General features: G+C 47.8%; 1 protein-coding gene across 1 annotated transcript; it reads right to left on the minus strand.

Moving 5' to 3' along the window:
- Positions 1–3,382: 3,382 nt before the first annotated feature.
- Positions 3,383–82,923, minus strand: WNK2 (WNK lysine deficient protein kinase 2). The gene is made up of 28 exons (XM_066326993.1): positions 82,174–82,923; positions 54,494–54,666; positions 53,305–53,525; positions 50,203–50,360; positions 43,166–43,254; positions 42,166–42,385; positions 39,457–39,739; positions 37,173–37,369; positions 36,476–36,601; positions 34,151–34,357; positions 32,659–33,159; positions 28,790–29,095; positions 25,976–26,025; positions 25,160–25,325; positions 24,963–25,079; positions 24,645–24,812; positions 24,394–24,439; positions 24,101–24,217; positions 22,759–23,675; positions 21,123–21,174; positions 20,607–20,662; positions 19,900–20,534; positions 19,196–19,410; positions 17,099–17,284; positions 16,112–16,210; positions 10,568–10,612; positions 8,825–9,078; positions 3,383–3,726 (listed from the first exon to the last, which is right to left on the minus strand). Exons 1-28 carry the CDS (start codon positions 82,849–82,851, stop codon positions 3,391–3,393), a joined length of 6,618 nt encoding a protein of 2,205 aa, XP_066183090.1. The 5' UTR covers positions 82,852–82,923; the 3' UTR covers positions 3,383–3,390.
- Between the last annotated feature and the right edge of the window lie 18,666 nt (positions 82,924–101,589).

Here is a 101,589-nt window from a genome sequence, read left to right on the forward strand (position 1 = left end):
TTCATGTCCAGTCTTACTCAAGCCAGCTGGGAATGCAGTGGGAAGGCAGAATGTGGTCCTGCATGAAGGCAGTCCATCATGACATAAGGCAATCAGAAAGCCCAGCGAAAGGCACGCAGGCAAACTTCAACTACTTCCCCAACTTCCCAAACTGAAAACTGCAAAACTTTCCCACTACTGGGTGAGTGACTTTGAGGGTTAAACATTCTTTCAAGATTTGTATCAAATTTCTGTAACTGAAAGACTGAAAAGCAGGAGATCTGTGAGCTCCCTCATTGAAATCTGGTATTTAAAGCTGAGCATCTGTGCTGACTTCCCACACGGCCCTGCAGCACAGTGCTGGCTGGGAATGCTGAGTGATGGCAGAGCTACAGGACGTGCAGGACTGGAACCAGCAAGACCAGGAATTCTACCAGCAGGTTTGACCCATTTGCTGCACGTTGAAGCAATATTCAGTCAGGAATAAAATGAGTTCAGTTCTGGGATCTGTACAGGGCCTTTTCAGGTGCAGTTTTCCCCCTCTGATGGTGCAGCACAGACCCCTGAGTTCTTACTCCTTTGCTCAAGAAGTTGCTCCATTTAATTTAATCTCATGTCATTTCCTTAATTGCCACTGAGGTCAAAGTACCCTGTGACACAATCCTCACAACAGAGGGCAAAAAAACCACACGGCTTGAAGTGAACAGCCAGAAGAGCTGCAGCCAAGAGGGCCATCAGGAAATTAAAAATCAGGAGTACAACAATGCCAGCAACACATTCTGAGCTCCTGCTTGGCCCCAGTGCAACGGGCAGGTGCACACCCACCCAGGCCCTGGAAGCTGCACCCATGCCCTGCTCCCAGCCAGCCCTCCTGAGCACAGCCATGCAACGCAGCCACCGTGGGCAGGCGGGCACCAGAGACTCCCCAAGGAAGGCAGCACACACAGCAAAGCCACATGAGAGACACAAACAGGAGTGTCACACCTGCACAACCTCCTCCCGTTTCTCCTGCAGCCGCACCCAGGGATGGCGACTGCCAAGAAGGTGCTGGCAACGGGACCGAGCTTCCTCGCACTTTAACGGTGCCAGGATCCTTCAGAAGGGCTTCCCTAGTGCTCTGCAGCTCAGGAGAGAGCTCACGGGCCTCTTTCCCACCTGCCAAACTGAGCCTCCTCAGCAGCAGCCCTGAGGGAGCCAGGTGCCCAAAGGAAGCAGCTGAGGCTGCAGCCCCTCTGCCTGCAGAGCCAGCCCAGGAGCACAGCTCAGGGCTCAGTGCCCCTGAGGTGCCAGCACACACCCTGGGCACTGCTGCACGTGGGCAGCACCCAACAGCTGCTGCAGGCACCACCTCTGCTCCTGCTACACAACCCAGGGACAAGAATCGGTCTGGAAAACAAACGCAGAATTACCTGGAACCGCTGGGAATTGACACTGTTCTATGTTTTAGGAAAACACTGGGTTTTTCACACCATTTTCAAGCACAAAATGTTTATTTTTCTTTTTAATCTATACAATTTCTCGGGGCTTTTAGTGTCACTGACTTTGTCAGTATACAAGGGATGGACTATACAGGCAATAGCGACATAAACTGTAGGATTCAGTGCGAGCCAAAGGGAACCCGGTGTGAGAACATATTTTCCATGTTTGCTCTTGAAGCATACAGACATGAATCTAGAAAACCCAAACAAATTAAAGATACATGGTACAGAGAACAGAAATCTCTTACTGCAGTAAGTATTTTGCCCAGGCAGAAGACTCTGCATAATTGTGTATAAAATTCAATTCTAACTGAATTGATGGAATAATATATTCAAAGGGTACAAACAAAGTAATTTAGACAGGTATAATGCTTGAAGTACAACAGAACTATACAATTCACAGCTTGGCAGCACAGGATGTCCCTGCCCCTCAGCAGAGGGTTACAAAACGTGGTGGTGGGGCCTTTGGGTGTGACCACCCCCGGGTCCTGTGCCTGTAACGCTGCCCGTAGCGCTCAGGGAGGGAAGGAGACTTACCATGGCAAACCAGCTCTAGTGGTTGCCTTGTGCCTTTACACTGAGGTGCAGGTGGAGGCTCTATGCACAGTAAAATGGGCAAAAAGCAACCTGGGAACAGGAGAGAGGTGTCCGTACCACCTGGAGCGCAAACTCGGGTAAAAATAAAGATAAATAAATAAATAAATAGACAAAAAATTCCAAACAGAAGGCGGTGAGACTCCAAACCTGAAGTGTCAGATACAAAACAGAACAGCTTCACATTTTTATTCTGCTTTAGCATGAACACAGCTGGCACACCAGGGCCCAGACACGGCCCCCAAGCTCAGTGGCTGCCCAGGTGCCCTGCCACACGGGGCTCACAGCAGATGTGCTCTGCTGCCATCAAGAGTTCCATGGCCTGTCTTCAATTACAGAACATGCACGAGCTTGTGATTTAACGGAGTTATAAAAGCTCACACAGGGAAAGGAAATGAAATCCCGTGTGTTCCTGATCCAGAGGAAAGCAGCATTTGCTGCCTGTTACAGAATCAAGTCACATCTACAATGACTTTACCACAGGCTCGGAAGAGCGGACAGCACTGCCTGAAGCTGTTCTCTGTCCTTGTATACACTTTCCTTGGATCACTCTGTAAATGCTCCTACGTTACAATGTGCACTTCACTACTCCTTGTACAAACACCAACAATTTCACGATCAGTGCATCAAACGTCAAACAAATCTCACCTCACAATTCTTATTCTAAAAGCTTCAGAAATGAAAATTCAACCCGTGAATAAAAACAAAAGCATTTACAGCAGAATGAAGCTGATGAGGAACATCAGTGGTAAACCTGCAATATCTTTGCAAATAAAAAGACCTCCAACTCACAAGCAGATTGTAAATAAAATACACCTTTCAAATAATTGTACATTTCTTTCCAGCTGGGACTGGAAAGCTGAGATTCAAGGCACTGAACTCCTGCAGGGTTAGTACAATTTGCTAATTATCAATTCAAGTACAACGATGTTAAGGATCGCAAGTGTGAAACAGAACACAAGGAATAAAGTGTCTTCAGCAATGGGACAGAAGCAGCTATTGCCGTGACGCCAAAGGATCTGTGGTGCTGCCGCCTCACAGTGATGCTGATGCAGGGTACGGCTGTGCCCGCCTCGTCCCACACACCCCACGGCACGGACAGAGCAAACACTCCAACGTGACAGCGTCAAAACCACCGGCACCCACGGCGGGGGACCCATGGCACGGCCACCCACGGACAGGGCCACTCATGTCAAGGTCACCCGTGGCAGGGTCTCACGGCAGGGTTCCCATGGAAGGGTCCCATGTCCCGGTCCCCAGGCAGGGTCCCCGTGCCCGGTCCCCAGGCAGGGTTCCCGTGCCCGGTCCCCAGGCAGGGTTCCCGTGCCCGGTCCCCAGGCTAGGTCATGCGGAGGCGCGGGCTGTGCGGCCGTGCCGGGCGCTGCAGCGGCCCCGGGTACATGCGCAGGCAGGTCCGGCCCAGCGGCGAGAAGCGCACGATGCCAGGGGCCCGCAGCAGCGCCGGCTGCGCCGCCGGGCCCGGCCACGGCAGCCCGTACACGGGCGACGGGAAGGCAGCGCCGTAGGGACACAGCGGCATCACCAAGGGCGGCACCGCCACGCCGGGCCCCGGCACGGGCAGCGACGGGGCGGCTCCAGGAGCTAATCCCGCGGGCACGGGGCAGGCCACCGGCACGGGGCACTTGCCCCCCGGTCCTGTCCTTACCGAATTGACCTACAAAAAGAGAAACACAACAGGTGTCGCTACAGGGCACTGCTCTCCCCGTGCCGGCCGCACCCCGGGCAGCCGCAGGCACAGGGGTACCACAGTGCCCTTGGGGCTTGCCGTGGGGCTCATTCCTGTCTTCCTTTTATAGCTCTGTTGGGGTGGTTTTTTGGGTTTTTTTGTTTTGTTTTTACGACAGAATATTTGGAAATTACCAGTAAAGGCTGATATGAAGCACAGGGGAAAGTTACCTCAATATAACCTCATTCTTTAAGAAGGCAGGAAGTATCATTAAACAAGTGAAAATTAACACCCTTGCGTGCCCAAAGGAACTCAAGTATCTGTTAACCTGTGCATAACAGTAAATTAACTTCACTAAAAGCAGAATTAACCCAAATCCCAGTAGCCCTTATTTCTGTACAAAATGGTTTCAGGCAGCCCCGGGAGCTGAGGGTGGCTCGGTGCCAGCTGTGCCAGGTGAGCCAAAGCCACCCAGGACACAGCAGGGCTGCTCTGCTCTGCCGGGACCGATTCCAGCTGCTTTTCTAAGATTCTGTCAACATACCCTTCAATTATTCAGCAGGTGAGGGGCAGAGAAAGAGCCCTCCTCCCTCAATATGGGCTGGCAGAGCTTCCCAAATTACACACTCCATCCTGCAGGATGCCATGGGAGCTTCTGCCACCCCAAACGTTTGCAGCATTTCACTACATTTTTCATGTCACAGAATTTACAGCTCCCTGCCAGGGTTCCCACCAGGCCATCACCTATTTGTGGCATAAGGAAAAAAAGGTGTAATTTAATTCTGGGAGCCTCCCATCAATGTGATATTTCACATTCAATTGATAAAACTCAAGGTGAAATTCCAGCAAAAAAAATGAATATATGTTTAAGGCTGCATGGGATGCTTACTCCATGTTTCTCATTTTAATCTCTCTCCTCAATTGCCAACAAAAATGGCAATGTCCCCTAGGATGTCCTGCTTTGGGGCATTAACCTCTGTTCCACAGGCAATTTTAGTAAGATACAGAATTATTTGATACTCTCCTTCACTTCCCTGTCTCCCATTCTCACCTGAAACCTGAATCTGACGGTCAGAGAGATGCTTCAGGATCATGAATTTAACACCAATAATGTATAAAACCCCACCAAAATTAACAGAAATCAAAGAACAAGAAACGGAGGAAACAAAGATGTATTTTTAAGACCTGCAGACTTCCGTAAGCTGTTATTAGATTCTTGAATTAGCATCCTCAAAATGGTGGTTTCCACCAAGCTAAGCACCTGTGAGGAATGCCAACAGATGTTTGTGAAAATATTGCATTTTGGACAACACTCTGAGACACCTGTGGGACTGCTGGGGTGCCCTGTGCAGGGCCAGGAGTTGGACTACACTAGCAAGAGATTATTCAGCAGCACTGCAAATGCAAGATGCCACTTTTGCCCTTTTTAAAAATTAATTTGAAAAAGCTTATTTTAAGCTCTTTTTGAGTAGTGAGAAATCTGACTCACTCCAGTTTGGAATTTTTCCCCTCTCAGCTGAATTCCTCAGTAAAGCAGTGGCTGCATTTAATGCTATGTATGTGTTGAGCAGAAGAAGTTGTCATGCCCCAAACCCAACATTACACATTAAACCTTCCAAATGTTTCCTGTGCTGAGGAGCCCAGCCCTGCAGGCAGCCCTGAGGGTGGGGTCCCAGGAGGGCAGGGTGTATTACATGGGTAGGAAGGGAGGCTCTTGCCCTGCTCTTCCCCTCTGCCAAAGCAATGACCCCATTGAGCCTGGAGAGAGAGCTGCACCCGCCACCCTCACACCTGTGCTCGCACCACACAGGGCAGCTCACATTCTTAAGCTTATTCCTTGATGAATGCTAACCAAAATTATCTGCAAAAATGATTATTTCTCATATCTTCACAAAGATCACAGACAGAAATCACTCAGTTGGTTTGACCTCAGTTCTTTCTAATATTTCCTACTGCGTTTCAAACTGCTGCTGATGAGAATCTAGCTGCATTTCCATGCTTCATAAAACCATTTGAAAGGGAACACTTCAGTGCTCCTGTGACACAATTGGATGAGGGTTCTTCCCCCCCAGATTTCCAATACGATCAACAAGGACTTGCAGGCAAATGGACTGGTAATTTCGATAAGAAACAAAGCAGAGTATAAAGTTTTCCTTTGCATCTCAATTATATTATTGCTGTCTACACTTCTGATGGCAGAGGATGAAAAGAAAACCACTCACTCTTATTAACATACTATCAGTTTCTCTTCTATTTCCAGCCTTAAAGAGTAGCCTTCACTTTGTTAAAAAATAATATATTTTATTCACAGCAAACTATTTGCTGCTGGTGGTGGAAGGAGTCTTGAGTAAAAAAGATAACTCAGGGAAGTGAGTCTTCTGTTCCCGGGTGAAAGATTTCAAGTCAGCCACACAACCTCCCTGCATATTCACAACAGTGGGTGAACAGCAAGAGAAAATTTTAGAGTAAAAAAATGTATAGTTAATATTTTATATATATATTTGAAAATTGTTTAATGTATTTTTCATCGTGGGACAACTCCCTTTACTCCTACTGCTGTATGAAACCCTTTAGGGAGGCACTTCTCTTTACAATAACCCCCAGCAGATGCAGAAGTGAAGGTAAAAATCCTGCCCTCTAGCTCCTCATTTCAGACCATCAAAAGGGACCACTTTTTCGAAAATGAGGGACAGCTTTTCCCAAAACTAAGCCCACAAAGCCCACCCTAACAGCTCTGTACTTGTTTATTCCAGTAAAAACAAACCAAACCAAAATAAAACAAAAAAACCAACCACAACAACAACAACCCCCCCCAAAAAATAAACAAACAAAAAAACCCACCACAAAAGGCATAAGAATCACCTTGTTTCCTACTTTTCCAGCCTTTATTTCCAACATAAAACCTTATATAACCTTCTCTGATGGGCTGGAAATCTGCTTAGTGCTCGTTATTCCTTTCTTGCAAAGGCATTTTTGATCAAAAGAGGACAAAGGACGGTGTTACCAGATGAACTGCAGAGGTACAGCCTGAGCTTCAGATTCTCTCTCTTGGAAAGCTATCTTTTCCATCCTTTATGTGATTTCCCAAGTTCTTTTTGTCTTTCTAGTTGACTCAGCTGTGATTCAGCACGGGTGTAACATCTCCCCATGGGGCTCATCCCTCCAACACTGACACACAGGTCACTTGTCCAGCTGTCCACACTGGAGTCCTCTCCCACTGTCCCCTTCCTGCTCCTCTGGCCATTTCTCTCCCAACACCATGCAGCCCTCTTCTCCCTCAACTTCCATCTCCCCTTTGGAGTCAAGTTCAGAGCAGAACGATGCTGAACTCCCAAACCAACCCTTGTCCAACTCTTCTGTATCATACCTGCCACCTGCAGCGTCCTGTGCCATCTTCACAGCCAAAAGACTCCACAGAAACAAGCCCAGCAGTGTTTGCCACCTGCCCTTGCAGCCAGCACGGTCCTCAGGAGGACCTCATGCCCCAAACCACCCCAGGCATCACCCACTCCTGGGCTCCAGCTGATGCCACTCCTCTACACAAGGAATGAAGTGAAATGACGACCAGGGAATCCCAACCTCTCCATGCTCTTCCTAAATCACCTCCAAAACAACTTCAGTCAGCTCTGCTGATTCCCTGCAACAACTGCCACGGTTCAGAAAGACACAGACCCTCAAGCTCCAGGGTACTGAGACAGAGACATTCCTGTCTGCTGCTCTCACACTGACACACTGCCTTCTCCACAGGCTTTCAGACAGAAACACCAAGACTGCAGGAGGTAAAATCAACCCTAAATTGATGTTAACAGGTGATATTTAAATACATAAAAAATAACCACTTGTTTCTCAAGAGATACAGCTGGGCAAAACATCCACATCAAATACTTCAAACTTCTGCAGCAGTCTCAGGGGAAAGACACCAATATGCTGCAAAAAGCACATCGAAAGAATGTAAAAAGTGACTTAACAAAATCTGTGCCCTCTCCAGCACTTTATGGAAATCTTCAGTTTGAGTTTACTAGCACTAACTTTGACTTACTTTATGAAAACTGTTAGGGTCTTAAGTAGACATTGCTTACTCTTGAGCTGGTTAAAGCAGTTGATAAAAGGATTATTTACTCGCTCAGGAACCAGCAGGTGCCAAAGCAGATGCACTGGTGAGGTTCCTGCTTTGATACATTTCACCTCACCAACAGCTACAGAGCCACTACTGCAACAGGATTTTTTCCTTCTACATCCCAAAAAGGCAGTGGTTTGCTATCTAGATCTTGTTCTCTTGCTTTTAGGAGATTACAAAACACCTCCTTGCTGTTCTTTTCCTCTGTTTTGGCTCAATTTGCAGTATTCCAAGAAAATGAACCCAGCAAGAATTACTAGTCAAAGAACCTCCAGCTATGAGAAGGAAGAGGTTTGGAAACCCAGAGCAGGGTGGGCCAGAACGGTGAACTGGGATTCTGGATGTGTGCTCACTCCTAGCCGTGCTGCCTCTGCACCAGCCCTCACTGAACGCAGACACGACGCACCTGACACAGCTTTGTTCTCCTGCTGGGAACAGCAGGGGACCAGTGGGGGCTTCCCCATCCCCTAGTTGTTGTAGGATACTTTGACAGCATTTCTGGGAATGGCACTGTCCAACAAGCAAGGGTCACCACAGCCCCAGCTGTCCCCTCTCCCAGCACAGAACTCACTCCAGTTTCACTCAAACAACAGCTCCTGACCACAGAGCCACCAGCCCCTACTCTGAGGAAGGTTAATATTAAACATCAGAAAAAAACCTTTAGTAATGGTTGAAACCAAAGTTGAGCAACAGATGATAATGATAGTATTGCTGTGTATCGCTGTTAATAAGCAGTTTGGAATTTAAAAATATATATTTTTAATATATATTGCTACCAATATATCCCTTAAGATTATTCCAAAGGACAATTTTAAAAAGAATTGATTTAGTACTGAATGAAAAGAGCTGGACATTTATAGAAAGCATTTATCTGGAGTAATTTTAGTCTATGTCCTCCTCCACATCTGAGTTCTGCAAAGGCTGTCAGACACATAGCAAAAGGTACGTCCTTCAAGGAGGGCCACTTACTCCACATGTCTCATTCTGCATTTGCATGGGGTTAGCCTTTGGCTCCATGTCTTGCCTTTTTTGGTTCTGCTTCAGTTGGTTTAAAGAAGGTTTTGTCTGTGCAGCTCCAACAGTTTTGCTCGTCCACTGGTCCACCAGCTTGTGCAGGTCATCCGTGAACGTCCCTTTCTTGTTGTTGCTGTTGTTGGCCTGAACCTGCAGCGGCGACTGCGGGAGGGGCTCAGGACACGTCACCAGGCTGTTGGTCGAGGATCCTGGAAAACCACACAGAGAGCTGACATGGTGCCTCTGCCTCACCCCTGCTGCTCAAACCCCTCCTCACCTACTGCCACTCCAGTGGTGGCTGTCTGCATTTCTAACCCCCCCTCCCCCTCCTGGCTGCAGAACACCTTTGCTTAAAGAAATGGTCCAAGTCCAATGTGTTTGCATTTTCTATCACATCGTGTTACCTGGGCCGCTGACTTGGGTGAAATTAGGGACAGGGAGTGAAGCCAGGAATGCAGCTCCATAAAGCTGACATCCCATACAACATCTCCTCAGAGATTTCCATGAGGAAGAGCGAGGTGGGATGCATTGCTAACACTGCAAGCATTTATAAAATGAATTTACCATTAATTTTACTTGCATAAGTTTACTGTCCTCCTGGAAAAATGTCATTGTCATAGAGGTTACAGGCAGGGCTGGTCACTGCACCTCAAAGGCTCTGGGAGCCCACCACCTCTCTCAATGATGCCAGGACCATTCATATGCTATTTGAGTATTTTGGGGGAAAAATCCCCATCAGGACCATGAAAGTATAGAAGAGAGAGGAGAGAGAATGTAGTGTGTGTTTGAGACAAAGATAGAGAACTTTTGGTATAGATATAAGCAGTCAGGAAGAGTATTGATAGAAGTTTAATTTTGTATGTTTACTTCTTCCTAGAAGAACTAGTTAAAAAAAAAAAAAAAAATCTGTCCTTTTTCTGCTTAGTGACTACAAGCCTGACACAGCAAGCTCAGCAGGGGACTGCAACTGAAGTAGTCTGAATCTGACCTAAGCAGAAAATGTAAAGTAACTTCCCAGCTAACATATTTGAGATAGCTGAAGATTGGAAATAAAGACCATCTCTCCAAGCAAAAAGTTCACAGAACTGTAGTAAAATTATCATATAAGCAAACATGAACATTGAGTATTTTCTTTGCTAATCAGTTACCAGCCAATGAAACAGAGTACACTAATTAGTCCTAGAGTTATATAAAATACATTAATAACCTTTAAATGATCATGCATTCAACCTGCAATGTCACTTCTAAGTGAATACTGCTCAATTCCTTTTCCTTTACTTGGGGTAAAAGTGAGAAAAGTAAGGATTTTGAGAGGAAAGCTCTTCAATTGGTGTTTAATCTTTCATGCAGCTCAAGGGGGCTGGGATGGTTTTAAGCTATCAATTCCTCCAGCAGAGAACTGCAGTCATATAAAGGTGTGTATTTCAGAGACAGACACTGGAGCCAGTTGCCTGGCCGCATGCGTGCACGGTCTCACACACACAACACCACGACTCCCTTGCAGCATGCGAGGTTCCCAAGACACCACAGCACATGCATTACTCTCAAAGTATCACAATTTATACAGTCTAGTCTCATATAAGTGCATCAGCTCTAGTCATCAAACAACTAGCTTTTAGTAAAAATAATAATAATAAAAAAGCAAAGAACATCCCATGCCATGAAGGAAATACTGAGAAACAAAAATGGGATAGTTACTACTACTGTGATCTTTGCCTAGACATAGTCGTTTCAAGGTGGACCCTACAAGGTAAAACAATACAAGACACACAGAATTAGGTAAGACTAAACACAACAAATCGGACGGACAAGCTTCTGTACTTTTAAGCAATCAAAAAGTAGTTATTATGCAAGAAAGGACAGACAAAGTCAGCAGTTCAGGTGAGTAAAGGAAGCCTAAATAACTGGACAGCTCAAACCTTCCTTAATGTGCAGCCATTCAAAAGCTTTGGAAAGTACCACAGCATGCCAAAAGCAAGGGCTCGTGACTTAAAGATGCATTTGTTTGGGTTTTGGTTTGTTTTGGTTTTTGGTTTTGTTTTTTTGTTTGGTTAGGGTTTTTTTGGGTTTTTGATTGGTTGGTTTAAAAAAAAATTATTGATGTCTTTTTCTTTTCCTTTTTTTTTTTTTTTTCTTTTTTTTTTTCCCAAATTGCCTTGGATTCCCCTAACAGAAGGTTTTGATTTCTTTCCTATTAATGCAGGAAATGATGTCAATTTAGTTTGTGATTGGAGGCCAAAAATGCTTTCAGGAACAAGTCAAGCTAGTCTGGCTGCAAAGACAAACCATGAAACAACCCTAAAAATCTTGTTTTACAAGTCCAAAAAGATACATTGTTCTGCAGGTCTGAGGCCAATTGTTTCCAAATAGTTTATTTTTAAGATTTATGTCTAAATGTGAGACTCTGAACTTCAATTGAATGGAACTGTGAATGAGTTTCCCTAATGCCCTGTCCAAGTGCAGAAAAATAATCCATTAGAGTAGCCAGGTTGTAATTTAACTAAACTAGGTGGATTTTTCATTATTGTCTCATTCCATGCTTCATCATGATTTTACAGTCTGTTGATTGATAGCAGAGTGCCAGAAGTGTGCCGAGACCCCAACTCGACTGTCAGATCTTGCCAGACATTGGCACCATTGCTGTTTGGGTGCCAAATTTCCTGAAAGGTATTTTGGACTTGATAAGAAGAATATTGTTATGGGATGGGGGGAGATGAGTGTCTGACATGGGCTATGGAGAGTCCATGGGGAAGAAGCACTTGAAACTATAAGCAAAATCAGACTAGGGCAAAAAAGTAAGATAGAGGATGGATGCGCTTTTTCTTTAGAGTAAACAGTGGTGTAACATTTTGTTACTGTGCCAGAAATGCAGCTTTAAACTCAGAGATTGCAGGTCCAGGCTGACACAGGCCCTGAATGAGTCTTCAGAGGAGAAGGAAGCGATTTCAGTCAGAGACTGAGGAAGAGAAAGTAAAGAAATGAGGAAGGGAGGAAGTAAAGGAAAAGAGATGTATGTACTTAGATATGAGTGGCATGGGGAACAGAGGACTGCTTTGAAAGAATTTCTTATTATTTCATACAGTTCATAGAGGTTTCTACCCTGGGAAAATCAGAAGGACATGACTACAACAATACAAGCATGACCAAGTTCAGTTCTCATCTCAAAGCCCAGATAGCAAACAGTCACATTCACAACCATCTGTCTCGTATTCTTACATCTTTGGCCCTCTTTTCCTTCAGATATACCTTACCTTGCCTATCCCAAAGTTAGCTACCAATTCCCACAATGGAAACAAGTCCCCACAATGGCAGTGGCCACAGCAGCAATCCTAGAAAGCTATTTCCTGCTATTTCCTGCAGCTGCAGGCACTTCTTAGCATAATATGAATGCAAATGGAAAGCACCTGCCTGAGAGGAATAAAAGCAGGCAGCTGACTGCAGTACGTGCTCAAATGCCTGTAAAAACACTTTAATCACCAACCCTGAAAGACCTAAATCACCAACCCCTCTGATTCTTGCACATCCAGCACACGTTTCCCAGCACCAGGTGCCAAACCTGACCCTGGGAAGTGACAGGGAGCAGATACCCAGCACACTCACAGAACAGCCACGTGAGGGGTGTCAGCTCTGAGGAAAATATCACAGCAGAGTCAGGCACTGGGAAGTGAGCTGCTCCTTCCAGCAGCACCACTCCAGCGTGGGGCCTGGGAGATGGGAAACATTCCCTAAGCCGTGAGACTGACTCAAGCAGGGACTGACAGTCATCAGCCACGGCTGGTTATGAACTCAAATTCAATTAAAAATTCACTTTGTAGATCTACTTCACCAGATTAATTGTATTACTGCTAAAATTAACGTGTTTAAGAACTGTAAAGTTAAGGAGATGAATCATAATTAAGATTTAATGTAAGACTGCAAAAGTTCAGCAGAGCATTTTACCTCCAATTCCAGATCTCTTATCTGAGGAATTAAATAGCTATTATATCTTACAGGACAGAAAAACCCACTCTCCCATATTTGCACTAACAGCTGCCAAAAAGCTGGAAAGCTACAAGAAATGGAAATGGCAATAAACTGCTAGACCATTTCCATAATTGCATATGCACATACAGTATATGAATTGCTACAGACCTGGCAAAAATTGCATTACAACAAGATTCCAAGCCTAAGCCAAACGGAGCTTTGAAAATTCCACTCACGATCAGTGGAAACTCTTCCCTAGGGCACTCTTGCAGTTTAACCCAGGAAAGAAACTCAGGATAAAATTATGCCAAAGCCCATCAAAAATATTTTATTTCATGAGACATACAAAGGTAAAGTTAATATCAGACACAGGCAACAGATCAAAAAGTCCTGGAGAACACTGTGAAAGTGTTCGAGTGTGATGGACCTTATAAGCAGAGCAAGATCCTTGTGATACTGTCTTTAATCCATCAGAACATTTACTTTTAAAGTTGTTGCCAACTTTTCTGCCAGTGCAGCAGGTCTCCTGCTGGCATATCCCACCTTGCCTAAGGGCTGGCTTTCCTTAACTAAACACATAGAGTCAGAGCATTTCTGAAAATGCAGCACAACGTTTCCCAACAGCTCAGAGACAAAAAAATACCAGGGAAGACCTAACTTATGGAATAGACCCAGGACTCTGAACTGTCTGGAGGTGCCACTGAGCTGCTGGCACTGGACAGCCACGTCCCAGCCCTGTACAACTGCACAGAGGATGGAGTCCTACCTGAAATGGTTTGGGCTGAAGGGACCTTAAAACCCATCCAGTTCCACCCCCTGCCATGGGCAGGGACACATTCCACTGTCCCAGGGTGGTCCAAAGCCCTGTCCAACCTGGCCTTGGACAGTCCAGGGATGGGGCATGGATGCAAACATGCTTAGCACCTAACCCACACGCTTGGCTTTGCTGCCTGCTGTGCCAGGCACTGACATCCCTTCCAGAGGGGAAGGAACACAAGCCAGCTGGTATCACCAACATCGCCTTCAACTAACAGAATCAAGGGCTGGTTTATGTTGGAAGGCACCTTAAAAGCCCATCTTGTTCCAACCCCATTCCACCAGACCAGGCTGCTCCAAGCTCCATCTAACCTGGCCTTCCTCAAGCACTGTTTTTCCTGAGGCTGCTCTGGACCCCAGCTCCACAGAACGCCCTGCTGTCCGTGCTGCACGCCGCTGTGCCAGCCCCAGCCACCCTGGGAAGGTCAGCAATGCACAGAGCCCAGCCCTTCTCTCACACACACCCCACCTGGGCTGCAGGAAAAGGAGCTGGAACAGCCTCCTGCCCCACCAAACCTGCCCACAGCTCAGCTGCCCAGGGCAGGGCGCCCAGGTGAGAGGCTCCCCTGGCAGCCCAGCTGTGCTCTCAGGGCTGGGAGCCCCAGGGCTCCCCTGGGACTGCAGTGCCACGTTCGGTGCCTGACCTGTGCCCATCTCCTGGTGTGACCCAGGCACGGGGGAGGACAAACCTCCCCCAGAACCCCAGAGAGCACATGGGCTGAGAACAGAAAGCAATTAGTTATGCCAAGTTATTCAAGCATCAGGAAACTTCACGACTCAAAAGATTTACATATTCCTTTGGTTTCATTCACAACATCCATGCACCCAAGCATTTTTAATACACTGGTTTTTAATTGCCATCTCCCAGACTTTTTGCATCCTACTGAATTCCATGGAAGATTAATGAAAGAACTTCTGGGAATTATATGTGCAGAAGAAGAAATTACTGTGGCCACTATAACACCAAACATGATTATTTGGGAGCTGAGAATTCCCTTCAGGTTCACAGAAAAAAATCCCTAAATGCAGAATTGTCTCATGACTTCACCAGTTGTTAAAAGCTTACATGACAATAAATTCTGTAAGCATCAGTCACCTGCGTGTTTGGGCTTTCAGGGAGCTCAAACAACAACAAAAAAAATCAAGATTATTTTTTAAAGTCCTTGTTTATTAATAAAATTAGGAGGAGTGTATTGGAGTGGTCTTGTGCCTTTGACCTGACCCACTTAGGTAGTAATGAGCAGTGCAGAACTCCAAGGGGAGATGTGACACTACTGTAAACCCACAGTTATTTAACCAAACTCTTTCTCAAGAACGTTATCAGCCCTTCTAAGGTTTTATGTAAGTGGCCTATAGTACCTGTTCAGCACAACATATCTTTATTGTACAAGCAAAATCCGTTTGCCTAAAAAGCAGCATCTACAATTGGGTAAAAAAGTCTTAATTTTTTCATTAAATAGCTTGATATTGTTTGGTGGAATTGCCAATTACTTTAGAAGTCAGACAAATAGGGTACAAATAGAAGGTGCACAGTTATTTGAGACAAAACTCCTGGATCCTAGCAATCCATTTCCAAGTATCATCTGAATATCTGATATTGCTTTTTACTTATTTATGCTTTGGTGAACTGCTAATTGACTTCATCTCTGAGGTCACATAAGGTCATAAGAAAATAAACTGAGTCAAGTGCTTCAGCCAGATCAGCTTACACAAAAAGTTGATGGGACTCTCCCTTAGAGTAACCAGATCCTCCTGCTGCTTAAGGGTTCATCAAAAAATGGCTCACTTAAACTAAAGTGACTGCATGGGGAAAAGCCCACCTGGGACAGAGATTTGGAAAGAACTAGCTGGAGCACTGTTGTCTCAGCATTTCCACATGCAAAGAGCGGGGAAAAAATTAAAGAAAAGAGAGTGGATATAAACAGTACTGTATATCGAGTTAATACAGCCCTTGTATGGAAGTTATACCCTCCAGTGACCTTCTAGAATTGTATCAGCTTGCTACATGCATGTCTTCAGAGTCCAAACATGTGTGAAAGAGACCATTCGTCTACAGAAGGATGGATTTCGTTTTGTTGTCGCTGGAACCGGGACAGCAGACATGTATATTTGCCACATTGCAAATAAAATTACTTCAACAGAAATCACATAAAATACAAAAGCTTTGATAAGTCCAGGGTAAAATTTACCATCAGGCTATATATAATAAATGATGAGATCTTCCACACATGCTTTTGGTGCCCAGGCATGAGCCAAAAGCAGTGCAAAAAAAGCTTTCATACGAAAAATTAATATAAATAAGGTGTGTTCATGATGATTACTTAAAAGAAAGAGAAAAAGAAAGAAAAGATGGTTCAGAAAAAGGGGCATCCTGCCAAACATATTAGAGATATAAACCATGGAATTGGAAAAAGGGGGTAAAAGAAAGATGGTCTGATAAAATACAAAAGAACAAATACAAACAGATGGACAAAGACACAGGTCCACTGAGGAATCTGGTACGAGGTTTGCTACTAGATTTATAGGTCACTCTCTCAGACGTTTGGTGGAAAACCGTCCAGCCTGTAAATGAATATAAAGGGAAGAAAACAAAGACACTTATAAAGTACAAGTAGCTGTGATCAGATGTCCTAAACCATCAGTCAAATCAGCTTTGTTAGTTAAACCTCCACATCTCCCCCTTAACTTTGCCAAAGAGGAGCAAGTTCACTGACCATACACAAAGGATGCAATAACAGCAGAAGAGGACAGATAGATATTTTGTAGATTAGTTTGGCAGGATGTGCAATGAGAGGAAGGTATTTTAATCATCATTGGAACTTCCCATATGCATGGCAACAAGATCAGTCAGAGCCTACGACAGGGGCAATACACAGAGGTCTCAGAGCTGGGGCCTTGGGGGCACAGCCAGTCTACAGTCCTGTGGCTGGGACTCCAAAATTAGGCACAAAGTGAGCCCCTCATAGAAAGGAAATGTAACTTGGTCCCCTGGGTTTGGTTTTCTGCTAATTTCATTTTAATTTTCTCTCATGCCCAAGACAGTTTGATACTTTATAATGAGGAACTCAGGGTCTACCAGAATCAAGGGGCTAAAAAAATGAAACAAAGCAAACACTTTCCTAGGCTTCTGTATCTCTTTTGTTTTCTGTTCATTTTTTCTCAGGATTCTGTAAGGCAGACTCCAGAGAGAGCATTAGGACAAAGCCACTGCTGGCAAAACTGGAAGGTATTTACTTCCCAAGTATTAGGGACGTCTTGGGCACGCTTTCCTGAGTGTCAGTAACACTCGGTCAGACAGTTCAATTTTGCATTTCTGACAACACCGCCACGCTCTTTTAAAGGTGAGCCAGTGTAACTGGGATGGCCAAAGGCGCAGGTTCCTCTATGACCCCCAAGGGCAGGGCGCTAGTCTGTGCTGGCGGGGCGGGGACGGGCGGCAGGAGCAATCACCTTGCGCGGAGGCGGCGCCGGCGTCGGGCGCGTCGGGGCCCAGGCCGGAGCAGAGGTCGGAGGACAGCGAGGCCTTGACGGAGCAGGGCTGCTGCGTCTGCACCGCCCGGCCCGGCGCCTCGGGGGGAGCCGCCGGCCACCTGCTGCTCTCCTTGGGCAACGGGTCCCTGCAGTCCGACACGGCACCTGCAACGGCAAACACGGCAAGAGCTGGGAATGCTCCGAGGAAAAGCCCTGCTACGGCCGACACCCGCGCTGCCGAGGGCCGGCCCCGACCAACGGGGCTGATGTCGATTAGCAAGACGGCATGATCGAGTGTGTCTTGAAAATCAAAAGGGTTTTAATAAAGAAGGAAAACAACACAAAAAACGAGAGCAAGCACAGTACAGACACAAGTCTCCTACTTGCTACAACACTGGAAAAGTGTGGAGTTTCTTTGTTCTCGCTCATTAGTACTGAACAGTCTGGGTGGGCTTTTTGGCCCTTGGCCCAATGAGATGAACAACAGACCTTGAGTTACATCCCTGGGGTCCAATCCATGCTCCTGTGCTGGCTCCAAGCCAATTACAGCGAGAAACCCACAGAACTTTCCAGCTAACTCCCTAAAATGTCTAAAAGTAAACTGAAACTCTTTCCTTATTTGGAAGCACCTGCTGGAGGTGTAGGGAATGCATCACCACACCCTGCCTAAAAATAATCCGTATCCTGAACCCGAGAGGAACAGCCGGTCACCATGCTGATGTCCTGGACAGAGCATACACCTGGGGACAGCCTGCACTAGAAAATAATCCACACTTCCTACTGCTGATCCTGTTTCTCCAAGAAGCTCCTGGAGCAGGCTTGATTTTTACAGTTTCTCCTCTGTGTTTTCAGGAGCCTCAGAAGGAGTGCTGCTGGAATAAAGAGAGAGCTGCTGGGGTGCTGAGCAGGAGCATGAAGGCACAGAATGATGAAGCAGGACACAGGGGTTTGCTCTCCCACACCAAAGGTGAAATTACGCAAATGGAGAAGAATAAAACATTGCAGGCAAGACACAAGGAACTTTTCATTTATAGCTATTTGAGCATAATTGTCATTGCCACTGTTGGATGCTTCTGCTGATAAATCCATGTAACATGATTGCAAAGGTATTTTGGGTTTTAAGCCTCTTTACCTAAGACATTTGTGTAGACAAAAGTACAGATAGAGACATTTATCTAGATATCTACAGATAAGTATCAATATATAAATATCTAGATAGATGTGGAAGAACAGACAGTATCAAACACCGCCTCAGTCTCTGTGGGAAAGAACACTCAGTCTCAAAATGGGCCACAGAATTTATTGCCTCTGAATACATTTGTTTTTCCCAACTCAGCTGAAATCCTTAGCTAAAAGCAAAATCCTCCTCAACACCCAGTCTATACAGATCGATGCAACAAAATTCAAAGGCGCCCTATGATGCAGTAATATTGAAAACAAGAGCCACCAGATTTGAAATAAAGGGTGAATGCTGGAAATGCTGCTGGTCCCCCAAATAACAGCATGAACTAACCTGAAGAAAAATTAGGCATATTCTATTCTACATTTTGCTGAAGAAAAAGGTACTGGGGTGTATCAATATTTTCCAGGTAAGTTATATTTTTGTACTTTCCCAAGAGATAAAAACTCAAGACTGTAATTGCTATGTGAAAATCTCACACTACTTCAGATGGTCAAAGCATCCACCATGGTTTTGTAACTGCTTTTACCTCCTATCCTTTGGGGGAGCAAATGCAATCCCATCTTTTATATATGACATCTTGGAGGAAAAAGTAAACAACAAGAAGACACAGCACCTAATCAATAGAGCATAACAGCACCTAAGAAGTGAATACAAACATCAGTAAATTGCATTTGGAGAATAGAGGAGAGGTAACCAGGCTGTTTTCCAAATTTAAGTGTAATGTTGTTCCTCTGCCAAGTGCTGCAGCTGATACAGAGCAGGCCAGTACAAGGAGCTGGGACAAGCCTGTCCAAAAGCAGGACAGCTCAAAGCCAACAAAAACTCCATCCTTTCCAGCAGTCGCACAGCAGAGCCACAAGCAACGGGCAAAGAGAAGTGCCCAGTGTACGTACTTGTGCTTGATGTTCCACTCCTGAGCTGCTGGACCAGAGGGTTTAACAGTTTTCCAGCTTTCAATTTGTTTTTGCTGGTTCTTCGGCGCCGGCCGCTGGGCGGGGCGGAGTGCAGGAAGCCCAGGTTGGGAGGAAGGGGTTTCCCCAGCCGAATATACAGTGCCTCTATCTCGTTCTTCTGCTGCGTCTGCAGCTCAGCAATCTCTTTCATATGCCTAAAACAATAAAAGGATGCTGCTAGCAATGCATTTGATAAAGCACCACATCCTGACAGCGTAATTAATCGTCAAAGAAGAAACAAAACAGTTGTTGGATATAAAACAATCAGCTGCTCATCCCCAAGTAGGCAAAGCTACAACAATCTATCTGTGGTGACTCCCCATCCCTGGAAGTGTCGAAGGCCACGTTGGATGGGGTTTGAAGCAACCTCAGAAGATGTCCCTGCCCGTAGCAGGGCAGTTGGAATGAGATGATCTTTAAGGTCCTTTCCAACCCAAAACATTCTGGGATTCTAGGACTTATTTTTCTAACTGGAACTGGAAGACAAGATGATGCACAACAGGATGCACAGTGGGGGAAGGTCCTGACAATGCCTAATTTGCCCAGAACCAGTTTACTCCTCCCAGCTCTGCTCATCCTAAGCTGAGCCGCTGCCAAGGTACGGTAACACAAGCTTCCCTCACATCACTCGCAGCCCAACATACTTTTCTCTCAGGTTCTGCAACTCTTTCTTCATATCAGCATCTTCAAACTCCGAGTCGTTGTCGCTGCTCATGTAGGATGACTGCGAGTGGAAGGACGTGATGTTGATGGTAGGAATCTTCGCACCTTGCCCGTTGGGCGACTCCGGGCCGGGGGAGCCCCCTTTGCCAGACCTCTGCAGAAAAGCAGCGGCTTTTTTAATCAGGTCCGTGGCCGTGCTGCTGCTGGGCGGGGAGAGCTGTGCTGCAGGCACGGGCGGCCGCGGGAAAGGCTCGTCGGCAGAGTCGCTGGAGGCCGGGTCGCACAGCACGTCCACGGAGGAGGCGGTCTGCACCCTGCGCACGGCGGGCGGCACCTCGGGGCTGCCGGGCAGCTCCTCGTCCAGGTACACGTCTGGGGGCGCCGAGAACCTCAGGCACTGCGGCGCCGCCAGGGTTAACTCGTCCTGCGTGCTGATGACCGAAAACCTGCCGATGGTCTTGGCCGGCGTGCCGGGAGCCTCGGCCGGCGCTCCGCGGGCAGCAGAGCCGGGCCCGTCCACCAGCGCCCGCCGCGTTACCGCAGCCGCCCGCTCGGCCTCCTCGCTCCTCTGCAGAGACTCCACCTGCGGAGCTGTGCCTGACGAGGGAGCTGCGGCCTGGGGAAACAGGAGAGCTTAAGGAAAGGAACCGTAACAACCGAGCAGAAAACTGCTCCTAGTCCTGGTTACCTGAAGGAGGCCTTTTGCTGGAGCAGCAGGAGCTGAAGCGATGCTTGTGGCTGGACCTGTTTTAAAGTTGGGAAAAAAAATACATATTTATGTCTGCAATGCTTTAATGCAATAAAAGCCAATGTTTTTATTGTGATAAACTGAAGTGTACCACTGAGAAATAATTTAAAACCCCAATCTTTGTAATACAGAATTGAAAAAGCAGGAAGCAATAGCAATGGCAATATAAAATATCTGCAGGTAGGCAGATCTAGTGATTTGGGGAATTCAAGTAATAACAGATGTGTGGAATTTCATTAGTCAGTTAAAAACTTTTAAGGAGAAAAACAGAAGGAGGAAACCTGCATGGTACATTGGGCCTGAACTATTCTGGTGTTCCTGGTGCCTCAGAGACACACTCAGGGCTGCTGAGCATGGATGGGCTGCTGCCCCACTCCTGCCCCAGACACACAGTGACACAGTGACATCCAGCAGCGATGGCCGGAGGAGCATTATCTGTTCTGCCTGCTGACCCACCTCTTGCCTCTGAGAGATGAGCACTCACACCAGTGACTTCTGGCTTGTCCAGCTTTCAGGAAAAGGAAAAAAAGAAACACAATTTCAGTCTCACTCACAAAGCAGAGTATGTTCTCCTTCCCTCACTTCCCCCTGCTGCCCTGGCACTACCAGGGAACGCTGAACTATTTCACAGGGCCTGAGGAGGTGGTCTTCCAGTCTCCCCTCCAACTGCTCCACGATTTTTCTCCAGCCTCGGAAGAAATAAAGCAGCGGCAGCATGGCAGCTGGAACTGCAGCCCAAGCTACTGAAACCCAGTATATTATACACACACATGCTTGGGGCTTTGTTCTGGTTTGCTTTTTCAGCCAGACTGTATATCCCTCATCTGTATGTCTGCCTTCAGAAGTTCTATGTCTCTTTCCTTATTGGCACAGATTTTAATAGGACAAATTCCAATTACTGGAGAGACATAACACCTTTCACAGAGAATTTTGTTTGCTGTAGAAAGTAATTTATCGTTAGAAAACAACATGCTCTAAAGAGTACAGCTGCTTTCCTGTACCACACAGCACCTCTCCAGTAGTTGACAGAGTCCCTCCAGCTGATGCTACACATAAAAGGCTCAGCCTTGCTAGTGGGGAGGGAGTTATCTCCAGAAATGCTGCATTTGAGGTAAGATATAGAATCATAGAATGGTTTGGGTTGAAAAGGACTTCAAAGGTCATCCCATTCCACCCCCGGCCACGTGCAGGGACACCTTCCATTAACCCCAGGGTGCTCCAAGCCCCATCCAACCTAACCTTGGACACTGCCAGGGATGGGGCAATCACAGCTGCCCTGGGTAACCTGTGCCACAGCCTGGAATAGACACTGATCTAGCCCAATGTGCTGCAAATCTGATGATTTCATAAACTTGGAATTTTATCTGAAAAAATAATAACAAGAGGACTCAACTGAGACAGAGTAACCACTGCCCCAGGCCGCCTGCTACCTCTTTTCCTTAGAGGCTTCCATGGCAGTCTTGCTCTACCAAGCTCAGGAGAAGACAAAAGAAACTATTACAGGAAACAGAAGAAACTCCTGCCAGTGGAATGTCTGCCTTTGGCTACAGCATGTGGACAAGGCAAAGGCACTTGAGGTGTTTGCTTTTTCCAGGCTGGCTTGGAAGGCAGTAATCACAACCACTGCCATTCATTTACACTTAAAATTGAAGCTTCATTAGAACTAGAATGACTATACCACACACGTGTTTTACATTCTTAAACTACAATGAAATTGCCACATTTCTGCCTGCTTTGGACAGGACATAAGAGGAGATGAATTAAAGTATTAGAGCACTTCTAAATCCAAAGAAAGTCTGGCTTTCACTAACAAGCATTTCTGAAAAATAAGTTGGGATGCATCTGACAAGAAAAAAAAAAAAGCAAGCTTTCACACTGGAAAGCAGTCAGAAGGCAAAGGCAGCACATCCTGGAGCAGAGATATGAAATGTTCAGGGAAGATCTACACGTGTCCTACCGCAGCAGAGTGTGTGCTGAGCTGTCCCTGGGGCAGCCCCACAGGCTGGCTTTGAGGAGATGAGGGGCAGAGCCCTGGGGCACTGACCAGCGGTGGGCAGGCCGGGGCTCCGAGGGCACTGGGGGCAGCTCTCACCTCCTGGCCCGTGTCCGGGATGCTGCAGCCTGGCTCTCTCCCGTCCAGCCCCGGGGCAGGAGCGCGCTCTTCGGGAAAAGACGACGGGGTGAATTCACTGTCACCCTGCTCGGGGGGCACGGACGTGTCCGGCGTCCCCGCCGACGTCGAAGAAGTCGGAACGTATTCCTGGTACAGCAAATTGCGCAGCTTCTCATCCAGGCTTTTGATGGTGTTGTCCACGAAGTCCACCCTGGGGGGTCCCTCGCCGTCGGACTCGGCGGTGCCCGGGGGGTTCTGCTGCTGGAGCAGGCCGACCCCGGTGCCGGCCAGCGCCATCGGCTGGGACGCGGCCGGCGGCACCTGCGTGGGGCTCTGCAGCTGCGACCCCGCCAGCCCCAGGGCGTCGGGGCCGGCGGCCGCGGGGAAGGGCTGGGAGCCCACGGGCCCCGCGCCGGGCTGGCCGCCCTCGGGCGGGTGCGGCGCCGGCTGCCGCTCCAGCACCGCGGCCTGCTCCAGCACCAGGCCGTGCTCCGGCAGCGCGGGCAGCGGTCCGGGGCCGGGCACAGCGGCGGGCAGCCCCACGCTGCAGCACGGCATCTCCACGTCGGGCACGCAGGCCGCCTCCTCTGCCCGCGGCTGTGGGGCCACCGCGGCCGGGGGCTCCTCCGGCCCCGCGGCTTGGGGGTCTCGGGGGTGCTCCGGCTGAGCCCCGCCGGCCGCCGCGGGCTCCGCGATGCTGGGGGCCGGGGCTGGGAACTCCGGCTGGCTTGCTGTGCCGGAAGGAGCCACCGCAGCAGGAGCCTGTGCCAAGGACGGGGCGGCTCCAAGGGGGCTGTCGCTGACCCCTGTGTGCAGGGGAAGCTGCTGGCCAGCCCCGACCCCGGGCGCCTCTGCCACTGCAGAGATCACCGGCTGCTCCTCCGACTGCTCTGCGTCTAGAGAGAACACAAACAAAAGGTGAGCCTTGAAAGGAAAGGAGATCACTGCCGAGCCCCCCAGTCAGCAGGAACAACCCACCAGAGATTCCCACCAACAAATAGCACACCAAATGAGAATTTTCAGATTATGTAAAAAGTATTTCACTGAAAAGACACTCTAGTGATGAGAATTTCAGCTACCCCATAGCATAGCTATGTATAGCTAAAGGTATAGCTAAAATAGTGACACTTTAGTGAAACTCACATAAAGATTTCCAATCTGGTTCAACACTAGGAACACACTGTAAATGCACAGCTTAACAAAATTCATCATTTTCTTCCTCTGACTAGTGAAATCAAGTGAAACCATCACAGCTGAGTGAGGACAGAAGAGACAACAGAGCAGCTCTGGAAATTATATTTTCTAGGAAGTTTGGAGATACCTGGCCCTTCTGTCTGCTGGGCACTGGGAGGCACCGAGGGAGAAAACTCGGGGGCATCCGTAGTAGGGTTTTCCACCACTGGACATATAATAAACCACCTTTTTCCAGTATGCAATACTAGGGATGAAAAGAAAATAACAAGTAAGCACACAAATTTCCATTGTCTCCAGATCATGACTTTGTCTCAATTTCACAGGATGGTTTGGGTTGGAAGAGACCTTAAAGGCCCTCTAGTTCAAACTCCCTGTTGTGAGCAGGGATATCCTCCACTAGAAATTCAAAGGCACTCCTACCGTTTTGCTGATACACAGGTGTCTTCATCTGAGACTGACGCTTCTCCTGTTAAAGAAACAACAGAAGAAATAGCTGGATCAGTGCAAGACGAGCATCAGCCCACTCATATTGTAAGCTTTAACAAAGCAAAAGCATCATTTTTCTAGTTAAGAAAGCTTTTTATTTTTAACACAAGATGTAAAAGCAATTGAAGTATCTGGCTGTTAAGAAAAAGGAATCAAACTAGCAATCTTTATTTAGCATTTCTCACCTCGCTCATTTCCAGCCTATCAGCATCTTGTTGGGGACTTGTTCCCTGGTCAGAACTTCGCTCTCCTTCTGTATCCTCACTGAGCATATCTTCTGCTTTATCAATGATATCCTTCATTTGCTCAATAAAAGTCTCTTTTTCACTTTGCAAGATGAATTCATTCTCCACCTAGAAGGCCATATCAGAATAAAGGGGAAAACAGACACTTTTTTATTAATGCCTGCTTCCACAGCTGCCAGCCAGCTCAGGCAACAAGCACACACGAGGAGCTGCCTGAGGGAACTGGGAACACTGAGCCCCCAGGCAGTCACATCTCACCATGTAGGTAGCAATTTCCTCTGGCGCGTCACCATCCAAGTCAAACTTGAACGTCACCATTTTGTGGTTATGGGTTTCAAGCTGGCACTCCACCATCTTATCCCCTGTGTTACACACCTGCATGCAGAGATTAACAACCCTGATTCCTGGCAAAGCCAAAGGAACCCCAGAGTTACCCTCCAACAGGTTGTACTTGCATTTAGTATGGTCAGTTTGGGTCTGTTGGACTTCTCCTGGCGCGAACGAGCACGTGTGGATTTCTTATGCTTCTTCGAAGACTTTCCTTCTTGCTTTCCACTTCCTGTTGCTCCTTCCAAGCTGTCACTCATCTCTTTACCAGAAGCAACATCTGGACTCATGTAGCTTGACAAGGGAAAGGAAGAACAACCCCAAAATAAAGCCAGAGTCATACACAATGGAGTCATGCATCACATGTAAGCTACATAACAGAGGCTGCAAAAAGGGAACATTTGCACATTTTTTGGACCAAACTGAGTCAACTGGAAGATACTCAGTGAGTGAAGGGCACTACCTCACACCAGGCACATACTCTGTCGACAACACCTACCAAGAAATTATCTATTAATGTTCCTGGTAACACAGTAACACAGCAGAAGTCCCATCCCCCTGAATATATCCTTACATCCCCTAATCCCTCTGCTTCAGGGGTCCTTACAGTCCCTCTCTGAGCTGCACAAGCTCCTGCTTTTCCAAGAGGAAGTTTTCTCAGCCCCTGCCTTTCTTCCCTCCCAGCAGAAGGGCAAACAGGTTAGGTTTGCTGCAAAGGGAGGAAAAGAGAAGTTCCACACAGCTGTACATACACCAAGGCTAGCATGCTACACCCAAAGTAAGGAATTAAAAGAGCTGCAGGGGCCAGAATGGGCACACTGCACACAGAACACTGTCAGCTTCTCCCTAGACGTGCTCCCACAGTTCATCTCCTCCTAGTCAGGTCAGAAAAAATGGCCTCCAAAAAGCAAGCATATCTTAGACCAAAGAGGTGATAACAATACCTTTCACAACTCTGGGACAGAGCTTGGAGTTTGTCCTGTATTGCCTGCTCCTAAAATGCAAGAAAAAGTCATTTTAGCAAACACATTATATTAGCAGGCAAATAACACTTTAAAGAAAGGGTTTGCTGTTGGCACTAGTAAAACCATTCTGTTTAACCAGCTCTTGGAACCCAGAAATAAAATAAATGTCCTATTTTACCCTTCCAACATCACTTCTGTCCAAGGCACCAACCACTTTTTCAGACAGAGCCACTAACCTGCCGGTTCACTTCCTCTGCCCACAGCAGGTGAGAAGGTGAAAGGAATAAAACAGTTCTCACCACCATGGCAAAACTTGACTGAGGCAGAATTCCACATCAGCACCCACTGTCTTTTATTTTTGAAAGTATCTGCTAATTTGCTTCCTTGCTTTCTTTATACAGTTCCCTGAAATACGCTCAATATTTTCATTGTGTTTGGCTTAGGGAGAAAATTTCTGAGGAACTTAGAAACAAAAGATGAAAGTTCATCACTCTAGAACACCACCCTCGCATCATGACCTCTTGTCCTCTACACAAATTTCCCCAAAAAGCTTCCCTCTTCACTGGCTGCAGCTCTGGGACAGACATCACAGCATGATTTTCACATTGAGTAGACCCATTTTCACAGAATTTGTGACAATGCTGCAGGCCCTGCTGTAACAAACCTACCATGTATGCACACAGACACACACCTGTGCATGTATATAACGGTGTATATACACTCACACCAGATACGCCCATAAATATATATAACTTTATATATATTTATAAACACATGTCTATAAAACCCTTCTATAGACACAGCTAGAAACAAGCCCCTTGACTCCATCACTACACTGAGCACTCAAGCAGTGGTGGCTGGGGTTAAATAAAAGCTCAGTGGGGAACTGGCCAGCCCCACTGGCTCTCTGCAATTAACCAGCCAGCCCCACTCCTTGGCTGTAACACCACACATAAGCCATGCCAAGCTTAAATGCAGTTTCAATAAAACTGCAACATCAATGAGCAGTGAGAACACAGACATAATGTATCGACGTTCTGGTAATGCACTTAACCAAGTGCCTCACAAAACCTCTTTTGCCTGACTGGTTCAGGTTGGTTTGGATGCAAGTGCTGCCACGTGCCTGAACACAACAGAAAAGATAAAAATGTCAGGGCAGAGTAGCAACAAAATGCAGTGTTTTGATTATACAGACAGGCATGAAACTTCTCTCACAATCAAGGAAACTTCAGCAATGTATGTCAGAAAACCTGCATGTAGAGCATGTGGATTGCTTAATTTCCTAAAGTGAATGAGAGAAGGGGGCTAACTTAGAGATGCATGTGAGAATGAAATCAGCAAACCAATGGTTAAATGTTCTGAGGGATGTGGGATGCCAAGGACGGATGTGTGCCTCAGTGGCCATGAGTTTCCCAGGAGAACTTGTATCCCCTGTATCACAGTGCACAACCATGAGGTTTGCTCGTATCTCCAGAATCTCTAATGGAATGGACCCGGCACTGAAGGCACCAGCACTGATCCTGCCATGAGCTGTGCATTCAGAAAAAAGACAGCTGGAGAAGGAATACCTTGAGTCATGGCTACGCCTGACCCAGCCCAGCTTCTCTGGGGAGTCTGCAGGTGAAGCACAGCAAACAGGCTCTACCATTCCTGCTACACCTGACCAACAGGACACAAACATGGACTGGCAATGTCCTACATCACAGCAGGAACACTGAATGTGGGAAGAATTAAACTGCCACTGATGGACAGGAAAAATGGGGAACTGGAATCAGTTTTCAGTGTTAGCACAGCCCTTCCGGAGCATCCTCTGGAGGCAGCACTGAGCTCTGCCTCCAATGGAACTCCAGGCTGCACTGGAGTCAAGGCACCTGACGAGCCACGGAAACACGGGCAAAACCAAGAGACTCATTTTGAAAAGGTGAAATACATACTTTAGGAGTAAAGGTAACTCAGAACAGAGACTCAAGAGGGACAAGTCTGAATGCGGAATCACAGAGGGACATTTCCATCCAGGAATGGAGAACAAATCAGACTTATTTTCTGAAATCAGGTAGAAATGCCAAAGCTTTTGTTTTGCTTTGTTAACAGGAAGCTGAAGAGAAGGAAATGTTCTGTGATGTTCTGTCAAAACTGAAGATTAAACAATTATGGGAGTGGAAAGAAAAGTCAAAATAGCAGACAGGAGGAGCTGACAGTTCTATAAGGAAAAGAATAAAAAGTATCCTGCTTCTATGACCACAAGAGAATTGGGAATGCCTACAAGTATCTGAAGCAACAAAAATCCCAGGGCCACAGCAGACATCAGGCAATACAGGGGATACAGTGCTAAATGAAATGGGAATAGGGCTCAAGCTGAAGAGCATGAAGGGCTTTCACAGTACAAAGACTCAGATTGTGGAGCAGTTTCTTAAGGCAAATGACGGTTGGTTGAACAAGTGCTTGAGACATTTAAAACAAGACTGGACAAAACATGGGTGAAACTCTACATCTTCTAACTGAACATCTTCTAACTCACCCACAGTGAGAATTTTCTGATTTCTATCCTCATGCTTGTGCTCAGCTACAGACAAGGAGGCGCTTAGTCCTGCTGCCTCATGAATTCAGTGAGACACTTCCTGAGCTACAAGATGGGGTTTCATTTGGAATAGCCAATTATCTGCTGACCCAGAGCTGCTGGCATGGAGGAGCAGCGGCTCGACACGCCAAGAGCACAACCTCCCTTGTGCAAGGAGCCCCGTTTCACACAGCAGTGGCTGAGGCTGGTGAGTTACTGCAGAGGAAGGGCTCTACCTCTTGAGACGTCTCTGCGCCAGCCGCCACAGCCGAGCAGGGAGCTGGGAGCTGCTGGCCCAGCGGCTGGGAAAGGTCAGGCTGGAGCTGCAGCAGAGCAGAGGGCTGGAGAGGCAGGCCAGGCTCTATGGGGCCGGGCGGGGCAAGGCTGCCATGGGCCTGGGGAGCGGCTTCGGGAGCGACGCAGGGCGGCACCGGCTCGGGCTGCAGCGGCAACGGCGGTGACATGACCACGGAGGGCTGCACAGGCAGCACGGGCACCTGGGCTGCAGCTTCCAGAGCAAACTGAGAGTGTCCAGGCAAGGGCTGCAACACAACGAGAGCTGTTAGCACACTCCTCTGTGCCAGGGGCTCGCACGGCGGGGCAGGGGAGCAGAGGCACCGGCGCTCACGGAGACAGGACTCAAACTGTGCAGGGCTCTGGGTTTGGGTGTTCTCAGTAACAACTACAGAGATTAAACTTCCTCTGAAATAACCTAACAAAAGCTAAGGGCTCCCTCAGTACAATTATGACAGCATGCATTGCTCAGTTACCAGAGAATAGCAGGGTTAAAGCCAGATTTTGCTAAGAAATGAAAAATCACAGAATTCCTGAATGGTTTGTGATGAACGGAACATCAAAGCTCATCTCATTCCACCCCCTGCCATGGGCAGGGACACCTCCCACTATCCCAGGATGCTCCAAGCCCCATTCCAACCTGGCCTTGGATACTGCCAGGGATTCAGGGGCAGCCACAGCTGCTCTGGGCACCCCGTGCCAGGGCCTGCCCACCCTCACAGCCAAGAATTTCTTCCCCAGTATCACATCCAACCCTGCCCTCTGCCAGGGGGAAGCCATTCCCCCTGTCCCATCCCTCCACCCTTTGTCCCCAGTCCCTCTCCAGCTCTCCTGGAGCCCCTTTAGGCCCTGAGCTCTCCCTGGAGCCTTCTCCTCTGCAGATAAGCACCCCCAGCCTGGCTCCAGAGCAGAGGGGCTCCAGCCCTGGGAGCATTTCCATGGCCTCCTCTGGACTTGCTTTAAGATCTCAGGTGATGAATTCATTCTCCTGAATACTTTGCTCTGCTTTCAACAATCCCACATCGTCCATGCAGAGAAAAACACTCTACCCATAACCTCACTCAGGATATTTTAAGAAATCTGCCATATATGTAGCACCAGGGCCTGGTACAAATGACACAATTAACTCTTTCACCAAATATACACCAGTGTCCAACTTCAGTTTAGTGCATTTTACCCACTAAAGTCCCAAGTTAACCCTTGATGTGCCAAGCCCCAAGGCCCCAGTCCTGCCAACACCTCCATGTGGACAGAGGCAGTTTCACTTATCTCAGTGGATTTCTCCAGTGCATTAAAATAACTCAAGTGCGTAAGCGCTTGGTGGGAACCAGACTCAGCAACAGGACACCAGCTACCTTAGAGACTGGCTTGTTATTCTGCATAACAGTCCTTTTGGGTTGTACATTTAAAAACAGAACATGCTCCTTTTAGGTACATCACGTATTTTTCCAGGGGGACTGAGCTTGTGGGAAGAGGAAGAAGGAAGAAAGGAGCATATGGAAGAAAAAAACCCTTTCAGTACTAGGTAAAAGTGTGCCCAATTTTTGCTTTTTTTGAAGTATCATCACACAGAGACTTTAGGCTATTGGAAAATACATTAAAAAAAACCCAGACCCTCAGATGAGAACTAGGCCACATGATTTCATTGCTGCATGCTCTCTGCAGGTTCTGGGTGTGAGCTGAAACTATTATTCCAAGTTTTAATGTGGATGAAAGCAAAGACAGGATGTGCTTCACAACACCTGAGAGTTACATGGCTGCCCAAGGCAGGGCTGTTAGACTGACAAGTGTGGTGAAATGCCACAGAAGGGTGGTTCAATTTTAAATCTTTTATCATTAGAATAATTCACAAAATATTTCAATGTCAAATCACAGAATCACAGAACATTCTGACTTGCAAGGGACACCCACAAGGATCACCAAGTCCAACTCTTAAGTGAATGGCTCATACAGACATACCCAGGCAAAACAAAACTCAGAGGGACTAAACATCAACTGTGAAGACAGCATGGCATTATATATAGAAATACCTCTCCATTACAAGTGTTCAAATCAGAACAGTGCTTTTTAAAATATTCCTCTGCACATTGTAATAGCTGTTTTTTATCCTAAATTCTTCCATCTGCAACTTTTCCATACATATTTGATAGCTAATGACTGCCAGAACTGTTTGGGAACACCAGCTCTCAAGTTCTGGTATTTGCCATGCTCATGGTGTCTGATGTGATTGATTCCATTCCCTTTTAAGCCACAGGGAACACTGATAACATTCCCAGGCTCCATGCTGCTGTCATTCTCAACAATAGTAATTCTGCACCAAATACATAGATGAGGAGAGAAATTTAAAAACTGTGTGCGGCTCTGAAGATGCCATGACAGGTTGGGATGGGATGTAATGAATTTTAATTAGTGTGTTATGGCAAAGGGATGTGGCAGAATACAGATTTTCCAAATGCTTTATTAAGGGGCTGAGTGCCCTCTCCCTCCTGCTTTGGTCAGACTGTGTTTCATGTTGACATCTCACAGATGTGGTGAGAGAAGTATTTACAGACTCTGTCAGTCCTGAGGCGGTTTTCGTGTGAACACTGCTAATACTTGAGCTCATTTATTCTTCCAAGGGGAAAAGTGCAGCTAGACCCCATCCCTGCCCTGCTGGTCTGACAGTGCTCGTCCATGCAGTTTTTCAGAGTCCTTAGCCAAGGGCCACTTCCCTTTGCTGTTTTAAAGATGTTCTACACCAAAGTAAGCCCACTGCTCCTGCCAGCTCCCCCATATTTGCTGTGGGTACCCAGCAGCTCCTGCATCCCACATGGACCACCTACAGGCACTGGCAAGGCTTGGCACGCCCTCCTGACCCAGGACAACCACAGCTCACACCTCCCCACATCTGAGACAAAGAAGGAAGAGAAAATTCAGAAAATGCTCTGCTCATTCCCTGCCCAGTGCCAGTGGGATGATGCCCTATATCCTTGATAGCCCTCATCCCTGGCTGAGGACACCACCTGCCACCCCACAGCCCACAGCTTCAGCCACCACCTCCAGAACTGAGGGCAAGTCAACAAAACATATCAAGAACAAGGATTGCTGGTGGCAAGGAAAAGGGCTCAGGGCAGGGCTAGGAGCCTCGGAGTCTCAGCAGTCAGGGCTGGGAGTCCCCCGGGCAGGGCCGTGTGCCCCTGAGTCCCCCGGGCAGGGCTGTGTGCCCCCGAGCCCCGGGCAGGGCCGTGTGCCCCTGAGCCCCCCGGGCAGGGCTGTGTGCCCCTGAGCCCCCCGGGCAGGGCTGTGTGCCCCCGAGCCCCGGGCAGGGCTGTGTGCCCCCGAGCCCCGGGCAGGGCCGTGTGCCCCCGGGCAGGGCTGTGTGCCCCTGAGCCCCCCGGGCAGGGCTGTGTGCCCCTGAGCCCCCCGGGCAGGGCTGTGTGCCCCCGAGCCCCGGGCAGGGCTGTGTGCCCCCGAGCCCCGGGCAGGGCCGTGTGCCCCCGAGCCCCGGGCAGGGCTGTGTGCCCCGAGTCCCCCGGGCAGGGCCGTGTGCCCCGAGTCCCCCGGGCAGGGCTGTGTGCCCCCGAGCCCCCCGGGCAGGGCTGTGTGCCCCCGAGCCCCGGGCAGGGCCGTGTGCCCCGAGTCCCCCGGGCAGGGCTGTGTGCCCCGAGTCCCCCGGGCAGGGCTGTGTGCCCCGAGTCCCCCGGGCAGGGCTGTGTGCCCCCGGGCAGGGCCGTGTGCCCCTGAGCCCCCCGGGCAGGGCCGTGTGCCCCCGAGCCCCGGGCAGAGGGAGCAGCCCGCACACACAGCCCCACACCTGCCCAGGAGGATTTACCTGGTGAGGCTGTCCAGGCGCAGCCAGGGCCGGCTCGGGAGGGTGCAGGACAGCGGGCTGCAGGGCCGCAGGGGTCGGCTGCAGGGCCGCAGGAGGCGCCTGTGGCTGCGGCACGGGCTGGGAGCTCGGCGTGTCCCCGGGCAGCAGGGGCTGGAAGGCGGGCTGGAACACGGGCTGCGGCGGCAGCGGCGGCACCCCCGGCGGCGCCACGGCCAGCAGAGGGATGGTGGCCGCCGGCATGTTGGGCACGATGGGCTGGCAGGGCAGCACCAGCGGAGCCACGGTGGTGTGGGGCAGGTTGACGGCCTGCATGGGCAGCGCCGGCGAGTTGGGCGCCATGGGCAGCGCCGGGTTCATGGGCAGGATCACGGCCGGAGCAAAGTACTGGGATGGGGCGGGAATGGGGGGCACGTTTGCAGCAGGGATGTCAGACAGGTTCGGAGGAAGGCTGTCGAGCCCTGCCAGGGGAGTAATTGCAGGAATGACAGGAAACTGAGGAATCTGAAAAAAATAGAATATTGCATAAATTGCCAGCACCTTCACTGATGGTATAAAGCAGTTTCATTTGCCACACGAGTCCCTAAAAACCACCTGTGCCGTGAGGATCATTATGCCTGTTTGTTAATCACTTCCATTCATTCCCCGAGGTTCACAAACAGTAATAAAAAATGATTTATGCTTAAATCATTAGTAAAAGCAAAATAAAAAATTAAAAAAAAAAAAAATGAGGGGGATGCTTTCATACCTCAGAAGCTTGAAACTACTTCCAACACCAGCTTGAAGCCTTCAAGCAACATCCTAATTAAAAGCTGCCTTCATTTCAACACAAATTAAAAGGAATTGGGCCAGACCTAACGCAAAACTCTTTCATGCAAAATTAAGTGTGGCTATTTTAACCCTTGTTTTCAAAGAAGCTGCAACTCAGCACGGAAGAGCCCACAGAAAGGATTTTTACAATCAAAACTTCCCAGTGATGGAGGAGACATTGGTGTCACAGCAGCAGCTTGTCCCTGTCCTTTGGCACAAGCTGTTTCACATTATGGTGCCCGTCACTACCAAACACAGTGACAGCACCATCCACCTTCCTAGGCCAAGGGAAGGGTTTGTCCCTGCTCCAGAGAACAGACCCAGAGCAGAATGACACAGACAGGGCTGGCAGGTGTTGGGAGAAGTGGCAAAGTCAGAAAACAGCAGTAAAAACAGGCAACTGCTCATGCTCTCAAGCCTGGGATGGGGAAGAGATTGTGCCAGAAGGGACAGCACAAAAGAGCAAACCAAAACAACCCCCCAAAAATTATGGCCATTTTGGAACTGCCATTAACCGGATGGCACAGGGCTGGGCACAGAGGAGATTTCTGATTCACCAAACAAATAACGAAGATACAGGAATTCGGAAAGAGCAATAACACTCTTATCACCACATTAAACCGGCACGCGGTCACACTAGGCACCCCAAACCCAGAAATCCCGTGAATGATTAGCTGGCAGTTACCTGAGAAGGGGCCACGGGCGGCAGCTGCGGCACGGTGGAGATCTGCAGCGGTTTCAGCGCGGAGCTGCTGGCCGGCACCGGCGCGCCCTGGGCGGGGAAGGGCGGCAGCAGGTGCGGGGCTGTGGGCAGCGGGCACACGGGCTGGCTGCCCAGCACCTGCTGCAGGGACGCTGCCTGCGACATGGGCTGCTGCTGCTGCTGCTGCTGCTGCTGCGGGGACAACACAAACGTTACTGCCCGGGGGCTGCAAAGGAACCAGGCTGGCCACGCTCCCCGCCTCTCCCCAGCTCACTGTCAGGACAGACCCGGCGCTTGGAGCGCAGGCTCACAGGCTCATTAAGGTTGGCAAACACCTCTAAGATCACCCAGTCCAACCACCGACCCGGCACTGAAAGGTCCATCGCTAAAGCATGTCTCCGTGTGCCACATCAAGATGTTTTCTGAGCACTTCAAGGGATGGTGACTCTCCCACGTCCCTGGGTAGCCTATTCCGATGTTCAACCATTCTTTCAGCAAAGAAAACTTCCCTAATATCCAACCTAACCTTCCCCAGCACGGCCTGGGGTCATTTTTCTCTCCTCCTGTCCCTGTTCCCCGGGAGCAGAGCCCAGCCCTCCCCTGGCTGTCCCCTCCTGCCAGGGAGTTGTGCAAGCCATAAGGTCCCCCTTGAGCCTCCTTTTCTCCAGGCTGAGCCCCTTTCCCAGCTCCATTCCGTGCCCTAGTCACGTTCCAGCAGGGACAGTTCCCAGGATAGACAGGCACTCTTAATTCTAACACAGCACAGGAGCCCATGCTTAAAACACATTTAAATGCAAGATTTATTAGCTAAAATGACAAGTGCTAACTGTCTTGGAGAGGTTATTTGTAATGACTCAAACTCTTTAAATCCCGGAGATTGTTCCAGTTGGCCCTGTGAAATCCCCACCCACTAACTTCCAAGATGCAGTTAATACCCAGCTCATCCTGGCAAGCAGAAGTCGCTACATAATGGAGCAGGCAGGGAAAGTACAACACATTACCTGAGACACAACCAAACACAATAATTGCAGTAAAAGTTAGGTTCCAGATATTTCTGATGTACTGTAGTGACAATGTGGTAGTCAAAAAAGTAGCTTTACTTTTCCAGGGAAACTTGTGCTCCCCTGGCCTGCAAGGCTTTGGACAGCAGAACAGAGAAAAGAAGTTGCACTAAAGCTGGAAATCATCAGTAACAACCCCCCACATTTTATGTGCTATTGATATCATCTTCTTCAGTTCCTCTAATTAGTTCTGGAAGTACTTTAAAAGCCCTTCTGGTTCAACAGGATGACTCTGAGGCATAGACAGGCTCAGGGTGACTTACTTGGGAGCCCAGGGCTGGTGGCTTCACAGAGCCTCTGCCACCCCATGTTTTGGGGGAGATGTGGCATCTTCCCAGGCACAACCCCAAACCCAGGGAACAGCAGCACGAGGCTGGGCTGGCACTTGTGCTGGGACAGAGCAAACGGGCTGAGGGTGGCCCCCAGAGCACTGAGCCCTGCCTGAGGGATGGAGGGGCCCCTCACCATGGGGGAGCCCCAGCTCGGGGGCAGTGCCACACACCCACAGCGCTGGGCTGCAGTTCATAAAGCTGCGGCTCCCTGAGGCAGCCCTGCTCTCACACCCCAGCTGGGTTAATCTGCAGCTCAGACAGCTGCCCACGGCTCACCAAGGGGACAGAGGGCACTGAGACTTGTGGCTCAGCCACCTCCCACTCCAGGAGACATCGCATTAGAGCAGGAAAACTGCACTCCAGGAATGGAGCGGCTTCCTAAAACCTCCCTCTCAAATCCAGCCTGTGTCTTAGAAAATGCTTGTGAATTGGATAAGGCAGAGAGGGGAAAATATCCTGGCAGATTAGGTAACTTTGCCTCGCTATAACTTTAACAGTGTAAATGCACAAACACCCAAATTGGAAAAAAAAATGTAAGTTTGGAGACACAACATTCATTCCACATGTGTGATTCACCAGTGCATATTGTTACAAGATCAAAACAATTCATTCTGTAGGCAGAGGAGTTTCCCACCATAATTTCCCTTGTTCTGCTGTCCTGCCCTACCCTCCCTTAGCACGGACATTCACTGGACACTGCTGTCTCTGAGGAACATCAGTGCCCTGGGAAGCCTTGCAGAGAAACTTGGGGTTTCCAAGTCCCAGGCTGCTCCAAGCCCAGTGTCCAGCCTGGCCTTGGGCACCTGCAGGGACCCAGGGGCAGCCACGGGTGCTTGGGGACAGCTGTGGGGCAGAGCAGACACGGGCAGGGCTGGGATGGGCACGGCCCCTGGCAGAGGCCAGCCCTCTCTCACCTGCTGGCTGGGCAGCACGGGCGGCGGCTGCGGGGCCACGGTGCTGGGCACCACCGGGAAGGGCAGCGCCGGCTCCGGGAAGTGCTGGGGCACCACGGGCGCGGCCGGCACCGCGGGCAGCACGGGCTGCGGAGAGACTGCGGTTAGGGACAGGCACTGCCAGCGACGGAGCAGCCACGGCTGCTCTGGGAAACCCCTCCAGCACCTCACCACCCTCACAGCCAGGAATTCCTTCCCCACATCCCACCCATTCCTGCCCCCGGCCACTGGGAAACCATTCCCTGTGTCCTGTCCCTCCAGCCCTTGTCCCCAGTCCCTCTGCAGCTCTCCTGGAGCCCCTTTAGGCCCTGCCAGGGGCTCTGAGCTCTCCCTGGAGCCTTCTCCTCTCCAGGGGAGTAACCCCAACTCTCTCAGCCTGGCTCCAGAGCAGAGGGGCTCCAGCCCTTCAATTATTTTTGTGGGCCTTTCTGGACACATTTCAACAGGTCCACGTCCTTCCTGTGCTTTGCTGCAAAGCCACTAAGGCAGCTCAGTGCCAACAGACCGATAAGGGGCAGAGCAGGTCACCGTGCACACGGGTGAGTGTGGAGCACATACAGAGACCCCCGGGACGCACATCCTCCAGGAGCAGGAGCACGAATGACAACATGAAACATCCCCCAGGATACAGAAGTGTTTGCAGAAGCCTGGGACTTACTGCCGAGGGCTGCTGGTAGTGTCCGAGCTGGGGGAGGCTGTGGGGCACAGGCTGCCCCTCGCTCAGGGGGGGGCTGTAGACCCTCTGGATGGCCGGAGGAACAGCATCTGGCAGGGAGGAGTAGATGACACTCTGCTGGCTGCTCTGCGAGTCCGAGTACACTGTGGAGCCCTGGCCGCTGTCAAACGTGCTGTCAGCTGCAGGAACAGCCATTCTGATTAAAACCTCAACCACTCACAACCTTCAAGTGATGATTTTACAGCAAGGTCACCATGGTTTATGTAATTAGCATTTCTACCACTCTAGCCCTTTCGTTATATAAATAAATTATACAACACCAATGTTATTCTCTACAAAAGCACACACTGCTTCTCTTAAGCCAAAAGCCATCCCCATGGAGTTCTGCACACATTGATATTTTAGGCACATTAACATTTCCTTTAAAGGGCATAAGGTTGACATTAGGAATTGCAGATGTTTATAGATTGTGTAGGATGAAAGGAGAGGAAACCCCAATTGTCAAGTTCAGAGCAGTTCACGGGGTCTTTTAGAGTCCCATGTTCCAGGGTGCACTGACTGTAACACTGCTTTTATTAGCAGCACTGAAAATTACAAAATTCTTTATGCTGTATGATTTTAGTTCAGCAAGTCATGCTCTGCTTGAGTGTAGTGCAACTGAGGTCAGACAGAAACCCTGTGCAGGTTCCAGTGCGTTTGGCACACTCAGACCTCTGTGGGAGTTTCTCGTGGAGCATTTGCGCAGTTAACCTGTGGAACTGCACAGCTAGGGGCACTGGGCAAGCCCTGGGTCCTTTGTCAACTGGAAATATTGCTATTTCTGATTTAAAAATGTCTTTTCACAACTTTTAAAGTGTGTAAAATACAAGTACCAGCTCTGTTTGAGTAAGTTACTGCTTTTTTCACTTGAGAAATAGTGAGCCAACTGGAATGCAACTGGACACATCCCAAGGACAAAGATCTATCTAACAGGGATTTAAAAATCAAAAATGAAAGAAAACAGCACACAGTTTAAAAAACCATCTTAAGTTACAGCTACGCTTAAATACTATTTCTTTTTTCAACACTTTCCCCTGTCTCTTATTTCCATATTCTAAATAAAGTTTTACTTATTTGACTTTCAAATAACAAATTATTTTTTAATAGCACCAGAGATGACATTTCTCTTCAGTACTCCCAAGCTATTCTCCCAAATGTTTGGGTTTGTTGTTTGGGGTTTTTTTTCCAAAATTAAACTCTCCTCTCTATTTATTCAATTCATTTCTGAGGAGCCAACACAGCCCTTCTCTCATGATGGGATTTCTGCTGCATTAACATTCCGTTTTATTACAAACAATTATTCAGGACCTCAGAGGGAAAAAAAAAAAAAAAAGAATCTAGTGGTAAAGTGCTAAAGTAAAAGCTGTGAGTCAGTCTCAGGTTTTCATAGAATGTACATTGCACACATTAAGTTAATTATTTCCACTTTTACACTTGACCTCGAATTTTATGAACAGGTGCCACCCTAATTTATAGAGGTCTTATGCTAAGAAAATGCTCAAATAATCTTATAGCAAATTGCCAAATAATACCAAGTACTGGTTAAAAGCTGAGGAGGAACAGGAATTAAATTGTAGGGGTTATATTTAGTATAACATTTTGCCAACTCATGTCCAGCAGAGCCATGGGAAGCACAAGTCACTTCACTGCAGCACTAGAAACAAAGAGTCATAATTACAGTGTTCCTCAAAGAAATTAGCATGAAATAAGTATACGATCCAAAAAAATGAAATGAGCTCATTTTAGCTTCAGATAAAAAGCTTTGTGGATGTGGCAATATTGTGAGTGTTATGCAAATGTGGCTATTTCTCACATCATGTAAAGGGATTTTTCCTGTACAGGCACACATGGATATTTCAGTATTCCAAGTAGACCTGTGTAGTCCTTTATAAAATATCTCAACTGAAGCAGCAGCTGCATCTTGCTAAAGGTAGTGCATCTTTTACTTAAATGTGCTTACATACAAGCCCAGAACACTAAAACAGAAGTTCTGTGATAATTTTTAGTAGCAAAATACATAGAGAACTATACAGAGATATCTATATAATACTGTTTTCTTGACCGCTCATCGTGTTCAAAATCACCATGCACGTCTCCCAGGTGTTTGTGGGGTCCGAGGACAGTGCACAGCCACCCGCACCAGGGCAGTCCACGTGAGCTCAGGTCACCCCAGGGTCCCCCCTCCGACACCCATCCCCACGTGCCACCAACGCAGCACAGCACTCACAGGCGACAGAGGTGACACTGGTGGGCAGGTTCTGCTGGAAGGGGTGCTGGTCAGCCTCGGGCTCCTCGGGCTCGGACAGGACGTGGTGGCCCGTGTGGGACAGGTAGGTGACCTGCACGTGCTGCGGCTGCGGGGCGCGGGGCCGCTCGCCGGGCTCGGGGCGCTCCTCGGCCTGCATGCGCGGCCAGATGCGCTCGCGGCGCCACAGGATCAGCGCCACGCGGTCCCGGATGGACTTGGCCACGATCTTCAGGTCATTCTCGTGGAAAAAGCCCGAGTCGATCTGCAGGGGAGCACACACTCAGCGGGGCCCCGCCACGCGGGAACCTCCTCCCAACAGAAAACACCCGCTCGGAACAGCGCCCGTTTGTATGGATTTGTTTCGCACAAGAACAAGAACTCAAGAACTCGATGGGGTGGGGTTCTTCCTCAGTAAAACTTCTATTCCTAATGCTTAAAAAACCCCCAGGATGTAATAATATCTAAGGCCTGAATAGATACTGGCTCTAAGTATCCACCACTAAACATTCATTGAGGAGAGCAAATTTATTGGCAGATGCATTTCTCCGTTTTTGTTTTTTTTCTTTTTCACACTAAAAGAAGAGACAAAACAGGAAAAAGAATCTCTGAGCAATGCACCTGGAGCGAATCAAACTGCCCCGAAATCTGAATTTATTGCCTTAACCTTTCCAGAACGCAGAGTTTTTCCAAATTGCTCTGCTTGACAGCACAGCAAATCGTGAAGGACAAGATGTTAACAGAATTATGTTTCAAATTAACTTCTCTTAAATAGTGAAGTCAGTCAGTATTGATTGACTTCTACAAAGAAAAAGCAGACTGCTCCTATTTGATGGAAAAGGGGATGAGCCTTCTCAGAACTCAACTGCTCAACAGATAAAATGGAAATTCATCTTTGTGCTATTTGTTTGCATAATCTCCTGCAGCACAGGGTATGAATTTTCATTTAATAATGACCTACCAGAGCTTTGCCTGCTCTCTCGACATTCTTAACGTGCATATTTGGCAGATTTGAAAGCACTTACATCCATGGGGGGAATCTAGAGCCTTTCCTGCTTTGCTCTTGCCCAAACATAAGTCACTTTCACAGCTTAGATTTCCACTGCTAAAATCAATGGGTGCAAAGCAGCTTAAAACTTAGCTTCATTTTAATGGAGCCATGCCCCTCTGCAGTCCCCACTGGCTGGGAGAGCTAACTTCATTTTCCAAACCCACTAGAACATTTCCAGTTCCCTTTTCCCACATCCTCTGGGCAGGTGGGATTGCCTGACTACCAAAAACCCATCAGTAATGATAAATAATTCCTAGTACTCAGAAGGTCTCCTGCATTCTTCTCTTCCACAGCACGTAATGTAACAAACTGAAGAAAGCACATGGCTTTGGTGTTCCACAATTCTTAAGGAGCAGAAGATGACACTTAGGAATAAAAGTCCCTCTTTTCTGCCCCTACAACAGCCTCAGGTTTGAAAGCATTTCATGGGCAGCCACTCAGGTAAGCACTAATGTCGAATACAGAGTTTAAAATTATTTGGGAAAGGGTACAGTGTCAGTGTAGTTCAGGCATGATCCTTTTAAATATACTTTTTATGAGAGTTATTTCCTCTTCAAAATAAAACATCATAACTGTGGACCAAGCAACTTAGAGAACCTCAAAGTTCTAAATATTTCCATCAATATTTAAATGCAAAATATAACAGTAAGTAATGGTACCAGAGCAATTTTTAAACTAAATGAGTTCTGTGATGATACATTGCTGGAAAAACATTGGACCTACTGCAAACTAATGACAGGACAAAGCAGCCTGAATTCCTCCCACTAAACTTGGAGTAGATGGTGATGAGTTCCAGCAGAGGAAGGCAGCATTACCAAAAGGAGTGCCTCCTGAGCAGAGCAGTGTGGTGGTGACATCATTAAATGGGATCCCTCAGGATTTAGAGTCTAATAGGAACATTTCTGCAAGCACAGGAACGTTCAGACCCTGGCTCAGTGCCTCGGTGACTTTAGAGAACACCGAAACAACTGCAGCAAAGACACCATCAAAACAGGAGTTCAAGGACAAGGTGGTGGAACCGGAACACAGATTCTCTAACAAAAGCCCACAATTACAAAACTATAGAAATTCAGCAAGTGAAACTTATCTGTGAAAAAATCCAAAGCTTACTCCTCCTAACTCAGTGAATCCAGTTTCCTCTCAAAGTTTGGGGGTAGAGGGGCTGACCACAGAACCTTCTCCTCTACATTCCTTTTAAGGAACACCAACAGAAAAGATGGGGAAAAGTGTTTTGGAAAATTCAATGCAGAATATTTTGCAACTGAACTTCTGAACTTTCCTAATGTATTTCTAGCTGCTGTCTGGAGCTAAATAGAGTCCAAATAAATTCAAAGACATTCAACAGCCCATTCAACTGAGAGAAGAGCTTGCAAAATATAGAAGTAGACACCAGAGCTCTATGGTCTCTAAGCTGTGTAAATTGCAATTTTAGGCATCTCTTTTCAAACAATGTGTTTCAGTTAGTTGTTCCCTGTTCACTCCTTTCTTGCAGCAGTCATTCCAAAATCAATGCAAAGTGCCTAAACTGGACACCTGGAGTGGTTCAAGGGAAGTTGTTTCACTCAACCCATTCCTGTTGTCCCTTGAGATTTATGGACTACTTTCTATATATATACATTTTTGTCAGAAGTGTATTTTACCATTTCTTGTGCAACATCATCAGGAGTTTCCTTCTCCAGATCAAAAGTAAACTCAATGGCTCCATTATCTTTGGGTTTTCCTTTCAGTTTCTTAGGATCTTCTACCCAGAGTCTTAAGGCAATAGAGGATTTCCTACCATGGTCTTCTTCTGCAAGTTCCACTCTTACCCCAGTATCTTCAGCAAAAAAGGCATGGCTTAATAAATCTTTAATTTCATATCTGCAAAGGAGATAAAGATGATTCAAACACTGCAAGTCAACAATTTCAGAAAGGTTTGTAACAAACTGCTGTTACAGGTGGAAACATTTACATGATGTTTGGTGTTCACCCATGATGAATTTCTGTTCTTTTTGGAAGATGTGGGATTTTGAAAAGGAAGTGAAATTGAAAAAGTGACATCTCCCATTTCTCAAAGCCTTCGCAATATCTATACACCACAAGCACTTGGAGAAATGCAGATTATAGCTTTGTTCAACTTTTCTTATGTACCTAAGCTTAAAGAGTACCAGAGAAGAGATTCTCCCTAGGCAGTCAGCTGCAGTCCCTAAAAACTGTATCTGTGAGACTCAGGAAATGCTGAGCACAAGACAAACTGGCAGAGAGCAGTAAAACATCAGGTTTGCAACCCAGAGCTGGGAACAAGGCACACTGTGTCTCCACATCCAGAGGTCAGTGAAATCTGCTACAACAGCTCAGGAGAACCCACCAGACCAACCTTGACCCCACTGCCCCTCCCAGGGAGATTTTTGGACTGCTGAACCCAAAATTGCAGGAATACCCAGCTCAGCTCCAGTCACACTGAGGGGCTGAGAGACAACAGCACTGCTTGTCCTGACACTCAATGTCAGCAAAGCAGGAATTCAATTATATTTGCACTTCCAGGCTGCATTTTCTCCTGCACAGGAGAGAGACCCACACAGCAGACCAGAAATCCACACACAGCCCTAAATTCCCTGCATGCATGTTATTTATTACAAAACTCAATGCCTTGAAACAAACCTTTCTTCTTTGTTTTTGCAGATGCACTCCCCAATTATTTCCTTAATTTCAGGATCAGTAACTTTCTCAAAGCTTGCTGGCTTTATACCCTAAAAGCATAAAGAAAAACAATTTAATGTGAAAAATAATTACATTATACCTCTAAATTAAGCATATTTTCTCTGCATTTTAAATGTAATTCAATCCAGGAAGTAACTAATACTTTCAAGTTGTTAGTCTTAATGCAAAACTGAGTTGAGGATTTAGGGGTACTTTATTTCCAAATACCATTGCACTTCAAAATTAGTACACTAGTTTGCACAAGCTCAGTCACACACAGGGAAAGTATCCCTTTTTCCTCCCCAACCTTTGGAAATTTTACCTTGATATCCTCTGGACTCTGAAGTGAATATTCAAGAAACAGCTAATTCTAAATTTCAAAAATAATCATTTTCTGAAACTATTCCTTTTATGTTTTTATGCCTTAACTCTCAAAGCACTAAATTAATACAGACAAATAATCACGGTTTTCGTCAGATAGCTAGTACTGAAAATGAGTCAAAAACACTTTGGAATATTCCATATTCCTGTTTCCCACAAACCTCTTGCTTTTCCATGACCCAAACACCCTCCAACACCTTCCCCTCTACATAAAAAATTAAAGATCAACCCCAAAACCAAGCAGGGAAGCAGGAAAATACACTCAACAGCTCTGCATTGCTCCTGAATTTCCCAGGATAGTGTTAGAAACCCCTTGGGAATATGTGATAGAGCAGGTGCAACCTATAAATCTCATTAAATCTCTGCCCAATGTTAGCATTTTTGCTGGGAACAGATTTGGAACAGCAGCCTAAGAGCATGGCCTTTCAAGGAGAAAACCCAACCACCCCCTGCAGAAGAAAACCCTGGGAAGCACAATCAGTGTCCCCACATCCATGTAGATATCCAGCTACAGATGACAAGTGGCAACACAAGAAGTTCCTCTGTTTATTTGCGATGTCCAGCTTAAATCACAGAATTAATTGATTCTCTTTTAAAACCACTAAACCAAGATGTATATGGATAAAAATATGACAAAATTAATTGGAGAAGAGCTGATGCAGTTAGACCCTATCACTTAAGGACCCAAGTACTCCCAATGAAGTCGATAAGCAGAATAAAAAGGAAACACAATTTCCTTTATCTAAAAAACCAGAACGTGATTAAGCACATAACTGAATGGGAATTGGACATTTAGTTCCGTTCAAACCCTTTTAAAGTTTCACTCTGAAATACCAGTAAATAATGGCTCATGCAGTCACAGATAAGGAGCCCTGCACAGTGGATTAGAAGAAGAAAACATGTATTTTCAAAGAGCATCTGCAAGTAATACACTGAATTAAGTCTTGAATGGATTTTATGGATGAATTTCAGTGAGGGCTGGAGCCTCTCTGAGAATTTCTGAATATTCCAGCACCAGACTATGCTTTTATCATTTTATTATTAATATTCTTTTGCTATTCAAGCCTCAGATTCTGCTTCAAACTTTATTGATTAATAATTTTAGGTCAACAACCCTCTCTCTATTTGTCTTAAAATTCTAGAGTGAAATATGTAAAACATATATTTTGAAAAAAACCAGTAATAAATATACAGAATATCCACAAGGACTGAGCTCCTTGGTTTTGCCTCAGCAGAAAGCTGCAGAGATCCAAAGAAACCCATTTTTGTGAAAACAAACCAAAATAATCCATACACATGGCTGGCTGTGACCCACTAAAAAGAATTACTTGCTTAAGCAAACCTAAATCTTACTGATGAGATGAGGGTTCAAATTTTGTGTATTAGAAAAGTGTGTCAAAAGGCACTGGAGTGCCCAGCTGCAAAGCCCAGGCTGGCTCCAAGGTGAGCTCTTGGGAGACCTCTGACACCTGAATTAGAAGTGAAAGAAAACAAAGCACCACCAAAATGTACTTTCAGCAGGACTCCCCTGTACCCTAATTCACCTTTAAGCTACAGGAGCCCAGTGTGTTCCCCACCAGAAAGAAGGATAAATCTGTACATTCCAATTCACTGTTGTTTGCTATGAGAAAAAAATGATTTCCATATTAGACTGACACTCTCCAGGAAGAAAGGGTAATAAGATCTAATTAATAAAGGCTTTAACCTGGAGAGAGGCAGGTTTAGATTGGACACAAGGAAGAAATTCCTCCCTGTGGTGGTGGGAGGGCCTGGCACAGGGTGCCCAGAGCAGCAGATCCCCTGTGACTGGCTGCCAACATTGAACTTACAAACTGCTGCCACAAATACAAACAGCAACTCTTCCACCAACACTTTATTTTCCCCATCTCTGGATGGAACACCAACTCCTCTCCAAACACCCATTGTGTTATTCTGCTGAACAGCTAAGCTATGAATAGATGACTAAAACAAACAAGGACAAAACATGTGGAGTGAAGCACTGAACAGAGCAGCTTTGCCAAAGTGTTTTCTCCCTTGTCCCTGTGCTATAGGCTGCTTTTGTTTCTCTCTCTTCATTAAACTCTTCAAGGCCATCTCACTGGGATGCTGCAAACCCTGCCCTGCAGCACAGTGCCCCTGACAATGAAGGGGGATTCTATTTGCCATCAAAGGACTCATCTCATTCACCTCAACAAGAGCCATCTGTCTTCCCTGAGCATTCCCAAGGAAACATGGCACCAAAACTCAAAGTGTATGAGCTAAGAAATTGTCCATGACCATCTGAAAGCTGTACAGCCTCTTATAAATTAAAATTAACTCAATGCCACCACATGTGAAAGGCAGGGCTCGCTGGGTGGCATAAGGGGCATAAGGACAATACAAGTTCCTTAAATGTTAAAATATATATACACATATATGAACCAAGAGCAAAATGAGAGATCAAACAATTTCCCTTTTGAGAATTTCTCTGTCTCAAACAGGATGATTTATTCTGACTCCCTCACCATCACTTATTCCCACCCCCTTCTTTCTGAAGCAATTAAGATTTGTGATCCATTGCCCTCCAGAATAAAGCAGCTGAGTCTACAGCCAGACATACACAGACATTGGAGCTGTCTCCTTCATGCTGAGGGAAGAAACGTGCTGCTTGTTCTGCAGGGTCTAAAAACAGCCTCCTGCCATTTTCCATCAGCAAAGCACACTTTGGAGGAGCAGCACGTGATGCTCTGAAGGGACACAGCAAATGCCACACAAGTCACTGGCACGTCTGACCCGTGTCAGTCAGTGTTCTAGAGGCTTTCCTGGGCCCTGGAAGTGCCCTTCCACCCCAGAGACAGCCTGCTCTGGGCTGCCACTCCACCTTCCCCCTGAAGGTAACTCTGGGCTCATGTCATTCCTAAAAAAGGAAAAAAACCTTCTACCAAAAAAGCTGTAGCCATGTTTCCAACTGAAACTGCACCCTGGCACACAGTCTCTGAAGTCACTGACACAAAGGTAAAGCTCTCAATTTTACCAGGACTTTGTTCCATGACATACTGTGCACAATTATAAACTCATCTCCGTTTCACTCCAGAATGGTGCTCCACCTTACTGTGAAGCTAAGAGGATTACCTGCAGATCTAAGAAGATCTCCAGAAGCCCCAAGAAGTCCATGCAATGACATTCACAGCATTATTTGCCTGCTGTCATTGTGCCACAGCCACAGCATTTATTCTGTCTGTGTGCACTATGGCACACAGCCTGAGAACACTGAGAACACCTCCAAGAGCTGATGAGAACAAAGTGAAAGCTTCACATGCAAACCAGAGCACTGTCCCAGGGTGGGCTGCTCTGCAGCACAGGTTTGTACCCCTAAACCCGAGGAGATGGCCAGGGGCTGGCTGGAGCTGCAGCTGCTCTGCTGAGCACCCTGCAGCACACCCCTAAGAAAACACTGGGTTTGGAGCAGCCTGGGAAGGTCACAGATTCCGATGTTTCATCACTATTGTCTACATCAAAATCACTTGGCAGAATGATTAAACACAAAAAAAAAATCTGAGTAAGAAAAACCATCAAGTTATGCATGAAAAATGAGATTATGGCATCAGAATGAAGGGCACTGCAAATATGCTGACCAGGAAATCACTTCAAAGTGAGCTGTGGTAAGTGTGGCTTGGCCCCGCTGCTTGGGAAAGATGTGTTTGCTATTTACAGTACATATCCACTTTTTTAATGTTTACACTCCATCATTAGGGCTGAAAGGGCACAGAGAGGTGAGAAGCTGGAACAAGCACATCTCGTCTGGCAGAGAAATGAGCCCCTTGGCACATTCCCAAACATGACCACCACCTTACCCTGGACAACTGCAAACACACAGCACACGTGGAAGAACAGGAATGCAAAAATTAAAGCAGCAATTAAGCCATAAGAATACGGTCAGGCAGAACAAAAGGTCACTGAAATAAATTAAGTATAATAATCTTATACTACAGACATGCAGAACGTGACATATGCTGAAATAATAATGTCTCAGAAAAGTGATGTTTACATTTTCTACCCCAATAATGACAACCAACGTGTGTGACTTGGACAGCCAGGACATGAGGCATATGTATCTCATGTCCTAGCAGCAGGCAAGGGCATGGAAGAGTGTTTGGACACAGAGCAGAAACTACTGAAAAAGATATTCTAGTGGCCAAGCCCAATTCATGCCCTGCCTGTGCTGGGCAGCAGAGGGAAGCCAGCTCAGAGGGACCCAAGAGAAGGCAGGCAGTCTAAAGATTTTGTTGGTTCTTGCTCCTTGATTTTTGCTCCTGGCAAACTCTAGCCAGCAATTCCAATCCCTATGGATGTTATCAACACCTCTGGTGGTTGCCACTGCAATGCTGAGCCCAAGGCAGGAAAATAAAGTGATTTTATTTTGTACTTTTTAAATAAAGGTATCAGGCAGCTAGACACAGGAAACACATTTCACAACGCACAGACCCTCAACTTAAAACACTAGAAATAGTATTGATGTTTCTGGTGCAAAAAAGCCCCACCTTCACAAAGAAGTAAAGTCTCACTGAGAAACTGCAGCATTCAGGGGCTCTGCATCCTCTCCATCCAAGAAGGTCAGAGCCACCTTCTGCTCTAGGGAGTCCCAAACCTAATCTAATATTGGAAGAAAACAGTCTAATCCAGCCTCTTAGGTTCAGCCTACACACCATTTTTGACTGTATTTCAGTCTGTGAGCCCCAAGGCTCGCACAAGCCGCTGCATCACCAGCCCTAACTCTTCATCCAAGTGATTTTAGAGCTACTTTGTCTGTCTGTAGCCAGTGCTCAGGACCCCACGCCCCAAACTCCTGAGCTGCTGCCTCCCTCAGAGCCCAGGGCACTCACGCTGCTCGGAGCTGGGTCCCTCCTGTCGCAGCTCCCTGCAGATGCAGCAACGCTAGAGAGGCTGTTGAGCCACCAGAAGGTTCCTCCTGGGACAGAGGATCTCCCCAGGACCAGGCTCCTCCTGCACCCTCACCCCAGAGGTCCACCCCCTGCTCCTCCTTCCTGCCTGACAGTTGTGCAGCTCATGGCATTTGACAGGGCTTTCTCCACTCCACAGGGAGCTGGTTAACCCTTTCCTTGGAAAAACTGCAGTGCCAGTTTTGCCATCTAAGGAATGCTGGTGCCTTTGGTCGCGCTGCTACTACCCCAAATTCAGATGAAAACCACACACCCCCCTATGCTGGTACCTGATCCTTTTGTCTTCAGCTTCCCCTGCCAGACAGTTCTGCTTCAGAAATACCCCTGACAATGACATTCCAACAGCTTCTCTGCCACTGCATGTTCCATGTGATAAACAGCATCTCCCACCTCTCTGAAGCTACCAGCATAAAGCCAGTTTTACAAAACTGTAATAATTTACCATCTAATCCTGAGCTGTGTAAGGGTTACTGCCATGAGTCAGCTCAGGCTTCCACCAGTGTTTTAAAAAATGGCTACTTAAGTCTAAAAATTGAAATATAACAACTAATTAGGAATCCTCTGATTAATCATCATTCTTTGCCATCTTGGATATTGCTCTGATAAATGAGGCTTAGGAGCCTTGCAAAGTCTTAATTACCCCTATTCCAGATGGCTACAAGGTGTGCACAGAGCTTCTGTAGGCACATGGAGCAAGGAAGGGCTCAATGCTCTCCCTGGCTCCAGGTGCACACACATTCCCAGTGACCAGCTCCCACGGTGATACTGAGTACTGACCCATCTCACACACAGGACATGAGGCCACAGAGCCTAAAATCAGAACAGCCTCTTGTAGCCACTCTGTGAAGCTCTGGAGGCCAAGGTGGTGTCCCCTAAGCTGCCCACACTGGGCACATCTGAAGATCAGACCAAAACAGAGCCAACATCCCTTGTACAAAGGTAATAAACACTGTGATTATTACCTTTAAACACACACAAAATAACAACAGAGTAACCATTGGGCTCTAGGATCGCAGAATAGTTTGGGTTGGAAGGCACCTTAATAGACCACCTCATTCCAACCTCCCTGTAATGGACAGGGACACCTTCCACTAGACCAGGCAGAGCTCCAAGCCCTGCCCAACCTGGCCTTGAATGACAAGGATAAAGGCAAGGAGCTCCCCTGAGCCATCAAGCCCATTCCACGTCTCTGAGAAGCTGCAGTCTGGTTTGCAGGCAGCCCCTGGTGCAGAGCCATGGCTGCACACACTCACCTGCCTGCAATGCCAAGGGAGCTGCTACAGCCACAGCATGAAGATAACTGTACTGCTGAGCAGTTTCTCAGCCTTTGGGGGGGGCTTTAGAATTGTTTCTGAGTGGCTCTGGGTTGAAAGCCACACTCCAAGAAGAGTTAAATCAACAGGCATCAGCCCACTGGGCTGTATTTGTGGCTGATGGAGATGAAATCAGTGACAAAGATTACTAAAAATCTCTGCTGTAGCTGCATCCAGCCAAACACACTCCAAGTGTAGAATTGTAAGCTTACACATAAACCTGAAACACGTTTGTGTAACCCAGAGCTCAGATCCCTCCCCTTCCACAACGCTGTGCACACTCAGCAGTACCAACACCTCATCAAACCACGCTTTTGAACCCCCCAGTGACAAGACCCAGCAGCAGGGAGGGAGGTGTACTCACACAGGTTACTTTTCGGTAGATTTGAGCAGCATTCTGGCATTCTGAGTAAGGGTATTCTGAGGTAGCCATTTCCAGCATGCACATTCCAAAGGCGTAGACATCCACGGACTCGTCGTAGTGCTCCTCGTACATCTCCGGGGCCATGAACTCTGGAGTGCCTGCACACACACACAGAGACACTGCTGCCTCTTTACAGGACTCTAAAGGGCTTTAACCACCAGCTTTTTCACTGTGAGAGGTGTGCCCAGTACAACTGTGTATAGCTGCATGCAAGATCATCCCAAAGGAGCCCCAGTATCCCCCAGGGAGGAGATCCAAGGGCAGTGCAGGCAATTCCATGCCCATGGCTGGCTGACAATAACCCAAAGGGGGGAAGCAGGGCCCAGAGGAAGCAGGGCAAGGGGACGGGGAAGAAAAAGAATGAAAAATTTCAAAAGTGAACAAGAAAATGAGCTATAGTTCATTTCCTGCCCATACTGAAGTGATGGAAAGGGTTTCTGGATGGCTGGAGAGAAGGATGTGCACAGAGCTGGGGAGGTGAAAAGGGGAGAAGAAAGGAGAGCCTTCACTCTTCTTTTTATCAGTGCAAATCTGCATTTTTTCTGTTTTCTCCAGAGATACAGAGTAACCACCAGCAGGCAGACAGCACTTTGAAAATCAGTAGTACCACAAATCACCTACAGAGTCATGCACAGAACATCAAACCTAATTCTGTCACTGGTTTAGTGGGACAAATCAATGAGGCTACTCACAGAACAAGGTCCTACTCAATAGGGATTAGGGTGTCAGGAATCTGTTGCAACTGGGTAAATATGAAGTGAGGCACTGGGAGCTGCAGCATGGGGACAAGCAGCAACTTCCAACACCTGCAACATCTGCTCAGCAAACTACTCTGAAAAGGGGGGGCTTACAAAGCAAAACAGAAAACTATTAACACTTGGATAATTGATTCCAGTAACTGTATCTCATACTGTAATTCACACTTAGGAGTAATGACAGTTTATTTCCTCTCTACATAGAAAAGATGAAGGAAGAGAGACCAGTGCAATGGTGTGTCAAGGGACAAGCAACAAACTGTTGGGATGCCAAAAACAGAGTGACAGGTCTTGGACCATGAGAAAGACCCAGATGAAGTCTGTCTGTCCAGTCCCTGCACCCAAGTGCCCCAGCCCTGGCAGATCCCAGCAGTGCTTTGTTACATCATCAGTAATCAGCAGCAAAAGCACAACTGTAATTAAAATAACACATAATCAGAAAAAATAGTTCTGGCATATCCCAGGATGGTTTGAATTGGAAGGCACCTTAAAGATCATCTCATCCAGCCTCTGCCACAAGCAGGGACACCTCCCACTGTCCCAGGCTGCTCCAGCCCCAATGTCCAGCCTTGGGCACTGCCAGGGATCCAGGGGCAGCCCCAGCTGCTCTGGGCACCCTGTGCCAGGGCCTGCCCACCCTCACAGTAATATGTTTCTTCCTAATATCCAACCTAAATCTCCCCTTCTCCAGTTACAAGCCATCACCCAAATCCCTAAAGAAACTGAGGAACTCTCATCCCTGGAGGTGTCCCAGGCCAGGCTGGATGGAGCTTGGAGCAACCTGGGCTAGTGCAAAGTGTCCCAGCCATGGCAGACAAGATGGCCCCTTCCAATCCAAACCATTCTAGGACCCTCTGACTTGTCCTGAACTCTTTTTAAATGGCATAAAGGACAACCCTCAAAACTGGGGTCTGCTTTTGGAAACATTTATGAAGTAGACTAGACCTAAATTGTGAAAAAGCATTCCTGTACAAATAATTTTGTAAAATTCAAGATTGATCTCTTCCCTTGCTTGTGTTCCTTCCACTTCAAAGACACTCAATCCTCCAGCCTTAGCAAACCAGCGAGACCCATGTCACAGAGGCCCAGGGCAATCCCTCTCTCTGGGTGTCTGTTCCAGCTGCCACCAGGGCAGAGGCTACTGCTCAGAAAGGGTTAACAGTTGCCACAGGGAATTATTTTGGAGCTGCTGCCTTGCTTCAGAAGGAACACAATTTAGCAGCAGGACTGAATCTCATGAATTACAGAGCATTTAAAACAAATCTGAAAAAGTGATAGCAATAGTCAGAGAAGCAAATGGAATAGTTGGCACCATTCCAAAACAGGACAGAAATGACATTTCCTCCACTCCTTGGGGTGGAAAGGAACACCTATAAGCATTCTTCAGCACACCAGCTAAAGGTGCAGCTGCTCAGCACCCAGCTGCTGTTGGCAGGAGCAGGTTTGCCCTGGCTGGGCACTGCCTCCACCCCTCCCAGCCACGTGAAACGCAGCTCTGATGTGCCTTTGGAGCTGCTCCCTCTGCAGTGGGGGCAGCATTACTCATCACCACTGCTTCCAAGCCTCCTTCAGTCTCTCCTTGGGGCAGTGCTACTCACGAGAATTATTAGCTCGGTTTTATTGCCAAAATGAATGCAGACTTCTTTGCCAGCATCCTGCAGCCCTTCCAGTGTCAAACTGCTTTCAGACATGAGTGAATTTTGATGGTGTTCTGTTCACAACTGATTTTACAAAAACCTGAGTATTAGTAATATTCTTACCAATACTGGTATTACTGATGTTACTCCTAAGTACTGGTACTACTGACACTATTCCCAGTATTGCTATTACTTAAGTTATTCCATTATGTCCCACAAACCATTGCTACCCTGCAAAAAAATTATTTGAAGAAATACTGACCCTCAACAGAGGAAAACACCACCAGTTACTAGGAGTCAAAAGTAGAGAACTTAAATATAAACAACCGTGAATTCACTAAAATCAGTGAGGTTAAGCAGACCCACACCAGCCAAGCACACATCTGTGATTTCTATTGTTTTGACTTCACAGGCACTGGGCTCTCTGTGCAACAAGGATCATACAGGAGGAAGGAGAAGAGGAAGTCATGATACCATTACCTACTGGTGCCCATTTTTATAGTGGTATAAAGGCAACAGTCCCAAACCCACTTTAACCTCCACTAACAATCTACAACTCAAACCCCACTCCTGCAGAAATGGGCACAGAAGATGCTGAACGGAGAGCCACGACACTGACCGAGGGAGGCCAAGGAGAACAGGAGCATTACCTATGACACTTTTGGCAAATGAAGCTCTCTTGAGTGTTGCCAGACCCAAGTCTCCTATTTTCACAGATCCAGTTGGTCCAGTAATAAAAATATTATCACATTTCAAGTCTCTGTGAATTATTGGTGGAGTTCTTGTGTGCAAGAAAAGAAGACCCTTCAGGATTTGCCGACACCAACTCCGCAGGACTTTAGGTTTCATCACTTTAAATCTCTTCAGATACCTAGAGCACAACACACACACAAGTGGGTATCAAGGAAGTGAAAACATTTTCTTAAAGATTTGAGGGGCTTTAACAGCTGAAACTCCATTATGGATAAAAGCCCCTTATTAGATGCCACAAGAGCAGCACAGAAATATCCCAAAATTCAATGAAATAGATCTTTTCAAAAGAGGAATTAGAGCATTCAGTTTTAGGGAGGGTGATAATAAGCATTTTTGGTGCAAATACAACCAAATATTTTGAAAGTCTATTAGTTCAGCAATTCATTTCATGCAGAGAACAGCTTTAGAATATGTTCATATATTTTGAATCAGAATACTGACGTTTAATTTTAACTACAAGACTGGGACCTTTGCACCATGCACCTGCATTTCTTTCCATTTACCTGAAGGGCTGGTTGGGAGGGGACCTTTGGGGAAGATGCAGGGCCTGCTCATGAAAGCACTGGCAGAGCAGCACACTGGCTGAGTACTGCTCCCATTGGGGCTGAAAATCTGCTCCAGAATCCGTGCCAACTGCTTTATATCAACCTTAACAAGACTGTCAGTACCAGAAGCTATTAATTAATGTTGTTTAGGAGATAACCTAGAGCACCTTCAGCCTTCAAGAGATTCTACCATCCGAGCGCCATTCCATTTGAATTCCCTAACAAAACATGCAAATACGAGCACAAAAGCAAGCACTGAACACACCCTGACAAAGGCAAGCGTCACAGGCGGGAGATGAAACACGCCAGAGAGCAGCTCTGAGTTGTATAACCAGAAGAGGGGAGCAGGCACAGCGAGATGGAGGCCAAAATCCTGCCGTCAAACCGCTGCGCTTCGGGTGCGGGGACAAATGACAGACACCAGAGAACAGCTCCATTTCTTGCTTTTATCTGGAGATGGCTTTTTTCAGCATATGAAAGTAGGATTTTGCTATAAATGTTGCTGCTATTCTTAGCCCATTGCCAGGAGCGCAGTACTTACGTCTTCAGCGTTCCAGAGGTCATCAGCTCGGTAACCAGCACGATGCATCTTTTGCCTTTTGCACAGGATTCCCAGAAGTCATAAAACCTCACAATGTTTGGGTGCTGTAGACCTTTCAACATTTCTGCTTCCTCTTTAAATCTCTGCCTCTCCACTTTTGTGAGTTTTCTGTCCTAAAAGCCAAAATGAGACATTATTGTTAGCGACGGACAAAAATAAAGGCTCTGCATTGCCAGGGCATTCAGAATTTCAGATTTGTTTTATGCTTGTGTCAAGAGCAATTATAAAATCTTTTATGTAAGAGAGCAGCAGCGTGTATGAACTAGGGCACTCGGCCTAAATCCAGTATCAGGAAGACAAAGAGATGCCTGTGCTACGCCATGCTCATGACAGCACTAATATTTCAGGCACCATGAACACACCCGTGGCATGATGGATCAACCCTCAGCTATTTCTTCACGTTTGGGTGTTGTGAGGCTCCCTATCCAAGGGACTCATACCCACAGGATGTTATTTCAAGGTGTGGATGTTCTCACAGCCAGGACCCCAGGCTCCCAGCACCCCCAGCTGTCCCTGGGGTGCTCTGGCACAGAGCACCAGCTGAGGTCCCTGCTCACCACACTGGGCTCCACAGCCCATCCTCTTCACCTCAGGCTGAATTAAAACCGTGTCACCTTCCAAAAAACCCCAAACACATCCATTTTTAATGTGTTTGCTGTTCTGCTTCATTTTAGAGACTCTTCCCTTCTTTTTGGTAAAGGAAGTGTTTCCAGCTGCCCTTCAGCTTCTTCCATAGGCTGCACGGAAATGATTTAGATTAGAAATGTGAAAATGTCATGTTCTACTACCCTGGTTTTCCTAGAGAATTTCAGGGCATTTCCCACAAGCTCTGGGCTGTGATGTGACCCTGCCCAGCACAGGCAGAGCCTCTCTGCCCCTCCCATGGCTCAGGAGAAGCTCTGGGCTGCCTGGACCTCCCCAGCAGATGGAGACTCCAGCAGGCAGCCTGGACACTGGCTCTGACCTCCTAGGAGGATGAAACAGAGCAGCAGGGAGTTCCACCCCAGACCCCACCATCATTCCTGCCTGCTTTGCTCCACTTGGCCAAAGCACTGCCCACACCTGCCCTAGAAATGGAGCTTTTGGGACCTTTAGAAGGTGCTCTTATTCAGAAAGCCAAAAGCTCACCAATCACCAAGATCAATTAGTTGGTATTTTAACCTCAGGCTCTTCCTTTTCCCAAACCATTTCGGCACATCTGCACAAGCTGCTCTCCTGTGTACAGAGTGAATTAAATGGGAACACAGCTGACTTGCAGCCAAGATGCAAAAGGATCAGCCACTGCCATTTCCACAGCCTGCCCTCACCCACAACCCCAGACAGCTCCAGACGGGAATGAGAATTCCCATGGCTACAAATGGAGACCTCACCAGAGGAAACACAGGGCTGGGACTGTGATTTGGCTCTTGGTGGCTGACAAAACCCTGCCACGGTGCTGTGTGTGCCTGGGGGGAGTGCTGCCATCAGGACTGGGGCTGCTCAGGGGGCTCTGCTCCCTCTGAGATCCAGCCCAGAGCTCCCCCTGCCCGGGCAGCAGCAGCCCTGGGGCTGGGCAGTGCAGGTGACCTGGGGCCCCAAGGCTGTCCCATGGGGACAGCAGCACACACAACACCCACAGCTGAGCCAGGCAGCCCCTCTGCTGCTCTGCACCAGCTGCCACCTTCTAAAGAAAAAAAAAAAAAAAAAAAAAGCCAACAAGAAAACAGGCTGTCTAACGAGTCAGGCAAGAAGAGCCACAGAATTGCTCTCAAATCCATCACTTCTTCCCTACTGCTGAGTTTCCTTCTAATTTAAAACCTGTAGAAGAAATCAGACACACTGCTGCTAGGAAGGGGAAGGAGCTAGTCCCTGTGCAAGGCAGGAAGAGCAGAGTGGGAGCTGGCAGAGAAAAGGAAAGGTGGCTGCACAGATCCAGCACATTTGCAAATACTTTCCAACTAAAAAAAAAAAAAAAATAATAATACCATAGTCCTTGACTCTCATTTCCAGGTTTCTGAGCACTGTGAGAACTTTTCCACTACTATGCTACTTTATTTGTAACTTCTAAAACTATCCTTCAGCAGACAACCATATTCAGCATATCCTACATATCACGAGCAGGATCATTTTGGCAACTGCAACAAAGTGATTCTGGAAGGTAAATGTGTGTTTTATTTGTAATTACAGGAGAAAAAAAACTGGATTTTTTCCATCAGACTGATATCCAAGCATTGTTTTCCAGCTGGAGAGGCAAGGCCAGGGCAGAGCAGGCACCCCACCACAGGAGGGGTCTCTGGGGCCAGCAGGGCTCAATCAGCCTCCTCTGAATTCCTGCCGCCTCAACCTGACACATGAGCTGCTGGCAAAAACATAAGCTGATTCTGAAAGGGCTTCAGGGTCCAAGTGTTTTCTGCTCAGAAGCAGCAGAAACAGCTGTTTAACTGCATGAGTCACTCAGGGTTTCATCCAAACCCAAGAAACCTCCACTGGTGTCACAGACACTCATTCCCCATCACAGAATCCACACGAGGCAAAATGTCCTCATCCCGAAGGTAAGGGTGCAAGCCTAAAAGCACCTCCAGGCTCTGCATTTTAAGATAGGGAACAGGGTTGTTCAGAGAGGTCATGACAAAGAAAGGTTGTTGGGATAGTTGGGCTTGGGAGGTCATCTGGGAATGAGGAAGGAATTGTTCCCTGGCAGGGTGGGCAGGGCTGGCACAGGGTGCCCAGAGCAGCTGGGGCTGCCCCTGGATCCCTGGCAGTGCCCAAGGCTGGACACAGGGGTTTGGATCCACTTGGGACAGTGGGAGGTGTCCCTGCCCATGGCAGGGGATGGACAAGATGGGATTTAAGGTCCCTTCCAACCCAAACCATTCTGGGATTCCATGAATTTCCAATTAGCACTTTACAGCCTCAATCCTGGTAAATCCCACACTCATTTAAACTGGATTAACATGATGTGTGCAGCAAGAAGATACAAAGAAGTGAATATCCTATCTGTAATCAAATTTCTGCTAATCTAACCTATATATGTTCTCTGCTTCTCCCTACTCATCACAGCCAGGGAAAAAAAATGCCTCTCTCTGTTAATATAAAATTTATTCCTTCACTAAGTTCCTTATGAGGAACAACAGCAAAGACAGGAATTAGTAATATAATGTGTTAACAAAAGGATGGGGAAAACTTACAAATTAAATTTCTGGAATGGCACCCAAATTAACAGCAGGAACATGTTCAGTTAGTCATCCCCAAGCATCATTTCCTCCAGGTTGTAACATATGGGCTCTGACTAAGGATCTGAAAATTATACAAGCAGGAGACTGGCTTTCACCTGAGCCTCCAGAAGATTTCCAAGATTAACAAACGAGGTCAGGTTTCTCGCCTAATTCTTTACAAGGAGGGAACAGATTTGGGCATCAACTCCACCCCCCACCATGAAGAAAGGGGGTCTTGCAAAGAAGACTACATAAATTTTTCACATTTAATGCCTAGAACTGTGTAGGAGCAGGGTCTGGAGCACAGCTGTTGCAAAGTAGAAAGTTGTGCTGCTTTGCAGTTTCACAGAATTTTTTAAATTTTCTCCTTTTAAAGTCTTGAATTTTCACAAGTGTTAAAAAAATTTTACACTACTTTAAACACTTAGATATCTTACTTACTTCCTGGCCTAAGGACTTCTGTGTCCAGCCAGCCTATAAACACTGTTTTCTTGAGAGCTTTGTGTTCTGTTTAGTTTTAAATTCTTAGACTGCCACAGTTTGCATTTACTGCTGGTTATTTAATTTGGTCTCACTTTGAACAGATGCAGCCTGACTGCAAGGCAAGCAGGAGCAGTGGGTCAGAAACGAGGGCAGGGTCACCTCCATCACACAGAAGCCTGACCCACATTGGTGACCAAGAAAGAAAAACCACAGGCACTTCTGACCCAGGGACAGAAATCAAATACCTACATCAGCAGAATGAACATCTGTTCAGATGATCTCACATCTGCATTCCAGGAGTGTGCTTTTGCTCATGTACTGCAACTGCTCCTCTAGTCAGAGATGGCCTCGAGGGTGAAAACAGCCATGGGACCCACTCCCAGCTGCTCCTGTGGAACTGCCTGGCAGCTTCCTGTGGATTTATGGACAGGAGCACAGTTCTGCTCTCATGTACCAGCCCCATGCCTTTAGGATCATCCTGCCTGTGCTATAAATGTTTAATAGCATCCAGGACCTTTCATTCCCACACCTAGTTATAAGCACTTATCACTTAAAGCAATCCTAGAGGACAAAATCTCCTCTCTGTGAACAAACAGCAGATGCCATCAGACAACTTGCAAATCAAGAAAAAAAAATTTTACAGCTTCATTCCCTATCAGAATCCAGCCAACATTCTTCCTCAGTCAGTCACCCTCAGCAAAGTTACAGCCTGCTATTTGTCACCAAAGCCCAGAGAGGACTCATTTTCCAAAGGCATAAAAGCAGTCCTTGTCCCCATGGATACTCACAATTCAGTGAACAGGAGCTATGGAATAGGCTGAGGAAGATTTACTTATTTGCCTGAGTCATTGCTAGAAATCTATGGAAAAATCAGGAGTTTAATTCAGACCTTTATGGGTAAATTTGGCATGGCAGAAGAGGCTGAGCGTGCTTTTTTTGCTGGATGCAATCATAGCTTGCTGCTTCTAAACTGATTAAGGCACATCTCAAAGGCTTAGAGCAGAGGAACACTGGGATTCACACCTTCTGCTGAACCTCAGACCTTCAGCAGCTCTTCCTGCAAGGGCAGGAGGAAGGGGAGTCAATACCCCAAACCTCCAATCCCAAAAGAGCCACAAACACACTCAGGAAAGGCAACACCGTGGACAGAACACGGGTTTTAGAGGAAGAAACCTCCCAACACCACGGGCAGAGTGTGTTTTACAGGTGAAAACCTCCCAACAAAACCACACCATGACAACCAATGCTTAAACAAAAGTTCATGTCACGAGCAATTAAATTAATTTCAGGTAGCACCTCCTCAACCTCCTTAATTACCAGTGCTCCACATAAGCTTGTGATTGCAGATGAAATACCAAAACAGTTCTGACTTGCCTCACAAAACACCTTTTTGAAAGGAAACTCTAAAATCAATGTGTGAAAAAAGCTCCACAACACCAGATCCCCTCTGAAAAGAAAAAAGCCCTAACCACAAAAATACCACTTCAGGCATGTCATGAGAACCTGGTGCTCCAGCATTTTCTGGAATCCCTTCTGAGCCCAGCATTCACAGAAGTTTAAGCAACAATTGGTTGCGTTTTTAAAAAGCGTTTTGCTTCACCTACTTCCCATAACCCACAAACGCAGTAACTGGGCAGGAAAATCACCCTCACTCCAGGGCTGGACCTGTCAGCACAGGAGGGATCCTCCAGACACCCCCTGGAGCCCCAGTCCTGGCCTGCCCCCAGCAGGAGTGGAGACATGGCAATGCTGCTGCCCAAAAAATCACCTTCAGGCAGGTGGAGATGGGGGCAGGAGGCAGAGCCAATGCCCTGCTCTCCAAGGGCTGGGACCTTTAAAACCTGCCTCAGCACCAGCCCAGCAGCAGAGTGCTCCTCCTGTGCTGGGGGAGCCATCCCTCTGTGCCTCTTCCACCTCCCCTCCTCACCCCGGGGCAGTTGGCAAACTCACTGACTGTACAGCTACAAAATCCCCTTGTATCTCCTGGTCTAGTGGAAGGTCATGAGGCTGGAAGATGATCTCTGAGGTCACTTCCAACCCAAACCATTCAAGGATCCTGTAATTCTCTTGGCTGCGTGTTTGCTACACACGCGGTATTTTTCTGAAAGAAGAGACATGCCACCCTTGCCCACCAGCCCCTGCCAGAGAAACCCTACCCCCTGCAGCTGAGAGGAGGAACCAGAACTGTTGTTATCTACCCAGTGTCACCAAACAGCACATTAATGCTCCTTGGCCCATGAGCTTTGCCAAACAAAATTAGCACACCACAAAAAAACAGCAGAACAAGAAGAGTTTAATTTAACGTTGTTCTGGCAAATTTTATCTTGGGGCAGCATTCAGTACTGCCTTTCTAATGAGAAAACAGCATTTTTGTCCCATTATTGCTGCCGTGTCCCATCTTGTTATAACCTAGCAATTGCATACTTCAATCTGTACAACACTCTTCCAGTGAAATACCCTTTCCAGTGAATTAACCACAGTCCACCAGCACCCTAAGCAGGCAATAGGGTGCTCAGTTGGTCTGAGATCATGGTTTAGGAATGGAACTCTCCATTTTGTTTCCCCCACTGAGACCCTCCAAGCCAAACACTGCATTCTCTCACTCCCGTTTCCCCCAGCCCTCTGTGGCAGGATGGATGGTAGAACACGGATTTTCTGCCTCCCAAATGAAGCCCTTGGATTCTGTTGCATTTGTCAGTGAACCCCAGGTTAGGCAGCCTCACCAATCCTACAAGACATCCAAGGAACAGCCCTTCAGGCTTTGGGATGACGTCCCTGAAGGGTGTCACAGTCTTCAATTACACACTAAGAACATTTATTTTAGGAAACTACCTCAAAGAAGTTGAAATTGGTAAGAAAACCACCAGCAGCCTACAAAACACCCCAAGATTCCCCACCAACCCAGACAGATGGAGTAAACTGTAGGCGAGATTTTCTGAGCTCCTCAAATCATCTTTCCCACGCAGCCGTGGCTGTACCTCTAATGTGGCCACTCTTCTAACAAACCACCTCATCTCACATAAAAGCGGCACCAAAAAGCCATTTCTCACTTGATTCTGTGCTGAGCCCAGGAGAGCTGAGCATGAGGAGACTCCCTTGATCACAGAACCACAGAATCCGAGTTGGGAAGAACCCACAAGGATCATTGAATCCAACCCCAGCCCTGCCAAAACACCCCAACAATCCCAGCCCGGGCATCCCTGGGAGAGGTGCCCAAATCCTCCTGGAGCTCTGGCAGCCCCAGGGCTGTGCCCATTCCCTGGGGAGCCTGGGCACTGCCAGAACCCTCTGGGGGAAGAATCTTTCCCTGAGATCCAGCCTAAACCTGCCCTGGGCACAGCTCCATGCTGGTCACTCGGGTCCTATCACTGGTCACCACAGGGAAGAGATCAGCGCCTGCCCCCTCTCCTGGCCCTCAGGAGGAAGCTGCTGACCACCATGAGGCCTTTCATCATCACCATCATCAGCCTCTGGCCAGAGCTGCAGCAGCCACCTCGAGCTCTCTGAGCAGGAGAACATCTCGTACCATCCACGTCTTTCATCACCTCAGTGACTGCAGCAGCCTCACTGAGCTGGACATACTTGATCTCATTCCCAGTGAAGAGCTGTCCTGGTGCCAGGCAAGCACAGAAAACCTGCCCACACAGCCATCAGTGTGAGTTTAGCACCTCAGAACATTTCACATCCCTGTTTCCACAAAACATGTAAGACTGACCAAGTTCATACGTGCCTTTATACAGACATGCTGAACTTAATTACACTGAGGGACAGGAATGTAAAATAGCTGGAAAACAGAAAAGTGACGGGCCTTTGCACAGATCTTAATTTAAACTCTAACAGTGGCTCAATGGATCCTGAAGAGAAACTTTCTCAGCCCTTCCCTAACACTGTGGCCTGCTGAGCCTCCTACACCAAGTCATTCAATGCCTCTGTGCCCACATGTGGCATTTCTAAAGCACACAGAAAAAAGATATGGAGTTCCTCGATGCACCCTGGAGATGTCTGCAAGAGCAGCACCCTAACCAGCACTATGGAGAGCTCTGTCATCCCAACCTGCTCTTGGTTTTAGCTAGGGATCTTTGAGGGGAAATATAGGAAAATACTCCTTTAAAATAATTTGCTCTTTCTGTGTTGAAAAAAAACCATCCTTGCAGAGGGTCATATAATTGCAAATACCCAACTCCCCAGGAAATGTGCAAGGCCAGGCAGGACAGGTCTTGGAGTGACCTGGTCCCATGGAAGGTGTCCTTGCCCATGGCAGAGTGAGCTTTAAGGTCCCTTCTAACCCAAACCATCCTGTGATTCCATGATCCTATAAACTCCTGCACCTGGAAAGTCGTGAGCCCCAGAGGCCCTGAAGCTGCTCCAGGAACACTCTGCTCCTGCTGCAGCCCTGCTCCACAGCACACAGCTCCCAAGAGAGGACCAACTGCTCACTGCTGCTGGAGGCGAAACTCAAAAAAAGAGTGGGAAGAATACAGTGTGGAGACAAGGTAAAAGAGAGCAGCCCAACTACTATAACAACTCAAGAGACTGGACAAGCATTCCTTGCAAAGCTCTGGGAAAGTGAGGAGAAGGACCTTTCACTGTCACAAAGCCACTCTTCAGATTGGGGTATCCCAGCGCCTAAATATTTAACAGAGCTCTGTGTCTGGAGTTTGGAAATGCATTCCTTGTGAACCTTTCTAAATGCTGAAAGGAGCTGTCACTTCTGGTGCATTCCTAACACCACTTGACAACCTGTTAGAAAACACTCCAAGGCAAATGCTGCACTCCCAGACAGGACACATTCATCACAGCCTCCCATAATGGTTAGGAATTAAGCTGAAAGCATCCCATTTGTAACAAAATAGTTCCTTTTTCTTGCTTTTGCCTCCTGCAAAGCTTGGCATTCTATAGCCCTGCTCAAAAGAATAACAGGAGCTTCTCAACTAAAACACACTAACACACTACTAAGTTAAAAACTTAACTCCCCATCCCTTGGACAGCAAGAGATGAAAGGGTAACATCAACATGGGTATGTGAGAAACAGATCTGGGCCATTTTCCAAGGGGATTATATGTTTGGGCTGATAAATACAATAACATTGACATAATAAACTCACATTTCTGCAATGCATTCGCCACACATTAAGAATGATAATGAAACAGAAAATATCTGTTTACATAAATTAATTAAAAATCGGGTAAGCAATAAAAATACACTTCCTTGAGGAAAATCTTATGACAAAGCAGCAGAGCAGCTCCATGGGCTCCCGTGGATCACTCCAGCAGCTCCACACCATTGCCATGCAGAGGCCCCAGGGGTGGTGCAGTGCTCCAGGTCCCCCCAGAGCACAGCAGAGGGGCAGAATCCTCTCCCTCGACAGGCTGGATACAGCCCAGGATGCAGATGGTTAAAGAATACTCAAAAGGCTTTCAAACAGGAAAACTAGGTTATGGGAAAGAGCTGCCTGCTGGTCTGAGCTTCATACTCAGATTTCATGGAGCAGTGCAAGAAGATAGGGTTTACAGAGACTATCTGCCAAAAAGGGTTTGTTGTATATTTAATCACACATTGTTTCACATATTCATAAAACCCAGTACAAGGTAGAAAACCACACAGAAACCTTCCACTCTCTGGGTTCTCTCTGTCCTGACAGGACAAAAATGCAAAGGGTGACTTTACCAACTCCCTGAAGAGGGGATCGAGAGAGATGCTGCTGCTCTTGGCTACCTTGACATGCACCTATGCAAAGCAAACAAAAAATCCTTTCCATTTGGTTCCTGTTAGACTTCAAGCACACCAACAAGGTACTGTGGAACTGAAGAACCCATCCCCAGAGAAACAGCCCAACAAAAGGATCCGCCCTTTATCAATTTCAGTAAATAAACAGACTAAAAACTAAACATGCAAAGAAAAAAACAGTAGTGCATACACATATCATATTAATTGGACAGAACAGCACTTCATTTGATTGCTTGGATTTGGCTTTTGTTTTGGTTTTTGAGATTTTTTTAAGGAAATTGCCAGCGAAATGTAGGATTGAAGAACCACCTTAAAATGGTTCAATCCCTAAACAGCATGACTGGAATGGATTTCCACTAGGAAGCTTTTTAAAATAACTTTTTTTTTTCCTTGAAGATGGACCTCTTCGCTTGGAAAACTTTTTAAAATCCAAAATCCAGCATCATGTAAAACACGACCAGAAGTCTGAAGAAATGACCTGGGAACTGTGCCTAGTTTCCATGCGACTTTGAAAGGATTTGTAATTATTTTTTTTAACTTTACAAAATCCAGGTACTTCATCTCTCCTCAGAGGCTTTTCTATTAATAAAGACCAATCAATATGCCCATTTATGATTGCAAAGACTGGTCTCTCTGAGGTCCCTCTGATTGCATAGAATAAAAGCTTTTTCCTGCTGTGAAACAACAGCTTAATTACTAGTGAAAGAGAACCTGCAATTGGAGTAAGACTTTTTTAATCACCAGCAGCAATGGACACTCACTGTACAGAATTTAAATCCTGGGACTGTGTTTCTCCCAGGATGTGTGACAGGTGAGTACATGAAAGGGCTTCATCAGTCAACAGGTTATTGTGCAGTCTTGGGGAAAATGGTCCTTGTAGAGATAAAGGAAAGCACAGATGTCTGCAGCGTGGGCTGGAGAAAGCAGGCAGTGTATTAACCATGTATCTCCAGGACCTGCCTCGCCCTGGGAAAGAGGAAGGCTGCAGGATAGGACCTTGCAGGAAAAAAACCCTTTCTGAATATTGCAGAGGAAATGCAGGTAAGACACCACGGTAAATAGCACAAGGCATGAAAATGCCTTAAAAGCTTACATAAGAGGGCAGGGCTGTCTTTAAAGCTCACTGGCACATGAAAACCCAAGGCCACACACTCCCTGGCCATGGAGTGTACCCAGTGTGTGGCACACACTGCACTCTCAGGGCACCTGAAGTCAGGAGTAGCAGTGTGTGCTTTTCCTCACAGCTCATGCTCAGGGGTGGTTGGGGGAGGGACTGAAGAAGTGCAGAAAGCACAGTTTAAACAAAAGGGTATTTTTTGTTGTTGTTGTTTTAATCACTGTGCAATTTGGCAGCTGTTTATGCTCATGTGCACACACCATCAGTGCACACACCACTCCCTGAAGGCTGCCAGGGATTTCTGGCCCTTCATACTCCTTTTTCCAAGGAAAAGCTTTATTACAGATACTGTGCACTGCCTTCATGTTCCCTCCACATCCACACCAGGATCACAAAGGGCTCCACAGATGCTGACTTTGCCAGGTCCCAGTCCTGCAGTGAGGGATGAGCAGCAGCCCGGGCCCAGCTGGGTGCTCCCTCTGCACACAGGTCCATCCCCAGAGAGGCAGGGATGTCAGCCTGAGCCCCCCGGGAGCAGACTGCTGTGCATCCTCAGTAAATTCGCACGCCCACACCTGAGGCTAGGCTGAGCTCAGCCTGCCCACCCACCTCAGAGCCCTGCCAAGCACACAGGGAGCCCTGAGCTCCTGCACAGAATGTGCACACTCCTCAGGAGGAGATGCCCGTGGAAATCTGGGCACTGGGCAGCACTACCAGCCTGGCAGGAAATACACAGGAGCCCCGTTTCCTTCCTCCTGGTGGTAACCATACCTCCAAGCTCCCCACTGCACAAATCAGTCCCTGTCAGCAAGCCAGGCAGCACCAGATTGGACACACAACACTTTCTCTGACTAAACACCACTTGCCTCGTGTGCCAAGGAGCCATTGCACTCACAGCCAGCACTGCGCTCCAGAAGGGCACCAGTGGAAGTGATTCATGCCATTATTAAATAATACTGCTCATGCTCTACTAACAGAAGCACAAGGACCCATTTTTGGTTACGAAAACACTGTCAAGGTCCACTGGTTTAATTTTATCCTGAAATGGGAGCATATGGAAAATGGTGCCCTAGGGAATAATGCTATTCTGCTCAACAGATGTTCTTGCCAAAGGAAACATTTGGAAGGAAAGCAGGTGTGATTGATGAGATGGTTCACAACTGTAAACCTTGGCCACAACAGCAACACCACTGCCATTTCATTTTGGGCTATATCAAGAAGGAAGAAAAGCAATTTTATTAGTGTAACAGAAAGTCAGGAAGGGAGGAGGGCAAACACACTCTCATTCTGTGTCCTTATAGAAACCATACTGTGTGTTGAAATAATGCCTTAGTAAAAACAGTAATAATTGAATAATCTTACCAAAAAAGTGTAATTATTTCACAAAAAAGCCCCTGCAACATAATGATACTACAGTAACCAATTTAGAGCTGATTTACCACTACAAGAAATCAGATTAGTTCCTCTTTTGTTATTACTACTGTCTCTCTTTACCAACCTTAAGTTAATAACCAACGATTTCTTCTAGTCTATTTACTTGGTTGCTTCACTAAATATGCACTGAGCCAGGAACAGACCTACTCCCAAGAGACGAGGTATTGTGGAAAAACCTCAGTGTTTTAGCCTCAGCCAAAACCAACACACTAATACCTCGCTGCTTTTGAGATCTAAGTGCTGCATTTTCCCCCTGCTATGACCAAACCCCACCATGTGTGTGCTGTGACAGTGTTGACACCTTCAGATTGTGCTGAGCAGGAGGCAACGAGGCACTCGACAGAGCATCCTCGGGAAGATCCTGTTCCCACAAACAGCCACCTCGGCAAATGCTCCCAGGCACAGCACTTCTAGAAGGTATCAAGAGAAGGCTCCTTCATTCCGCAGGATTTTGTATCATGTTCGGTTACCCTTGCAGATTAAATCATAGAAATATTGGTTAAACATCTTTTTTCAACCCTGTCACCAAAAAAAAAAAAAAAAAAAAAGAAGAATCACCATGATTAGGTTATTTGAAAACAAGACCAGAAAGGCAGCAGGAAACATCAACATCTACTGAGAACACCCTACCCTCACTTCCACAGCTGTAAAGATACAGCTTAAACATTAAAGATATTTACAAGTTAAAGTGGGGGGTGTTTAATCTTCCTCTTTCTGAAGTTTCCACCTTGCACCGGTACAAGGTGTCGGATGAAACCTAAAGATTTTGACAATATATTCCTGATATTTGAAAAAAGAGACAAGGCAGAAGGTCTTAGAAGAAAGAGCTGCTTCTTGTGGAAGGCTCCTACGCGAGAACAACCAAGGTCAAGTACAGGACATGCCAGATAATCAATCTTGTTCATAAGCTCAGCAACCTCCATATTAAAACAATTAGAATTCTTGCCACATCACTGCTAAAGCAAAGCTGTGCTAAACCTTTACTCCTCCTCCTTGTTTAGTTTGCTCAGAGCCAGTCCTTCTATAGCCAAATTCATCCTCCAGCCTTCACAGCTCTTTTCCTTATGGTGCCTTGCCCTGCCTTTGCCTTTCTGCAGAGTAATTACAGACCTCTTGGCTTGCCAGGCTGAGCTGAGGTCCAGCCTTGCTTTAGAGGCACGGTCACCCTTTCATTTACTCACTCTGGTAGCCCTTCTTGACGTGTTGTTTCTTTTTGAAGACAACTGTCAGGGCAATCCCTGCAGCCAGACAAGTCCCTGCTGCTCTCGGGTGCTCAACTCCTCTGCAGCAGGGACAGGGACCATTTTTGTGGACTGGCTGTTATTTGCAGTTATGCACCATAAGCCTTACACAATCTCAAACCAGTTCAAGCCACTGTTCACGAAATAAATGCAAACAGAACTTGCCAACACCTCAGTTTAAAGATGAGATGACTATTCAGTTTAGGCTGGCTCCTTACCAAACCAAACCAAACGTACATTATCCATGGGCTGGTTGAAATAACAGTGCTCACAGGACTGGCCATATCAGTGTCAGTGCAAACCTTGTGACACCGAGTGTGTGACCACGGGACAGAGTAAGAGAATTGCAGCAAGTGGATCTGGAAGTCACCAGGAAATACCACCAGTCTGCTCCCTTGCTCCAAGATAGGAGCACTGATTTTCAAACTATTCCTGACAGACCTGCACACAGTTCCAGTGAGCCTGCCTCAAGAATATTTGTCAGTGCCTAACTGCTCTTAGTTAGAAAAGTCTCCTTGTTCTCTAACCTACATGCCATTAGCTTCATTTCGAGCCTCTACATGGTGGCCATGGAGACTCACTCACTCAACTCCCCCTTTAACAAGGTGTTTGGGTTGTTTCTCAGGTACTATTCTTCAGACGGACAAACCACTGTCAGCCTGAGAGCTCTGTGCTGCTGTAACCACGTGCTGGATTCTGAAGGATCAGTCCCACACCCTTCTTGAAGTGAGATGCAAGCAGTGGTTTGCATCAACAGCCTGTGGCCAGTTGTCCAAGGGAAGTGCCCCACATTTTGTACAATAAGGTTGGGGAACATCATCTGAGAGCAGAGTTCATGATTCACAACTCCCCTACTGATACATATCCCTGCTTTTGGGAAGAGCAGAACCCCAGCAGGTGTTCAACAGATTCTTAATTAAAACTAATCTGAAAAGCAGACACTGCATTAAAACACTCAGCACCAGCTGAGGCTAACGTGAGTGCTCAGACTTTGAGCCACAGGTTTAGCTGACCTGTGGGACCAGGTACACAATACAGCTCCAACCCGTTTTCTGGAAAACCTTTTGGGTCTTGGTGCACTCACTCTCCCCTAGAACCATGGGACAAGGCACTCCAGTTAGAAGGGAAATCCAGTTAGAAGGCACTGCAGCATCTGGGATATTAATCTTTCAACAGAATGGCCGGAAGAGCTCACACATCCCAATTACAAACATCCCTCCTAAAGCAACACCTCAGAGGAGGTTCTGCATCCTCCTGTCCCAGAGGCTGTGTTCACATCCAGCCCACCTGTGTGCATGTCCCCCAGCCCCACTGCCCTGTGCCCCCACCCACCACGGCAGGCCAGGGACACACCAAAAGGCTCAGAGCAGCAGCCCAAGGGCAGCACCCATCCTGCATCCCACTGAAAGGCAGAGAAAGGGCAAGGACTTGTCCAAAACTCACTGCAAAGGGAATACAAAAGGAGCTAGAGTAATTCAGCCAAAATCCTACCCAGAGGGAAGAACTCCTCCAAACCCCATCTCACATGAAGACTCCAGCCAGCTCCATCTGGGTGAAGGAACTAAGAGAGGATCCAGGCATCCCAGGAGAGAGGGGGTAAGAAGACATCCCTACTATGACTGCAGATTGCTGGCAGCTGCCGAGCTGTGAGCTTGTCCCTTTGCACAACCATCCATCCCAGTATGTCCCAATTCCTCCTTCCTCTCCTCCCTCAGTCATCCGGAGTCCCTGAGTCACCCTTCTTGCAAGCATCCATTCACTTCCCTTATCGCCCTGGAAAAACACTTGGAGTGCCATCTCAATTTTCCGCTGCACTGATGGTACTTTATTACTTACAGAAAAAACCAAACCAAACCCAAACAGCGAATCAGTGCAACATGAATTCCAGCAGTAGCCAAATCCAAGCTGACACGGGCTGGGTGTGTGTCAGGCTCCAGGCTCCAGCAGAGCCCCAAGGAGAAGGTGCCCGTGGCAAAGCAGCCGGGCAGAAAGCCCCGGCGTGTCCCACAGGGCACAGGCACTGCACGCTTCACTCATCCCGAGACCTCCATTAACCCTTTCCTGAGCTGCACTCGCCCTCTGCGGTGCCCAGAGAGAGCTGAGCATTATGCAAACATTTGGCCTCCAGCAGACCAAGCAGTGTCTGGGACAATGCCTTTGCTCTGTGTTGGTGTGGAATGCCAAACTCGCTGCTCTCCACCACTCGCTGCCCTACAATTCCCTGCAGACAACAGCTCCTGTTGTTCTCCATGCCCACATTGTGTAACTGTGCCCTGCATGCGGCCACAGCTCCCCATGGGCAGCCTTCCCTGCCTCTCCGTGTGCAGTCACAGCAGCTTGGAGAGGCAGCAACACCGGGAACTCTTCTCCTATGAATCATCCTCTTCCTCAACAGCACAGGCAAGCAACAGCCTGTGCAGGAACAACCTGTGCAGGGGAAGAAGAGGCCCTAATGCACCTGACCTGCAGCCCTGCTCTTCAAGAGGCTCTCTTAAAATTCCCTGTTTCCAAACAGCTCAAGTTATTCATGCAACGAGTTACACAGGTAACAAGCTAGGCAGCAGACAAGATGGCTGAAGGTTACACCAAGGGAGATTTAGGTTGGATATTGGGAAAAAATTCTTCAGAGGAATGGCTGCTCAGCCCTGGTACAGGCTGCCCAGGGCAGTGGTGGAGTTCCCATCCCTACAAGTATCCAAAAAAATGTGTGGATTTGGCACCTGGGGACACGGTCTGGTGGGGAACACTGGGGATGGTTGGAGAGGACAGTGTTAAGAGAACTTTTCCAACCTTACAGTGTCTGTGATTCTGTTTGCCTGTGCCAGTTACCAGGGCAGGAGGGCAGAGCCACCAGGAGCCTCATGGCCATCACCCACTGATCCATCAGGGTTTACCTCCCAGCCCCAGAATACCCCAAATCCCCACACACGTGTTGCTAAAGCAGCAGATTTCCCAGCAGGTAACCCAGTAATCCCTGCCCTCCTGCCCTGCAGACAGAGCTTGGTGCCACAGAGTGCCCGAGGCAGAAGGGGGGATGCAGAGGACACACACAGACATCTGCAGCCACCTCTGCCCAAGCTTCACCTCTGATGATAAAAAAGATATCTGAATACATTCCTCCAAAGACAGCTTCAATTCCTCTGCAACAGCTGAGAGCTACTGTCTGTCACATAAGAATCTGCTTGATTTTTTTCATATTTTTAACTTCAGACAGAAGATGTTTCATTAACTGCAGAGCATTATACGGCACAACCAAGTCTTATGATCCACCTTGCATTCATTATAATAAAAGTTTGATTTGACACATAATAGTTTATTTAAACTGTTATGTAAAATGAGGAAAAGATTTCCTCACTCAATTTAATTTGCAGGCTCCTGAGAAAGAAATTCAGGAATACGTCAACCTAAAAAATTATGCAAAACAGAGGAAGAGAATATAGACAATCTCTTACAAAAAACAGAGGTGTGCACTTAAACCCAGAACAAAACACACCTCTTAATTCAAGTAACTCAGCAGAGCTTTACTAACTTGAAATAGGACTCTGAAGAAATTATAGGAATAGGTCTGTTTGGAATAAATATTTTCTGTGGCATCACTAATTGGAATCCCTTACAATAGAGATGTCCATTGTGAAGAACAATTCTCTGGAAATGAACAGATGAAGCACAATGAGTTATCCCATAAAGCCCAGACAGCTTCTTGTTATTTACTAAAAAGTCAAAGAAAAAGACTAAGCCACATTTACAGGAAGCCACCACAGGCCCATACAGGTTAGTTTAGAGGACGTCCCACTAAAATGAGAGGAGGACATAACTAATAATTTTCTTATTGTGGCTTTTATACTTTGGCTGCTGTTCCAAGGACGGATTAAATACCACGGCTGCTTGGTTGGATATCAAATTAAAAGCTCTGTTATGACCCCTCACTCCCAATGGAGCATTTTAGTCGGTTTTTCTTTTTTAAAAAAAAATAATTAACTACACATTAGGCCCTCCAGAACATTACCCTGAGTAAAAATGATTTCAAATGAAACAGAAAAATAGGATAGGAAACAAATACATCAGCAGAGCTTTGGGCTATTTTGGCAATTGCCAAACCTCCCAGATGTGCACCCTGTGGGTAACCAAGGTCTTGCTGTGACACACCTGGAGCCCTGCAAGCCCCAAACACCAGCACCATGCACCACTGCATTAATACCTTTCACAGCAAAGTAAGATTCTGCAACCTAACAAACATGCACAGCCAATTTCTTCCAAAAATCTCGTGGGGTCAGCCTGGAATAGGATTCAGTATTTCCAGCTTTCAGCTCTGCAGGTGATAAAGGTAAAGACCAGTCCCAATCCACAGCCTCAGAAAGGAACCAGGAAATGCAGGGTGAAAAATAAACACCCTTACCTACTGAACTTTAGAAGGAAAAAACTGAACAACTCCAGGATAGTTTCTTTTTTGTGCTTAATTCCCATTACCTTTCCTTGAGTGGGAGAAATTCAAGTGAGAGTCAGGGAGCTTTCTCCCTGGAGACTGAGACAAGGCTGGCTGAAGAGATTTTTCTCATCACACCCCTTTCTTACCAGAGATGGGACAAAACCACATTAATTCCCCCTGTAATAACAGGCAGATGAAAACAGGTAATTAGGAGAGCAGTGCAGGGGCTGGCCCCCAGCAGGCACTCCCAGCTGCTGGGGACAGACAGCACAGGCCACACCAGCCCTTCCCACTCCCCCTTAACCAGAAATCCAGAAATTTTCTCCTTACCCTTTGCACTCTTTCAATTAACCTGGTTATAGAAATAATCTGTGGGATCTCTCTGCTGCAGCGTGAAGAACTAGAGCAGTGGGCAGCCTCCCCGGGGATGCAGCAGCAGCACAATGTGCTGAGCCTTTCCCCTGGACAAAGGCTTGATTTTCATCAAGCTCTAGATGAGAGAGTTCTCAGAGACCACTCAGTTTGTGTCAGCTCTCTCAAAACAAACAGAATTTACTGCAAATAGCATAATTTTTCCAGAATAATGGGGTTTTTTAGTCTAGACGCCTAAAATTCAGGTAGAATACTTTAAAATACTGTGTGTGACATCAGTAAACTGGGATCCCTTTTTAATAGAGATACCCATTTGATATCCCTATTTTAGTCTACAAGATTTAAATACACTAAATACTCCAGCTCTTGCAGAGATTTTTAATCTACAAGATAAAAAAATGTACAGGTTGGAGCTCTAAGATGTTCTAAGTAGCTGCAGTTAAATTCCAGATCTCTCAGAAAAGGATGCCCAGAGGGATTCAGCAAAGGACTTTTTGCAGCAGGAGACTGGATTAGTCTTGCCATGAGAGTCAGCTGATTTTCACAAAAGTCAATGGTTTCAATATCACAACAGTGATAATAATAATAACAAAACATCAAGATCTAGACATTGATTACCATCCCATACAACAGCCCAGACATCTTCAAGATGGGAAAAAAACTTGTGAGTCACGAAGTGATTCACTTAAAATATTTTAAAGCTTTGTTTTCAGGAGGTTTCAAAATTAGAACTGTCATGAAAAATTTATTGACTGCAACGAAACAGAAGTTTTATCACAGCCTTTGTTGAAGCTGCAATTCCATTTTAAACCCCAAATTTCTTAACTTTCCAGCACCTTAGAGCATGGCAGTGAACAATCAGCATGGTCTCACACACGGCACTCAAGGGAGAGCTGATTTATCAGCTGCAGATTAAAGACACTTCCACGTGTTTGGAAAAGCCTTTGGTAGAAATACCTGACCAGTCCACCTAAATGACTCCAGGCACTTTTTAAAGAAAGCACTTGAGAACACACAAACTAAAGAAAATTTACTATTTTTTTTAACCACTTAACCTACCAGAAGCACATTACCTATTCCACTAGGAACTGCAAATAATTTTCAAACCCCATGTTTCAAAACACCTTTTAACAAAAATAATACTCATTGCCATAATCTCATTTACTAAGTCTTACATTGAGGCAGACACTGACAAATTTAGATTCTTGGTTATACTCCATTGTCCAAACACTTTATTAAGGTAACTACTGCACAAGTGTGGGGCCTTTTAAAGCAATGCTCACACATCCCAGGGACAAGCCTTAAGCCAAGCCCAAGGAAACAAATGGCAAACACTTGCCATGAGTCTGCAAGAAAACAGCAACTCAACAGGGAGACCAAACAAACTAAACCAAGTCAAACCACTCCACAGCCACCTCTTCAGGGATTTCCCCTCCACTTCCAGCGTTGCTCCCAGATTCACCCCACATCAGCTATTGAACAAGGTGTAACACTAAAAAATTAATCCAGACAGCAGCTACAGAGTTCCAAGGACTCCACTGCCAGAGGATTTCATTAGTTACTGCTGTCAGAAATCCATTAGGAAATATATCCTATACATCTTCCAAGGCACAAAGGTCACAGTTCATAAAACATTACATTGTTCTCTCTTTTCCCACACAAAAATTAGCTTTGTGGAAATGTTTTAATGACTTTTTCCTTTCTCTAGCAGAAATCATAAATTACAATTTCAACTCTAAAACTCAAGAGATATTGCAAACAGGATAAAGCATATAAAAATGCACAATATATAAGCTTTATGGAAGCTTGTTTTTTAAAAAGGCACTTGCAGGAGCAGAACTGCAATACCAAAGCATCAACAAGGCTGGCAGGAAGACAACAACAGTCAGTCACTGCTACGAATAAGAAACAATTATTGCACAAGAGGTTATAAATTGCCTTTGCATCTCATCTCACAAGATGCCACCTAATTTTCCTTTGTTTCTCTGCAAACTCTGTTTCCCATCCTGACTCCATCAGGATGTTCAGGGACACCACACGCTGCTCCAGCTGTCACTGACTGATGGACCCAAGGCTGCACAAAGCAGTTACTTGGAGAAAGAACTGCTGTTTCTAATAGTTTTGTAGCTTTATTGGTTAAAAACTTGTCATGTTGGATTCATCCAAGTGAACAGATACACATTTTAATCACACACTTTTTAAGCACTAACTGTTTCTCATGGTAAGGGATGTCAGCCTCTCACCAGAGCCTTCCCTGTGAGCAGCCCCTGGGGGGATGTTGTGTTCCCACTGCACGGCAGGAGGATGGGCTCTGGCACTCTGCTCACCAGTGGGAACACAAAGTCCAGTAGTCAAGTCCTAAACATAAAAGTCATCATTTATTCCAGCAAGTCAAAAAGACATTTCACTTCCCTCTCCCAACCACAGTTATTTGCTACAAGTTTCTTCCTTCAGTGCTTTGAAAAGCAGGCTTAATCCTGCTGCTCAGAGAGGGATTCAGAGCCGTCTGTAGCCCAGAGGAAGCTGCAGCGTGCTCCACAGCAGTGTCTGCTGTCACGTGGGAATCCAGCCACTCGGCTTAATTTAACATGAGACTGTAAAAATAAGGCATCGAATTGAGCCGGGTCCAAATGCACTGTGCTGAAGGCACTGGGGCTGTGAGAGCCAGCGCTCAGCTGCCAGCACACCGAGGGCTGAGCCTTTGCTCAAGGTGAGGCGCCTGCCGGAGCTCCAGCCTACATCCCAGGCAGCCGCAGGCTCGGGATGCGCTCCCACGTGTGAGCACAGCCGGGACCCAGAGAGCGACTCCAGCCCCTGCTCAGAGTGCACACCCATCCCACCGGGACACAGCTGCCCGTGGCACCCCCTCTGCTCCCACAGGACACCGGGAAGAGGCACTGCCCCTCTCCCTCCACCACGGCCAAACTTCGACTGAAGAATCACACCAAGAGGGGAGACTCAGCCCCAGCTCTCCCCATGAGTGCAAGGCTCATTGGAGCCTTTACCAAAAACACCCTTGAACCACAACCCGGGCAGCTAAGGAAAGAGCGAGGAGCACAGCTCCTGCAATTTCACTCTCTCTTTCAAGATTCTGCCATTCTTAGCCACGTAAGTTTTGTCATCAATGCGATAAAAGCAAGTTCATTTCATTAGCGTAACACTTGCTTTATTATCCACAACAACTCTCCAAACACACACTGATACAAAAGAGAAACAACACAAGTTAAATGCACACAACCATGCCTGTTTTCCTTGATTAATCACAAAAGTCTGGAACAAAACAAACCCATTTTGATACTATCTGGCTCTTGTAGAACCGATTCCAGCGTTTCAGCACCGCTGCTCAGGCCTGCAGCAATGAGCTACATGCTCTGGAAATTCTGTGATCCCCCACTTTCCCCAGGGTTCTGTTTGAACAGCACGATTGATTCTGCTCGGTGAAACACCACAGCTGCACCAGCCCCTGCCAGCACAATGGGACACCTGAAATGCTCCTCTAGCTGCAACAATCCAGCATCAGGAAAGGACACGTGAAAAAGCTGCTTATTGTATAAAAATCTGGAATAAACACTGCAGTTTTAATCCTTTGAGCACGCGCTGGTGAAAGAAAGGAACATCCATTTCGGAAGCAGACAGAGGCAGTGCCTGGTTTATGCTGCTTCTGTAAAATCAATACTCAGTTCTCAATACATGAGGTGACCAACTGTCATCTGTTCCTTTTAATAAATCCTTATTTTAGAGAATATAGAACAAGTTTTATTATTCAGCTAAAGGAAAAAAATCTTCCTCCATCTGTTTAGTCTGACTGGGTTTTAGGCAGTTTAAGCATGTGAGATGCACTGACACTGCCTTTGGACTAACCCTGTTAATTCAGGAATACAGAACATCACATTACCAGGCTCAGTTCTGAACCACACTTTGTCAAGGCTCGTGCTTTCCTAAAAAGTTAATGGAATAATGGAAAATACCTGACAGGCCCCCCAAACCACAAATAAACAAAAAAAATCCCCAAACAAACAAAGTAGCCATCATCCATATACGTTTACATTCAAATTCTCAGAATTATGATGAAACAAAAGGCCTTTAAAGTAGAGAGAAATGGATTATATCAGGACTTCCAGAATCTGAAAAAGATTAATAGCTCTAGCAACCAGCTACTCTACAGCTTCACCCTCCACAAAAGCATTACAAAAGAGGTAACAAAAAATGCTCATTTCCTTTTAGGTTTTCGGTTTTTAGAAAAATATTAATCAAAGCCATAAGTTTACTTATCTGACCCGATTCCTTTGGAGGAAAATGGGGTTTTAATCAGAGATACGGAAAATTGCTTGTGGTTTGAAGATCAGTCCATTCCAGAGCAAGTCATACATACAAGGGGCTCTATTTTGTGGTTTATGTAGAAACTGGGTTTAGAAGGATGTACAAGTGCCCTTGTGGAGGTGCAGAGCCCAGGCAGAAGCAGCTGCAGCCAGGCAGTGCTGGAGAAGGCAGCTGTGACCCCTCCTGCAGGGCAGCAGGATCAGGGAGCTCTTCCCTCCTCTCAGAGCTACACAAGAATACCAAGGTACTGGACTGAAGGTTGTTTCCACTGGACTTCCCAACAGCACAAGGAAAATCCTCTGCTGCCCTTCTTGGCCAGCCTGGGTTTCAGGCACACCAGGGACAGCAGCCACGCTGTCCACCGGGGCCACTGCAGGGAAAAGATGTATTTCCAAACAACTTCAGATATCAGAACTTAAGCATGAAGCAAACCAGTTCTGCTTTCACATGACCCTTCTGGGTATTCTCCGGCTGCAATCGGCAAGCCCCTCCTGTTGCAGCACAACGAAGACATCGCTTCCAGCAGGAGTGCCAAGTGTCACACATCCCGTGTGACACACCTTTGGCTGCCCTTGCCTTGTACCTACGGCCTGTCCAGGCACCACGCATCAGCACTCAGCTCATATTTATGTCTTCTGGCAGCAGAGCCAGCCCAGAGCTAAATGCACACCCAGGTGAGTGTCCCGCTGCTGGCCGTCAGCGGCCACATCGCGGCAAACTAAAAACCAAACTTCTCAGCAGGGAACTCGCATGAATAACTGCAGCAAGCTCCTGAGGCAGCAGAGGTTTATTGATACCTCCCTCCTCAACAATGCTCTCACACCCAACCTCAGTAGGGCTTCCACCTCCAGGAGACACTCAATCCTCCGCAGCATCTCAGACTATCAAAACTCATCCACTGCAGTAGCCAGCGCCTTTTGGCACACCATTACCACGGCCTCTGAACTCCCAAACCTCTGTTACACTCTAACCACAAAACAATACACCAGCGTGAGCCTCACTCATGTCACTGGGTATCAGCTGCAAGGATCACCACGGTGACAGCTAGCAACATCAGCTTTTTCCACCCCCATCAGCTGTGGCTATGAGATGACCAAAGGGACCAGAAATATCCTTTACACCGAGCTCTGACTTGAAGCCATTTCTTCTTACGGCAGCTGGACCCACACATTTAGCATGAAGAGTTTCAGCAGAATTAAAAGAGCACACAACCAACCTTGAGGCACAATGTGCTCAAAAGCAAAAGAAAGGAGTCTTGTGTGATTCACCAGCAGAATGTGAAGCCTGACCCAGCTCTATTTCATTTACTGAATTTGAGAAGCAGTCTATTAATAGTTCACTACCATATCCCTGCCCTGCTTCTCCATGCCAGGGCAACAGCTCTGCTAACAAACAGTGATACAGGCACACACTTCCACACTGACACCGTAAAGCAATTGTTTCAATCTAAACAGAACTCACATCTGCAAGAATTAACTGGAAACAGACAAAATTGGTCTTGAAGTTCATTTACTGTGAGCATACAGCAATACCAGACTCAAGCTCTCAGGTACAGTCTCTGTCTCCTTTCTTCTCACAGATTTTCTAAATTATTCTGTTCATTTACACTACAAAGTCTATTTGGCCAATAAATTACCAGCACAGATAGTGACCTGCTACTATTTCGACATCAGATGAATGCTGCCAGCCAGCAAGGACACTAACAAAAGCCTAACTACCACACCAGTGGAAATCCCAGAGTTACTACCCTTTTCAGGAAAAAAAACCCTGGAATCTTGACACAGGGGCATAAGACTGTGATGATCGCCAGGCATCTCACACCTTCCTGCAACAGCAGGATAAGACAGCCCAACCTTCCCCCATTTCTCAACAAAAAAACATTAAAATTAAACACAACAGCAGTATTCACAGTCCAAGCAAGAACCATAAAGTACAATGAGGCCTCTGCATTTCACGGCACCAGGTCTGACTCTTTGCAGAGTCCCAATATATTCCCAAAGGGAAACATGATGGGCATTTTGAAACCATTCACCTAACTAAAAGGAATATTTGGCTTGCAGGCAGGGGAGTGGCAAAGTCTGTATTCCTTATTCATGACCCAACATTTTACTTAGGAGTGCACCGCTGCAATAGTGCTACGCCAAAGCCTCACCACACAGCGATTGTAGGGCATCAATTAATATTAATTATAGCTGCTGAAAACCTTGGAATGCAAACCCTTCCAAAACTGCAAGGGCACACTAATCCTGCTCTGGCACTTCAGCTTCACGAAGGAACAATAGCCTTATTTTCTAGCTAGAATTGAACTACAGCTTTCACCTCTTCAGACAGGTCTAAAGCCCAAATCATTTGGTTAGCGCTTGGATCGCCCTCATCAGAGCGATGACTTCAGCTCTGAACCCTAAAGCCACCTTTTCAATGAAATAAAGCCACCGAACAAGAATGGCTCGGGAGGCTTTGTACAGACGGACAAAGACAGACACACAGGCAACAGCACAAGTGGGCTGAAAACCGCTGAGCCAGGACAGGATTAATGCCTGCATGGAACCCCAGCGCTGCCCGCTTTAACCTCCCCGCTCCAGCTGGAACAGGCACAAGTGCATCTCCAGGAGAAAAAAACTACAGGTTGCAGCAATTTTTCCCCAGAAAGGCTCTGGGCTGTGTTCTGATGGTGTGAGGCTGCAGAGGAAGGCATTTTGTCTCCAACAGCACAGTGACGTGATGGCTTCCACTCAGTCTCCTGCTACCTATAGGGAACTTCAAATTTGTGCAGAGAAAGACAAATCGGGGCAGATCTAACAGGCACAGCTCACCCAAAAAAAAAAAAAAAAAAAAAAAAAAAAAAAAAAAAAAGAGCCATGAATAAAGTAAAGTGATTTACTTGACAGCATCCTCTGAATGTTTTCCCAAAAATTCCCCAGCTGAACTGAGAGAGTATTCTACCAAGTCAAAAAGCTGGAGACAACACAGCCATTCACACCTTCTCCCATTGCCTCCTCCAAGCAAATCCAGCCCCGAGGCAGAGGCTTTAATCCCCGGTCGTTAAAGGCTTTTGTCATTCAATGAGGCTTTCCCAATCCAGACCGAAGTACTGCCTTCCAAAGTCACATACCATCTCACATTACCCCCGGCACCACTCAAAACTGCACACAGAGTTTAAGGAGACCCAGCAGCCCCTGCCTCCTTCTAGGGATTCACATCAATTTCTCAAAAGCAGCCGAACAATAGAGTTTTCTCTCCTCGATTAGAGGCCTAAAGCAAATCCTGTATTAAATTGAAAAAAAACTAGCAGCAAGACCTGATTCGGGCTGAAGCACATACAGTGAAAACCAATGGGAATTTGAGCGAAGATTTCTTCACACGCAGTCAGTTCATGAATTCCTAAACAAGTGTAACTAAGGATAAGAAGGCCATTCACCAGGTAAGAAAGCTTCCACACTGCAGTGTTCCCTTCCCAGCCTCTTCCTTGGGCGTGCAGGAGCCAGACTTTGCAGCATTTCCAAGCACTGTTCACCAACACACTCGGCAGGCTTTGGTCGTTAAAGCTGCTCTATTACAGAAATATGTGGAAAACGCATCTGTGTCAATCCCCTGCTAGAGCACTCCGAGAAAAGCGGACATCCTGCTGAATTCTGGGTTTGTGCAGTGGCTCTGCAGTGAAGGGGCTGGCCTGGGCCGACAGGAGCAGCATCAGCCTCTTCCAACCTGCCTCCAGCAGCATCCCAGCCACCATCCCGTGCGGATTTCAGGCTGCTGAAGTAGAAGCCTTACACACCCCGGATTCGGTTCCCAGCAAAGCCACACAAAGCCCAGGCCTGCTGTCCCCAGGCCTCCCTCCAGCAGCTCTCTTTGAAATCCCCTTACCAATCCCCCAGACCGCCCTTTGCCCACAAACCCTCCAGGGCCCCGGGCTGGAGCACGGCGGGTTCAGCCTCTCACCACCAGCCCAGCACACCTTGCCTGGCTGCTGTGCCTCCCATTCTGCATCCCCGTCTGATAAAAGCCAGGGAATGCACGACTGGGAAGACCGAGAAGTGTTCCCCATAATTCTTATTAAGGGAGCAGTGCTGCAGTGAATTATGATTATGTTGTGTAATGAAATCATCAGAGAATAAAGACGTCGCTGCACATCCATCCCCAGCTATCCCAGGCAGCCAGGAGTAATTTACAAACAGATTGGGCCAACATTAAAATGTAGACAAACAACCAGGAGCTCAGACTTACAATAACACATTATTTCCATGTCGGTTTCAAAGACTCTTGTAGGCCATAAAGCTCGGCCACTCAGTGGAAGTTTAAACATCCCAAATTATAATGAAGAGTTACCCTCGTTTCACTTAAGTTACAGAGTAACTCAGGCTGAAAATAAAACAGTATTAAGTCTGTATCAGGTTTTTCTCTTACATAGGTCTCATTCCAGTGGATGCCAACAAAAGTGAGGTAACAGCCACTGTAAGCTTCACCACAAGGGAAAAAAAAAAAAAAAAAAAAAAAAAAAAAAAAAAAAAAAAAAAAAAAAAAACCATGTACTACTGTGATTTTTACCGAAGGCTACAAAACCCATCAAGAACAGGGTAGCGGCAAAAGACAGCATCTAAACCGTCGTTCTCATTACTGCATTCTGAAGATCTAGAACTTGAACGTCAAAATCTACCGTTTCAAAGGTATTTAGACAGACAGGTCTTTGACCTAACCAAAGCACTGCACCCATAAAGCCTAAAAAATAAAAAAAATAAATTAAAAAAAAAGGCAAGCAGAGGGGCATATTGGGAGGTTTGATTCTCCAGGATAGCGAAAATTTCATGGCAGAGGAAAGGTCGGGAGGGAGCAGCTGTGCTCAGCCTTTACGAAGCCGTAAGACAAAAGGAAATTTTCCTCCCGCAAACGCGGTCAAATCACCGACCGCCGGTGTCATTTTAAGCGGGAGCCGCCGGCCCGAGCGGGGCCGGGGCCGGGCCGAGCATCCCGGCTGCGCTCCGCCCGCGGGAGCCACGCGTGACCTTCGCTGCGCCAGGCGGGTCCTGCGCGGCCCCGGCGCCGCCGGCCCGAGCGGGTTAAGCGTGGGAGGAGTGTACATAAGGTGGTGGATCCGGAGCCAATGGGCATATTGCGCTATAGTTAGACACTGGATCCTAAGCGATGGTGACCATAAAGGCTGCTCAGCGCCGAGCTCTGGATGACACCGGCACGCTGCCTACAGTTCCCGTCTTATAAGGCAGGGGAAAAAAAAAATAAAAGAAAAAAAAAAAAGGGAGGGGGAAAAAAAAAAAAAAAAAAAAAGGCTCAGGAGGATGAGCCGGGCTTACCTGCAGTTCACACCACGCGACTTCCACCCACGTCTCCGTGTCCAGACCCTTGTAGACCGTTTTGAAGGATCCCCGCCCGAGTTCAATATCAAACTTTAGGAACCTGCCATCCGGCGAGGTGGCAACCGCTTTCATGTCAGCCTCCTCCTCGGGCTCCTCTTTCTTAGCCTTGCCCTGGTCCTTGGCAGCATCCTGCGCCTCTCTCCGCTCCGCATCCTTGCCCGGCTCTTTCTGCTCCTCGGCGCCCGCGGCGCTGCCCGCGGCCGGCGCTGTCCGCGGCTCCCCGGAGCACTCGGCCTCCCGGGCCGCCGCCTCCTGCCCCGCCTTGGCCCGCTCCGCGATTATCCTCCTGGTTTTGGGGAGCAGGATGATTCTCCGCTGGTGCTCCGCCTCGGGCAGGTCGAAGGCGGGCTCCTCCTGGTCCGAGTCCACCACGCTCCTCCGCAGGAAGCGCTGATGGACCAGCTTGGGGTCCCTGGAGCCGGGCCCGCGGGGCGGCGGGGCGGGGGCCGCGGCAGCGTCCGTGTCCGCGCCGCTCCCGCCGCCGGGCCCGTCCATGTTCACGCCGCCGTCCGCAGCCGGGGCAGCGCCGGGCTCGGCGGCCGCCGGAACCCCGCCGCGGCCGCCGCCTCCGCCGCCCCGCCGAGGCGCCGCTCTGGCATCGCCCCCAGTTTCCATCCGGGCCGAGGGCTCAGCGCCCGCCGCCGCCCCGGCCCGGGGGAGTCACCGCGAGCCGCGCCCGCGCCGCCACCTGCGCGGGGCAGAGCGCAGCCCTGAGGCGCCGCCACGGCCCGGCCCGGCCCCCGGGCACCTCCCCCGGCCCCGGGGCTCCGACCGGCCCCCGCCCCCGGGCCGGGCCGCGGCCGCTCCGACCGGGCTCCCCCCACCCCGCCCCCGGTGCCCGGCAGGGGCGCGGCCGAGAGCGCCGGGCGACCGGTGCGGCCCCTCACCTGCGGCGGGCCCGCGCACAAAGGCGCGGCGGGGCCGTTACTTACGTGCGGAGCCGGGGGCCGCCGCGCTCAGCGCCATGCGCGGGGGAGGCGGGCGGCGGAGGAGGGGCGGCTCCGCCGAGCGTGCGCTCGCCCGGGTGCGCGGCGGGGCCGGGGGAGCCGGTGCCGGTGCGGGGCTCCGCGGCTCGGCTCGGCCCGCCCCTGCGCCGCAGCCCGCCCCCGCCGCAGCGCCGGCCCGACCGCGCCTCCCGCTCCGCGCCCCGCGGCTCCGCGCCCCTGCCCGCGGGCACCCTGCGGCAGCCCCGCCGCGCCCCCGCCGCAGCCGCAGCCCCCGCCCGCCGCCGCCGCCGCTCGTCAATGGCAGCGCTCCCGGGCGGCGCCCATTTAAGGCACCGGCGCTCGGCGGCCGCCAATGAGGCTGCGGAGGGTGGGCGGCCGCCCCTCGTCCCCGGCCCCCGGTGCCGCCGCCCCGCCCGGCCCCGCCGCAGACAATGGGAGGGTCCCCGCTCCGCGCCCGGCAGCGGCCGCCCCTCGGCAGGTGCCCGCAGGGCCCGAGAGCATCCCCGGAGAGCATCCCCGGAGAGCGTCCCCCGGGAGCGTCCTCCCGGAGCGTCCTCCCGGAGCATCCTCCCGACAGGCATCGCCCGAGTGAATCCTGTCCAGAGCATCCCCCAGAGCCTTCCCCCCGCAGCATCCCCCGCAGTGAGCGGCCCCGAGCAGGCAGACATGTCCCCCCGGAGCTCTCCCCGAGCGCTCGGCTCCCGCGCAGCTCCTGTGCGGGCCGCGGCTCCTGCCCGCCTCTGGGTGCGGGAGGTGGCTGTGCCCAGCGGCCGATTATCGAGGCTGCAGGCAAAGGGAAGGTGACCCGAAGGGAACTGGATGCTCTTTGCACTCGGCGTCTTTCAGCATTCCTCAAATGCAGAATAGGACCAGGGACCCACTCAGGTGTGGCCACGGCAAACAGCACAGAGCCCACCCGTGTACAGCACGGCAGGTCACAACACATGGCAAGCCTCACGACCTTGGGTTATCTTTTGGGTTTTTTTTTTCTTTATTCCAGGCAGTTCAATAATCACTCTATGGATTTTAACCCCATCATTCACTGTGTCAAACACTTGGAATTAGCCTAGACAGAGGGAAACTTGGATCTCCACACCCATCTGTGCTTCGAAGAACCCACCTGGAGCACTGCATCCAGTTCTGGGGGCCTCAGCACAAGGACATGGACCTGCTGGAGCTGGTCCAGACGATTCCACAAAAATAATCGGAGGGCTGGAGCCCCTCTGCCCTGGAGCCAGGCTGGGAGAGCTGGGGGTGCTCTCCCGGAGAGGACAAGGCTCCAGGGAGAGCTCAGAGCCCTGCCAGGGCCTGAAGGGGCTCCAGGAGAGCTGCAGAGGGACTGGGGACAAGGGCTGGAGGGACAGGACACAGGGAATGGCTTCCCACTGCCAGAGGGCAGGATTAAACGGGATGTGGGACAGGAGTTCTTGACTGTGAGAGTGGGGAGGTCCTGGAAGACGTTTCCAAGAGCAGCTGTGGCTGCCCCATTCCTGGAAATGTCAAGGGCCAGGTTGGACAGGGCTTGGAGCATCCTGGGATAGTGGAAGGTGTCGCTGCTCCTGGCAGGGTTAGGAATGAGATGGGACTTAAGATTCTTTCCAACCCAAACTTCTGTAATTCCCCCCTTAGGTGAGGTCAGAGACGTGGGACAGTGGCTTTGCCAAAGGCTCTGCCCTGTGACAGCTGTGACATTTCTGCTCTGTAAATTCAATAAAGGACTCTGGTCGCCACTACTGCCAAGCTGCTTTCTCAAGTATTAGGTCCATACAAACATACCATATGTTTTCGTAATTAAAATTTAAGTAAATAAAGGAAAACAAAAAGAGGTTTACCAAGTGATTATTCCCTGAGATTTCTGAGGGAAAGGAAGCTGACTGTCAGGCTACCATAATTAGTTCTTCTTTTAATTAATTTTTAGTTAAGAACAAATTTTTAAAAACCTCTTTAAAATAAGAAACCAGGTAGTTATTGTCAATAGAATTGCTGGTTTTATTTTTACAAATCACACTTCTCTAATAATTCAGCCTCATGGATGCATTTGATCTTGCAGTGGTTTGCTTTTCGAAGTATTCAAATACCAGTGATATTTCTGGGACTTGCAATTGTGGCATGAAACACAGATTTGTGTGCTGTACAGAAACCCCAATTCCCGGGCATTAGTCCTGTATGCTGGGCTCTGCACCTGTCTGCAGATGGAGATTTGGTACACAGAGAGCAGCCTGCAGTTACCAGGAGAAAAGCAAGGAAGGTGAAGGGCTCTGACACCTTCTCCTACTTATTACATAAATTGTCCTAGAACTCTCTTTCCCAGCAACAGAAATTCCCACCACCACGTAAAAAAAGGGTAAGATTCAGGCTAATGAGAGGGCTAAATGTAGCTGCCAGCATTTCACTCTGCAGGTGGACAGGAGAAAATGGGGAATATTCTAGGGCTGACCAAATACCAATCCCAAAACCCACAATCAAGAAATATATGGGGGGAAAAAAGAAGAGACCGGATTTCCCTGTCTGCCAGGCCTTGTCAGAGGAAAGAGGTGACCTGCAGACCCTCGGGTGTAGGGAGCGTCACACCCCTGCCTCAGGAGGACACAGGAGCACTGCCAGGCTGCACCAGTGTCCCCTGGCCCCTTCCCAGGGCTCCACAGATGGAACAAGACCTGTTCTCACAGCTGAGGTTTTGTGCTGTCCAGTGCCAGAAGGAGCCCAGGGCTCTTCCTGTGTCCATTTGTCTACTGAAAACTCAGCAATAATTTGCATGTCACAAACTTAATCATGATCCAATATCAGGCGCCCTGAGTCTGTTACATGGATGATTTTCAATATTACTGAAATGGAAAGAAAAATCTTCTTCCCATGTCTGCTGTTCCACATTTTCCATGCTGCCCTCTGCCTGCTCCAGGTCCCCAGGCGAGTGAACTGGGCGGAGTGTGACAGCATGGAGCTGGGCCAGGTGTGACAGCACAGGGCTGGGCAGAGTGTGACAGCACAGGGCTGGGCACAGGTGTGACAGCACAGGGCTGGGCACAGGTGTGACAGCACGGAGCTGGGACAGGTGTGACAGCACAGGGCTGGGCACAGGTGTGACAGCACAGGGCACGCCCCACTCGGGCAGTGCCACACCTGCAGAGTGGCCCGGCACAGTGTGGGCAGCTCTGGGACTCCCCCAGTGTGATCCAGCACTCCATGGCAGGAAACAATGGCCCCTCCCAGCAGAGAGGTGCTGCCCAGCAGACAGAGAACGTTTCCTCAGCCATCAGGAGCTGTCATTCCAGGCCTTCCCCAGAGTCGATGACCACAGTGGACACACAGCTGGGAAGGGATCCAGTGCCCGGTTCTCCCATGCCCTGTGCTCAAGCAGTCCCACGCTCATGTCTGAGGGGTGAGGAATGCTCAGCAGGCCCATGGAATGAAACCCAAAATGCGCTGACACACTCTGTGTTTCTGCCATCTACCCAAAGCCCTCAGCCATGGAACAGTCACCTCCAAGCTACCTTTCCATAAGGGAGAACTGTCCCTCAGGGGACATCTCACTGGAACAGGCTGAACAGAGAGCCTGTGGAGCCTCCCTCACTGGGGATGCTCCAGAACTGCCTGTGGACACAATCCTGTGCTCCAGAATGACTCTGCTTGAGCAGGAGCACCAGGTGACCCACTGCGGTCCCCTCCAACCTTCCCCATGCTGTGATGAGCTATTTTATGGGGTTGCCTCTACTTTCCTCAGTTTACCCAAGACAGAAGCTTGTTATTGGTTCTCCTGCTGTCCTGTGTCAGCCTGTGCAAGCCAGCAGACACACAGACACAAGGATGTTAGTTTACCCACACAGCATACTTCATCAGTGTGCTTTATTACCAAAGGGCATGGAAAAAGATGAACAGTTGCACTTTTCCTGATTGTTGGGTCATCAACCATGAGCAGAGCAAGCTGGAAGCAGCTTCACCCTCGAGAGCTGACTGGTATGCAGGTGGCATTGGAAATTACAGCACGTTTCAATTAACAGGCAGTGAAGGTGCTACCTCAGACTGTGACCTTAATCAAGCCTTTGACTTGGAGAACTGCTCTTTGCAGGAATGACAGCCAAGATGCTCCTCCCCTGGGTGAAGTTCTCTCTCCAGGCACAGCGCTGAGTGAGGCACACATCGCTCCAGAGCACAGATGGGCATTTCCACTTGACAAGCAGATTAGCACAAGTCTGTCTTTGACTCCCCTCACTTCTGGCAGGAACAGTCAGTCACTCACTGACACAGAGCAGGACAGCTTGTCCTAGTTAATAGCTAGTGTAAGCTTTAAAGGGGAGAAAAAGAACCATTTTCACTTAATAACAGCCCTTATTTTCTTTCGTGTTTGTCAGTTTGGAGTAAGAAAGTTCAGCCCAGTCCAATCAGCTTGACTTTCAGGTTCTCAGATACTGAGCAATTTTTTTGTTTGTTTGTTTAAAATAAATGCTTGCAGGAGACCATGGAAACCTCTGTACTGGTCTGCAGTTTTCTATTAACTTCGGGTTTTTATATAATTTATAACGGGATTGAAATCGGGTCAAACACCTATTGAGAGCCTCATTCAGTTGCACCCAGGGTATGTTCTTACACCTGCACATGTGCTATGGGCCCTAATGTAGTGTTATGTAGTAATTGTTTTTTCTTAGAAAGAACAATAATTATGATTTTTAAGCCCAGTTTCACAATATATTCTCCTTTAGGTCATCTTTGTTCTGTCCAGCCTTGCCCTTGGGCACTGCCAGGGATCCAGGGGCAGCCACAGCTGCTCTGGGCACCATGAGGGAGGGCCTGCCCATCTTTATAGTAAAGAACTCCTTCCTAAGTATCAGTAGATCTCAAGTTAATGGTAGAACTTGATGTTAAAGGTCTTTTCCGACCTTAATGACTCTGATTCTATGACTCTAAGTCATGGAGTTAATACAAACTAATCACAAAAGGTGCAAAAAAGCATCTCTGTATGTCAGAATGATGGATGCTGTTGGCAAACTCACCTTGCAGGTCAGGGAGGCAGGCAGGGGTGGGAAGGTGTGTGCCACCCTCCTCAGGAGGGGCTGGCCTCCATTTATCTTTGTTTGCCCCACAGTGTGACACTGGTACAGCACATCACTCTAACATGCACGACAAGTTCAGACTGAAAAAATGCTCCATGTTTTTAATTCCTACAGATTTTAATAGGCATAACAGTATGCCACCACATTACCTCTCAGGTTCCTTAAATAAACAAGCTTAATGGTGCTGCACAGAAGTTAATGGGCAGTATCTTCATTGCTGTATGGATTTATGAGGTGTGATTGCTGCTCCCCAGCCCAGGAGCCAGCTGTGCCCAGGGAATTGTGTTCAGGCCTCCCTGAAGGGCAGCTTAGTCAGCAGAAACACAGTTATTTTACAATTCCATGATTTACATCGAGCATCGTCTCTCCACATCACTTCATGAAAGTGAGGTTTATTTTTCAGACAGGCAGCCTGTCACCTTTCCCACTCCAAATCTGACCAGTGATGAATAGTTGTTTTAAAATTACTGCATAATTCCAAAGTTTGTTTTTAATTATTTATCTGCTTTTCTTTGCCAGAAAAACAATGGCTCTCAGCCTGCCACAAACCCAAATGAATGACCCAATTAATTTCCCGATGCTCCTGCGTGGCCACAGGGGTTGCAGGAGTTCAAAGAGCAGACTGGGTTTTTTGAAAACCTCTTTCACCTCTTGTGCTGTTTCCTGCTATGATCCCTCAGGTACTTTCATAATGAAAACAAAACAGATGGAAAGAGCGATGCAAGAATCAGATCACAACAAGGAACAGAGCAAAACAGACCAAATCAAGGAGTCGAATGTGACACTTAATAGCACAGTTAGGACTTTCCAAAACGTTAATATTTAAGTTGAGCTAGTGAATAGCCTTTACTTTTTATTTTTAGCATGAAGCTGTATTTTATCAAAGAGCCCATCTAACACATTATGTTGCAAAATAGGCAGATTTAAGGCATAATGGCAGTGCCATTATTCTTTCTAACATAAAAGATGGGGCATAAGTTCTTCTAACTTCAATGAGAACATCTGCTGATCTCATCTCCATGCAACGCTGCTCTGCTCGTTATTCTGAGCTCTTTGATCCCGGCTTTTCCATGCACTGGAAGTGGTGAGAGCACAAAACTTCAGCACAAAACCTCAGCACAAAACCCTCCCTCCATGCAAAGTGCATTTAGCAATGGGCTCCTGCCACAGGGACGGCTTGGAGCGGGCTGTGAGGATGGCCACGTCCCTCACTGCTTCTGGGGACTCTCAACGCACTGTGGGGAGCACTCAGGAGTCACAGGTACCTCCACTATGGCATTAACCTCAAGTTAAAACAATATTTACAAAGATTAACCATTAAGTAATGCAGAAACTGTGTCACACATGGATGGCAACGAAAGACCTGAGGAGTCAACGCCTGTGCTCCAAACAGCCTTCATCCTCCACCCTCCTCATGAGAACCTCCTGTGTAGTACACTGACACTTCGTTTTTAGCCTTCATCCTCCCCTCTCCTCATGGGAAACCTCCTGTGTAGTACACTGACACTTGGTTTTTAAGGGCTTTTAAGAAAGCAGCAAACACCATTGTCTTCCCGAGGGGAGTCCACCTGGATACAGCTCCAAGCCTGTTTAGGGGTCACAGCAAGGACAAGGAACCTTTTGGAGTCTCAAGGTGACTGAGATACACGACACCTGAGACACATGAGCAGGCAGTGCTGGGGAGCAGGCAGCACAATTGGGATGAAGAGATCCCTCCGTGGACTCAGAGCTGGGACAGGGAGTGTGGGCTACACAGGGGAGCTGGCCCTGTGTCAGCTCCTGCACTCGTATGCAGGTGCTTACTGTAATCTTGCTTTTCTCTCAGCGGGTCTCCTGCAAACACCTGGAAAAGTCAGAACCAGTCAGGTTGAGAAAGGCCTCCAAGGCTTTAACACAGCACCGCCTTGTTCACCAGCAACCCCAAGTGCCGCATCGACACATCAGTTAAGTCCCTCCAGGGATGGGGACCCTACCATCACCCTGGGCAGCTGTGCCAGAGCTGGACAAGTCTTTCAGTGAAGGAATTTTCCCCATTACTCAATCTAAACCTCCCTCAGGGCAACTTGAGGCTGTTTCATTTTGTCCTGTCCCTTGTTACATGGGAGAGAAGAAACCCCCACCAGGCTACACCTTCCTGTCAGGGAGGTGCTGAGAGCGAAACGGCCTCCCCATGAGCCTCATTTTCTCCAGGCTAACTCAATGTATTGATCATCCTTTTGGGCAGAATTACACGTGGGGCTTTTTTCCTTGCAATAAGAATTGGTGGAGAGCCGCTGGCGCATGTGTGTTGCAGTCACAGCCAGCTCTGAATTCCTTGTAGAGGTCCTAATAGAATTTTGCTCTCACTCTTATGCCTTGTAGAATAATACTCCAGAAGAACGTTGATATATTACCAGTGTTCAGTATTTGATGAATATGCATGGCACATTGCTGTGTCAAAATTTCCCTCTCATCTGTCAGTCCAACACAACAAAAAAGAAAGTGAGAAACACCACGGTGTAAAGAAGCTGTAATTACCATTTCCAGTTCCCAAGAGGAAGCCAGAAAATCCATTGAAGATCCTACCTCAGACCACAGACAAGAGATTCCAAGACTGAGTTCTTTGTTCTTTTTCCTTCTTTTCCCTGCCAACCGCAAAAGGCTGCACATGAACCCTTAATCTTGGGACTCTGCCGAGACAGTTGGAGGGTTTAGGAAGAGCTTTTGAGACCTCTTAGTTACAACACACCTCCAAAAAGAAAAGCAACATGTCTCATTTTGGGTACCAAACACCAAGGTCTGGGGAGTTGAGGTTCAGGTGTTAATATTCAGTATTTTCAAAACATCAGGTTTCATTCACTGGACAGTAGTGTTTGTCTGATAATTCAGAATAAGTGTTGGACAGACACACAAAACTAAAACTCCATAAGATTTGTAGAGCAACTAATTTATACTTAAGAACAGATAGTTTAGATGACAAAAGAGTGAAATTGGTGTCATGCCCTGAATTTCCAGGTAGCTCTAAGCACAAGTGCTATGTCTGAGCCAAGGACCCAATTCTGGTTTAATTGCACTGACTGGCCATTGATTTAAATGAAGGCAGGATTAGCACGTGATATAATAATTTCCCAGTTTAATTGTGGGTCTGCTCGCTGTCCATGTGCTTGTCAAGTAAAAATATGCATTCAAACAAATGTGAGGTCTCCTACCCAGATACATCCCAAAAATCTGCAAGGGAAGTTAAAACATGATTTTAAATCTGAAGAATAAACCAAACGTGGTGTAATCCTACCCATCTCTCATCCTACATATCATAAATTCAAAGGTCCTAAGCCCACATTTTAACTTTTCCTCTGAAATTAGCACACTGTATGTTTTATTGCTTTTATGAGGAGAAGAGATGATTACCAAAGCCGTCAGCAGCTAAGCACCAGCATCTTGCTCATTAGAATTTATGGTACACTTTTGGGTTTATTTCTGGGCGGGATCTGGCCCATTTTCAAGACACAGTGACAACTGGCCGTGTAATTGAAGAGGAAGATTTCAAAGCGATGTGTGCCAGAGCCAAAATCACTAAGCTCCACCAAGTGGCACAAGAGAGAAGGTGTTGCCATAACGTCGGAGCATTAGAACGTTTTCAGAGGGACTGATCCCCCTTTGTGCTGCCATAATTCAGTGTGCAGCTGCTCATGTTCTCCAACTCACACGTGGCAGGTGAGTACAGCACTGAGGGAGAGATTCCCTGCAATAATTATTGTTACCCACTATTCAACCTGTGATGCTGCAGTACAGGTCCACTCATCCATCCCTCTGGTTACCATGGAATCATGGAATACCCTGAGCTGAAAGGGAGCCGTAAGGATCATAAAGTCCAATTCCATGTGTGTCTGTATTTTGAGCTGTAGACACACCATGTCCTTTGAAATGTACACTATTAGATAAATATTATAAATAAATATGAACAGAAAGAACAAGTTCCTTGTTAATAGAGTGCATAATTGTCTACTTAGCTCTACTGTCAAATATGTCAGTGGTCTTCCCACTTCAAAACCACATATCAAAAACACCAGCCTGCTACAGGTAATTTTGACAAACGTGTAATAAATGTTTTTCCTGCAATACTGCTACATTAGATTTCATAAAAACAGACCAAGAAACTCAAACTGATCTCTTAACAAGGCAAGCTGATATCTGTGCCAGCAGAGTTCTGGGCAGGACACACATGGTGTTACCAGCACCAGAAGCAATGATGGCTCCTGTCTGGAATGCTTTCAGACATTAAATGAACCCCTATTCCTTTTTGGAAACACCAGGAGAAGGCCAGGGCAGGCAAGAGGAGCTGCTGAAGACAGTGGGGTGCCACAGCTGCTGGCAGTCTCTATCCCCAGGGCAGGAGCACCCGCAGAAGCCCTGCCCCACCCCTCAGGCTGCCAATTCCACCCCGGAGTCATTGCACAAGGCTTAACTTAGAACTGACCGGAGTTCAAAAACGTCTCTGCTTTTTCCAGGTCTATCAGCTGATGTGATAAAGGCCGTCATTTTCATCCAGAAAAAAAGCCCACCCATCAATCTTCATTGCACAGAACTCCAAGGATGCTACTTTTAGAATCACTTAACATGTTTAATGTCAGCCCTAGCAGGGTGTTCTCCCCCTCAGTGAATCATTCAGAATTGCAGAGCTCCCCCAAAGCAAAGACAGAGGCTGAACATACCATGGGAAAAGTGCCAAGGCCCTGGGACAGGTCCCATAGTGACAGCAATAATAAAACTGCTCCATTACAACTACCCACAGTACTTGCATCAGTAGTGGTTTGGAGGATCTTGTGCCCTTTGTTTGTTTTTAGGGGGACCATGACATGTCATATAACACTTCTTACGTTCTGAATTTGACATGGGCAACAAGGCAGACACCCTTGGGTGTGCCCAGAGCCCAGAGGTGGGAGCACACTGGGAGAGCAGCTGCAGGTGCTGTGCAGGTCCCTGGCTGCTCTGGCGTGGAGCAGGGTGGTGACAGCAGGGAGAAAGGCACCCCTGCAGCCATGAGGCACCTCAGGGTGCTGCCTGTGACCACATCAGTCTGGGACTGTTGGGATGGCAGTACCATAAGCCAGGGAGGAAAGGAAGGAAAAACTGAGAGAAAAAAATCCCTCAACAAAAGAGCCCCAAAATGCAGGATGGGATGATCCTTGTGGGTCTCTTCCAGCTACAGCTGTTTGATGCTGTGTTTCATCAGTGTCTTGCTAGTCAGACCAGAATGACTAAACCTTAGTTAAACCCTGCAAGCTATCTAAAAATAATGTTAGATTTTAATCTTTGCCCAAGATAATTCAAGGTATTTTTCTCCCTCTCACATATTACTTGTCTCAGTAACGTCAGGACTGACATTAAAAGAGCTTCCCTAGCACGGAGGAGAAACTATTACTATGTTCCCAGGGTTTAAAGATGAATGCCTTTTAATATAAAAGTTTCCTAGCAACACGTGTTCTGATGGCAGAAGGGATTCCAGAGGCAGTAATGCTCCTGCACCTGAGGCAGTCACTGTGCTCTGCATTCCTGCCTGCACAGCCCACAGCATGACACAACAGCAGCCTCCTCTGCCTGCTGCAGCTCCTCACTGTCTCCCACTTTGCTCTTACACATGAAAATATCTACCCACCCTTGTCTGCTGATGTGTATCTGTTGCTTTTCTTCAGCCTTCTGAGGAAGCATCTCTTTTTTCCTCACTGAATATCAGTCTCCTGAGTATTTCTGGCTCTCACATTACTTAGACTGCACATGCTCCAAACCAGGCAGCTCTTTTATTTGTGTGTGGAGAGCTGAGGGATGGTCCTGGGCCAGTGCCAGCCCCTACCCACCCACATCTCCAGCATTGTGCATGACCCCAGGACAAGAGCAGGGAGCAGGGGCATGTTCCTCAGGGGGAACTGCATCCCACAGGAGAAACAAACATGAGGAAAGGCTCAGCAAGGCAGATTTGTAATAGGATTGGGGAAGAAGGAAAAGGGAAAGGAAAGGAAGAAGGAAGGAGGAAAGGGTTATCCTGTAGTTCCTTTGAAAGGGAATCATGATCCAAAAGGTTACACCAGGCCACTAAGTCTTGTGGAAAATCATTTGGAGCATAGATGTGGAGACTCAGGTCTGTGAAAAAAGGTTCTTCTTCCCAGGAGCAGATCCTGAGCAGACCACCACCCTCTCTAACACTCTTCTCCTCTCATGAGATGGGATGCTGGGGAATTACTGAAGGTTGAGAGGAAAAAAAAAAAAATCCCACCCCTGGCTATTTCCTAGAGGAATTGGACCCAAATTCCAGAACTGTAAAGTGCAAACAGACAACTGTTGCTCTGGCAACCTGAAAAAATACTAGAAATCCCAGTAGTGTGTACTGCTCCTCTGCTGGGAGCAGGGAATGCCAGCAGAGAAGCATGTTAGGGATCAAACAGAGAAATCACACAGCCTCTGAGGGAACAGTGCCTTCCTCACACTGGTGCTCTTCCTCAGGAACTGAAGGGTGGATGTCACAGAATCATGGAATCACAGATTGGTTTGGGTGGGAAGACACCTCAGAGCCCATCCAGTGCCACCTCTGCCATGGCAGGGACACCTCCCACTGCCCCAGGCTGCTCCCAGCCCCATCCAGCCTGGATTTGGGGACTGCCAGGAATCCAGGGGCAGCCCCAGCTGCTCTGGGCACCTGTGCCAGGGCCTCTCTGCTGAGCTGTCTGCAGCCTGGGCAGAAGAAGTGCAGCCCTCACTGGCTTTCACAGCTCCCAGCAACAATTGGGGATGTGTGGCATTAGGAACTGTACAATGTGCAAAGGCCAAATATTCCAGACCCCAAAAGGACATCAGCTTTGCCCTGAGCACTTGCTGGGCTCAGAGGAACAAGAGGGCAGTGGGATTTTGGACAGTTCCCTGCTGAGCCAGGCTGTTCCAGCCTCACTACAAGGAGCCAGGCTGGTAGTGAACTCTACACAGCAGCAGCTAGGAGCAACATCTGAGCTCTTTCGTGATCCCTTTCTCACTTATTTACTGCAAAAACATACTAATGAAGTGTTGCAAACACAAGGATAGGCAAAAGCAGCTGAGACATCAGTCAGTGGTTTTATGATAGAGCCTTTGCTCTAATGCATCCCTCAACAGCAGGATACAAGACTGAGTTGGAGAAGCTTCAGAGAACATTGCTTTCAATTTACTCAGTTCCTACATGGAGGAAGTAATCTGTAATGTCACAGAATGCATCCTGATCCCTTCATTTCACAGCAGTTCTACAGTGCCCCATCCCACTGAACAGAGGTGCCTCCCCCCAGCTGTGCCAGCTGTGGACCCTGCAAGGCGCCCCAGGGAGCCAGGAGTCAATCGCTGGCACACAGAGCTCTCTGCCAGGGGCTGGACAGGCTTTGGAGCTGTCTTAGGACAGGTAGGAAACCTTCTCTGGGTTTGTCTGTAACACAGGTGGGCTCACAGCTACAAGGGATGTGCTCTGTGCATTAACCTGCTCTTGTTAGCAGCCCCTCACTGTTTGTACATGAGGGGATCTCTGGGCTGAGGAGACAAAGCTGCCAGAAAAATTCTAACACCTAGTTCCTTGCAAGGGGAGCCACGACCCCACCTCAGCTGCTTTTAAAATTCATGCACCTGCACCAGAGGTTTCTCCCACAGGCCAATAAAGATGCGAGTCCCTTTTCTTCGATTAGGGAAAATGTGAAGCAGGAATGGTTTTAGAGGAAAATTTCTCTTTATGCATCAGGGCTGATGGAGGAGAGAAAGGCTCCTCATTTCCCTTTGACCCCAGAAATCAGCCCCCAGACTCCTCCATTTGGGAGCCCGTGCCTTGCTGAGCACAAATTCCTTGATGCTGAATGTTACCAATCCAGCAGCATTCTCACAAGAGACAGATTGGGCCTTGGCAAAGAGGAGGCATAACTGGGATTCCTCTGCTGAATGTCAGGGGTGTCTCACCCTCTCCCTTCCTCTCCCAGGGGACTGGGCTGCAAACCAGATCCTAGAGAGTCTATACTTTTCTTCTTTCTGCTAATTCTGGGATAAAAGGGATAATTTAGGGAGGAAAATATTCAGATAACCTTTCCAGTGTTAATTGCACACACAACCCAAGCTTAACCCACAGGTTTTTATTTGGCTCACGGAGCACACTTTGCACACTCTCCTCTCTCCTTATCAGTTTCTACATCTGATGCACTTTATTTATAGACATTTGCCTTTCTCGGGCAGTAGCTCTGGCCCTCCTCACTCTCCACAGCTCCCTGACAGGAGGCTGGAGCCAGGGGGTCTCTCAATCTCTTCTCCCATGTAAGAAGTGACAGGACAAGAGGAAACACCCTCGGGAGAGGTTTGGGCTGGATATTAGGGAAAAACTTCACTGCCAGACTGGCAAAGCCTTGGAACAGCCCCTGGGACGTGGTGGAGTCCAGGGCTGTTCAAAATAACAGCAGAAATGGCATTTTGCAATGTGGTTTAGTGACCATGGTGGGATTGGGCTGAAGACTTGATGACCTTGGAGGTTTTTTCCAGCTTAACAATTCTGTAATCCCAAGATTCCTCAGAACCGTGAGTGCTACAGCTTCTATCCCATACCAAAAGCTAAACAAGGCAAGGGAAAACACTCTGCAGCCCAGGAGTGATGCCCTTCACATCTTACCAAGGTCCCAGTGGTACAACAGCCAGGAAAAACGGATCCCATCATACCCTAAGCTCAGTATTCCTCTCCTGCCCTTTAAGTGTGCAAGTATCACAGAACAGAGTGGTTTGGGTTGGAAAGGACCTCACAGCCCACCCAGTGCCACCCCTGCCATGGCAGGGACACCTCCCACTGCCCCAGGCTGCTCCAACCCCAATGTCCAGCCGGGCCTTGGACATTTCCAGGGATCCAGGGGCAGCCACAGCTGCTCTGGGCACCCTGAGCCAGGGCCTGCCCACCCTCACACTGGGCATCTCCCATTTCCTTCCTAGTATCTCATCCTCCTAATATCTCATCCAATGTAGAGATGTTCCCCCTTGTCCCATCACTATCTGCTCATGTAAAAAGTCACTCTCCATCTCTTTTTAGGCCTCTTTAAGGTACTTGCAGGATGTATCTGTTCTGTTCCATTCATGCAGGTGTGGAAGAATCCCTTCACAAACACAAACGTCCTAAATCCATAACGAGCTGTTGTCATACATACTATTGATTCTCTGATTTAAATCCATCCTCTGGATTTCAGCCCTGTACCCAACACCACAAATAACATATCTTCAAAATTCTGCTAACAATTAGTTCTTTTAAAATGAACTTTTGAAAACAGGACAGATGTCCCAGGTCCCAAGCCAGCCTTCCAGGGCAGAGAGAGGTATCTCCTGGCAGATTCTTGTTCTTTCTCAGCTTCACATTTTTAAGGCTTCATTTCTTTTTGCTTGTAAACTGTGTTGCTCTAAAAAAAAAAAAAAAACAAACAAACCCTGTGATGAACAAGAGGAGGAAAAACCCAGTAATATCTGTATTCATAATACCCACTGTCTTTACTGTCTTGTAATTTTTTTTGGAACAGCTCTTTAGCTGTGGGAATAGAGGGGACTGCCACAGTGATGAGGCTGCTGTAAACCCTAACTCCAAACCACACTGGGCTGTAGCTGTTTGAGGGACCATTTTGCTCATTCCAGCAGGCCACATTGTCATTATTAGTCAGTGCAGTTATTCCTTCCCCACGGGGCTGGAAAACTGTAAATAGCAAAAAGAATAAGAATAGGCAGCAGTCAAGGAACAGAATATTAAAAAGGTCATGTGAAGTGCACGGCACCAAAATACTGGAATGGCTGTATTAGAGGGTGGAATCCTGAGAATAGCCTCCCAATTCTAAGATAATATTAGAGTGGAAAACTAGCACAGAATGTGAATTTGGAAACAAGAACTGTTTAAAAGACAGCATTTTCTTCAACACTCAAATTCCTTTTCTGAATGTCAGCTACATTCTCTGAGCTTTATCATCCTTTCACCAGAGGTTTTAATGATGCTGCATTATAGGAGAATGCAGCAGAGTGAAGAAGAGCCTCAGCTGTTCTCTCTGACCCTCCACTTCCATCTCCCACCAGCCCCACCCAGCCCTGTGAAGCGTCCCCACAACCAGGAGAACACACCCAGCTGCCGCTGGCCAGGATCAATCCATAGTAATCATGCTGCAGCCCCGGGGAAAGAGCTGGGCAGGAGATGTGTAATTGCACATTGGATGAGAGATCAATGGCTCGTGAGCCCATCACCCCGGGAGACGGGAGCAAGCTGCTGAGTCATCGATTATTTCAGATGATGTGCACACTGTCTGCTGCTCCTGGACACCAGAGTGCCTTCAGGCACCTCAGACAAACTCAGGGATTTCTTCCAGCCCCCTCCTGGAAAGGAAGACGGTTTTCAAAGACATCAAAATCTCTGCTATTTCCATAACTGTAAGAATTGGTTTGCTTCTAGGATTTTCATCTAAAGACTATATATAACCTTTCAGGGCTTCTGTCAGAACACCAGAGATGGGGAGAAATCCGTGTTGCTCCTGGAGACCAGAGTGAGGAAGGGATAATGTTTTATGGCAGCAGCAGCCGGCAGCACCAGCCAGCACAGCCCTCAGCTGGAACAAGAGGCATCCCCTGGATGTCACCTTTTAGCTGGGCAAAGCATATTGGTACCAGACAGGGAAGTCTGAGCTAGACAGGGAAAAGAAATGTGTGGCTTTCACAATTAATGCCTGAGCAGCAGGTTCAGGGAACTGGGAGCATGTCACTGGGAATGAATGAGCGGCTGGTGTGCTTCAGCACACATTGGAAAGTTAAATCTGCAATTTTCATCACCTTGGTAATGAAAGGGTGTGGGGGTGGGCAGGCCCTGGCACAGGGTGGCACTGCCCCTGGATCCCTGGCAGTGCCCAAGGCCAGGCTGGACACTGGGGCTGGAGCAGCCTGGGGCAGTGGGAGGTGTCCCTGCCATGGCAGGGAGTGAAACAAAATGATCTTTAAGGTCCCTCCAACCCAGACCATTCTGGGATTCTGTGATATGTAATAAACTGCAAATAGGGTGACAGTTTCTAAAGGGTTTGGCAGATCAGGAGCTGAGGGTGGCTCAGCACTTCACCTGGGCACAGCATCACCCAAAGCTGGCTTCCAACATGCTGCTCCTACTCCCTCCTGCCAGGGAAGTCACTTCTTGGCCAGCAAATTAAAGCAGTTCACAACCTTTGGTAAAATTGAGAATACACAGCTGAAAATGGCAAAAGCCCTCATTTCTACAGGACATGGAACTCCAAGCCAGGCATGGTTCTGGATGGTGGAAAAATGCTTTGGGAAACAATTGTGGACTTGAATGAGGATTTCCATTTGGCCTCCAAAACCTTCTTTAACTGGGTCTTTAGGAGGCTTTATAGCTCAGCTTTTGTAGGAGGCAGGATAAACAATGCTTCTGCTGGTACTAGTTGTGAGTGGCTTTTTGATATTCTACTTGCACTTTATAGGAGATCATAATAATTATTAAATAGTGTCACCTCATAATATCATAGCTTCTTCAATACTGCTGTAATCAAGGGTGCAGTGCAAAAATCCCAAAGACCTTAGATGCTGGAAAAGCGGCTGAAACATGGGGCTTTTGGGTCATGCATCAGAGAGGCACTTTAATTATTTTTTTGGCAACTTTTAACAACAGGGCACAGACCATTCTTTACTGCATTTCATTACAAGTTTGGGCAAATCTGAAAAAAACCATTTGTACAAATTTATATTTGCTGTGCAGATGGACTTGCAAAGCTTTTTCAGAGGCTTGCAGAAAATATTTGCTAAATATTTTAAAAAAACAGTTACTAATTTATTTTTTTTAAAACAAAATTCTCAGTTTTCCCCTTTGTGCAGTATCCTGTTACAGCTGGATCTTTTTCTGTGTCATTTTGTGGGGCAGAATTGCACTCCACAAGGCATTAAGGCAATACCTCAGTAGGGAATTTTCAAGCTCACTCTTTTACGCCTTTGTCTTTTCTAAAGTGTTATTCTAGTTTTACCAACAGATTCCAACTTCAGTAAGTAACTGAAACTCTACCTGTGTTCAGTAGATGGAACATCCCTGATCTGAACCACAGGGGAGCAAAAATAAACCTTTATGCTCTGCACTGGAACCCTAAATTCAGCTCTTTCCAGTGATCTTGGAGATTTTATAACAGAATCAACCATTCAGTGCCAAATTCTGCTGTTGGGTTCAGGTCCATTTGATGTAATTACTAAATAATAGAAACATTAGAGCAATGAAAGGTCAGTTCCAAGTGTGCCCTATATAAATACATCCACTTATCCCTAAGGTTGTTTATATGAAGGATATAAGAGAATTAGTGCCGTGGACATCGGGGCTGAATCCCAGCAAGGGAACCACCACGGCTTGGGAATGCATTTTCCCCAGGTGAGAAATTCAAACATGACCCCACCCTGCCCAAACAGGCAGCTCTGGGGACCTCCAGAGCTGGAACAAAGGGAGCAGAGGTTCTGGGAGTGCCATGGAGAAGGACAGTGACAGCAATGAGACCACAGAGCCAGAGAATCTCCTGAGCTGGAAGGGCCATCAGGTCCAACTCCCAGCCCAACAATCCCACCCTGGCCATCCCTGGAGCTGCTGGCCCTGCACAGAGCCCCAACAATCCCACCCTGGCCATCCCTGGAGCTCCTGGCCCTGCACAGAGCCCCAACAATCCCACCCTGGCCATCCCTGGAGCTCCTGGCCCTGCACAGAGCCCCAACAATCCCACCCTGGCCATCCCTGGAGCTCCTGGCCCTGCACAGAGCCCCAACAATCCCACCCTGGCCATCCCTGGAGCTCCTGGCCCTGCACAGAGCCCCAACAATCCCACCCTGGCCATCCCTGGAGCTCCCGGCCCTGCACAGAGCCCCAACAATCCCACCCTGGCCATCCCTGGAGCTGCTGGCCCTGCACAGAGCCCCAACAATCCCACCCTGGCCATCCCTGGAGCTCCTGCACAGAGCCCCAACAATCCCACCCTGGCCATCCCTGGAGCTCCTGGCCCTGCACAGAGCCCCAACAATCCCACCCTGGCCATCCCTGGAGCTCCTGGCCCTGCACAGAGCCCCAACAATCCCACCCTGGCCATCCCTGGCAGCGCTGTCCAAACGCCCCTGGAGCTGTGGCAGCCCCGGGGACATGCCCAAGCCCTGGGCAGTCTGGGCAGTGCCCAGCACCCTCTGGAGGAAGACCCTTTCCCCGCTGCCCACCCTCAGCCTGCCCTGCCCAGCCCCAGCCGTGCCCTGGGCGCTGTCCCTGGCCCAGAGCAGAGATGGAGCTGCCCCTCGGGAGGAGCTGCAGCCCCCGGGGAGCTCTGCCCTCAGTCTGCCCTTCCCCAGCTGAGCAACCCGAG

The sequence above is a fragment of the Sylvia atricapilla genome, chromosome 11 (genome assembly GCF_009819655.1).
Source record: "Sylvia atricapilla isolate bSylAtr1 chromosome 11, bSylAtr1.pri, whole genome shotgun sequence".
Classification (NCBI taxonomy): Eukaryota; Metazoa; Chordata; class Aves; order Passeriformes; family Sylviidae; genus Sylvia; species Sylvia atricapilla.

What these genes read in the sequence shown, in the direction of transcription:
- WNK2 (XM_066326993.1), bottom strand. Translation starts at nt 82,851, where the DNA reads ATGGAAACTGGGGGCGATGCCAGAGCGGCGCCTCGGCGGGGCGGCGGA. An exon ending in AGGAAATTGCTACCTACATG is followed by an intron (nt 24,813 to 24,962) that starts GTGAGATGTGAC and finishes ATGGCCTTCTAG; the next exon opens with GTGGAGAATGAATTCATCTT. An exon ending in TTGCAGAACCTGAGAGAAAA is followed by an intron (nt 19,411 to 19,899) that starts GTATGTTGGGCT and finishes TTATTGTTTTAG; the next exon opens with GCATATGAAAGAGATTGCTG.